The sequence below is a fragment of the Tamandua tetradactyla genome, chromosome 18, assembly GCF_023851605.1.
Source record: "Tamandua tetradactyla isolate mTamTet1 chromosome 18, mTamTet1.pri, whole genome shotgun sequence".
Lineage (NCBI taxonomy): Eukaryota > Metazoa > Chordata > Mammalia > Pilosa > Myrmecophagidae > Tamandua > Tamandua tetradactyla.
This window is the reverse complement of record NC_135344.1, coordinates 63,872,565-64,016,743: the sequence shown is the minus strand read 5'-3', so window position 1 is coordinate 64,016,743 and position 144,179 is coordinate 63,872,565. Positions and strand designations below refer to the sequence as shown.

Sequence of the window (144,179 nt, the reverse complement as noted above, 5' to 3'; positions counted from 1 at the left end):
GGAAAACCGTATTATCATCTCCATTGATGCAGAAAAGGCATTTGACAAAATTCAAAATCCTTTCATGATGAAAACGCTTCAAAGTATAGGAATAGAAGGAAACTTCCATAATATGATAAAGGGAATATATGAAAACCCACAGCTAACAACATGTTCAATGGAGAAAGACTAAAAGCTTTCCCTCTAAGATCAGGAACAAGACAAGGATGCCCACTGTCACCACTGTTATTCAACATTGTGCTAAAAATTCTAGATAGAGCAAATAAACAAGGAAAAGAAATAAAAGTCATCCAAATTGGAAAGGAAGAAGTAAAATTTTCACTGTTTGCAAATGGCATCATTCTATATGTCAAAAATCCTGAAAAATCCACAGCAAAACTAGTAGAGCAAACAAATGAATACAACAAAGTGGCAGGGTACAAAATCAATGCCCAAACATTAGTAATGTTTCTATACACTATTGATGAACAATCTGAAGAGAGAATCAAGAAAAAAAATCCATTTACAATAGCAACAAAAGACTTAAATATTTAAGAATAAATTTAAGAATATAAAAGACCTATTCCTCTTTTTTTATTTATTTATTCATTTATTTATTTATTTATTTATTGCATGGGCAGCACTGGCAACTCAGGTCTTCAGCATGGCAAGTGAGAAGTCTGCCTGCTGAGCCACCATGGCCCACCCAAAAATTTCTATTCCTCTTTTTTTTTTCTTTTTTTTTTTCTTAGAATATGAAAGGCCTATACCAAGAGAACTACAAGAAATTGCTTTTAAAAAATCATAGAAGACCTAAATAAATGGAAAGGCGTACAGTGTTCATGGTCTGGAAGACTAAATATAGTTAAGATGTCACTTCTACCCAAATTGATTTATAAATTCAAAGCAATACCACTTAAAACCCCAACAACTTACTTTGCAAAAATAGAAAAACCAATAACCAAATTTATTTGAAAGAGCAGCATGCCCTGAATAGCTAAAAATATCTTGAGAAAGAAAATGAAGTGCAAGATCTCCTTCTACCTGACTTTAAAGCATATTACAAAGCTACAGTAGTCAAAACAGCATGGCATAAAGATAGATATACTGACCAATGGAATCGAATTGAGTGTTCAGAAACCGACCCTCTCATCCATGGACAGTTGATCAAGTCAGCCCACCTGGCTGTTAGAAGAAAATTTAGGGAAATATCTTATAAATCTTGTAATAGGAGGTATTTTCCTAGACTTTACACCCAAAGTACAAGCATTGGAAAAAAATAGATAAATGGGATCTCATCAAAGTTAAATACTTTTGTGCCTCACAGAACACTGACAGGAAAGTAAAAAGACAGACTACTTAATAGGAGACAATATTTGAAAACCACATATCAGATAGGGGTTAAATTCTTCAACTCAACAACAAAAAGACAAACAACTCAATTAAAAAATGGGCAAAAGACATGAACAGACACTTTTCAGAAGAGGAAATACAAATAGCTAAAAGGCACATGAAAAGATACTCAATTTCACTGGCTATTAGGGAAATGCAAACCAAAACCACAATGAGATATCATTTTCACTAGAATGGCCATTATCAAAACAAAATAAAACAAAAACAGAAAACGACAAGCGCTGTAGAGGATGTGGAGAAAGAAGCACACTTACCCACTGTTGGTGGGAGTGTAAAATGGTACGACCACTGTGGAAGTATAGAATTGCCATATGATCCAGCAATTCCATTACTAGGTATATTTTCAGAAGAACTGAAGATAAGGATACAAAGAGACATTTGCACACTGATGTTTATAGCAGCATTATGCCAAAACTAAATGCCAAGTGATGGAAAGAGCACAAATGTCCATCAACAGACAAGTGGCTAAACAAGCTGTGGTATATACATACAGTAAATACTATGCAGCCATGAGACAGAATAGTCATGAAGCAGGTAACAACATGAATGAACCTTGAGGACATTATGCTGAGTGAAATTAGCCAGAAACAGAAGGACAAAGAGTGTATGGTCTCACTAATATGAACTAATATTAATGAGTGAACTTTGAGAGTTAAAGTTAAGCACACAGGTTATCAGGAGATAGAAAGATGGTCAAGATTGGGCATTTGGTGCTGAAGGACTGACTGTAAAAATTCGGAAATGAATAGCACAATACTACTTGATTGGTAGCATAATAATATAAATACACTGAATGAAGCTGAATGTGAGTATGGTTGAGGGAGAAAGGCTGGAGGCACATATGAAACCAAAAGGAAAAATATAGGATAGACTGAGACAGTATAACATAGGATGCCTAGAGTGGAGAAGGATGGTCATTAAATGTATAAATATAAAAATGTTTTTGCATGAGGGAGAATGTCAACATTGCAAGGTGTTGAAATGGATAGTATACAGGAAAATGTACAATCAATGCAAGCTAGGGTCTATAGTCAACAGTATCACTGCAATACGCTTCCAGTGCATATAACAAAGCCATTACGCCAAAACTAAATGTCAACAGTGGGGGTCATGGAGAAAGGGTATGGATTCTAGGTGGAATAAAAGGAAATGTCTTCATATAGAGATTATGATGGTGAAGGCATGTCTATTTGCTTAGGTTAGACTATATAATGCGCAAATAAAATTGGTTAAAAATGAACAGAGAGAAAAAAGTGTTAGAGAAAATGTAGAGAGAGATGTACCTATTCACTGTTGGGAGGGAAGCTGAGAGGTGCAGTCCCAAAGGATGGCAGTGTGGTGGTTCCACAGGAGGCTAGGGGTGGGGCTGCCATATTATCTTGCAACCCCACGGATAGGTATATACCTGGAGGAACTGAGAGTGGGGACAGGAATGCACATTTTCACACTGGTATTTATGACAGCAGAGTTTGAGATTCCCAATGGATGGAGGTAGCCTAAGGGTACAATAACTGAGGAATGAAGGGGGGAACTGTGATATTACATAAAATGACTACTGAGCAGCTGCAAGAAGAAATGAAGTTGTGAGGCATGCAACTAGGTGAATGAACCTTAAGGACAGCATGTTAAATAAAATGTCAGAAACAAAAAGACAAATGTTATCATGCCTCAGTCATATGGATTAACTATAATATACAAACTCAGAGAATTGAAGTCGAGAGCATGGGTTATAAGGTTGGTGCTTATGGTAAAAGGTCTTAAATTGTAAGCTCTTACAGCAGTCGCATATATTTAGGGGTTGTAACTGATATTTCTAAAGTCTGAGATATTGACTTATTTGTATATAACTTGGTCATTCCCTGAAACTTCAGGTATTTATGTGACACCTGAGACTCAGAGTTAGAGCACTGAAACTTTGAAAGTCAGCATCACCCCATTCAGCAACTGTTTAAAAAGTTGAAAAATGATCATCTAGAGATATGAATGAAGCTGATCTGGATAGGACTAAGGTAAATCAGAATACTGGGTAAAGGATGATATGGTCTATATTTTCAAACTTCAACTTCTGTGTGAGATCAAAGGGAAAGAGGTTTATTTGGTGTGAAGTTTATATTTTGGGTAGTGCATTTCCTGATTTAACTTGTATGGTCAGTTTACTGAACTCCATAATTACGTGGAATCTTGAATAGGACATGAGATATTGTTGATTTGTACAGGTTAGTGGGATGCCCTGATATATCCCAGAGTAATTTAGGCAGAGAATAAAAAAATATTTACAAAGTCCCCTTGGGGACTGGGAGAAAGGAGAAAATATTAAGCTTCCCCATCTGGGGAATTCCTGATATTCTCACACGCAGTGGGGACAACCAATTCAATAAGCTGAGCCCTTAATCTTCAGGCTTGCCACTGTGAAGCTTATTCCTGCAAAGGAGAGGCTAAGCTTACTGATAATTATGCCTAAGAGTCACCCCCGGAGACTCAGCTATGGTCTCTCTCTCTCTAAGCCAACTTTTGCCATAAGCCCCAACCTTATAACCCATGCTCTCGACTTCAATTCCCTGAGTTTGTATATTATAGTCAATCCATATGACTGAGGCATGATAATATTTGTCTTTTGGTTTCTGACATTTTATTCAACATACCGCCCTTAAGGTTCATTCACCTAGTTGCATGCCTCTCAACTTCATTCCTACTCACTGCCCTACCTCCTATGTGGGACATGATTCCCAGGGTATAAATGTCCCTGACAACATGGAACCTGATTCTTGGGGATGAGCCAGGACCCAGCATCATGGGAATGAGAAAGCTGATTAACCAAATGGGATAAGAGAGAAGCGAGCCAAAATAAAGTCTCAGTGGCTGAGAGATTTCCGAGTCAAGAGGTAAATACATGGAGGTCATTCTTATGCATTATATAGATATCCCTTTTTAGTTTATGATGTATTGGAGTGGCTAGAGGGAAGTACCTGAAACTGTTGAGCTGTGTTCCAGTAGCCTTGATCCTTGAAAATGATTGTATAACTATATAGCTTTTACAATGTGACTGTGTGATTGTGAAAACCTAGTATTTGATGCTTCTTTTATCCAGGGTATGGACAGATGAGTAAAAAATAATAATAATAAGGGTAAAAATAAGCAAATAAGAGGGGGAGATAAAGAGTAAAAATTGGGTAGACTGAAATACTGCGGGTGAATGTGAGGGAAGGGTAGGAGAATGGGATGTACGAGTTCTTTTTTTTTCTTTTTATTTCTTTTTCTGGAGTAATGCAAATGTTCTAAAAATGATCATGGTGATGAATACACAACTATGTGACGATATTTTGAGCCACTGATTGTATAATATCATTGAACTGTACGTGTGTGGATATTTCTCAATAATTTTTTTAATGGGCAAAAGACATTGACAGACACTTCTCAGAAGAGGAAATACAAATGGCTCTAAAACATGAAAAGGTGCTCAACTTCACTGGCTATTAGAGAAATACAAATTAAAACCACAATGAGATATTATCTCATGCCTACTAGAATGGCCATTATAAAAAAAAAAAAACCACAGAGAACTACAAGTGCTAAGGAGGATGTGGAGAAAGAGCTACATTCACTATTGGTGGGAATGTAGAATGCAATCACTCTGGAAGGCAGTTAAAAGGTTCCTCAGGAAGCTAAGATTAGAATTGCCATGTGATCCAGGAATCCCATTACTAGGTATATATATTCAGAGGAACTGAAGGTAGTGCCATGAATGGACATTTGCACACCGATATTTAAAGCAGCATTATTCAGGATTGCCAAGAGGTGAAAATAGGCCAAATGTCCATCAGCAGACAAGTGGATAAACAAACTGTGGTATACGCATATATTGGAACATTATGCAGCTGTAAAACAGAGTAAAGTCATAATGCGTACAACAATGTGGATGAACCCTGAGGACATTATGTTGAAGGAAATTAGCTATAATATAAAGTACAAATACTGTGTGGTCTCACTAATATGGACTCACATTAATGAGTGAACTTTTACAGTTAAAGTTGAGAATACAGGTTATCAGGAGATAGAAGGTAGGGATTAGGCATTTGATGCTGAAGGAGTACAGAATGTTCAATAGAATTGATTGTAAATATCCAGAAATATATAGCACAATATTATCTGATGGTAACACAGTATTCTAAGTACACTGAACACAGATGTGTGTAAGTACAGTTGAAAGAGGAAGGCTAAGGAGATATATGATGTTAGAAGGAAAGATAGAAGATAAAAGCTGGGACTTTATAACTGAGCAAAACCTAGAGTGGACAATGATGATCATTCAATGTGCAAATATAATAATGTTTCTACATGAGGTGGTACAAATGAATGTCAACATTGCAAGGTGTTGAAAAATGGGATAGTATATGGAAAAAATACAGTCAGTGCAAACTAGGGTCTACAGTTAACAGTAACATTGTAATATGCTTCCATTAAACAAAGGTAAATGTCAATAAGAGAGGGATATAAGGGAGGGGATGAGATTCTTGGTGTTATTGTTGTTTCTCCTTTTCATTTTATTTTTGTATTTTTATTTTTTATTCTTAGTTTTTTTCCTCCTCTTCTTTCTTTATGGAAGACACGGATATGCCCTCATATAGATTGTGGTGGTGAATGTATAACTGTGTGATTATACTGAGAGCCACTGATTATTTAGTAAGGATGAATTGTATGGTATGTGAATAAAACTGTTTAAAAAATAAACAGAAAGATACCAGTGTTGGAGAAAATATGGAGAGAGAGTTGAACCTACTCACTGTTGGTAGGGAAGTAGAATGGTGCAGCCTCTGGAGGGCAGTGTGGTAGTTCCACCAGAGGCTAAATATAGGGTTGCCATATCATCTTGCAAGCCCATTTATTAGGTATAGAGTTGGAAGAAATGAAAGCAAGAACACAAATGGACATTTGCACACTGGTGTTCACTGCAGCATTATTCACAATTTGCATTGATGCAGGTGGCCTAAGGGTACATCAGCTGATGACAGGAAGGGCAAATTATGGTGTATACATACGATCGAATTTTGAGCAGCTGCAAGAAGGAATGAAGTTGTGAGGCATGCAACTAGAAGAAAGAAGCTTGAGAACTTTACCTTAAGTAAAATAAGCTGGAAATGAAAAGAAAATATTATTATACCTCACTAATATGGACTATTATGACAAGCAATCTCTGAGAAGTGAATCCAAGAGAATAGGTCATCAGAGGAAGGCTTATTGTAAAGATTCCCCGAGTGTAAACTCTTAGAGCAATCACATTTATTCCTGAGTTGTAACAGTTATTTCTAAATTCTGAGATGCTGAGCTGTTTGTGTATAACCTGATTGGTTTCTGGAATTTTGGATATTAGTGTGACACCTAAGACTCGGAGGTAGAGTTCTGCAGCTATGAAAACCAGCATTACCCCATAATGCAACTTAAAAAAAAAAAAAGATCAGACTTCAATTAGTGATAAAGGAAGCTGATCTTAAAACTAAGGTAAATCAGATGAGAGGGTAAATGATGATATTGATTATGCTTTGTGACATCACTTCTGTGTGAGACTAAAGGAAGAGATGTTTACTTGATGAAAAATTTATATTTTCTGTATCACACTCTCCAATTTAATTTGTATGATCAGCTTATTTGAACACCGTAATCACATGGAACCTTGAATAGGAAGTGAGAGTCTGTTATTTGTACAGGTTAGTGTGGTGTCATAATATGTCCTAGAGTAATCTGGGCAGAAAACTACAAAGTGTTTGCCAAGTTCCCTTAAAGGACTTGGGGGGAAAAAAGTGGAAATATTAAACTTCCCCACCTGGGGAATTCCTGATATTCTCATAAATTTTGGAGACTACCAATTTAATAGGCCAAGCCCTTCATCTTGAGGCTTGCCCTTATGAAACTTACTCCATCAAAGGAGAAGCTAAGATTACTTATAATTATGCCTAGGAGTTATTCCCTGAGGGCCTCTTTTGTTGCTCAGATGTGACCTCTCTCTAAGCCAACTCTGCATGTAAACCCACTAACCTCCCCCCACCTTACGTGGGGTATGACTCTCAGGTGTGTAAATCTCCCTGGCAAGGTGGGACATGACTCCCAGGGATGAGTTTGGACCTGGCATTGTAAGATTGAGAAAGCTTTCTTGACCAAGATGGGGAAGAGAAATGAAACAAAATTAAGTTTCAGTGACTGAGAGATTTTCAATAAGAGTTGAGAGGTCATTCTGGAGGTTATTCTTATCCATTATATAGTTATCTCTTTTTAGTTTTTGATGCATTAGATTAGCTAAAAGGAAATACCTGAAACTGTTAACTGTAATACAGTATCCTTGATTCTTGAAGATGATTGTATAACTATACAGCTTTCACAGTGTGACTATGTGATTGTGAAAACCTTGTGACTGACACTCTCTTTATCCTGGGTATGGACATGAGTAAGAAAATAAAGACAAATAAATAAATAGGGGAGATAAGGTACGTGGGATGTTTTGGGTGTTATTTTTAATCTTATTTTTATTTGTTTGAATTAATGAAAATGTTGAAAAATTGTAGTGATGAATGCACAACTATATGACACTGAATTGAACCATCAATTTAACACTTTGAATGATTATATGGTATGTGAATATATCTCAATAAAATAGCATTTAAAAATATCAATAGCCTTCTTTACAGAAATGGAAAACAAAATCAACAAATATATAAATATGTTATTTTTCACAAAAAAAAGAAAAAAGTCAATTGTGATGATAAAAATATTTTTTCCTTCTAGCCTCCTATATTCTGGAGCAGTGAAGAAGGAAAAATCTGAGAGGATGGTATGGTAGCCCACAACAAACTCTGGGATCTGTCCTGTAACTACTTGTTGAAGAGTGCTTTGAAAACTATTGCTTTTTTCTTCCTTTGCTTTGTATATATGTCATATTATACGATAAAAAAGTTAATACATATATATAGAGAGAGGAATAAAGGGCACCAACACCCAAAACCTTCTTGAAAAAGAAGAATGAAGCGGAAGTACTCATATTTCCCAATTTGAACTTATTGCAAAGACACCATTACCAAGACAGCTTGATACTAGGACAAAAACAGATATATAGACAAATGGGATTGAATGGACAGTTCAAAATAAACCTTCTGATGTATAGCCAATTGAGTGGATTTTATTTATTAGAGAAGTGGCGAGATTACAGGGCAGTCATACACAAAATCCAGGAATCTCATATACCACCCTATTATTAGCACCTTGCATTAGTGTGATATGTTTGTTACTGAAGGCACATTTTTATAATTTCACTATTAACTGTATTCCATGGGACTGATTTAAGGTTCACTGTGTTGTGTAATTACATGGATTTTTTTTCAATTAACATATATAGAGTAACCTAAAATTTCCTCTATAACCACATTTAATTATATAATCCATTGCCATCATGGATTGCACCATATGCTCACAACATTGTGCTACCATCACCACCACTGACAACCAAAACTTACCCACTACCCCAAACAGAAATCTTTGACAAGGGTACCAGGTCCACCCAATGGGGAAAGAACAGCTTTTTCAACAAATGGTGCTGAGAAAACTGGATATCCACATGCAAAAGAATGAAGGTGGATTCAAAAACTAACTCAAAATGCATTCAAAACCTAAATATAAGAACCAAAACTGTAAAACTCATGGAATGAAATATAAGGAAATATCTTTAGACCCTTATGTTAAGTAATGGCTACTTAGACTTGACACCAAAACTTTGGGCAATGAAAGAAAAAAACAGACAAATGGTGCTTTGTCAAGTTTTAAAATTTTGCACATCAAAAAACTTTATCATAAAAGTTAAAGTAAAACGTACAGAATGGGAGAAAATATTTGAAAACTAAATATATGACGAGGGTTTAATATGCAGAATATATAAAGAAATCCTTCAACTCAACAAAAAACAAGACAAATAACACTATTAAAAACTGGGCAAAAAAAACTTGAAGAAGCATTTCTCCAAAGAATATACAAATAGCCAATAAGCACGTGAAAAGATGCTCAGTATCATTAGCCCTTAAGGAAATGAAAATTAAGACCACATTGAGATACTATCTCATACCCACTAGGCTGGCTACTATCTTTTAAAAATGGAAAATAACAGGTATTGGAGAGAACGTGGGGAAATAGGAACATTTGTCCATTGTTGCTGGGAATGTAAAATAGTGCAGCTCTGGTGAAAATTAATTTAGTGGTCCCTCAGAAACTTAAGTATAGAATTACCATATGACCCAGCAATCCCACATCTACATATATACCCAAAAGAACTGAAAGCAGGGATTCAAACAGGTATTTGTACACCAATGCTAACAGCAGCATTATTCACAACCACCAAAAGAAGGAAGCAGTTCAAGTGGCTACAAATGAATGGATAAACAAAATGTGGCATACACATACTATGAAATATTATTTAGCAATAAAAAATGAATGAAGTTCTGACACAGGTTACAACATGCATGAATCTTGAAGATATAATTTAAAGTGAAATAAGCCAGACACAAAAGGGGAAATGTAGTGTGATATTACTTATCTGAAAGCTATGCAGATTCAGAGTCAGAAACTAGAAAACAGGTTACCAGGGGCCAGAACAGAGTAAGGAATGGAGACTTAATGCTTAACTAGTACAGAGCTTCTTATTTCGGATGATGGACAAGTTTTGGTAATGGATGATGGTGAAGGTACACAACACTGAGGATGCAATAAGACCACTGAATTGCATACTGGAATATGGTTAAAAGGGGAAATTTTAAGTTTTTAAAACCATAGACCTGCACAATAAAGATTGAATACTAAGGTAAAGTGTGGACTATGGATAATTGTGTAATTATAATAATATTGCCTCATCAATTGTAACAAAGTTACCACACTAATGCAAAATGTTAATAATAAGGAATACTGGCCAGTGCAACGGTGGCTCAGTGGGAGAGTTCTCCATTGCCATGCCGGAGACCCCGGTTTGATTCCCGGTGCCTGCCCATGCAAAAAAAAAAAAATTTAATAATAAGGAATACTGTGGAGAACTGCAGATTTATAGAATGCTGTACTTTCTGCACAATTTTTCTGTAAACTGGCAGCTTCTCATTAAAAAGAGAAAGAGAGGGAGAAAACAGCAGAGGGGTTAGCTGAGAGTAAGAGGGATCTAGAATGAATAGTAGATAAGGGTCACTAGACCTTAAACAAGCTGCAAATGCAGGGGCAATAGTTTGTCCAACTTTACCTTTTTCTTCTAAATTTGCATTAGAGAGAAGCCCACTGGAATCCTAGAGGTGCTGTTTCCAGAACCTACACAAAGATGTGGATTAAAAATGGCAGAAGGGATGGCCAGTGGTGAATACAGTGATATGCTGCCAGACTCCCCTTCAGGAATGAAGGACTTACTCCCCCCAGTTTCTGGAAGTGCTGCAAGCAGAAGCCCTCAGCTCTCAACCTCCTATGGGGATTGCCTTGGCTGAAGAGAACTGCTTTACCCAAGGTCACACCTCCTTCCTAGGATGCCTAACATCTAATGACTGTTCGACACAGAAGCATAACATCCTGGTCCCTGGCCCAACTCAGGACAACTATGAAGGGTCTTCAGAGCTCCCCATACAGCTGGCTGGGGCCTCAATTGAGACTGTATCACAGCTCAACTTTATCCTCTGTGCATCTCTGCTTCCTTCCCTTTCACAAATGTTGATCCCAAAAATAATTCTTCCTAATAATTCTTCTGATTATTATTCTTCATCTCAAATTTTACTTCCCAGGGAATTCAACCTTTATGATAATCACCAAAATATAGGCACCAAAAGTATTTGTGTCTGCCAGGTAAATTTTCTCCTTTAAATGGTACTTGATAAACACTGAAACATTTACTGTCCAGTTTGCCTGCATCATCATCAACTAATAGACCAAGAAAAAATAGAATTGAGCCGATCATAGGCTATTTTTATTCAATATAATCATGCTATACCTTTCCAGTGGTATTGATGAGACACTACTTACTGTAAGGGTCAGAATTCCTTTTACTAACACGGTCCCAAATTAGACTTTTTCCTCAAAGATGATTCACTACCAACCTCTGAAAAAATCCCTGATTCATTCTTGCTTTGAAAATGAGAAACTGCCAAAAAGAGAATTACAATTCCAGTGGGTCAGCCCTTTCCACTATCAAGTTGCTTGTAGATCAGACCATCCCTTGTGATTTCTGGTAGTTCCTTGCTCTAAGGTCTTCCATCTTGGCTGTCCTAGGGAAATAGAAAGTACAGCATCACTCTCTTCCATTGCATCCATTCATTCTCTCCTGGCAGTTCTCCTATATTGTCCCATCCTAGGTTTATCAGCAGCTAACTTAAGTCCTGTGGAACCATTACTTTCTAGGCAAGGGCAAGGGAACCGTGGGGTTTAACTCTTCTCTTCCTTATGAACCTGACATGGCACTGAGATAAAAAAATATTTATGTCCTTTCCAAGACTAGAATTATATGAATCTATATAAGTAGATTAATTTCAGGTGGAAAAACAGTAATTCAACCAGATATGAAACTTACAAATTGAAGTTCTTTCAATTTCATCACTAACTCAAACCATCCACTTATCTCCACCTCCACAAAGTCTCACTTCTACTATGCAATAGCCTCCCCACAGGCCCCCCAACATCCTCTCTTGACCCCCCCAATCCAACCCATTCTTCTCATTACAGTGATGTTTTGAAATGCAAATATGATCATGCCAGTCCTCTGCTTAAAACCCTTACATGGCTCCCCCATTCTATTAGGATAAACACAAAATGCTTAATTCTTACGACAAGACCCAGGAGATCTAGCCCCTGCCTGTCTCACCAGCTTCATAAGGCAGTGCTCTGTTCCTCGTAGGAGCTCAGCCACCTGGACCTTCCTTGACTTCTTTGAATTCATGTGTTCCCTCCCACCTCAGGACTTTTGCACCTGCTGTTCCATTGCTGAAGAGCTTTTCACTCTTTCTTTGCTAGGTAATTCTTACCTTTCCTTCAAACCTCAGCTCAAAAACCATTTTCTCAGAGAATCCTATTCTGATCCACAGGCTAAATCAGATCTTCCTATAATAAGTTGTCATAGTTACTCATATATTGTCTTTGCAGCATTTATTATGGTTTATAATACCAAATATACGTGGTTATTTAATTCACCACCAGGTAAGCTTTATAAGCACTAAGACTTATATTTGTACACCATTTTATCCTTGGCACTTAGTAGTTACTTGATAAATATTTCTTAAATGAATGAATGGAAGGTGGAAAAAGTAATGAGGCATTTTTCTCACTATTGATTTTACTTAAGTGCCTAGATATATGCCTCTTAACCTTACTGCACTTCAACTCTGAAGGTGTAACTTGGAGCTGTACCTCAAATTTCATCTGTCTTAGAGGAGAAAAGGCATCGACTTATCAATTAAATTGCTAAGAATGGGTGGGTCATGGTGGCTCAATGGCAGAGTTCTCACCTGCCATGCCAGAGACCCAGGTTTGTTTCCCGGTGCCTGCCCATGCAAAAACAAATAAATAAGTAATTGCTGAGAATGATCACTTGTTATTTCATGACAGTTATAAGATACAAAGCGAAATCAATTGATAGTCTTTCTGGGAAAATTATTAGTGAGTCAAGGAAAAGAGAAGATAAGAAAAATTGGGGATACTTACTAAGAATGAGATAAGGTCCTGAGTATTTCACAGTGGAAACATTTCAAATTACCATCAACTTTACTTCTTCAAACCCATTCCAGTCAAGGGTCTAAATAACTTAAATTTTAGACACTTAAAAAAATAAAAATAAAAATAAAAATTTAGACACTTAATGAGGTCCCAAACCACTCTGCAACCTAGAGACCCCTGGAAAGGCAATGAGGAATGCATCCAATGATAGGTAGACAGATAAATAGACAAGCCTAATGAAAATCAGAAGAAACGTGTGAGCCATGTTAGGGGAGCAGGAGTAACTATTTTCAGATTCACTATCTTGAACAGCTCACCTCCCTCTCCCTATCTTCTTGTAAATAAAGTTTTAAATGCAGCCCCAACTCTGAAGATCTGTAGGACATTCATTAAATCCTTGGGACCTTGGGCCCAGGGCACTCAACCTGCTTGATTTATTCTTTCACAGCCGCCCTTTGGCCAGCTCTGCCTCCAGGGAGTCAGTTTAACACCAAGATTCTAAAATTCCAAGTCAGGTCTTTCAACAGCACCAAATTCAATTCATAAAACTCCCCAGGTTGCCTTTTCTAGTGAAAATATTCCAGATGACATTTTGGAGGCCAGTCACGTCCGAATGACGTGATATGGCTATCTGAATTCCTAAACTGATTTCCCCTTTCCTCCACCCTCCACAACTCTCTATATTTCTAAACCAAAAGAAAAAAAGTAGAAACGTGGCAAGGCAGGAATCAATCGCGGGGGCCCACATTCCCTCTTCAGGGAGCCCAGATTAGCAGTGACTGCCCTCTGTGAACCTACAGGATGAGTTGAATAAAGCTCTCCTCCTTAACTGGAAAGAAATGTACAAGAAGATGTATCAAAAAAGAAGCTTCAGAGGCACTCAGAAGGGCATAAACAAGACTAGCCTCCTTGCTACCTTTAAGATCTCTTCTCCCATCAATTCTCAGGGCCTCAGGATAAATAGTTCCCATAAGCTCCCCATGCAGAGAATGAAGCTCCTAGGGAGAATGATTTTAATATAATTAAGGAAAAGAGAGGCTTAACAGCTCCTTTCTGTGAAGCCCACCATAGTGCCCCTAAATGCTTAGCTGCACATGTGCACACAGACATGCACAGCGCCCATGAACAACCACAGCGCGTTTCTTATAGTTCATGCTATCTGTTCTAGTGTGCTAGCTGCCAGAATGCAATATACCAGAAACAGAATGGCTTTTAAAAAGGGGAATTAAATAAATTGCTAGTTTACAGTTCTAAGGCCAAGAAAATGTTCCCATTAAAGCAAGTCTATAGAATGTCCAATCAAAGGCATCCATCCAGGGAAAGATACCTTGGATCAAGAAGGCCGAGGAAGTTCGGGGTTTCTCTCTCAAGTGAGAAGGCACACGGTGAACACAGTCAGAGTTTCTCTCTCAGCTGGAAGGGCACATGGTGAGCATGGTGTCATCTGCTAGCTTTCTCTCCTGGCTTCCGGTTTCATGAAGCATCCTGGGAGGCGTTTTCCTTCTTCATTTACAAAGGTTGCTGTCTCATGGACTCCCTGCTTCATGGTGCTGCAGCATTCGCTGCTCTCTCCCAATCTCTTTCATTCTCCAAAATGTTCCCTTTTTTATAGGACTCGAGAAACTAATCAAGACCCACCCAAATGGGTGGAGACATGTCGTCACCTAATCCAGTTTAACAACTGCTCTTGATTAAATCACATCTCCAGGGAGATGATCTGATTAGAGTTTCAAACATACAGTATTGAATAGGAATTATTCTGCCTTTATGAAATGGGATTTAGATGGCTTTCCTAGGGGACATATATCCTTTCAAAGCAGCACACTATCACATAATTATTTGTTTGTATGTATGTTTCCCCACTACAATGGGAGATCTGCTAGAATCTGGAGCCATCTTTTACTACTACATAGCTTCATCACACAGCACAGTGCCAAGTACACAGTAAGTGCCCAATAAGTGTTGAACGGGTGAGTGAATAAAAGAATACAGGAATCTTTCAGGAATAGCCAATTAAAACTGCCTTTTTAATACAATCAGTAAGATTACTCAGCCAATATGCTTTTTATTTTAAATTATTATGCAATTTTAAATACACATAAAATGTATAAACACTTAAATAATAAACATTAGGTAACACCTTTCTTGGTTGGAACATTCCTTGTACTCTCTTCCCTTACCTTCCATAACCACCATCCTGAATCCAGTGTCTGTAGAGTAATCATATTAAAGGAAAAAATCAGGTGCTCTGAAATGAAAATAAAACTGACGGTGTCATTTCTATAACTCAGCATGAACCGAGACGCCTTACATTAAACTTTAGAATATGATGGCGTTTAGTATTTGAAATTACATAAATAAAAACATAACTAGAGATGATTTGAAGTGAAAACCAAATATAATATTTCAGCCGATATATATACAAATTGAGAATTTTTACCTAGCAGGGTCAAGGAGTCTTTTGACTGAGATATTACCATCCCCCAGCAAGCAAATACAGCCATTTGATCCCCGTTCATTCTATCTTCAGTGCAACACTGAGTAGAACAATCAGGAAAGAGAAAGCATATTCATGGAGAGTGCCCTAAGGACCAGGGCTAAAAATGTCTTCTGAAGCCAGAAGTAAAAATGAAGAGGGAAGATAAGTACACAGCTTAGAAAAAAATGGTGACTGTTAATAGGTAGCACAAAGAATTATTTTAAACAATTCCTAGTTTGTGTGTAAGTATGTGTAGGTATGTATCAAGAAAGAGAATGAGAGAGTGCCGGAAAGAACAAACAAGGTGGAAGATGAACAAGCAGCCCAAGGTAAATATCATGAAAGTAAATCAGGATCTGATCATTTAAAATAAATTCAAGCTTTGAGGAACAAATTCTACACTAAAAGGGTGGAAATACATCCAGATTTTATCTCTGTACTACTGAAGATATCTTTTGAAGAATAATCCTTTAAAAAAAAGAGAGAGAGAGAGAGAGATCATTTCTCCAAACTTTCCAAAATGGGTAAAGGACAGATCCCAGAAACATTTCAGACCTATTTATGAAACAACAGCTTCATGAATATACAGAAAATAATATGGTGATCTCTAAAATCATTGCAAGGTGTCTTGGTGGTCTGAGCTACTATGACTTAAACGACAGGAATTCAGTAGCTCACAGTCTGGGAGGCTGGACTGTTGACTTCCTTCTGGAGTCAGTGGTATTCTGGCTGGTTGGCAATCCTTGGGTTCCTTGGCTTTCCTGTCACGTGGTTATTTCTTTTCTAGGTTCCCATTGAATTCCAGTTACTTCCTGCAGTTTTCCTTCTGTCTGAAATCCTTCTCCATATAAAGGGCTCTGGTAGTCCAGATTAAGGCCCAGTCTCCTTCAGTTCAACCACACCTTAGCTAAAATAACAATTTCAAGAACTCCTATTTGGGTTCACACTACAAGAATAGGTATATTGAGGTATATAATTTAAACCATCACACTAAGTCACTAATAATATTATGGCAAATTAATCTAATTTTATTTCTTAACAAAGTACTTAATAAATTCCCTGTGATATTTGTGGGTAAAATGGTAAAATACAAGTTAGGCAGCCATAGAATTGTATGGATTGAAACTTGTAGAACCAGGATTGTAGATTGAGAGAGAGATAGAGAGAGAAGGAGAGATTGAAGACCACTCCAAACTAAAACTGATACATTCTGTTCCTATATTTGCTGAATCATTTATTAGGCTTCTAATGGGCAAATACTGTTGACTGCCCACTCCACAGCCAAGTATCCTTTTTCCTTAGTAACAAAACAGTGATTGTTTAGGCACTAATATCTGCAATCTTAGGCAATGATCTTACTGACTGTTCTAAACCAACCATAGTAATCCCAATCCTTTTGGTCTAGTTTTTGGTGAATGAGACATAAAGGGAAGTCTTCTGGACACTGCTGGAAAAGATTTTCCTCCCTAAAATGAGAAAGACGTGCAAAGAGATAGTCCTTTTAGCTCCTACTCCTGCTGTGGATATTTATATGGGAGAACCCAATACTCAGAGTTGTGACAACCATCTTCAGAACATGAGACCATAGCATGAATATGAATATGAAATTCTCTACAAATAACCAAGTAAAAAGAAGAAAAGAACCTAGGAAAAACATCATTTATTCACCAAATTAACTCGAGACCACTCTCCTCCAGGCTTCCTATTAAGTAAGTAATAAATATCCTTATGGTTTGAGTAACTATTAACGGAGGCCATCCTGATATATTTATCAACATTAAAGGAATTAGAAAATGATTTAAGTATTTGAAATTGACCAAAAAAGTTTGGTAAGGCTTCTAAAACTAGCAGAAAAAAAGTCTTAGACTACATATGTATGTATCATGTAAATCATGGCATTGGGCTGTCGTGGAGAATGGAGTCCCCTCTGATAGTCCTTGGTCTGATCCTGTTTAGTAGTTTTTCTTCAGGTCAGAGTATGATATTTTGGAAGGCACTATAAACAAGTGAAGTATAAATAGCAATTAAAACGATGAAGACTATAAGCAAAGATACATTTGAAGGAATTAGATGAACTATTTTTAAGCTGGGTGATAAAAGATAAATGGAATCATGGCAGCTGATTCAAATATCCAAGGGTTTTAAATACAATATAGACAAGAGAACAAAATATCCTGCCTCACTTTATCACAAAATCTCTCCTCTCCCATTCTCTATCTCTGCAATACATCATTCACCTAATTGCCAATGTCAGACACCTGAGCAAAATTTCAGACTCCTCCCCTCCTCTCACTTGACCCCCATATCCATTAAATTACCAAGCTTGGTATTTTAATCTATAAGATAGAGTTTGGGTATATAGATACAGGGGTCTCTCCAATCCCTCCACTTCTCTTTGGCCACCACCATCTCTTACCTGGACCATTGTGACAGCCTCCCAATAGGTCTTGTCCCTCTGTCTCACTGCTCCCCAGTACAGCTTCCACCACTGTCTCCAATTACGTACTTTCTAAAAAATCAAATCTCATAAAATTTCTCCCCTGCTTAAAATCCCTAAAGTCCTTCAACGTCCTCTACTTATCCTCAGAGTAAAACCCAAAATTCTCAACTTTTCACAATTTGGCCCTGTCCGTTGTTTCCATCATCATCACTTTTCCAGTACTACTCAGTACTTATACCAAACTACTTGCTGGCTCTTCAAAACATGCCAAATCGGTGCAAGCATCTGTGTGTCTCTCTACCTTCTCACTCTATACCCCTGTGAAAAGAAAAACATTTCCTTAAATTTCCTCTCAAAAGTCACCCCCATCCTTGGAGCTTCCAAAGCTCTGCACTCCCAGTCAGTAAAGACCCGGGGGACACCTGTATACTCTATCTGTAAAGCATTTCATGACACTGTGTCATGCAGGGACACAGGGCAGGCACTGCAGCGGAGAGGCTCCCGAAAGAAATCACAGAAACAAAATTCAAAAAGTCATATAATCTATGTAAAGGGGAACTTCACAGTCATGGAACCAGACAGAAAGTTTGGATGAAAGCCAACGGAATGGAAATGGGAGAAAAAATGAGAGGACCAAAATCTGAAGTGAAGCATGAGCATGGATAAATTATCTGAGCCAATTTGGAGAGTGGGGGGGGGGGTAACTTTAGACTCGGATATGTGGAAACAGGGAACTGGTGAAGGCACCGATTAATGGACACTTTATTTATACTCTCTTGACAGTTATCTCACTGTGCTGAAATTACTTGTTGCCTATTTGTTTCCCCCTCTATTCTAGAAGCTTGTCCAAGGAAAATACCATGTCTTCTTTATCTGTCACCTACACTTCCCCAAGCCACACAAGTGTAGAAGTGATTAGAGTGAAATTAACACGCAAAATAATTCTTCCTAACTGACGAGTCCCCTAGGAGCAATCAACTCATCCTCTCAGCCACCATGTGCTATCTACTTGCCATTTTCCTTCTCTTTTCATCCTACCCCAGCTCAAAGGAGGGAGGGCTTCTGTAGATGATAATTCCCCTGAGACCCTCCCTTCCTACAATGCTAAATCACAGCACCAGCACGGTGCATTGAAGTTACCCCCTTGATTATCTCTAGACCACATCAGAGGAGCCAACACCAGTCAAGCTGTATGTTCCTGCTGGCCCAGCCCTCTGCTCAAGCCTCTGCATATGCTCTGGGCATGAGCTACTGAGCTCCAACAGTAATGAGAACTGAACCCTTCATCCCCATTAGCCTTACATAGGCAACACTGCTGTGGGCTCTTCCTTGAGATTTTGGTTAAATGACGCTAAGTCATTGAGGCTCCCAGCTTTGTCCTCTGTGTGAAAACCCAAATCCATGGAGCATTAAACCAGAAGCCAAATGATTCCCAGAATAGCCCCACTGTACTCAGAATAGTCCTCGCACCTGAAGCTTTGGGACTGTCAAGGTTTAGGATGAATCCTTCAGGCAAATAGATCCCAGGCTACTCCACTGTTCAGTCCAAAATTTCTCCCAGGCATGTTTGTGTTCCTACCATTTACACATGCCTGGTACATAAATGTTTTCTCAACAAATGTTTACTAAATATATGAACAAGGAAATGTTTTTCCAAAATGCAAAATTAGGACAATGGCACTTCTCCAAACAAGATATACAATTGGTCATAAGTACAGGAAAAAATGTTCAACATTAGTTATTAGTGAAATGCAAATCAAAACTACAATGAGATACAACTTCTCACCCACTAAGATGGCTATAAGCAAACATAAGTGTTGGCAGGAATGTGGAGAAATAGAACATGCATATATTGCCAGTAGGAATGTAAAAAAGATGCCCCACTTTAGCAAACAGTTTGTTAGTCCCTCATATGGAGAAATTATAGGACCCAGCAATTCTACTCCTAGGTAGTAATGGAAATATACTTTACAAAAGGAGTTGGAGATGTATACTCCAAAAGAATTGAAAATACACATCCACACAAAAACTTGTACATGTTCACAGTAGCATTATTCGTAATCAACAAAAAGTTGAAGCAACCCAAATGTCCACAAACTAATGAATGAATATACAGAGCGTGGTACATCTATGCAATGCGTTATTATTCAGCAGTAAAAAAGAACGAAGCACAGATACATATAACAAAGTGGATGAACCCTGGAAATATTATGCTAAGTGAAAAAAGCCAGAAAACAAAAGGTCACATATTTTAGGATTCCATTTATATGAAATAACCACAATAGCCAAATGGAGACAGATAGACTTGTGATTGCCTAGAGCTGCGGGAAGGTTAGAAAGGAGAATGACTGCTAAGGGACAAAGGGCTGCTTCCTGAGGTATGAATATGTTCTGGAATTGGATAGTGGTAATGGTTGTGCAATCTTGTTAATATATTGAAAATCATTGAACTTTATACTTTCAAAGAGTGAATTTTACTGCATCTGAATTATATTTCAATGAGAAATGAATGCTCCTAAAAATTAGAATGATTAGAGAGACATTATGTTATTATATGAAAATAGATTTTGGTTCAACTTTTTAAAGTACTTTCCATTTTTGGAAATAGACATGCCACCTATGGAAATAAATTCTTTATTCAGGCAGCAAGTTCCTTAATTCAGTGATTACCAGAGTGTAGTTTCTTCAGAGGTATCACAGAAGGAATTCCGGCCCTGAATATGAGATTGGACCATCTTATAAATTCCATATCATATTATGTATTCCCTAGTGACCTATGCAGAGCAGAGACTCATAAATTAATGGACCCAATGTATGTCTCAGGAATAAGTTAAATCCTAGCAAAGCGTTTTTTAAGCATATCTTTGCACACGATGCTGTGCTAATCAGCAAACGCCAACCTTTTTTACTGAAAGATTACTGTGGATGATAGCCAATTTTCCATGATTTGCAGAGAAGTGAACTTCCTATACCCTGTGTTGGGTTTTGCCAGCTGTTAGAGAACTTATTTAGAAGAAAAACAATTATGGTTGATGAAGATCAATGGCCCAACTGAGTGAATACAGACTCTACCTACTCAGTCTCGAACCACGGTACAGTGCCCACTGTAAGTGCCCCAAATCTGCTCATGTACCCCCCACTGATGGCAAGGGCCCCAGGGAAGGACCAGCCTGCAGCCCCAGAGGAGGCTGGAGGATGGGAGAGGAGCTTTCTCTATAAATTGACAAATCCTATGAGAACAGGAGATATCAGAACGATGTCAACAGAATCTGCCGAGGACACATCCATTGCATCCAGTGCCAGGCACAGAAAGGGACTCATTATGTAATTTTTTTTTCCAAAAAAAAAGGAGTTTATTCGTTCACCCACCACCCAGCAGCAACAGAAGCAGCCCTCTCCACGCTCTGCCATCTCTACCATTGCCTGGGGTTTCTTCCCTCTATCCTGGGTTAAGTTTATAACCTACATTCTAAATCCAGCCAGTCACCAGACACCACCCAAACCCACAAGCCTCCAAGATGACCTTCCCTCTGTGAGAGCCGCGAGTGTTCTCTGATCATCGACAGCAAATGAAAAGGGACTACAGTGCCACAAACCCTTCCACCCCCACTCTGTTTCACTGTTTGCTCTTCTTCTTTCTCTAGCAGAATGGAAGAAAACTGTCTTTAAAAAGGGCAATTTCATGATGTTAAGCATGGTTTTGGATAAGTGAGCCCCCAGGGCTCAATAAACAAATATGAACAGATGTTCCAAATTGGGGGAGGAATGTGACAATAGAAGAAGAGGGAATAATGTTGCCAGACTGACATTTCATACCCAAGGCCCTGTCTGAGCGCAGAGCCACCAGTACACCTGCTGCAGGAACAGTGCTTTGATATGATTTAATATACTCAGTAAGGAGTTCAAAAGTGCATCATGCACATAACCTCATTCTAAGGTCTGTAAATTAGAGTGATCTCCTAATGAAGGATAATAAGTTGCATTTCCCAGTCTGAGCTCAGGAAGACACAAGCAGAGCAAATTCTCTGGCTCAGAGAAGAGAGCTCTCCCTCCACCCCCGCCACACTAGAGCCTCTGAGGGGGTCAGGCGCCCTGAGAATGGCACCCCCAGTCCCACTGCAGCCAAGGTCTGCAGAGCTGGGCTTCGGTGGATCTGCAGAGCTGGGGGTGCTCAGTCGGGACTGCCAAAATACTGCCCTCGCTAAGCCCGGAACTGCCCACAGTGGCTTGCTAAAGGCAGGGGCAGATCAAGACGCTAACGGAGAAATCAGAACCATAGGCGAAGGAGGAAAAAAAATCTTGAACCACACCATATAAAGGCTACTGGGGTGAGAACAAATTAAATTCAATGGTGAGTTTACAGCTTTAGAACAGAAATACTCCTATTGTGCCTTAGCAGTGGTCAATCTCTAAACCTTCCTTGAGTACCTGCTATCTACCAGACAATCTCCTCGATGATGAAGACTAAGGTAGTAAAATGAGACACATGCAATGGCTGCCTCTGGTGATACAGTCACAGGCAAGAGACCAGGCTTGGAGTGAGACCCAGCCAGATTCCCCTTTAGGGCACATGTATTAGCTGGGTAACCCTGGGCAAAGCACTGGACCTCTCTGAGCCTGAGATTTCCCTAAAACAGAGAAATGATTATTGTGATTGAGGTTATCTTGCTCTATTCTCAAAACAGAAAGCTTAAACTTTTGCTCTTCTCTCTCCTTAATGAAAACTCAGTCTAAACTTGAAGCAACACATTTTCTGGCCCCAGAAGCAATGAAAAAATTACTAAGTTTTTAAACTCTCTTGGCATTATAAAAATGTACGTATAGATAGGTTCCTATAGAACACCGTAGTTTCGAAAGCCACAGAGATTTATCTATTCCCAAACCATACAAATATTCTTTAAACAATTTCCTCCTCCTGAGATGAGAAAATAAACTGCATTTCCTGTAGGAAATCAACAGCTTTCCTAAGGAACCAAATGTTCTCCCAGGACAAAAATCATTTGCCTTCCAAAAGGAGACTATTTTCATCAACAAGAGACAGAACCTGCTGCTTTTTAACTCCTAAGGTACATTTAACCTAAACTGGTTAAAGAATGTTTCCGTAGATTGCTTGGCTATTTCAAGAATTTATTAGAATAAATTTTAAAATATAATCTGAGTAGCATGGAATGTATTTTTCCATGGTTTATCCCCTCCAGAAGCTGCATTGATAGCTTCTCAGGGAAGAACAGTTAAGACATTTGGTTATAAAATTTAATAAATTCTTCCTTTGCTCAAAAATGAGGTATGTAATGGTAAAGGGGAGGGTAGATTGGACAAGGGAAAAAAAAAGACCATTAAATGTTTCCAAGAAAGGGACTGAACAGAGACAAGATCGTCACCTATGTTCCGCCTTTTAAGAGACTCACAGCTTCCCTTAGATGCTCCTAAAAGAAAAAATAAGTAAACTATGGCTTTATTGGATGCAGGCTTTCCCTAATCTCGCCTTCATTCCCAACTCTTGCATCTTCCTCCAGCCTTCTGCTGCTCGGCAGGCTCGGCCTGGCTTGCCCATTTATGTTCCCTCCCAGGACCCGACCTTCCCTAGACGTCAGCCGGCTGGTGTCCCCCGTGAACTGCTAATGGGCCCACCGTGGCCTGCTCCAGCCTCCCCACACCTGGGTCCTGCCCTCCGGGACAGCCCCGACAGGGTGGGGCCAGGACCCAGAAGGGCCGACTCGGCCAACCTCCTTGCTTGCCCCGCATGCATTAATCTTCTGAAGGCTAGCAACTGGAACAAATGATACCTGGAGATTTCCGGCTCTAATTCTAACAATTTATGAATAAATCTTCCCCATAGAGCTAGATAGCTAAATACTCTCCATTTAAAACCCAGACAAAGAAAATATGCCTGGTGGTGAAATTATTTAACCTCTCACTCCAGGCCTACTATTATTAGCAGACTCATTTAGTCCTTTCCAAAATGCAGGCAAGGATATGTGACAAGGGGAGGGGGGCGGGGGGTATTGGAGTGGGGGGTGGGGGAGAGATGAGCATCTTTTTTCTGAGCATAACTAAAAGCAGATTATCCCTCACCTCTGAGGTTTGAATAAAAGGGAAAGAAAGCTGTGGAAAGCAATTAAGAAGGCTTAATAAGGGTCTGAGAAGGTTTTGCTGCAAGCAATAATACAGCTCGGATAGTAGAAAGCAGGAAAAACATTTCAATCCTATTTAGAACATCTGAAGCCAGATCTGCGTGTGGAACCGAACACTGGTCATTTGTATTTGGATAATTCACCAGTTGCCACTAAGAAATTACCCTAGGGAACGTTTTCTGGGCAGGATCCGGAGGAGGGGGGCAAAGGAAAGGCTGCGTCCTCCATCCCATTGTTGGGAGCCTGGCCTCGTTTGCATAGCCCTCTGGAGATAAAGTCTTTTCTGCCATTTGGTAGATTGCCATCAAATTTCAAGTGACGTGATGCACGGAAGATTTATGCACCGTGAAGCGGATACTGCAGGGGTTTGGTGTATTTGTGTTTCATTTCCAGTTAAACAATACACAGGGGGTTGTCACACTAACAAGGTTTATAATGATTGACTTGTTCAGCCGTATCGAGACCTTTGCTTCAATACAGCAGAAGCCTCAATAAACAGGAAATTTATATTTGAACAGATGTCTGTCTAGAAGGGCAGGACTATCTTTCTGCCTGACTTGGTACAGAGTGAATCAAGCGCATTTCTCTCCGAAGCACAGGGCTTGGTTAAATTCTGGACAATTCCAGCCTCTCTGGGTCACTAGCATCTCACTACCATAAAACAGAATCCCTTAAGGTATGTACTGAAGACCTCTGGAAGAATTACCAGGCATAACTCAACCTTTGGCTGCACTCATTTTTAAACATATATTCATGATTTTGACAAATGCAAATATCGTGCCTAAATAATATTCTGGAATAAAAGAAAGCATTTTATCTCTGGATTGGAGCAATTCAATTCCCTGAGCCTCAATTTCCTCACCGATAAAATAGGAAGTGTAAAACTGACTGTAAAAGGTCGTTGAAAGAATTATATTGAAAAAAGTCTGTGAAGCCTGGCACATAACTGTCATCCAATAAATACTTGTTAGAAACAAAACAAAAACAGATGATAGAGATGATTTTCTAAACCTACCTGAACTCGTATTTGGTGGATGAATTCATATTATTTGTGAGAGAATTAAAAAGATTCAGAGCATTCAGTATGTAGCGAAACGAAAATGCTTTCCTGGAACGGGATATATCCTGACAGCCATGCAGACGCGTCAAGGGTGGCCACTGCCAGGGGCTGGGTCCCCAGGAAGCTAGATAAAACTTGCTCAGGGGAATTCAGATATGGTAGAGTCAAGGGGAGTTTAGTAGAGTCATTAACTTTTGCCTTGTACTCAAAAATACCTAAGTATTTGCTGAATAAAGGAATGAATGAATGAATGAATGAACAAGTATTTCCTTATGGAACCACCTAGAGATGTTCCACTCTTTTTATGAATCATTTATTGATTCAGCCAATATCCTGGGCACAGGTCACGTGCTAGGCATTGATGACACTTGGGGGGGAGAGATAGACATGACCTTTGCCTTCCCAAAGTTCACAGTCTAGTAGGGAGACAGAGAAATAAATAATCGGATATATAAAGGTACAAATCGTGGTAAGTGCTAGGATGGAAATGTATGGAATGCTGTAAAGAAGTATTTATACCATAGGAAGCCAAATTCTGAGACCCGGGTAAGCGTAGGACTTAGCAGGTAGAATGGGAAAGACTTACAGACAGAGGGAACAGCATGTGGTAAGTCCCTGAGGCAGGGGAGTGCTTGGGGCATTCTGAAAACTGGAATACAGTAAATGAAGGGGATTCTGGCGGGAGTTCGCAGTAGCTGAGTCTGGCTGAATCTGATCGGCCAAGTGAATGATTTTGTATTTTATCATAAATGCAATGGGAAACAATGCTTAATCAAATTTTCGCTTTAAAAAGAAATCATTCTAACCACAGTGTGCTGAATGGGGACGGCGTTACAGCAAATCAAAAGATGGTAATGGCTTACTTACACTGGGATGTGGAGATGAATTCAACAAGTTCTTTTGAGGTAGAATTGAAATTTTGAAATAAAATTAGCAGTGGCTTGGGTAACAGGGTAGATAGTGTTAACCACCTACTAAATGGGGTATACCAGAATAAGAGCGGATGGGGTGGAAGGGGGCAGTGGGAGAAGATCAAAAGGTTAATTTTGGACAATCAAGTTTAGAATGTCTGTGACCGCCAAACTGTACATGCTTAGAATACAGCTGTATGCATCTAGAGCTCAAAAGAAGACATCAGAGCTGGAGATATAAATTCAAAATTCACAGATATATACAGGCAGTATTTAAAACCACAAGAGTGGCTGACATTTCCCAGAGAAAGAGTAGAGGAAGAAGCCCTAAGAATTCCCGCATTTCTCAAGTAAAGGAAACTGGGAAGGAGAAGCCAGGGAAAAAGGGAAGAAAACTGAGAGTGCTTGGTGCTAGGGAGCACAAGTAGAAGAAAGCATTTCAATAAAGCAATGAAGTAAAATGAGAATGCAAGTGGGTCCATTGGCGTTAGCAATATGCAAGTGACTTTAATCAATAAAAATTTCATGGGTTGTGAGGGCTAAAGACAGACCAGAGTGGATTGAAAAGACAGAGGTCAGGAATTGCTTAAGACTTAACTCTTTGGAGAAGTGTGGCAGAGAAAATACAGTAATGGGAGGGAAATTCGGGACCAAAGAAGGGTGGTTGTTGTCCTCATTGCTGATGGGAGATACTACAACATATTGTCATACTGATCAGATAGATCAAGAGACGGGAAAGGCTAGAGGGAATAGAATTCAAAAGACAAGTGGAGAAACTGGCCTTGGATAAGTGGGGGTATGTCTTCTATCATAACTGTTGAGAAAAAGAGGGGTGAAGATGCAGGCTGGTGTGCAATGTGTGTGAAGGGAATGTGAGGGAGTTTCCTTGAGAGCCTCTACCTTAAATGTGAGGTACAGTCATCTTCTGAGACCAAGGGAGAATGGCAAGTTTTGGGGAAAATGGAAAAGTTATGAAATATTCCTTGCGGAGAGTGGGATAAAGCTTACTAAAAAGAGTAGCACTAAGTTTCCCATGCATGGGGAGAGATGAGATTGTGTGATATTTTCCAATAATGCCAAACCATTCAAGAGTAGACGTGGAAAAGGTTGATGGTTGGGTTGATCAAGGGCTGGGGTTTCGTCAGATGGGAGGGACAGAAAGAGGAAGAAACATGAGAGTATTTGCAACAAAGGGATTGTTGTGAAGTCTGATCTGGAAAAAAGAACATGAAAACCAAAGAGATCGATGGGAAGAGAGACCAATGGGTCCATGGACTAGAGATGCAAGAGGGGATGCAAGCAAGTGACTCAGAAAGACACAAATGAGCTGCTCTCAGGGGGTGTGCATTAGAGATTCTACAGATGGGGGAGTGGAGCCCTCAAGCCATCTCAGTAGTCAGAGTGTAGCCATCGGAGAGGTGTGCTTAACAAAAGAATGGAGGAGAAAGCCGTTGAGATGAAGGAAAGTACAAGTGACCTGAAAGGTCAGAATACTCAAAATATTAACTGAACATCTGGCTCACCTAGAATGACAGCAGAAGTTGAGGTGGACAGAAAGATTGAGAAAAATATTATAAAGTCTTTAGTGAGAGAGAAAGTACCTGCTGTGGGTTGAACTGTGTCTGCCACAGAAAAAAGAAACATTCAAGCCCTAACCTTTGGGACCTGTGAAGGTGACTTTATTTGACAATTAGGATCTCTGCTGATGTAATCAAGTTAAGATGTGGCCATACTAGATTGGGGTGGTCCCCAAATTCAGTATGGCCAGTGTCCTTATAAGAAAAGGGAAATTTGGGCACAGGGATGGACATGGAGGGGAGAAGATGGAAGCAGAGATTAGAATGATGCTGCCAAGATTTGCCAGCAAACACCAGAAGCTAGGAAATGGAAGGGAAGGAGTTCCTTATAGGTTTCAGAAGAACATGGTCTGTTAACTCTTTGATTTTTGGATGTCTACTCTCTAGAACTCTGAGACAATAAATTTCTGTTGGTTTAAGTCACCCGATATGTGTTACTTTGCCGTGGCAGCCCCAGGAAGCTAACACAATACCAAAGAGAATTACTTCCCAAAGAGTAAATTACACAGAGAGGAGAATAAGAGTGGTACAGCCAGGTGGGTTGAACCTCACTGGACCAGGAATTTCTATCAACTGAGAGGGTATTTATGGTCTAAACATTTATTTAGGGAAGAAGGAAGACACCTACCCCCTTGCTTATTTCTAAAATAAATTTAATATGAAAGGGAAAACATTGGCTCTACCTGAGAGCACCTCAGGGAATGTATAACCATAACAATAAATAAAAATTGTTTTGGTTGCTTACCAACCCTGTGCTAAGTACTTTATATACATTACTTTACAATAACTAGTAAATATTATTATTCCCATTTTGCAGATGAGGAAAAGTAACTTGCATTAGTCACGCATCTTGTAAATGGCAGAGCTATGGCCATAAACTGAAGAGATTACACTGATTGGAATGTTCCTGAGACCTCGTTATGTCGACAGGATGTGATGGTAATTTTATATCTAGAAGGATCTTGGGAGAAGCCATTATTCTATGGACTAATAACGAAATGATGACCATTAGGGCAGACTGTCACATCCAGGTGAGGCTGATCATTTCATCCGAGTCCTTGAGAAAATAACTGGTGTGTGTCTCTGCTCTCCACGTCCCTCTGGGTTTCTCTGTGTCTCAGTGTGTGTGCCTCTCACTCTCTCTCACTCTCTCAACTCCTACTATACAAGTTTGTGAAAGCACATTTATCTTTGTCTCCCCCGAGTACCTAACATAGTAGTTGCTCAATAAATATTTGTTGAACTGGAAGAAGGAAGACATCCAGACTAACCGAATCCCAAGGACACTCCCTTACCCACTGAGTCTAATGCAATGGAGAAAGACTGAAGGGCTCCTCTAATTGTCAGTTCCCTATCTCCCCAGGCTCTTAAGAATAGGTGAGAAATATGGACCATCTGTCTTATGGAATAGTAAAGTGATTAAACACGCATCTGACCTTATACAGATGGTCTTGGTTCTACAGGCAGCCACAGGCCTGGAGAGAGCAGTGCAATTTCACACTGGCATGGAATTCTCCAGTTCTCAGCGTTTAGTCTTCATCTCTCCCTCAGGACTCAAGAACAGAGAAAAAGAACAGAGGTTCTCCCTTAATATGACTCTCTCCCCCATTCTCCCAGTTTTTCAATTTTGCAACTTCTAGGTATTAAAAGAAAAAAAAAAAGAAATGTGGAAGGGATAAGAGAGCCCACCATTGAACCAGAGGAGTGAGGGCCTCAGATGAAGGTGTGTACCTTAAAATGACGATTTGTGAAATCTGAGAGTTCAGACTGGCCCAATTCAGTACACAAGGGCTATGTTAGAACTCATCTATGCTTGGGTCAGTCTCTCTCTGCAGAAAACCCACCAAACGTCTCCATTTCTCAGGAAGATGACTACAGTGCATTACTTACATATGTCACTTATTCAATCAATTTTCACTTCATTCCTCTTCCAACTACCAAGTGCTAGAAGCTACAGAGCTATTCCATGATGGTGACTGGTGTTACAGTCTGTTAACCTACAGAGGTTTCCCTCGCTGTCATCGGTCCTAGAACGACAGCAGGAGAGCTGGAAGCCGTCTGTCTCCCAAGCCAACTCCATGAATCCGTGCATGCATAGTTCCAGGCTGTACAGTGGCAAAGATGTGGACACAGGGAGGTCCAAACATCATCCCAATTTAATCCATCATCACCGCGCTATGTGCTGATGAAACATGCCAACTACCCTGCAATGTGGTTGCTTCACATACTTCTAAGAGGCTGCAATCTACAGACTCAATACAACTTTCCTTTAAGACATCATTAAAATGCCTCTTTTCCTTTTTTATCTTTCAGGATGTCAAGGGGAAAGAGGCAGTTGCTTGTTGCAGTGTTCCGGAGGCTGTCAGTAATTCCCTGCACTGACCGTTTCCTTATGGCAGGCCTGTGTGTTGGTGAGGCTTCAGGTGTGTCCTTTCAAAAAGGATGGAAGGTAAATGGTGGTCAAGGCCATACAGAGACTGGGAGAAGTCAGAGGGACTGGCTGGAGCAAGACAACTGAGCAGTAACTCACCGGCAGCCACCACTTTGGATCCGTCTCCTCCTATATCTTTACCAGGCTGCTCACACCCCACCCTAAGGGAGATACCAGGGTCTCTGTGATCTGGTTTACAGACTCTAAGTTTTATTGGCTCAGTGGCAATAAAAGCACTCATTGAATGTGTTCTATGTGCCAGGCACTATACTGAGCTCTTGAAAGAACTTATCTCATATAATTCTCAAAATATCATACCAAATATACTCTATTACTGTCCCCATTTTACATATGAAAGTCAGAAGCACAGAGGTACTCCCAGTAAATGGAGGCAGGATTTGAACCTCATCTCTTGGGCTCTGCAGTTCTAGTGCTTAACCATTACACACAACACTGCTTCCCAGAAGAAAAATAAATGGAAATATGAGACACAATTTAGCAGAAGTAGCCCTGTCTGCCAGGATTCAGAACTCATTCTTTTTTCTTTCCGTCCTTATCAACTATCTGCAGTTATAATCAACAGAGGAAGCAGAAAAGACAGCAACTCTGCCAAGCATAGAGCAGAGGTGTCAGAAATTGGGTTGAGTTTCAACAGAAACATGAGGGTTAAGTTGGGTACCTTTAGTTGCTTCAGACTCCTTGTGAACTTGACCGGTGGAACAGGGGAGGTTGAGGTCCAAGGTGCTGAAATTATCAATCAGTGGGCTCCAGCCCAGAAAGAGAACACATTCCTCCCTCCTGCTCCCTTCCCACAAAGTGACAGGAAGCTCACAGATGTGCTAATTCTGTTTTCTGTCACTAATCATGACTCCGGACTCCAATGGATGATGACAATAGGATCTCCTGCAGTGAAAAGAGGTGGGTGTAGTAGCTTCAACAACGTAAGAAAAAAGGAAAACAGATCTGCGGGGTCCTTAGGAAACAATGTTTAAGAGAACAGGAAATGTTCTTGGTTTCGGTCACACATACAACTTATAAACCCACTGAGATTCCTCAGAAATTTTTATGAGCCAACTTTTCAGTGAAATGCTTTGCTCAGCCTGGAGAAGCATGAAGAAATCACAGCTGACTTAGGAAGGCTTGTTTTCAGCATAAGTTTGGGTTCACTACGGCAGTTTACATCTCTGGGGCCGTCCAGCTCCCAGGTGAATCAGCAACTGCAACCACAAGTCTCCCTGTGGAGAAGTTTCTCACTAGAGACATTACACTCAGTTAAGCCACACTGCAGCTTCCAAGGAAAAGTCCTAAATATTATGCTCTTCAGTAAACGTCTACAGGATTACTTCACAAAACCATCTGAACCAGACCACAACAATCCCCTTTCCAGAACCCCTAGATTTATCCTGGACAGACATTTAGTGAGGGCCCCCATTCCTGAAGGTCTAGGGGCTCTGCTACAAGCTTTCACAAAGGTCATCTCATTTATTCTTCATAACTAGCACAGCGAGGTAAGGAATATGGGTAAATTGAGGCAGATAGCTGACTTGCCCACATTCAAGTGAGAAGTAAAATGGTAAGTAACACAAGGTAGCTGAGTCATCTTGAATCCCAAGATGACTAAGAAATTGTACCAAACCTTGAGCAACTGACAGACCACCAAGGAGTGCCTCATTTAATGGGGTTCAAACACGATTTTCCTGTAACTTTTAAAATAATGTAACTACCATAAAGCACTATGGTCTGAATTATTCTTCTGGGGCTTAGCACAGACTGCCCAGGATGGTTATTTATCCTCCTATGTATTTCTAACTGCATTTTCCTACATATTCCTAAGTGCTATATTTCTAACTGCATTTTCCTACATATTCCTAACTGCTGTATTTCTAATTGCATTTTCCTACGTATTTCTTACTGCATTCTCAGCTCCTTGAAGGTACAGATGAAGTTGCAAACCCCCTGGTGAGCCTGCAACTAGTACTGTATCCTGCACTTAATGGGCGAGCTCAGTAGATTTCTTTTGACAGTGTTGTTGCTGTGAATAGTGTGGGAGGGTGATTGCTACTGACTAGCAAAAGCACACGAAAGGCTTTGTTTGTTCCCTCTATACCAACAAAAAGGTGTGCTCGAATGAACGTGTTATATGATTAAAACTCATTGATGCAGATCACTACCAACTAGCAGCCTACAATTCAGAGAATAAGCTCTGGAATTAAACTATGGAAACTTGAAACCCATTCTCACCACTCCTTTATTAGCTGTGTGACCTTAATTTCATGGGACCTCGGTTTCCTCATCTGTAAAAGGGGATAATAGTAGCTAATACATTTTTGAGATGATTGTGTGAGTTAACACATGAAAGAACTTAGAAAAGTGTCTGATACACAGTTAAATGTTCAACAAAAGTTAACTCTTGCTATTTTCTTCAAATAATTTTGTTTCACTGATGCTGGTTTAAAATCATAAGACTGAGACAAATCATAAGGAAGCAAACAGATCGTGGATTTTTAAAAAACAACTTTTGACGTTCATCCTGGATTCAAGGTATATTTAGCTCAATATTTCTTCATCTATAGAATTAATAATAATTTACTCAAAAAATATGTATGAAGGACCCACTATGCGCTAAAAGACACAGATAAAGGGTATAGACTCTTCTTTCTTGGGACTCACACTCTAGGGGGACTCCAGCCCATTAAGTACTTGACAGGAAAACACAAAATATTATGGGAAAACAAAGAAGGGGTATATAGCCCAACTGAGAGGGGCAAGGGAGGTCAGGCACACTTGGGAAGTGACACAAGTGTCCATCAACCACGGAACAGATAAACAAAATGTGGACTATACATATAATGAAATATTACTCAGCTATAAAAGCTATACATGCGACAACACGGATGAACCCTGAAGACATCACACTGAATGAAATAAGCCAGACACAACAGGACAAATATTTATGATCTCACTGATATGAAATAATTGAAAAGTAAATTCATAGAGTCAGAACACAGGTTACCAGGGGTTGGTGTGTGGGGTGGGGAAGTAGGAGTTAATCCTTAAATTGTTCAGAGTTTCTATTTGGGCTGATGGAAAAGTATTGGTAATGGATTGTAGTGATGGTAGCACAACCATGGGGACATAATTATCATCACTGAATTATACAGTTGACTGTGGTTATAAGGGGAAAATTTTAGGTGGTATAAATGTTCCTAGAATAAAATTTTTAAAAATTTAAAAAAAAAAACCAAAATATAGGACAACACAAATAGGGAACTTAATGTAAACCTTGGACTATAGCTAACAGTACAATTATACTACTATGCTTTCATCAACTGAAACAAAAGTACCACACCATTGCAAGGTGTTAATAATGTTGGGGGGCCTTTTTTAAAAGGCCTTTTTTAAGTTTTTTAAAAGGCCACATCTGTACTGAATTTTGAAGAACAAGTAAAAGGAGAAAATGATTTTTTAATTATGTTTATAATTATAATGTCATGTGTTTCCATATGTCATTACAAAATATTTTAATATTTATAATCTCACTTATTGAAAATGGATGACAGTAATTGGTCCAAAGTGTGGGTATAGAGCCACACAAGACCAATCAGGGTCCTTCCCCGAGGATTTTTAAATTTGAGTTGGTGGAGAAGAGCGCTTTTATCTCTCTGGGCAGGAGCTACAAAGGCAGGAGAACAGAGCTGCCTACTATCCCATGCCCAACTGAGCAGGTGAGTGGGGACGAAGTTGTTATGAAAGAATGAGGCTGCCAGGCAAAAAGAGGCACAGAACTTTGTCAAGAAAGTAAAAACGACTTCCGGAGAAGATGGCGGGACTTCCGGAGAAGATGACGGCTTAGTAAGACGCGCGGGTCTTAGTTCCTCCTCCAGAAAAGCAACTAAAGAAACAGAAACAATACGAAACAGCTCCCGGAGTCACGACAGAGACCAAAAAGACAGCGTACCCCATTCTGGAACAGCTGAACGGGCAGGGAGAATCTGCTGCGGTGAGATACCCGGGGGGCGCGCGTTTTCCCGGCCGGGGCGGCTGGCGACTGGGGTCCCCTCCACGCACGTGGCTCCCCGGTCTGACTGGGAACGTTGGATAGTGGGGCCCTCCTGTCACGCTTGGCGTTTCGGGCCAGCTGGGCAATTAGGACCGGCACTCTCCCAAGCCGCGGCAGCCAGCGACCCCCGCCTCCACGCGCGGTTTCCCGGGCCAACTGCCGTGCAGACAGACGAGCGCCACGAGCGCCACCTACTGGGCAGGAAAAGAAAAACAGAGCCCAGAGATTCCACAGAAAAAGCTTTCAACCAGCTGGGTCCCACACCCAGGGAAATCTGATCAAATGCCCAGACACCAGCAGAAAATAATGGATGACGCTCGGAAAATTGAAGATATGGCCCAGTCAAAGGAACAAACCAATAGTTCAAATGAGATACAGGAGCTGAGACAACTAATGCTGAATATACGAACAGAAATGGAAAAACTCTTCAAAAACCAAATCAATACATTGAGGGAGGACATGAAGAAGACATGGGCTGAACAAAAAGAAGAAATAGAAAATCTGAAAAAACAAATCACAGAACTTATGGGAGTGAAGGACAAAGAAGAAAAAATGGAAAAAACAATGGATACCTACAATGGTAGATCTAAAGAGACAGAAGCTACAATTAGTGAACTGGAGGATGGAACATCTGAATTCCAAAAAGAAACAGAAACTATAGGGAAAAGAATGGAAAAACTTGAGCAGGGGATCAGGGAACTGAATGACAATATGAAGCGCACAAATATACGTGTTGTGGGTGTCCCAGAAGGAGAAGAGAAGGGAAAAGGAGGAGAAAAACTAATGGAAGAAATTATCACTGAAAATTTCCCAACTCTTATGAGAGACCTAAATTTGCAGATCCAAGAAGTGCAGCGCACCCCAAAGAGAATAGACCCAAATAGGCGTTCTCCAAGACACTTACTAGTTAGAATGTCAGAGGTCAAAGAGAAAGAGAGGATCTTGAAAGCAGCAAGAGAAAAACAATCTGTCACATACAAGGGAAACCCAATAAGACTATGTGTAGATTTCTCAGCAGAAACCATGGAAGCTAGAAGACAGTGGGATGATATATTTAAATTACTAAAAGAGAAAAACTGCCAACCAAGACTCCTATATCCAGCAAAATTGTCCTTCAAAAATGAAGGAGAAATTAAAACATTTATAGACAAAAAGTCACTGAGAGAATTTGTGACCAAGAGACCAGCTCTGCAAGAAATACTAAAGGGAGCACTAGGGTCACATACGAAAAGACAGAAGAGAGAGGTATGGAGTAAAGTGTAGAAAGAAGGAAAATCAGATATGATATATATAATACAAAAGCCAAAATGGTAGAGGAAAATATTATCCAAACAGTAATAACACTAAAAGTTAATGGACTGAATTTCCCAATCAAAAGACATAGAATGGCAGAATGGATTACGACACAGCAATACCACTGCTAGGTATCTACTCAAAGGACTTAAGGGCAAAGACACAGATGGACATTTGCACACCAGTGTTTATAGCAGCATTATCTACAATTGCAAAGAGATGGAAACAGCCAAAATGTTCATCAACAGACGAGTGGCTAAACAAACTGTGGCGTATACCTACGATGGAATATTATGCAGCTTTAAGACAGACTAAACTTATGAAGCATGTAATAACATGGATGGACCTAGAGAACATTATGCTGAGTGAGTCTAGCCCAAAACTAAAGGACAAATACTGTAAGGTCCCACTGATGTGAACCGACATTCGAGAATCAGCTTGGAATATATCATTGGTAACAGAGACCAGCAGGAGTTAGAAACAGGGTAAGATAATGGGTAATTGGAGCTGAAGGGATACAGACTGTGCAACAGGACTAGATACAAAAACTCAAAAATGGACAGCACAATAATACCTAAGTGTAATGTAACTAGGTTGGAACACTGAATGAAGCTGCACCTGAAATATGGTTTTTTGTTTGTTTGTTTGTGTGTTTGTATCTTTTGTTTTTGTTTTTTTCTTTTTCCTTTATATATATATATATTATTAGTATTATTATTTTAATTCTCTTCTCTATATTAACATTCTATATCTTTTTCTGCTGTTTTGCTAGTTCTTTTCCTAAATCGATGCAAATGTACTAAGAAATGATGATCATACATCTATGTGATGATACTAAGAATTACTGAGTGCATGTGTAGAATGGAATGATTTCTAAATGTTCTGTTAATTTCTTTTCTTTTTTTTGATTAATAAAAAAATTTTAAAAAAAAGAAAGTAAAAAGGCAGCCTACAAAATGGGAGACAATATTTGGAAATCACAAATAAGATAAGGGTTTAACATACAGAATATATACAGATTCTACAATTTATCAGCAAAATGACAACCAATTAAAAATGCTCAAAGGACGTGAAAAGACACTTCTCAGAAGAAGAAATGCAAATTGCTAAAGGCATACGAAAAGATGCTCAATTTCACTGTCTATTACAGAAATACAAATCAAAACCACAATGAGATAACATCTCACACCCACTAGAATGGCCATTATCAAAAAAAAAAAAAAACAGAAAACTACAAGTGCTGGAGAGGATGCAGAGAAAGAGGCACACTTATCCATATTGGTGGAAATGTAAAATGGTGCAACCTCTCTGGAAGGCAGTTTGACGGTTCCTCAGGAAGCAAAGTATAGATACTTTGAATATATACTAAGTATATATTCAGAGGAACTGCAGGCAAAGACAAAAACAGACATTTTCCCACTGATATTTATGGCAGCGTTATTCATGATTGCCAAGAAATGGAAACAGCCCAAAAGTCCATCAATGGACAAGTGGATAAACAAGCTCTGATATATACATACAATGGAATATTACGCAGCTATAAGACAGAATAAAGTCATGAAGCATGTAACAATGTGGATGAACCTTGAGGACATTATACTGAGTGAAATTAGCAGAACAAAAGGACGAATACTATACGTTCTTACTAATATGAACTAATATTAATAGGTGAACTTCTTAAAGTTAAGAACACAGGTTTTCAGAAGATTGATAAAGGGTTGAGATGGGGCATTTGGTGCTGGAGTACAGAACATGCAACAGGACTCATAGTAAAGATTCAGAAATGGACAGCGCAATACTACCTGATTGGTAGCACAATAATCTAAGTCCACTGAATGAAGCTGAATGTGAGAATGGCTGAGGAAGAAATGCTGGGGACATGTATGACACCAGAAGGAAAAACAGAAGATAAAAAAGATGATATAATTTAGGGATGCCTAGAGTGTACATGATGGTGATTAACTGTACAAATATAAGAATGTTTTTGCATGAGGGACAACAAATGAATGTCAACATTGCAAGGGGTTGAAAAGGGATACAAGAAAAAATACAGTCAATGCAAACTAGGGTTTGCAGTCAACACTAACACTGTAATATGCCTCCACTGAATGTAACAAAGGCATTATGTCAAAACCAAATGTCAACAAGCAGGTGGCAGAGGGGTCTGAGATTCTTTTCAGGTGAAAAGGAAACGTCTCCATATTGATTGTGATGGTGAAGACATGGCTATGTGATTATACCAGGAGCCCTTGAGTTTTTTACTTAGGTTGGATACAATATGCAAGTAAAACTGTTTAAAAATGAACAGAGAGAAACTAGTGCTAGAGAAAATGTGAACAAAGAGATGTATCTACTCACTGTTGGTAGGGAAGTTGAGAGAAATAGCCCTGGAGGGCAGTGTGGTGGTTCCAAAGGAGGCTAGGGGTGGGTTTGGCATATGATCCTGCAACCCCATTGCTAGGAACATACCTGGAGGAACTGAGAGTGGGGACATGAATGGGCATTTCCACACTGGTGTTTCTGGCGGTAGTGTCGGGATTTGCAATGCATGGAGGGGCCCAAGGGTACAATGACTGAGAAATGGAAAGGGGAACTGTGGAGTATACATACAACCTACCACTGAGTGGCTGCAAGAAGAAATGAAGTCGTGAGGCATGCAACTAGGTTTATGAACCTTGAGGACAGTATGTTGAATGAAATGTCAGAAACAAAAAAACAAATATTATCATGCCTCACTCACATGGACTAACTATATTATACAAGTGAAGTCGAGAGCATGGATTATCAGTTTGGCCCTACTGTAAAGGTTCCTAGATTGTAAACTATTACAGCAGTCACATCTATTCTGGAGTATTTCTAAATTCTGAGTTACTGAGCTATTTGTGTATAACCTGGTGGTTCCCGGAAACTTCAGGTATTTATGTGACACCTGAGACTCAGAGTTAGAGCGCTGAAGCTATGAACTCAGCATTACCCCCTTCAGCAACTGTTTAAAAAGTTGAAAAAGTGATCAGACTTTGACTAGACATATGAATGAAGCTGATCAGAATACAGGGTAAATGATGATATGACCTCTATTTTAAAGCTTTAACTTCTGTGTGAGACCAAAGGAAAAAATGTTTATTTGGTATCAAATTTATATTTTGGGTAGTGCATTACTTAACTTGTATGGTCTGTTATTAGAACACCATAATTACAAGGAATCCTGAATAGGGGGTGAGATTTTGTTGGTTTGTACAGGTTATTGTGATGCCCTGATACATCCCAGAGTAATTTGGGCAGTGAATAAAAAAATATTTGTAAAATCCCCTTGGAGGACCTGGGGAGAAAGGAGGAAATATTAAACTTCCCCATCAGGGGAATTCCTGATATTCTTGCAAGCAGTGGGACAACCAATATAATAGGCTGAGCCCTCAAACTTGGGGTTCACCCCTCTGAAATTTATTTCTACAAGGAGAAGCTAAGCCTGCTTATAAATATCTGAGTCACTCCCAGAGAACCTCTTTTGTTGCTCAGATGTGGCCTCTCTAAGCCAACTCAGCAGGTAAATGGATTATCAGTTTGGGCCTATTGTAGGGCTACTACATAGGACATGACTCCCAGACATGAGCTGGGCCCTGGCATCATGGGACCAAGGAAGCCTTCTTGACCAAAAGGAGGAAGAGAGACTCACAAAATAAAGTTTCAGGGGCTGCAAGATTTCAAACAGAATCAAGAGGTTATACTGGAGGTTATTCTTATGTGTTACACAGATATTCCTTTTTAGTTTATGGGGTATTGGAGTGGCTAGAGGGAAATACGTGAGACTGTTGAGCTGCATTCCAGTAGCCCTGATTCTTGAAGAAGACTGCATAACTATATAGCTTTCACAAGGTGACCATGTGATTGTGAAAACCTTGTGACTGATGGGTTATCTGGGGATGGACAGATTGGTAAAAAAATCAATAATGGGGGGGTGGGGTTTAAGGGATTGAAAAATGGATAGATTGTAATACTAGTGGTCAATAAGAGGGAACAGTAAGGGGTATGAGATGTATGAATGCTTTTCTTTTTTCTTTTTATTTCTTATTCTGGAGTGATGCAAATGTTCTAAAAATAGTCATGGTGATGAATACACAACCATGTGATGATATTGTGAGCCACTGATTTTACTTTGGATGGATTGTGTGTACATGAAGATATCTCAATAAAAATATTTTAAGTGGAAAAAAAACACATTATGATGATGTTTGAGACCCTGGATACAGTGTCCTAAGACCAGCTCCACTCTGCCCTTTCCACGTAGAGTTATTAGCATTGAAGATGATGACAAATACTGATAATATTAATGTTGCTAATAAGCATGCATTGAGGGTTTAATATCTATCAAGGAATGTGCCCAGACCCTCAAAACTCTTTTGTAAAATGTGGGCAAATATGGATCAGTTGCCAGGCAAGGAAGAAATCGTCTACTGGATAACTTCCTCTTTCTTACCCAATTGAGCTGAATTCCTGCTTAGCCAACAGTTAAGAATTGTGTCTCACTTTGGCAGCAGCACTAGCTATTCAGATAGAAAAGGAAATTTGGCAGCTTGCTGCTATTTTTTAAAATCTGTTTTTCTTTACTTGTTCTATAAATTCAAAGATGCTTTATACTATAGAATGGACAGCTGTTTAAATACAGTGGGATTTTATTCGTTTGCAGTCTTGTATCAGGAAGCAAAAGGAGAGGCTGTTTGTTTCATGAGGGGTCTCACAAAGTGCACTTCCCATTCTACTGTCAGTTTGGTACTCTCCAGCACTTGCTGACACCTCAAGGCACCAGCCCTACTCCATCCCCACATCTGACTCCTTAAAACAGATACCTGTCCTCTGCCAGTAATGGCTACTCAGGTTTCCTAAATTTTAATTCTGTTCAGTGCAGATCTCAAACCAGGTGCTACTCTCTAGCAATGTGATCAGAAAGGTCTTTAAGATACCCTGTAGTACCCCAGTACTGCTCTCTTGCCAGGTGCAAGGTCCCCTTTCATCAGCAAAGACAATGAAGTGGAAGCCACAGCTTCAAATTGCCTGTATGCTAGTTCCCAGAAGCATAAATCCTTCTCCTTTTTTTCACTGTTCAACTTAATTGCTGTTGCCTAAGTCAGCAGAAACCAAGTCTATTTCTACGGTATCAAAAGTATTAAAAAAACAAAAACAAAAACCCAGCAATACAACCTCACATTGGTTTAGCTCTTTACCTGATTTCCATACATGTACATGGTTTATCCCATTAATTTTTTTTTTAATGTGAGAATTCTATAGTGGGGGGGCTGGACATAAATTTTCATCCCCGTTTTACAGGTAACAGAGAACACAAATGACCTTATTCAAGGTTTTCAGATAGTAAATGACTGAGCCAGGCAGGGCCCCCGTCCATGCGGTCCTCAAGAGGGCCACAATTATAGAGCTCGACACCCCAAACTGAGAATGAAAATCTTTTAAAACCTTAATTGTTTTTTCTTCATATTCTTCTTGTGATATATGATGTTTGACTTGAATAGATACCTAATATATTTGGAGAGGAATCATTTAGTGTTTATCTCCTCTGGATGACCACAGTCCAAAATGTTACCAAAAATAATACGTTTCGTTTGTAGTAAAGAGCTCTCTGTGGGGTCAGTGGCAGTGGCTCTGGTCCAAACCATTTCTCAGCTCATGTCTTGAAGTGCGAAAACTGGAATAGCACATAAGTGACATGTGGAAAATGTCTTTCCAAAATGCAGGCCTCAGGCATGCCCTTGGGAGTGAGACACTGGGGTGTCTCCCACATTTTACATCGTTGTTTCTTCCTGGTGTGTAAGTCAGAAAACTCCAGAGGAAATGTTTTCTTCTCAGTTCCTTCCCCAAGAGAGATTTTAAAATGTTGATCGCTTTCTCATTAAAGAGTGTTCATTGGAAAGACAGAACTTTCTCAGCCTCTTCAAAACAATCCCTATATATAACCCAAGAGATTCGAGCCACGCAAACATCAAATGGAACTATTTTGGGGTGTCTTTATTGTCCTGAGAAGAAGGACCTCCAAGCCGCAACAGAAAACTAGGGACTGGGTCACACAGCACAGCAGCTGCACCCTGTGCCTCTAGCAAGGAGACAGACAAAGAGGTCTTTCTTTCTTTAATGAAAAAAATTCAAAACAATGACAAAATTATGCCAGTGCTACAACGTACTCCAGCTTCCAAGGGTCACTGTTAAATTTCATAGCTGCTTCTCCAACCAGCCAGTCTCTAAGGAGCCACATCAAAAACAAATTCACCAGACAGAACATCTATACTTTAGCCAAATGTAGGCAACATCTATTAAGAGAATATTTCAAGGTCTTGATATCCCCAGACAACTTTCCTTATCGTAGCCTTAAAAAAAAGATTCTTTCTGTTAATTTTCAAGGAGCCAAAAGCAATTCTCACATCTAAGTAATCCACATACCTCGCATGACTTATGAGGCATCTATTAATAATAGCTATTGCTTCTTCTTTTAAAATCATCTATATTTCATTTCTATACAATTTAGAAAAACATCAAGAGAAGGATGATTTAGATAAGGTCCAGAAAGCAGTTCTAATAGAGGGAGTCTTTGCTGTCTGTATAGGTATAAAACAGAAACATGTATTATATATGAGGTATATTTACATATCTAATGTAATAGGCAGGCTGTTAAAATCCTACAGAACGGATATTAATCTATTATTTTTAAAGTCTTCTAACTCAGCAAGTAAACAAAAGTAGAAAATAATTTAATATCTATATTACTAATTACGGAGGACATTTTAGCAACTAAAAACTGCACAGGCATTTTGCACTTAAGCTTTATTTAAATTTGTTTCCGGCTCATAACAACATTTTCCAAACTATGGTTGGTCCCTGGTCAACTCATTTCCCTCCTTTAGAAGCCCCCAACACACAGAAAGAGAGCTGTTTAATTCTGTTTGTTTCATCTAACGTTTCTTATATTTACTCGTGAAATATATCATAAAACAATAATAAAAATAACAAGTTATAAACCCAGTTCAAAAAACGCTGGCCTACAGTTTTAGTTAGCCCCAAGAAGATTTAAGAATCTGTAAATGCTGTATTTAAATACTTATTTTTATTTTGTTCTTGATTTTGAGATTATTCTTCTTCTCTGCTTTTGGGAGTCTATTTCATTATCCAGGAATCTTTGTCGGTATATGTTACATATTGTAATCCAAATTTGGCCATTCCACTTCCCTTTTATTCTGTGCTAGTGCTATAAAAAATGCATACTCATACTAAACTTGACCATTCTCACACAATAGCAATATTTTATATCTCTCCAAAAGAAGCTCAAAGCAGACTACAGGCATTTTGCAACTCATGTTCCTAACGCTACTATGACGCAGGTGGAGAGTAATGGTTCCATTTCACAGATGTAGAAAAAGCACCTTCCAGGGAGTGAGTCACCAGCAAAGTTGGAAATGAGACTCACTTATTGAGACTTCAGAATGTGATCTCTCATCCAGATGGTAATGTTCCTCTACAAATTAAAAGCGTGGTCCTCTCTGTGTGTGGCCATCTTCTTGGGAAAAAAATTTTAAAAAAGAGAACAAGTGAAAACTACTGTAGATGGAATCTTCTCCACCGTAGAAATGGTCCATCAAGGATCTCCTCCAAAGAGTCTGAATAACAAGCTAAGGAAGCAACCCCCTCCAGCCGGAAAGAGAAAGCACTTAATGGTGAGCCAAAGAGCTTAGTATCAATCATCAATTTACAGTCATCTATTTCCTTTTCAAAGGGCTACTGCGGGAGTTTGCATAGTCATTTGCCTTAGGCCACTGAAGAAAACACAAAACTTCCAAATCAGCTGAAATAATTTCTAATCTCTTAAAATAACTGAATTTTCTGCATTCATTGGATATGCTTAAAATTAATGATTCTTAAATCACTTTCAAACAGTCTGGAGGCTGTCATTTAGGGAAATTTCTTAACAGTTTTTCCAGACCCTTACATTCCCCCTCACCACCCAACCTCCAACCCCACACAACCCCCCAATCCCCAACTCACACACGTAATTAGCTCCCAGTCCCTACCCGGACAATGCTATTCTTTTAGAAGAAAAAAATACAAAGACAGAAACTACTGAGGGTTTTTTTTTTCTTTTGTAGCATTTTCATTTTTAACATTTAACCTTGCCTTCTGGTGCATTCTGCACAGCAGAAACGCCTATTTGGAGAAAGCCATGTATGCGTGCTGCCATTCCTTACATAATGACAACTCAGCCTGCTATATCTGAAGAGCCCCATTCCCACACCTAGATCTACTTAGCTCTTGGTCTCTAAGCTTGGGCTGAATTCTTGGCCAATTCTGTATTTATTCAAAGGGAATTTGAAGGACCCATAGGTCAATATTTTGACACTTTTCCATTTTTGCTCATTTCCTCTTTCATGGAGCTCTCCCTGCCTCTGTAAGGCCTGCTGGAAGCTAAGGTCCAGTCTCAGAATCTTGGCCCAAGGCTGGACTCAGCTCCAGGCTGCCCGGCCCTCCCAGATGCCACCCACAGCCTTCCTGGTTCCAACCTATTTCCCATCCCCTGTCACCCACATCTCCTGTGCCTGAGCTTTGCCAGAGCCTCCATATAACGGTCCACTGTGGCCACCAGGCTTCCTGAAGAGAGCCTAGTGAGTTGGTCAGGCTCTCCAGTCTTTATTTCCTGGCTAGTTGCTCTTTGTGCCAGGCCAGATGTTATCCTGCTGGGACCCAGGTTTTGAGGTGGATTTGCAGTGTTCCAAGGAAAGCTGAATTGATAGGGCTGACCTCTTTCAGAAAGAGAGAGCATCAGCTTCTTCAGGGTCCTCTGATACTGATGTCAGATGGAAAGAAATATTCAGCTAAAGGACCTTTTTCCAAAAATGTAGGTTCTGACCCATTAGTGAGAAGTGAGTTTAATTGGTCTCAAGAGGCCTGTTTTTAATAAAACAAAACAGAGAAATGGATTAGGATAAGGTAGGATAGGATAGAACAGAACAGAGCAGAATAGAATAGGACAAGACAATATCAGAATATGTTCCAAGTAATAAGGGTTAAGTACTAGGTCATGTTTCTTTCTAAACACTTTTTATTGTGAAATATAACATATATACAAAAAAAGCAATAAATTTTGAAGTACACTGTTAACAAGTAGTTATAGAACAGATTTCAGAGTCTGGTATGGGTTACAGTTCCACAGTTTCAGGTTTCTCCTTCAAACTACTCCAAGACACTGGAAACTAATAAAACATCAATATAATGATTCAGGAGTCATACTCATTGGTTAAATCCTATCTTCTCTATTATAACTCCTCCTTCTCCTTCGATCTTTCTCCCAATCTTTAGGGGTATTTGGACTATGCCCATTCTAACTTTTTCATGTTGGAAGGGGCTGTCGATAATATGGGTGAGAGGGATGGAACTAGTTGATGTTCTGGAGAGGTTGGGCCCTCTGCATTTCAGGACTTATCTGGCCTAGGAACCACCTGCAGGTTGTAGGTTTCTGGAAAGTAATCTTAGTGCATGAAACTTTTGTAGAATCTCAGATAGAGCCCTAACCTAAGTGATCTTTAGGGTTAACAGGAATGGTTGGGGTTTGAGGAACCATGTTAATTAGCAATATCTAGCTGAAGCTTGCACAAAAGTAGCCTCCACAATAGCCTCGCTTACCCACTGATACCTTCTTTTGTTACATTTCTTGTCCCCCTTTTGGTCAGGAAGGTGTTGTTGATCCCGTGGTGCCAGGGCTAGGCTCATCCCTGGGAGTCATATCTCACATTGTCAGAGAGACTTTCAATTAGGCCATGTTTCAATCACATATTGCATGCATGTGTGTACTGAGTCATAATGTAAAAATGTAATTTGTACTATAGACTATGATTAAAAAAACTTTTGAAAATCATATTTCTATTGGTATGACTGAGACAAGAGATCAAGCCATTCTTCTATACATAAGAATGCCATTTCAGAGTCAAGGTGTTGAACTTCAGAAAAACTGTGAGGAACATGCATAAAATTTAGCTAAATGGCTAAAATTCAAACAAATTTAGGGCAAATTAATTCAAGACTTAGAGTACATCAGACAGCTGGAAACCCAAGAGTAGTTAAAGAATGCAGGCTTAGTACCAGACTCTTAGAACTCTAATCTCTGTCCCTCACTGGTGGTATGATCACAGGTAAATTACTTAACTCTCCAAGCCTACGGTGCCCCCTTTGTGAAACGGAAAAAAAAGAGTTACTAGGAGAATTAAATGAATTATACACGTAGCACACATTGCAGAGTGTCTAGCACAAAGAAAGCACTATTAACTACTATTATATTTAGCCACTGAAACTCGTAGTTATTATTTTTGCTTGTTACATTAAAAAAAGACACCATTGTCAAGATGACTTCATCTCAGAGGAAACACCCAGCACGCTGCGAAGACCAAAAAGCTACTTCCCTCACTGAAGCCATCCAGCCCATTCAAAGTCCTAGGACTCAAAACACAAAATCTGTCTGAGAAATCAAGAGATACCTTAGAGCTCCATTTCCAACTACAGCAACCCAAATAATGGGTACAGGCTCAGGGATACGGAGTTAATTCCATGCTATCATGTCCTGTGCAGTAAAGGCTAGTGACCATTTCAAAATAAATGCAAAAAAAAAAAACTATAATAAACATAAATATTGTATCTATGAAGTCAGATGTGAATAAAATTTTGGCCCTTCATCATTTTTTCATGAAATGCTGACAATGCTGAATATTACCTGAGCCCTGTGATCCTAAAAAACAGGAAGAAATCTCTTTCTGTTTATGTTCTGGAAAGCAGCTGACTGCAAAGGACCCCCTTCCCCATATGACTTAGATAAGACTCATAGGTGCCCCCTGTTTACCTCGAATAAGGTTAAAGACCCTCCAAATTCCCATGCTTCATGCTTCACCTCATAAATGATTACTGAACTGTTTGTCCCCACTGATCAATTGACTCAAAATGCCTGTTACCCAAACACTGGTTAAGATTTTTACTTTCCCTCAGACTCCTGAACTTGAGGTATTCAGCCTACAGAAAAATTCTTTTTGCCTAATTCTTGAGACACCTGCAGACCTTAAGGTCGGAGGGCTCTCCGTATTGCAATATCTCCCTCTCCTTATTGAAATTGTCCCTTTTCACCCCATTGCAGAGTCCTTTTGAATAGAGTCTTTCTTTATCAAGTCCAGATTTGTTTTATTTGACAATACCAAAAGGAATTCCAAAGAGCTTTCAATTAATTATTTCACAGCCTTAAAAATGTGACCTGGTTCTAAGTTTTTGCTTTAAAAAAAAAAAAAAAGGCGATTTCCTGTACCTACCTGCCTCAGCCCTGGACTGTTTGTCCTCGGCTCTGCCGGAATGCATGGTGAAGGGGGCTGGGGAGAATTCCACCCACCATGGCAAGAAACCTAAAAGTAGAGAGGTAGGCGAGGCAGAGGGAAAGCTGGGATGCCAGAAACCTAATCCTGGCTACATATTGAGAGGACAGCACTTCCTGCTTTTATTTTCTTCTCTGTCTATTCCCACTCATTCCTGTTTCTAGCTCCACAGAAGCAAGGGAGATATAATGCAGAATTTTCCTTCTGCTTGGAGGTAGGGGTAAATGTGGAGCTCTTTTAGTACAGAGGAGGTTTCTCCAAATACCAGACTGCCTGTGCAGGCTGTAAGTGAAATTAGAGTGACCTAGACGTGGGCATTTTAAACAACCCATCCTCCTCCTGGGCTGCCCTAATTCTAACATGCAGTCCCCAGGTCCCTCGGTGGTGGGTCCCCACAGACCCAGCTACCCGCGGTCTTGAGGCTGACCTTCATTTGAGGGTTAGCGTAGACAAGTGGGAAAAGGGATTTCTCAGAGCCGTGAAAACACAGGTGATCCTGGTTCTGATTAAGGTACCAGTTCATGAAAATAAGCAGCCATGTAGTAAAAGAGCTGCGGGCCCATCACTCCTCTAGGTGCTTTATGTGAGTTACTCTCATCCTATGAAGTCCCTAACCCTCATCCTATAAATACTTCGTGGTTATCCCCATTTTCACAGACAACAAGGTTAGAATTCAGAATAGCTAACCAATTTGTTTAAGGCCACAAAGCTACAAGATACTGGGGCACACTCTGGGACTCAAATCAAGGAGCTCCTCTGGTATTCACAAACCCCTGCTGCAACGACAAGGACCCCAGTCTTCCCAAACCACCTCGCTCAACTCTGAAAGCAGAGTGGGGAGGCTCTGGGTGGGAAGGTGGCTGTTCAGAGGTTTCTGAATTTCTTTGCATTCACAAAATCCACATAGATCAAGCTCTATGGTGACACTGGGTAGAGAGAGGTCAGATTCTCATCTCAGCTCTAGAAAAAAGAGTCTAAGACAAAGAGTGTCAGATTTCATTCATATGAATATCTAGAATAAGCAAATTCATAGAGACAAAAAGTAGATAAGAAGTGCTAGGGAGAGGGAGGATGGGGCATTATTGCTTAAGGGGTACAGAGTTTCCATGTAGAGTGATGAAAAAGATTTACTTAATAAAAAGTGGTGACGGTAGCACAACGTCGTATAAGCAATTCAAATTTGCCATTTTAACCACTTTTAAAACATTTATGTATACATTTTATGTAAATGTACATGTACAATTCAGTGGCATTAATTACTTTAATAATTTTATATACATTGTCTTCGATTTCCAGGCTGCTGTGCAAATACCACAGTGGGTTGATTGAAACAATGGGAATTGATTGACTTAGGGTTTTGAGGCTAGGAGAAGTCCAAAATCCACGTGTCAGCTAAGCAATGCTTTCTTTCCAAAGTCTGTAAGTTGTTGGACTGGCTACCAGCGGTCTTCGCAGTTCCTTGGTTTTCCCATATCACAGCAATGAACTCTCCTTTCTCTTCTGGGTTCCAGTGACTTCCTGTGCTGGCTCCTCCCTGCGGCTTTCTCTGACCTTGGCTTCCGGCTTGTTTCTAAAGCCTCCAGTATTACGAGTGAAGACCCCCCCTCATTCCGTTGGGCCATACCTTAATTTAAAATACCATCTCCCAGATACCCTATTTACAACAGGCTCACAGCCACTGGAATGTGGGTTAAGAGTTAAGAACATATCTAAACTGAGGTATCTAACTCAATCTACCATAATATGTTACCACAACTTAAAAAAAAAAAAAAAATGAGGCCAAGAGTAGTTTAGCACCAAGTAAAGCGAGGGCAACAAAGGATGGAACAAAACAAAGGTCCCAAGACTTCTGCTGGAAGTACAAGGACACAGGAGACAGCTTGGGCGCTCACACTGGACTGGAAGTCTCATTCCACTTAAAGACATAGTACTGAAAATAACATCACTTCTTTTTAAATTCTCAGTTTATCAGCATCCAAACACCACCTCCACTTGAAGCAATAGGCTGAAGCTATCATATTATCTAGTTAACTTTCCTAATGCCAAATAATAGTATAATTATGTTCTAGCCATGTCTGAGCTTAGAAACATTGCAATGAAATTTTAATGAAAAAAATATGTATTAATGTTTTCATAGAAAAAAAAATACCTTAATTTTTATGAAATTCCTCACTGGAAAATGAATGTTCTATATCCCAAAGAAACACACAGAATACAGACCACGGTTATTGTTTTAGGAGGCAGACAATCCATACTAATATGTTGTCTAAGGATTCTTTTTTCAATTAAGCATTTGCCATAATAAAGGAAAATGTCTGCATAACTCAGCAACATTCAAAAATCAAAATGTAGATACAATCCAATCTGAGATCATTTTCAAAGCCCTGCTCCTATCAGATGTTCAGACAAACGAAGAAATTTTATACAAAGCCTCTATTCTTAATGAAAATCCATTTCTCTTGCATTCCTCAACTCTGGCTGATTCTGACAAAAGGAAGCTTTCCCCTGAAGAAACAGGATTGGGTAGGAATGTGGAAAGAGACACATATTGTGTATTCAACCCTCTATCTGTTACCAACTCCTGGGATTTAACTGGCTTTGAAATATGCATAAGCTAAGGTGACTGTTGTATTATTCATCAAAGATGTATCAAACCTTTAAACTCAATTACACATAGTGACCATGGAATGCTTCAAAATAATGTTTTAAAATAACAATAATAATGAAATGCATAATAAAATAGGTCTTTTTTAAAAACGCTGTCTAAGAAAAGGAAAAACAGAGAACAGTTGCTGAAAGTTAATTTCTAGGCCTCTAAATAAAACTTGTAGCAAGCTTTCCCAATCCCGAACACTTAATTCTTAAAGTAATAACTGCAAGAATTTCTTCTTCGACTGGGACCAATAAAGAATAAACACGTTCATTCAGGAGATAAACATTGCAACAAACCTCTGAAAAAGTCCCTGTGACCCAAAAAGCTGAATTATACTTAAAAATTAAAAAGGAACAACAAAAAAAAATCTACAACTCCTTTTCAATCCTAGTTTTGTGGTTTTGTTTGTTTAAATGGAAGGAAATTTGGAAGGCAGCTCATGTGACTTTCCAATTGTACAGATAATAAAGATCTGATTGTACAGATGTAATTGTGACACTCAGAGTCCCAGAGATGCTGTAACTTGGCCAAGACCCCAGTAAAATAATAATTTTCATTACATTATTCAACAAATGTTTATCGAGAGTCTAATATATGTTAAGTATACATTATATGCTAGGCATATATATTATTGAGTGCCTAATATATGCTAAGCATTGCCCTAAGCACCAGGTACAGTAATAAATGAAAACAGAGCAGGTCCCTACCCTTCTGAGGTTAAACAGGTGCTAGAACCAGAATCCCAATGGCCAGGCCAGGGTTTGTTTCTTTACGGATAGTCCATGCCTGGTCCACATAGCGGACCCGTCTGTGACGATGCATGCACCTGCTGAAGGCAAAGGGTGAGAAATATAGTGAAAAATTCTGTGAAATCGGAGGTACTCAATTTTAAAGTGTCCTTTTTCCCAAAACAATCTTCCTGATTTTATTGTGTTAAAACGTCTTTCCTTTGTATGACATGTTGGTGATAAAAGTGGTTAGAGGGCTTTAGGATGTCCCCTCTTTAGAAAACTAATTTTTCTTTCTAAGATCTATAGTTTTTAAAATCCAGGTCTGGGATGCCCTGCTTTGTATCACGATGCTTTGCTAATGGAATGAGATGAAGAGGCATCGAACCTTCCAAAAGCAAAGACAGGACGCCCCGGACGTGGGGTCCATTGGCGTGGGCTGGGTTTGGCAGCTATTTCTTCCTTCATCTGGAACTGCAGCGTGAAAAAGTGCGCTGATACAGTTCATGCAAATGCCTGTTATCAAGACTGAAGAGTCAGGCTGCCAAGCCTGAACCGAAAAACTCTTCTTTTATGAATTGAATTACTTCGTTAATATTTGAGGAGTGCTTGCACGTGGAAAAGGATTATGCTTACGCTGTACACAGACTACAGAAACCGCATTAGGAACTGAGGGAGGGAGGGTGTATCTGTGGAGAAAACCTGTCAAGAAATCCCTAAAGGGCAGTCTCATTAACCCAAACACAAATGAGCAATCCTCTTGTGATTTTCTGGGTTTATTCCCTCTTGAGCCAAAGATCAAGTTCTCTGAGTTGAGTCTCTCCTCCTTGGATGCAGTCACAGCAGCAGCCAGTCCTACCTGTTCTCACTTGCTGAATATGCCAATTTAGTTTATCCCAATTCTGAAACCTTCTGCCAGAGGAGAGGAAAAGGTTAGCAGAAGGGCAGAACAGGTCAAAACATGCTTCAAGAGTGAGCTCTTTTTCATCCTGTGTTGCCAAAAACATTTTCCCCTATCCAGCGGGAAATGCTTATACCCCAAAGTCCTGTCTTTATAAAATTCCTAGAATCTTTAAAAGCAGCAACCGTTTAGCGGCCTTGTGCTAAGTGCTTTCCATACACCCACAACAATCCTTACAAAATAGGAAGCATTAGCCTCAATTTCTGGTTGACAAAATGGAGATGTAAAAGAATACCTTGGAGGGAGTTCTGGGAAGATGGTGGAATAGGATAGGTCGAGTTCACCCCTGCTTCAAGGAACAACTAGAGAAGGGAAGGGATGGGAAGGTGACTGGAACAGTGACTGAGGGGGTAAGTGGCCTGGGAGGGTCTTCCACGCCACACAGGGAGGCCCTGGTTGCAAAAGCTGAACACTTGAGATACAGAGAACTGGAGACCGTCCAGCTAGTTCAGACAGCCTAACGGGCCCCTTTCGAATTAGAAACCCGGAGCCCTCAGCAGTGCACAGACAGGGAGACAGGGACAAGGAAGTAAGCCAAGCGCCTTCCTTGAACATGCTGCCCTCATGCATGCAGCCCCCGTGCCCTCCCGGCAGTTCGTGCAACATCCCACGCGCTGGAACCCCATCACACACACCCCCACTGCACTCCCTGCCCCACACCTGACCCCCCCATGCACGTCCCTGCCCCACACCCCTGCCCAGCACAGGCACATGCCTGCCGCAGCCCAATTCACCTCACCCACACCCAGCTCGTCCACCTCACCCACCCCTCCCTGTCCCCTGCAGGCGGTCACCGGCACATCAAGGCTACAGGTGCTCATGTTCATAGCTGGGCTACCCCCACCCCCAGCCCATACAGTCCCAGACCCACAATTCTGCTCCTCCCCCCTCTCCCACCCCCGTTAGCTTTGCTTACAGCCCTCCAGGATCCACACACGTGCGCACCATTGCTCCACCAGCCAGACACAAGCCCCCTACTCCCACACCTGGAAGGTGCTCACATGTGAACGTGTGCATCCCTGCTCCGCCCCCCCATACCTCTGCACCTACACCAGGGCCCTGTTAACCCTACGCTGCTGCCCCTGACCCAGGTCTTACAACCCCCGACCTGTGCCCCACCTCTACATATTTGCACATCGCACCCCAGGCCCTCTGGATCCCTCCCCCTGTTCAAGGACACATGTACACCCTCCATCCCTGTGCCCCCACTTCTGTACCACTTAGTCCATACACTGATACCCACAGCCCCCATGTTCCACGTGCCCATCCACATCCTGCCTGTGTACCAGCCACTGTGCATCCACACAGCCCCCCATCTGTCTCCTGCCACGCCCTACCTCTGTGTCCCCCATGCCGCACCCTGTTCCCGTGCTCCAAGGCCTGCCTAAGCTGCACCTCGCCACCACGGTTCCCGCACTGCACCTCCACAGTCCCATACCCATATCCCACATTCACAGGCACCAGTGTAGCAGCCCCCAATCTGTGCCTACACCTGCACTGCAGCCCAACCCCACGCTGCTGTGTCCTGCCCTGTATGCGTCATGCTGCTCCACATCCACCCCGCAAACACAACACTTTAGACTACTGAAGGAAATAAACATCCAAAGTGACCCTATCAAGATATTTACATGCCTCAAAGGAAACAGAAGATCACTGTTCTAGTTTGCTAGCTGCTGGAATGCAATATACCAGAACCAGAATGGCTTTTTAAAAGGGAATTTAATGAGTTGCTAGTTTACAGTTCTAAGACCAAGAAAATGCCCCAGTTAAAGCAAGTCTATAGAAATGTCCAATCAAAGGCATCCAGGGAAAGATACTTTGGTTCAAGAAGGCCGATGAAGTTCAGGGTTTCTCTCTCAAGTGAGAAGGCACATGGTGAACACAGTCAGGGCTTCTCTCTCATCTGGAAGGGCACATGGCAAACACGGCATCATCTGCCAGCTTCATCTCCTGGCTTCCTGTTTCATGAAGCTCCCTGGGAGGCATTTTCCTTCTTCATCTCCAAAGGTCGCTGACTGGTGAACTCTGCTTCTCATGGCTATGTTGTTCTGCTCTGCTCTCTCTGAATCTCCTTCATTCTCCAAAACGTTTCCTCCTTTATAGGACTCCAGAAACTTATCAAGACCCATCCAAATGGGTGGAGACATGCCTCCAGATAATCCAGTTTAAGAACCACTCTTGATTAAATCACATCTCCAGGGAGATGATCTAATTACAGTTTCAAGCATACAATGCTGAATAGGGATTAGAAGAAACAGCTGCCTTTAAAAAATGGGATTTTGATTAAAACATGGCTTTTCTAGGCTACACACATCATTTCAAACCAGCACATTCTACTCTCTGGACCCTAAAAAAAGACATGTTTTCCCCGTAAACAATATAGTTATACTATAACTACTTGTTAACGTGTACTTGGAAATTTATTGCTTTTTTTTTAATATGTGTTATATTTCACAATAAAAAAGTTTTTTAAAAAAATGGAAAAACGAATCCAAAGGATAAGATGATGGATTACAGTAATAACTTTGAACATTAACGGACTAAACTTAATTAAAAGATACATATTGGCAGAATGGTTTAAGAAATATAATCCAGCTATATGCTGCTTACAAGAGACTCATCCTAGTCACAAGGACACAAATAGACTGAAAGTGAAAGGATGGAGAAAGATGTCCCTCACAAGCTGTAACCAAAAGAAAGCAGGAGTAGCTATACTAATATCAGACAAAATACACTTTAAATGTAAAGACATCATAAGAGACAAAGAAGGACACTATACATTGATAAAAGAAACAATTAACCAAGAAGAAATAACAATCATAAATATTTATGCTCCCAGTCAAGGAGCCCCAAAGTACATGAGACAAACATTAGCAAAACTGAAGGGAGCGATAGATGTTTCAACAATAATAGTAGGAAACATCAATACACCACTCTCCTCTATAGATAGAACACTCAGACAGAGGATCAGCAAGGAAATAGAGATGTTAAACAATTTGATAAATGAATTAGACCTAACAGACATACATAGGTCATTACACCCCAAAACACCAGGATATACATTCTTCTCTAGTGCTCATGGAACATTCTCCAGGATAGATCATATGCTGGGACACAATACAGGTCTTTATAAATTTAAACACACTGAAATTATTCAAAGCACTTTCTCTGATCACAACGGAATGAAGCTGGAAATCAATAATCACCTAAGAAAAAGAACTTTCACAAATATGTAGAGATCAAATAACACAGTGTTAAACAACCAGTAGCTCAAAGAAGAAATGGCTAGAGAAATTGGTAGCTATCTGGAGATGAATGAAAATGAGAATACAACATATCAGAACTTATGGGATGGGGCAAAGGCTGTGCTGAGAAGGAAATGTATTGCCCTAAATGCGTATATTAAAAAAAAAAAGAAAGAGCAAGAATCGAGGACTTAACTGGTCAAAAGGAGGAATTTGAGAAAGACAGCACACTAACTGCAAAGGAAACAGAAAAAGAGAAATAGCAAAGATTAAAGCAAAGTTAAATGAGAAACAAAAGAGCAACAGATAGAATCAATAAAACCAAAAGTTGGTTCTCTGAGAAAATCAATAAAATCAAGGCTGACAAAGGAAAAAAGAGAGCATGCAAATAAATAAAATCAGAAATGAGAAGGGGTCATTATAACAGACCCTGAGGAAATAAAATAGATCATAAGAGGATACTATGAACAACTATACACTAACAAACTAGAAAACTTCAATGAAATGGACAAATTCCTGGAAACACACAAACAAGCCACATTAACTCAAGAAGAAACAGAAGCTATCAACAAACCAATCGCAAAGAGATTCAGTCATCAAAAACCTTTCTACAAGTTATGAAAGCAAGCAGCACCCCATACAGGAACTGTTTAAAAAGTTGAAAAAGTGATCAGACATCCAGTAGAGATATGAATAGAGCTGATCTGGATAGGACTAAAGGTATATCAGAAGACTGGATAAAGGATGATATCATCCACATTTTAAAACTTCAACTTCTGTGTGAGAATAAAGGGAGAGGGTTTATTTGGTGCAAAATTTATACTTTGGGTAGTACATTTCCTAATTAAACTTGTATGGTCAGTTTAGTTGAACACCATAAGTACATGGAATCTTGAATACGGTGTGAGATTTTGTTGGTTCTTCCAGGTTAGTGTGATGCCCCAGTAAATTCAAGAGTGATGTGGGCAGTGAATAAAGAGCTATTTGCAAAGTCCCCTTGGGGGGATGGGGAGAAATGAGGAACTATTCAACTTTCGGAGAATTTCTGATATTCTCGCAAGCAGTGGGAACACTCAATCAATAGGCTGAGCCCTCAATCTTGGGATTCATCCCTATGAAACTTACTTCTGCAAAGGTTAGGCTAAGCCTAGTTAAAATTAGTCCTAACAGTCACTCCCAGAGAACCTCTTTTCTTGGTCAAATGTGGCCTCTCTCTCTCTCTAAGCCAATTCAGCAGGTGAACTCACTGCCCTCCCTCCTACGTGGGACATGACTCCCAGGGGTGTAAATCCCACAGGCAACGTGGGACAGAAAGCCTGGAATAAGTCAGGACCTAGCATCATGGGACTCAGAAAGCCTCTTGACTAAAAGCAGGAGGAGAGAAATGAGGCAAAACAAAGTTTCAGTGGCTGAGAGATTTCAAAGAGTCAAGAGTTTATCCTGGAGGTTATTCTTATGCATTATAAGAATAATTTTTCTTATTTATTTCTAGTTTATGGTGTAATGGAGTGGCTAGAAGGAAACACCTGAAAATGTTGTTGTGTTCCAGTAGCCTAGATTCTTGAAAACAATTATATAAAGATATAAGATTTACAATGTGACGGTGTGCCTGTGAAAACCTTGTGTTTGATGCTCCTTATGTCCAGGGTATGTACAGATGAGTAAAAAATATGGCTAATAAATACATAAATAATAGATGGGACAAAGGGTAAAATAAATTGGGTAGGTGGAAACACTAGTGATCAATGAAAGAGAGGGTTAAGGGGTATAGTATGTGTACATTTTTTTTTTCTTTTTTTCTTTCTTTTTGTTTTTCACATGGGCAGGCACCGGGAAACAAACCCAGGTCTCCAGCATGGCAGGCGAGAACCTTGCTACTGCATCACCATCACCCACCCAAGTTTTTTCTTTTTTCTTTTTATTTCGTTTTCTAGAGTTATGCAAATGTTCTAAAAAATGATCATGTTAATGAATTAATGAATACACAACTATGTAACGATATTGTGAGCCATCAATGGTACACCACGTATAGAAGGTATCCTAAAACTAAAAAAAAAAAAAAACTTTCTACAAAGAAAAGCCCAGGGCCAGATGGCTTCACAGGGGAATTTTATCAAACCTGTCAAAAAGAACTAATACCAATCCCACTCAAACTTTTCCAAAAAATTGAAGAAAAAGGAATGTTACCTAACTCATTTTCTGAAGCTAACATCACTTTGATACCAAAACTGGGTAAAAATGCTATAAGAAATGAAAGCTACAGACCAATCTCCCTAATGAACATAGATGTAAAAATTCTCAACAAAATATTAGTAAATCGAATCCAACAACATACTAAAAGAATTATACACTGTGACCAAGTGGGGTTTATACCAGGAATGCAAGGATGATCCAACACAAGAGAATCAATTAATGTAATACAGCACATTAACAAATTGAAAGGGAAAAATCACACGATCATCTCAATTGATGCTGAAAAAGCATCTGACAAAATTCCACATCCTTTTCTGATAAAAACACTTTAAAACTTCCTCAAAATGATAAAGGGCATATATGAGAAATCAATAGCCAGCATCTCACTCAATGGAGAGAGACTGAAATCTTTTCCCCTAAGATCAGGAATGAGACAAGGATGCTCACTGTCACCACTATTATTCAACATTGTACTAGAAGTTCTAGTGAGAGCAATCAGGCAGGACAAATAATAAAAGGCATCCAGATTGGAAAGGAAGAATTAAAACTTTCATTATTTGCAGATGACATGATACTATATTTCAAAAATCCTGAGAAATCTACAACAAAGTTACTGGAGCTCAGAAACAAATTCAACAAGGTGGTGGCATATAAAATTAATGTACAAATCAGTAACATTTCTATACACAAGAAATGGCCTAACTGAGAAGTCAGTTAAGGAAAAATTTTCATTCAAAATAGCAACTAAAAGAATTAAATACCTAGGAATGAAATAAACCAGGGGCATAAAGGACTTGTACACAGAAAACTACATAATATTGTTATAAAAGAAATCAAAGATCTAATTAGGTGGAAAGGCATTCCTTGCTCATGGATAGGGTAGGCCAAATATAGTTAAGATGACAATTCTACCCAAATTAATCTACAGATTCAACACAGTACCAATCAAAATTCCAATAACCTACTTTAAAGACTTGGAAAAGCTAGTTACCAAATGCATCTGGAAGGGAAAGAGACCCCAAATGGCTAAAAGCATCCTTAAAAAGAAGAATGACGTGAGAAGATTAACACTTCCTAACTTGAAAACTTATTTTAAAGCCACAGTGGTCAAAACAGCATGGTACTGGCACAAAGATAGAAGCATTGAGCAATGGAATCAAATTGAGAGTGCAGAAACAAACCACCAAATCTATGATCAACCGATTTCTGACAAGGCCCTCAAATCCACTGAACTGGGATAATATAGTCTTTTCAATAAATGGGCATGGGAACACTGGATATCAATAGCCAAAAGAACAAAAGAGGACCCTTACCTCACACCCTATACAAAAATTACCTCAAAGTTTGGATCAAACACCTAAATATAAGAACTAGTTCCATAAAGCTGCTAGAAGAAAATGTAGGGATACATCTTCAAGACCTAGTAATAGTAGGTCTTGATCCAAAGCACAAGCAACAAAAGAAAAAAATGGATAAATGCAAACTCCTCAAAATCAAATGCTTTTGCACCTCAAAAGGCTTTGTCAAAAAGGTGGAGAGGCAGCCAACTCAATGGGAGAAAATATTCAGAAATCACACATCAGACAAAGGTTTGGCATCCTGTATACACAAAGAAATGATACAACTCAACAACAAAAGAACAAACTACCCAATTTAAAATGGGCTAAAGATTTGAATAGGCATTTTTCTGAAGAGCAAATGCAGATGGCCCAAAAGAACATAAAGAAATGCTCATTTTCATTGGCTGTAAAGGAAATGTAGATCAAGATTATAATGAGATACCACCTCACACCTATAAGAATGACTGCTATTAAACAAACAGGAAACTACAAATGTTGGAGAGGATGTGGACACTGATGCACTGCTGGTGCACAATGTATAATGGTGCAGTCACTATGGAAAACTGTTTGGTGGGTCCTTAGGAAACTAAATACCAAATTGTCCTATGACCTGGCAATAGCACTACTCAGTATATACCCAGAAGAGCTGAAAGCAGTGACACAAACAGACATTTTCACACTGATGCTCATAGCAGCATTATTCACAACAGCCAAAAGATGGAAACAATCCAAGTGCCCATCCAGAGACAACTGGATTAACAAAATGTGGTATATACATATGTGTTAGTTAGATTCGGTTGTCAACTTGGCCAGGTGAGCATACCTAATCTCGTTGCTGCGGACATAAGCCAACGATACATGAACCTCATCTGTTGCCAATTACATCTGCAGTCGGCTAGGAGGCGTGTCTGCTGCAATGAGTGACGTTTGACTTAATTGGCTGGTGCTTAAATGAGAGATGGCAACGTAGCACAGCTAAGCAGCTCAGCATTTCTCATCTTAGCACTCGCAGCTCAGCCCAGGCCTTTGGAGATGCAGAAAGAAGTCACCCCGGGGAAGGCTGTTGGAATCCAGAGGCCTGGAGAGAAGACCAGCAGAGACCATCCTGTGCCTTCCACGTAAGAAAGAACCTCAGTGGAAAGTTAGCTGCCTTTCCTCTGAAGAATTAACAAAATAAATCCCCTTTTATTAAAAGCCAATCCGTCTCTGGTGTGTTGCATTCCGGCAGTTAGCAAACTAGAACAACATACGATGGAATATTATGCAGCAGTAAGATGAAATGATGTCCTGAAGCACATGACAAGATGGATGAGCCTTGAGGACATAATGCTGAATGAAATAAGCCAGATACAAAAGGATAGATACTGTATGATTTCACTTTTATGACCATGGTAAAGGTAAAATCAGAGGCTTATAATACAGAATATAGGAGACCTAGAGATACACGAAAGCTAGAGATTGGTGAACAGGTAGCTAATGAGACTGAAATCAAACATAAGAGAATCGATAGAAGTGAAGGCGGTTTACCAGTGAGTCTATAAAAACTATTACCACATGGAACGTGAACATGATTGAAAGGGGTTGTATAGAGTCATGTGTCCCACTGATTAACACTACAAATATAAATAAGTTCTTGCATGAACTACTGCAGAGATATGAATCTTGTATAAAGAGCATACACATTTGAGGTATGGGGGAAAACCGCTATTGCATGCTATGGGCTATGCTTAACAGAAAAGCATCAACAGTACCAAGGAACACCAGGGATAAATAATGGGGGGAGGGACAAAAGTTATGGGGAGGTTTGGATTTTCTATTTCATGAGAGTGTGTTTATTGGTTATCTTTCTCTTGGGAAGAATGAAAGTATCTAAAATTGAGAGTGCTGATGGACTGCTGACTTTGGACATTATACATGATGAATGGAGGTGGCTGCAGGATGCACTGACGGAGTAGACTGATGAACAATGGCGTATACATATGATCGAATATTGTGCTACTAAAAAAAGTAACATAGTTGTGAGGCATGCAATATTGTGAATGAAACTGTGGGACATTTGGTAAGGCAAATTAAGCCAGAAACAAAAGAATAATTATGGTATAGTCTCATTCAGAAAATACTTATAAGAAAACAGGGGCCTAGATTGTAAGCTGTTATAGCAGTCACATTTAGTCCAGAGAGTAATGGTTATTTCTGGACTTTGAGAGGCTGTTTTATGTACGTATAACCTGCTATTTAGAGGTAAGAATGAAGCCCATCAGGTCAGGGTTAGGGTAATTCAGAATACAGGGGTAAGGAAGACATTGTCTATATTTCAGAACCTCACCTATTCTTTGAGATCAAAGGAAGAAAGGTTTATTTTGCCCAGAACCTAAATTTCTGTAGCACATAGTCTAACTCAACCTGCCTGGATAGCTCATTCAAACACTCAAAACACAAGGAGCCCAGAGTAAGAATGAGGGCCTTTAATTCTGAATAGCTTAATGTAATGCCTGGATACATCCCAGAGTATATGAAGCGGATAATCAAAACATATTGGCAAAGTCCCTTAAGGGGTGGGAGAAAAAGTAAGAAACTACTAAACTTTACCACCAGGCAAACCCCTGAGAATGTGTCAAACATTAGGGATACTCAAATCAATAGGCCAACCCCCTTGATCTTGAGGCTTGCTCTTGTGAAGCTTATGTGTGCAGCAGAGATGCTTAGCCTACCTATAGTTATGCCTAAGTAATAGTTACTTCTGGAGGACCTCTTTAGTTGCTCAGATGTTGCCTCTCTCTCACTCTCTAAGCTCAACTCTGCAAGTGAAAGCATTGCCCTCCCCACTACGTAGGACATGACATCCAGGGATGAAAGTTTCCCTGATGGCATGGGACATGACATCCAGGAGTGAGACTGGCCCCTGACACTGTGGGATCAACAATGACATCTTCACCAAAAGGGGAGAAAGAAGTATAACAAATAAGGTATCACGGCTGAGAGAGTTCAAATAGAGTCAAGAGGCTACTCTGGAGGTCACTCTTACGCAAGTTTCAGTTAGACATTGCTACCTATGATAACCTGCCAACCCCCAACCAAAACCATTCTTGCTAATCCTAACGAATACCCTAGGGCATTATATAAGATTCTACAGAATCCGCTTCCATCCGGTTCTCCCAAGGCCCCCACCATGGGTCCCGGCAGCCCCGGCAGCGGCGGGAGAAGCTGCAGAGGCCAGCAGCCCAGCTTCGCGAAGGCTCTCGGTGCCCCGCATCTCACAGCACCCGACACGGCACGCTCCCTGTCCATCGCCAAGATAGTCAGCTCGACCAAAAGCGGGGAAAGAGGGCCCCAGGCAGAGGTCCGTGAGAATGTCAGCTAAACCTGCTCCTGCGAAAGTGGAAATAAAGCCAAAAGGCAGCGGGAAAGGATGTCTTCAGACAAAAAAAGTCCAACCTAAAGGGAAAACAAGCTGAAGTGGCTAACCAAGAAACTAAAGATTTACCTGCAGAAAACTGAGAACCTAAAAGGGAGAAAGTCCAGCCTCTAATGAAGCCAGATTACTTCTTATACCATGTCTTATCAGTGGTTCCTGTTTCTCCCTTCTTGTACAACTCCCTTCTTTTTACAACTATTTTGTAAATGCAATTTTTTTGGTAGCTCTAGAAGAAACATTTTTAAGGAAGAGACTGAAATCCAACCTCATCCCATTTTTTTAAGTGTAAATGCTTTTTTTAAAAACTTTTTATTGTACAGTATAACATATATACAAAGCAAAGAAATAAAAAAGCAATAGTTTTCAAAGCACTCTTCAACAAATAGTTACCGGCAGATCCCGGAGTTGGTCATGGGCTACTATATGATCTTCTCAGATTTTTCCTTCTACTTGCTCCAGAATATAGGAGGCTAGAAGGAATAAATAATTTTTACCACCACAATTGACTGTTTTTCTTTCTTTTTTGTGAAAAATAACATATATGCAAAAAAGCAATAAATTTCAAAGCACAGCACACCACAATTAGTTGTAGAACAGATTTCAGAGTTTGGTATGGGTTACAATTCCACAATTTTAGGTTTTTACTTCTAGCTGCTCTTTCTCTTACTCTTTAGGGGTATTTGAGCTATGCCCATTCTAACTTTTTCATGTTGGAAGGACTGTCAGTAATAAGGGATAGGGAGATAGAACTAACTGATGTTCTGGAGAGGCTGGCCCCTCTAGGTTTCAGGACTTATCTGGTCCAGGGACCCATCTGGAGGTTGTAGGTTTCTGGGAAGTTACCCTAGTGCATAGAATCTTTGTAGAATCTTTTATATTGCTCTGGGTATTCTTTAGGATTGGCTGGAATGGTTTTGGTTGGGGGTTGGCAAGTTATGCTAGGTAGCAATGTCTAACGGAAGTTTGCCTAAGACCAACATCCAGAGTAGCCTCTATACCCTGTTTGAACTCTCTCAGCCACTGATAACCTTATTTATTATACTTCTTTTCCCGCTTTTGGTCAGGATGGCATTGTTGATTCCACGGTGCCAGGGCCAGACACTGAAAGTCCTCTCCCACGCTGCCAGGGAGACTTTCACCCGTGGTAGTCATGTACCACCTAGCAGGGACGGCAATAGTTTCAGTTGCAGAGTTGGACAGAGACAGTGAAAACACATCTGAGCAACAAAAGAGCTTCTGCAGAAGTAACTCTTAGGCATACCTACAGGTAGGCTAAGCTTCTCTGCTACATACCTAAGCTTCACAAGAGCAAACCTCAAGATCAAGGGCTTAGCCTATTGATCTGGGTGTCCCTAATGTTTACACAGTATCAGGGGTTTCTCCAGTGGTAAAGTTTAATAGTTCCATATTTTTTCTCCCATCCCTCAAGGAACTTCGCCAATACTTTTTGATTATTGGCTTAATATATTCTGGGATATATCCAGGCATTACATTAAGCTATACAGGATGAAAGGCCCTCATTTTTACTCTGGGCTCCCTATGTTTCAATTGTTTAAATGAGCTACCTAGACAAGTTGAGTTAAATTATGTGCTACAGAAAATTAAGATTCTGGACAAGATAAAACTTTCTTCCCTTGGTCTCAAAGAGTAGGTGAGGTTCTAAAATATACATAATGTCTTCCTTACCACTACGTTCTGAATTACCTTAATCCTGACCTAATTGCCTTCATTTTTATCTCTGAATACAAGGTTTTATATATATATATATATATTTTATATATATATATATAGATGCTATATATATATTTTATATATATATATATATATAGCCTCTAAAAGCCCAGAAATGTTCATTACCACTCCAGACAAAATGTGACTGCTACAAGTGCTTAAATCTAGGCCCCTGTCTTCTTATAAGCATTTCCTAAATGAGACCATACCATAATTGCTCTTTTGTTTCTGGCTTACGTTGCCTCACCAAATATCCCACAGGTTCATTCACAGTATTGCATGCCTCACTACTTCGTTCCTTTCTACATTTTTAACATATAATTTTATACAGCACACCTGCTATTATGACAAATGCTGTCCTGAAGACTTTTCTCTAAAAAGGAATTTGTTTTACCAGACAGTCTATAGTTGGAAGTTCCAAACACCTCCACCTCGCCCGAAATACTGAAGCAGGTTATTGTGTAAGAAATCTCCAGGCCCTGTTATTGATATTCAAGGGATAAAAAGACTTGAGGACAATAAGCTTCCTTTGAATGCAGGAGATGCTGAATGGCAGGTTGGACCATGGGCTAGAAGAATGATTTGAGTCCAAGTGAAGAGAAGGAGGGTTTGGGAAAATATAGAGAATTTTGTGAAAAATGACCTCAATTAGTTCTATCATCCTGATGATTATCACTTATCCTTAACCACAGATCACTGCATCAGAAATTTGACAAACTAGAACAGCACCGTCGAATTAGAGTAGCCACTAGCCAGTTGCATGTGGCTATTTAAATTGAATTTTATATGAATTAAAATGGAATAAAATTGAAAATTCAGTTCCTCAGTCACACTAGTCACATTGCAGATGCTCAACAGCCACATGTGGCTGGCTGCTCCCATACTGGGCAGCACAGAACGCAAACATCTCCACATTGCAGAAACTTCCATTGAATATCTCTTGTCTCAAATAAAAGCTCTGGAGCTCTTTATAAGACATTAAAGATCGACGCTTGTAAAATAATACAAATAAATGTGAGGAACACACTCTTTGATGAAAATCCACAAGAGGCATCTTTATCATTGAATCTCTGAGACCAGAACTTCCAACCACCTCAACCAGAACTCAGGCTGTGTGTAAACAGATCGCCCACCTGCCTGGACAGACAGACCCCAACTATATCTACTGGAGACACTGTTAGGAAAGAAGAAAACACAGTCTTCTGATATGCATGACCCTGAAAGTGAGTCCACAGATTTTGTGGGGAGAACAGCACAGTAGAACTACTGTTTTCTGGATCCTTTACAGGAAAGAGTTCACACAGCAGACCTGAAACTGCTGTCCTTTGAAAAGTCTGCATCCAAAGCTGGCATCTGGGAGTCTGGGTCTCAAGAGCATTCCTACCGTTCCCAGAACCCATCACAGTGGCTCACTATGCCCAAGCTGTTTGTATAAACAATCTGGTTGATGCTGAACCCCTCCTTCCCTCTGGGAGTCTGGAATTTGGTTTAGCATCAGGCAGAGGTTGTCTACGGGACTAGCCTCCACCAAAACCGCAGGCACTGAGTGTCTAACAAGCTTCCCTGGTCAGCAACATTTCACGTGTATTGTCACAACCAATAGCTGGGAACATGAAGCACAGCCTATGCGACTCGACAGGGAGAGGACTCTAAGAAGCTTGCACCTGCTTTCCCCCAGACTTCACCCCATGCCCCTTTTCCCTTTGCTGATTTTGCTTTTTATCCTTTGGCTGGAATAAATCACAGCCATGAGTATGGCTATATGCCAAGTCCTGGAAGTCCGCCTCCTGAGTCACTGAAGCTGGAAGTGGTCTTGTGGGCTTCCTAGCACACGTACTATCTCTCGCTGATATTATGCATGTGGCCAAATCAGTAATTAGTTACACAGCAATACCATATGGGGCCCAGCTCCGAAGCACAGAGGACTCCAGAAGGCCACAGCTCAGGTGTTCAAGTGTCCAGGGGTGTAAATGTGGGAAACAGAAAAAGATATCTGATTTCCTAGACTCCGAAACTTTCCTTTTTCACATTATTGGAGGCAGAGAAGCTGAAATGATAACTATAGCAAGCAAGTATGTGGGGGAGAAAATCATGGAATCACTCCCATAAGTGTTTGTGGATGCAATTGACTAGATATTTTTTCTTTTCCAGGTGATGCGCTCGCCTTGTTAACCCTATTGATCCAAGGTGCTTCCTCCTTTTCCCGCTCAGAGGCTGCACTAAGGCATTGTCAGAAGCCCACAAACCCGGCCCAGTGTTAACCCCTTTGCTTAAACCAAAGAGAAGTAAAAGCCCCTTTTCCAAATGGGCACAAGAAGGCAATGCGTGATTTGCTGCTCATTTCCTAAAGTAACAAAACGTGTTTGGTTTATTAAGTCTATTGCTCATTTGATAATTCCTAATATAAGACCTAGAGTCAAAATTGAGTGTTTCCAGTCTCCAACGCACTCTCATAGTAATTTAAAAAAAACTGGCTCTGGGTGTTACATCTTTTTCCCTTCTGAAGATCATAAAATACCTTTCTTATTTTACTAATGTAAACCACCACAGCTTGGTCCTTCTCCTTGAATTGAAGATGGGAAACTAAAACCCAGGACAACAGTTAGACCTATCCAGAACCATAAATTCCAGACCATAAGTCCTCTTTCCTGTAAGCAGTCACATAGCTATTTGGTGTGTGTGTGTGTGTGTGGTGCGTGTGCATGTATATACATATGTTATTTGCTGTTTCCTCAGGGTGCCAGTTCCACAGCCCAGTTTCCTGACCTAATCTAGCACTTATATTTAGCACAGTTTGAGCTAATTACTAGAGGGGAGCATAAAGATGACATTTGACAAAACAGCAATTCACATATGATAAACTATGTTTTTGATTTAAAAATAAGGACATGTCAAATTTGGACAATGGGCAGAATATGTAAATATTAGATCTACCCTCCAAACCCCAAACGCATGTTTATATATACCCATAGAAGTATCCTAAATACACCCACACCTTTACAGCTTTAGCATCATCAACAAAATCCTTGTTGAAGCAAGCCAGTGCTCATAGGATGAGTTCAATAAATACCTTATAACTGAGTGGTTTGTGCAGTTATACACTTGAATGGAACACAAGGTTGTCAAGCATGCTTCCTGAATCCTAGGAGCTGAAAAGACTTGGATTACTACAAATACAAGTAACAATGTCATCTTCTATGCATAAAGGAACATTTCACCCACTTGCTAAAAATTTGCTAGGGAGACTAACAGTTGCAAGCACCTTCTATGTGCCTGGGACTATATGAAGTGTTTTGCACATATCATTTCACTAATTAGTAGCGAAATAGTAATTATAATTAATAATAATAGCCAGTAATAACCCATCAAGTAATACTGCTATTGTCATTTTGCAGATGAGGAAACTGAGATTCAGAGCAGTTAAGTAACTTGCCTAAGAGCACACAGTTAACAAAGTGCCTTTAGAGTAAAACAAACAAACGAAAAGGCCAAAAGCTAATTCATAATTATTAAAATTAGCAGAAATTTCAGAATCTCCTTTGAAAGTTTTTTTTTAAATGAAACAACATTTCATCAATATAAAGGTTTCAGTAAGGTATTTCCAACCATCCACTCCTAGCCCAGAAACTCTAAGTTGTACACTTGATTCACACCTTGAGAACACCTAGGCCAACAGATCAATCTAGATATTTTCATGTAAAGGAGGCACATAGGAGAGAATCAGACCCAAAGGTGATGGTAGAATCACCAACTCTATAGTTTGTACATGTCCACAATACTGAGGTTGGTTTACCCTCACCTCTTTTTTTTTTTTTTTTTTACATCCAGATACAGAATGTGAAAACTACATAATAACCGAGCTGTGAATTTGAACAGGGTAGGTGACTGCTACTCTGACATTGGCAGACTTGGAATCTAATCACATCTCTGCTTTGACCAGTCCTGTAAATTTGAGCACATCATCAATTCACCTCTCTGGCCCTCCCTTCCCTTTTCTAGTAAATGAGGGTGGTTTATTGGAGAATCTCGAGGGTCTCTGCCATCTTGAAAATTCAATGATTCAGAACAAACCATTGCTATGTGCAACAACACGGGTGACTCTCACAAATATAATATTAAGCAAAGGAAAAAGGGCACAAATGAGCATATTTTCTGTGCTTCTGTTTATATAAATTTCAAAAGCATGCAAAATAATCTATGGTTTTTAGAAGTCAGAGCTACCTTTGCAAGAAGATAGTGGAGTGGGGGGTTCTTCTTTCTTCATCTTGGATATGGCTAAATGGACTCAGTGACAAGTCCCTAAATTGTACACGTATAATTTGCACACCTTTCTGTGTGCGGGTGATGCTTCATTAAAAAGTTGGGATTTTTTTAAGTTCAGTAATCCAAGTCCATGGACATAGCTCTCTGCAGTTCTCAAATTCAGGAAATAACTACAAACTCTCCCTTCTATCCTGCACAGCATCAGCCTGGGGAAAGAGAGAGGAGGGAGGGCAGTGGACATACACCTTTTGCTCATCCCAGGAAACTAACTGAAATGGCAAAGATTTGGAAAACCTCATTAATTCTCAGGTTAGGCATTTCTTTGCCAATTCTGGAAAGTGTAGGAAGGTGATACCAGCTTCCCTGTGAGCAAATACTTTCCATTCTCATTAGAAATAATAATGAAAATAACAACCTGGTATAGGACATAACTACCAATAGAAACTTAAAGCAATAACCCAGAAACTTCAACAACACGCAAACTGAAAATGAACAAAAAGACCTGCGTTTCAGGGAACGCAGTAACAGGCCTAAGTTTTTTACACAAATTACGACAATGTCACATCGATCCAGTTTCCACTCTGTTTGCTCAGAGTCAAGTGACAGAGATGAAAAGTCAGCAGAGTGGAAAGACAAGAAGAATCCAAGGCCCCGGATGGCCTCGCCAGCTGAGTGGCTTTGGGTTCAGTCACAAAATCTTTTTGTTGCTTACTTTGTTCTTTATAGAAAAAGACCACTGCAATCTACACTCAGAAAAAGGTTAAAAAAAAAAAAAACAAAAAAAAGTACATGCTTCCAATAGTAGCATCGTTCTATTGAATTCATATGCCTCCCCTATGCGGAAAAGAAATTATTAAGTGGTTTTTAAGCTCCCTTAGATAATTCAGTCTGAGGCAAAATAATTGGAAAAAAATTCACCCCATCCTCCTTCACTTTTTCCAGTCCTCTCTCACTTAATCTCCCTTCAGTTGTCCTGTTCACTCCCAGGAACCTGAGCTCAGGACCACCGCTGGGTCTGGGTCCCTCTTACCACGTGGCCCAAATTTTCTCCCTTCCTCCCACAACTCTGCATCTCTCAGCGTGGCTGGCTCAGGCAGGGATCCAAAAGAAAGCAAAGGATTAAAAGCACCCATTCTAAGGTCAGTTTTCCAGGGTAGCCATATTTTAAAAATAGAGCTTTTTTGCACAAATAAATTCCTAATAGATGAAATATGGATTTCAGCCTGTGTACCCCAAGGAAATCAAAGAATTCCAGTAGTGGGATTCCAGTGGAGGGACATTATTATCATTTCTTAAACAAGGTACCTGCGGTCCATTCATTGTAATAGATCTGTGGCTGTTGACCTCGTAGCTCCCAGGAAACGCTATTGTGATGATGACTCCTTGGTCAGAGATGGTTTTAGCTTCATGCCTTTTCCTCCTGGTTTTACGTTAACAAGATTTCAATAAATTATAGACATATATTTATGCAGGTTAATATTTTATGTCATACCAAAATGCTGTCTAAAGACTGATGTTCAAATAAATGAGGAAAGAATCCTAACTCAGCTAGAACTCTAAAGGGAGATCAGATAGCCACAGTCTTCCCAGCTCCACATACTCATTCTTTGTAAGAGAACAACTTTTTTCTTCCACTTCTATTATCTGGCATATACATAGAGCACCACAGGGTAGGAAGTAGATATAAGGTCATTAGAACCTTGGTGCCCTGGTGCCATCGTTAATAGAGGACTCAGTCTCGACGGCCAAATCTCTGGCACCATGGTGGGATTACAATACCCAACCAACCCGTGGTAAGCATCTACTAAGTGTCAAGTATTGAGATCCACCCTCAGAGAGATTGCCATGTCCCAGTTTCCTCATCCCTGGATTCATTTAAATGTCTTTGATCAGGTCAATATTATACATTCCTCCTAGGCCCCCGGCACCCCACAGTCTGGTCAGGGACTATACAGGGGAGTCATCCTAGGTCTACATGGTGAGATCATGAGCCAGAGAGACATAAGATAAGTGATGAAGGCAGGACTCACTGAAAAGAGTCCTTTATAAGATTGCTTCTAAATTCCATAATTCCCATATTCTTAAGCAAGTAAAAATCAAGTGGTGGTATGGGAGAATAAAACATATGATGAGGGCAGGCCACCATGGCTCAGCAGGCAGAATTCTCGCCTGCCATGCCAGAGACCTGGGTTCGATTCCTGGTGCCTACCCATGCAAAAAAAAAGAACATATGATGAATTGAGAAATATTTTCCAGCCAGATATTCACCCTGTCCTATCCAGCAAAATCCTGGTCTTTTCCCTCTCTAAGCCTGAATCCCCAATTTAATGCCTTGTGTCAACTGTTTATAAAATGCAGGTCCAGTTCATTCTTTATTTGATTATCAATAGTAGTACCTAGCATTGTATCTGGCTAGCAGTAGGCACTCAATAAATATTTGATTTCTGAATGAATGAAGAGGTAAAATCTGTGATGCATATTTTAGACAGCAAAAATACAAATGGTGTTTTTAGTTAATTCAGCAACATACGGTATTGATTCCAAATGTGTTTTATTACACTATAAGCAAACACTGAGAAACTGATACTTTAAAGGTAATTCTGCCACCAGAATGTAATTACAGTAATGCATTACTAGACTTATTTGTGAAATACAGACTACTAATATGCTTTAATCAGCCCTTCATTAAATTTGTGCAGGAATTTTCAATGTTTCTTACCAGATTTCTCTTTTCTCACTAGCAGTAGAGAAGTATCAAAGGCCCAGGCAAGATAGGCTACTGGCCTGGGTTTCCACTCTGGCCATTGTCCAGCTGCATCCCTCTCCATGGTTTGTCGAATCTGCAGGGCCAAAGGGACATGCAACCCCGCAGTCCACACCTCCTTTTCTAGACCAGGCTCTGAGTATTCAGGTCGCAGCAGTTCCCAGGTCAAATGATCCCAAGTCAGCTCCCAGCAGAGCTTCTCAGGGCCCATCCCCCAGAGGGTAGACCCTTCCACTAGGGTGCTCACCCTTCAGCCTCAGGGGGTGGAGATAGGCAGAGCTCAGATGTGCAGGGAAGGGATGCCACACAAGTATATGCAGAATGGAAGAAGGAGAGACAAGCTTCAGGCCAGGGACCTGGCCTAGCTCTCCCTGGGCCTACCTGCTCCAGTGCAGAATGCCAAGGAGGTCCAGAACCCCAAATCTAAAGCTGCCTTCCAGGTTGTCATCATGGGAAGTGATGACAGGTTACAGTTTGGTAGCTTGATGTCCAATTTCTAGGTATACAGATAAAGGACTTGTGGGACTCCCATTATATACTTGTCCCTGCCTTGCAAATATTAGTAATGTTTCCTTCAAATTCTTCTCTTGAACTATAAATATCCAAGTCCTGAGTATGTATAATAAAGTATCACAAGTGAGAACCTGCCCACTTTTAATCTTTGAGACTTCGTATGTTCTCAAACATTACCGGGAGAAATTTTTGGTTCAGATGAGCACGTTCTCTTGAAAGGCAGTCTATGGACATCAACAAAGTTAAACTCTAGTGATGGCAATATTAGCAAATAATAATAAATAAAGTTTATGGAGCATTTAGTATGAAGCAGGTACAGCACTGAATATTTGCATGCCTTATTCCATCCAATCCTTACCACAAATCGAAGGCAGGAACTATTATTAGTTTATTTTATAGATGTGGAAACTGAGGCTTAGAGCAGTTCAATAACTTTCCCAAGATCCACAGCAAGAAAGAAGGACATCCCGGATGCCAGCTGAGCTGGGCGGACTGCAGACCACTCCACTCAACTCTATCTGCTCTCTTTCATAGGCTCCTCCTATCCTCACCTTTGCCCAACCACCCAGACTCCAGACCTCAGGACACCAACTTCAGACCTCTCATGGCAACTGATTATTCTGTTGACTCCTGAAATTACTTTGGGGAACTGGTGCCTTTCAACACACAGAGGAAAGGAAAGGTATGCTGGAATTAGGGGGACAACTTGAATCTGGAAGTCTATGCCTTATAATGGAGAAGGAGAGCTGGTACTTAGTAATGGAAATTCCAGAGGGAGTGATGTCTGAAAGGTTTAGGAGGCGAAAGGGTGAGAAAGAAGGAAGGTAGACTGGGAAATTTAAAGCAGGCGGGTTTATTTCTGCGCTCCCCGGCTGAGCTCGCCAAATCCTAGATGGAGGGAGGTGAGTCAGCGCCTGGGTGATGGCGCATGCAGTTTTTAAGCAAGGGGGTCAGGTGACGTCTGGAAGGGGCGGTTCCGAAGTCAGGTTGGGAGGGTCCACACAGCCTCCGCAGCTCCAGTTGCAGTGTCCTTCTCCGTTCCCCGGACCTAACAATGTCGAGTGAGAGTGCGGAGTGTCACGCAGATAAGGTGGATGACAACGACAAAAGTATGCCAGGCAGAGGATGCGGATCAAGGTGCTGCAATGGTGGGCTTTGGGAACACAGGCTTTTCGCAGCAGTGACTTTCAACAAATGATCATGTTGCTGCTTATAGAGCACAAAGGATCCAAAAGAGTAGGGGAAGTGATCCCACTGTGGCAAGTCCCTAGGGAGGCCTACTGCTCCGGTCAGGGTTGGTGGACTGCAGCTCTGCAGGCCTCTCTTTGTCAGAGATGAGGGACTCCTGAACTGCCCAAGTGATAGGCTTTTATGCTTTCCGGGGAGACAGGGCTCCGCCAATGAGCAATCATTATGGCCCGGCAAGCAGCTGGGCTGATTAGGATTTAACAGCTTCCCTATGGGTTCTTGCAAAATAGAAACATAACAACACTTGCAGGAAAACAGACACAAATGGAAATATTACAAACACCTGCACACAAAGCAGCAAGAGGGCAAAAGGGGGGCTGGGAGATGGCTACTTGACTTCAACAGAATGTTGTTGGGTGAAAAAGGTGCACCTTGAAAAAGAAAGAATGGTGAAGAAGAGAACTGAGAAGATGTGCAGATATGAGCCTTAGTATCAAAGGAACTGAAGGAGAATCTGCTGGGAAAGGGAGCACTGTTTCGGTCAGACTGAATAAATAAGTAAAATTCACTCTTCTTCATTAAACTCCAGACCAAATTCAATTATTTCTCTGTTGTTTTGTTGTATTGTTGTCGTTTAGTTAAATCAGACCTATGTTTTAAAAAAGAAATAGAACCTAGCCTATGCATAGAGACCAAGGGAAAAAAATGTAAATTTTCTCCAAACTGATGTGTGTTGTGGTTAGAATTACACCACCCAAGAGGGAGACAAAATGTTCCCAGAAGTATATCTCTGGATAAAACACCTTGGGAAGGAGCAAAGGTAAAAGAAGAGAGCTTCTTTCTCTCCATCTCCCTTTCTCTCTTGTCTTTCATCTTCAAATACAGTGACTGAATATGTTAATTTCTGGGGAACAGACTGAGGCACAATCATGACATTTGCCCTCCACAGAGAGAGAGAGAGATGAAAATGCTATTTCTACTTAAGTCCACATTTCAGTTCAACCTCACCCCTCTTGTACAAAAGTGTCTAGGCCACTCAAAAACTCTTACTTGTTCTTGTTTCTGTTACCATGACAACAGGCACCTGCTCTGAATGGACTGGAAGGGCAGAGAAACAAAGATGTTTCAACCTGCTTCAGAAATACTTCCTTGTTAATAGCACAATGCTTCCGATATTACTGGCTCTTGAACATATTAAGTGGTTAATAGATGTGTCTTTAGGAACCTGATTCTCCACAGGATTTCAGTTTAGTGGTGAGGGGACAGCACATTCAATCCAACTGGATGGTGGATGGCAGCAGCGGGGGCTCACAGGGAGCCCTCCATCAACACTCAGCAGTGGCCAGGACACAGGAGCTCTGCAACTCTGCGTGGGGACCTCAGGCAGGTGTACAGCCCCACTGAAGGATGGCCTACAAGCAAAGCATGAACGGACTTCCTGGAGATAAAGTCAAGAATGCTTTGTAGAGTCTGAACCCCTGGTTATAACTCAAAGGAAAGAGAAAGCCCCTCTCCCAGCCACCTTCACAGCAGTTGCATTTTTGCACCTGACTCCACACAATATTCCTGAGTTCTGGTGTATGCTAGGCTCACCACATCATTATCATATTTAAAACTTCTCATCATCTTTTTGAAGCAGGTGCAATTATCCCCAATTCCTACCAGGAAAACCGATGCTCAAAGAGGTTAAATAGTTAAATAGGTTCATATAACCATTGCATGACAAATCCAATCTTCGAATTCACTTAACTAAAAGGAGGAACCATCTTTATGGTCCACCCCCGTCCACGGGGCGGTAGGGGCAGGGATGGGAGATGCTGAGCAGTCCACTCATTCGTCTGCTACCTACTAATCACCGCTGAGCAAACAGTTTGGGCCTGCTCTTGTGCTTACACAGGGAGACAATTCAGACCGTAGACAAGTCAACATAAATATATATATACAACTGCAGGTTGTGGCAAGTGTGGTTAAGGAAATGGTGCCCCAAGAAAGAATTCAGGGGCTGCATCCTCATTAAAAATTCTGTCCTATGGATTCCCCTCACTTGCAAAGTAAATGCAGCACCTACTGCACAGGTCTGAGATCACGTGCCCAGGAAACCGCTTTATACAATGATCAAAAACATGGACTTCCTCTTGGTCCACTATTTAAGAACCAGCTCTGCTACTCTCTAATTGTGTGACCTGAGACAAGCCACTTAAAAATCTAAGCGCTTCGTCAAATAAAGAAATAAGTGTAAAGTTCTTAACTACATCTGACCCATAACATAAATACGAGTTCTCAATTATTTTATCACAGTCATTATTTCCCTCCCACCCACACCCAAAGCCCTCCCAGACCTTGACTGTGATGACATGGGGAAAGGTGGCCTTAAAAATACAAAAGTAAAATTAAGGAGCATAAGCACAACTGGATAAAAATGTCTATTTTCTCTGCCTGGCTTGACCCAGCTCCTTCCCCTCACTGATGGACTGTTTGTTGGACTGATGCAATAAACACCGTCAACAATCCATTAGAATCCCTTTACCATTTTCATGTGCACTTGTTCCCGGTGTACTTCACTCCCAACTGTCAGGACCTCCCGTTCCTGTACCTCCTTTTTTAAGGATTGCCCTCCAGCTGTCTGAACCTACTCTGCTGCCTGCAGAAATTGTCACATGTGCCTGGGAACTTATGTCCCTTAGCAAGCAGCCCCAATGATTGACAGGCACAGACAACAAAATTCAAGCTTTTCCGTGACCTAACAGAGACAACTCTGAGAGGTCACCCTTGGAGGACCTTGCTTGCTACCACACCCTTGCTTGGCCTCTTTCCCTGCCAACTTCCACTCCCCACCTCCCCTTCCAGGGGACACTTCAATTGCACAAGAAGCCTCAGGGTGCAAGCCTTCTGAGAAGCCAATCTAAGGCAGGCTAGTGTCAACAGGCCTAATTACCTGCTCTAAAAGTATAGTTAGAAAGAAACACTTGGGGTGAGAAAATTCTGTCTTAGCACGGCTTGGCTTGGCACATACAGCTTCAGTATTCTCTGAGAATTTGAAAGAGTAGTAATAGGGGTTTTGTCCTTCCATGTGAAATATGGAGAGCTATTAGAGTGGAGAAGGATAAACACAGGGAGACATTGTGGAACAAGACGCACCTTCTGAGCAGCAATTACTCCTGAATTACAGGCATCAGATTTTCCATTGCTGCTTGTTCCCAAATGAAATGCTTTCTGAACAAAATTCACAGTGTGCCAGAATAAGCGAAGCTTTCTGAACTGCTCAGAGCAACAAAGAAATTGTAACCTTTTAAGTGAAATACAATTAAAAGTATGAGTGGAATATTCGTCATTTGAATGTTTAGTGCAACTCTAAGAAAATCTCTTTGTCCTTACAGCAATAATTCTTCACAGACACAACTTGTCTATGTATTTCAGGATGGCTTTCTATCACAATGAAATGTACCTGGATTTTTACTTAAGAATGAAAAATAAGGCAGTTCTAAGTAGAGATGATTTTGTGACCAATTTTCCTTCCCATGACTTTTGCTATACAATATATTCAATATTTCTAATATTATGGTCATAGCATTCAGAGCTTACAGATCATTTAGCCCAATTGTTTTTCTAGCTTTCTACATTTCCCTATTTTTCACAATGGAGATATGAATATATATATATATGGCATACATGCTTACATTTTTTATATATATATGGATATATATACGCACATCATGTGTATATAAATATATATTTATGTGTATGTATATGTGTATATATGGAGATTACTTTTATAATTTAAAGTTTCTAAATTGGGCCATGTTCAACTGTATGAACACTTAAATTTAAATGGGAACAATGAAACAGTTTTACTTATATATTATCTTAAGTAAGACTATTTAGTAGTGATGGTGGGAATGTAAGCCACAGATTTTTTTGAAAGCAATATAGCAAAGAGTGTTTTAAAAGGTTTATAATCCAGTGATTTTATGCCTAGAAAACTGGAATTGAAAAATAAGTGCCCAAATATGTGCACCGTGATAATATTTAATAATAGGCTTTTTACTTTTTCATTAAAGTACAGCACACTTACAGAGAAGTACACATTTCATAAGTGTACAGGTTAGTACATATTCACAAACTGAACCCACCTATGTAACTGTTAACCCAAACAAAGAAGTAGATTATTACCAGCACCCCAGAATGTAACAACTTTTTTTAAAAGTAGAAACAGAGACCAATAGGGAGAATTTTAAAGTGGGGCAAACAAATTTTAAGCAATTTAACAAAGCCATCTAAGAATCCTAGAGGCAATGACAAAAAAAAACTGTAAATATAAAGGGCCCTCTAGACCATGGTTATAAACTTGCAAGAGAGCAACCTTTCCTTCCACTGTAGGGCTGTACTACTAGAGGTGGGGCTAAGGGAAGGAGAGACTACAGAGAGCGGCCTTTATTAGAATCCCCTGGAAGAATCATAGACGCAGGCATTGAGTATGAATTGGGCTGGATTAGGTCATACACCATGGCTGTGCAAATTAGCACCATGGTTAGACTGATGTGCTCCCTAAGCCAAACACTGAAAGTGAGCAGTCACCAAAGGGGAGAAGCAGGTAAGGGTCTGCTTCTGACAGAGGACAGAAAATAGAGATGTAAGTCCCCCATGCTGAGAAAAGATGAGTCCACCATTTTGAATGGAACAGTGAACATTAACATGAGCCAAGTCAGAGTCAAAGATACTAATGCAAAAGCCAGGTCGAACCCACTGGTGTCATCAACGACTCCCACCTGGTTTATGAATAAGCATTGCTAGATTGAACATGGCATTGACACAGAGATCAAGGGCAAATGAAAAAGTTTCAGAGGCCAGGGCAAAGGATCTTCTAGAGAAATGAAAGATGCATCAGCAACATTCCAACAACCAAACCTAATACTCAGAGAAGGGTTCTTGAAGCTAGGTGTGGGTGGGCCTTTCTCACCCAATGGTCCAGGCCTTGATGGGCAATGAGCCAGCAATAGCATTTGTATAGACAATCCAGGTCTCACGGGAACTGCCCCATAGGGAAGAGTGGGCTCTGAAAGGAAGGGATCTCTCCAGGCCTTCCACAAGTCCAGAGTCAACCCAAAGTTATTGCAGTTAGGGGTTTCTTAGGCTGGGTATGGACAGACTCGCACACGCCTTCTCCTTAACCTGTTTAGATTCATCCTCTTTTTAAACAAATATTTACTGAGCCCCTTTTAAGTCCAGGACACTTTGTTAGATGCAGAGGATATGGCAGTGAAAAAGAATAACACAAGTCTGGCCTGAAGAAGGTATCCCCTAAACCGTGGTGAACGGAAGCTCATTGATCAGTAGGTTGATGAAGCTCCAGCTTCAGGCCCCATCTCAAGGCCTATACCTATTTTTTTATTCATAATTCCATAATTCCATATTCTCTTCTTGCAACGGCCCCTTCTCTGGTGATAAATTCTGTGAAGAAGAGATTCCATCATGGCACCTTAAACACTTCACTACACACATTTATTTACATACTGGTCTTTCCCTAGAACCCTGAGCCCCTTTGCATTAGAGATGCTCATAATTTATCTTTGTATCTCTGGTGTTCCATGTACATTTGGTAAAAGAATTAATATGTGAGTGGGGTTTTAGTTAACTTTTAATTACCAGTATACTAAACAATTTTTTAATGCTTTTGACCAGAATTTGTTCCCTTTTTGCTTTCCTTCATTCAAGGTCCTTTCGAAAATTCCAACCAGACCAGACTAGAATGAAGTAAGAAATTCCTGACTTACCCAGGGAGCCATGAAGAGAGGGGCTTTCTCTTGCCCAGGTGAGGTAATGGTAGCAGACAGAAAATGAGTGAAGATTGGCATGGCTGAGGCAATTAGGAAAGTGAAATTCCTGGAACTAATTATCTCAGACCAATGATTCTCAAACTATAGCGTGATTTTCTGGAGGACTTGTTAAGAAAGATTGTTGGACCAAGTTCAGAGATTTTGATTCAGTAGGTGTAGGCCTCAGGTGGGAACCAGGATGGTTATACTAACACTGCTGATCCAGAGACCACCCTTTGCACACCAATACCCCATATCATTGATTCTCAGTCTTGGCTGTACATTGGAATCATATGGAGAACTCTAAAACCACTGACACCTGGGTCCTCCCCAACCCTGATGTTCTGATTAATTGGTCTATGGTACAGTCAGGACTGCAACCCACTGCCCTACATCATGGTACCCCAGCTGTGTGCAAAGGTATGACCTACCCTTCACCTTCCCAGAACCAAGAATATCTGTATCCTCATCTTTAGAGACTCAATTAGAGTGGAATTTAAAGAATCTTTAAAGGTTGTGGCATCCAGAACACCTCCCTCTGCAACATTTGCTGTCTTCCTTGGAGCAGTTCTAACTAGATGCAACCTTTTGCATTTAGACAGCCCTAGCTACAAAAATCCAAAGGAGACTCACTTACCACTTGCTTCTCCACACAGCATTGTCTCCAAGCCTTTGCATGTATCCACCAGCCTGGAAGGCCCTTCCCTCCCTGGAATGGCCTCTACAAGGCCTCAATCCTCTCCTCTCTCTGTCTAGATCCTCACCTCTCAGCTCACACTTGGTCAGTTGCTTCTCTTGACCTACACAGTAGCTTTTCGAACTACACCTTTCTTACTACACTTCCTCAACATTGTAATTACTTGTGTGCATTCCTCCTTCTTCACAGAATAATGTGAGCTCCAAGAGGGAACATTTTCTCCTCCTTATAAACCTAGATCCTAGTTCAGGTATTAAATGAAGGTGATTTGTTTTGTTCCAGAAATTTCATGTATCATGTTGAACAATATATAATTTAGATCTTTGACTCCTCCCTTTTGGGAAGAAGAATTCTTACTTTTCCCAGATGTCTCTCCACTTTCATATCTACTTGCTGAAGACCTTTACCTTTATCACAATTGCCAGGTAAAAATCAACTCGGTAAAATGTCATACCATGAAGTGAAAAACAACTTAAAATATAGGCCCAAACTATCCGAATAGAGTCCCCCAAAATAGAATCTAAAACTGAGAGCTATATAAAGTGAACTAATGAAATAAGGAAAACGAGAATTTTGCTATTGCATTACAAGTTCCTGGTTTTACCTTAATAATGATTAAAAAAAAAAAAAAAAGCTATGTGGAATTGCAAAATGACTTAGTAAAAATCTAAGCCCTAGAAGATCCTAGCATCCCTTCTATTCTAAACTTAGCTCAGCCACTGGCCCACCATGTGGATGAGTCACTGCTCTTCTTTGACTTAAATCATCCCTCCTTATAAAACTTGTTAAAGAAAGACGTCACTGCAAATTAGATGTTGTAGCTAAGTTTAGCCATCCACAGGACATAAACATTGTAACTTATGTGCGTTCAATCATTGTTGTCTTATGACTTATATTTGGACATGTGCTCAAATATGTGTTTATATACATACTGCAGCTAAGATATATCTTGTGCATAGACATAGGTTATATATATATATATATATATATATATATATACTTACATATATGAAAATACCTTACACAGAATCCTCATCAAGCTGTTTTAGGAGGCAGCATTATTATACTGACAAATGTTCAGAATTTAGCTCTCTGACATGCCCCCAGCCTAACCTCTATTAATTGATTGCTCTTGCCTGAGAGGCTGTGTGTGAGTGTGTAAGTGTGTGTTTTGGGGGGAGACAGGAAGACATGCCCCTCCGCCCAGCCCCTGGCCTCTCCAGGGACAGTGCTATCCATGCTGAACTTTGCAGCAGATGCCCCCACTGTAACTAGGGGAGAAACAGGGTCTCTGGACAAAAAGAAATATTCTCCTGCAGGTTCTCAGAGAACCTTGAGATATCAGTCATTACCAGCGACCTTCATTCTTCAAGAGGCTTCGTAAAAAGCTTGCGCATTTTACCTGGATCTATATGCTATAATATCTGGCAAAGTTTGCCTACTTGGAATCCAAGCAATTGAAGACGTTAGTTTAGCTGATCAATCCACTATCACCCACCTGTTCCCACCTCTATGAGATTAGGAACCCGAAAAAACGAGGGATAGGAAGGTTACATTCCGAGACTTGAGACCCCTTGAATCCTGCTTGGAAGGAGGAAATCAGAACCCTGAATAGTCCAGCAGCTACACAAGGGTCCTAGACATCAGTGAACAAGTGGCCGAAGAGAATAACAGGGACGCTGGAAGCCAGGTAAGTGTGTGCACAAGACTAACCAGCAATCAAGACTGATGGCTGCATTTACCACTTACCAAGACCTGTCACCCATCTCATTCGAATCTCATAAAAGGCCACTGAATTGGGTACTATTTTCATTCTCATTTGATAGATGAAGTGTGTGAGCTTTGGAAAGATCGAGTGGCTCACCCAAAGTCACTCACTCAGTATATGGCAGAATCGGGCTGCAAACTGTGGTCTTCAAAATCCAGCAAGTCTTTTTGTTATACCTTCCTGAATAGTGAGTCCCTCCCCAGATGAGGCTGGTTGGGCCAAGCATGACTGTGCTACCTGATTCTGTCTCCCACCGTGTGCACAGACTGTGGTTTACTCCAGTGCAGGGTGTCCACCTCCTATGGCCAGAACTAACCAAGCTCCTCGCAATAGTCGACCAGGGTGCCCGCATCAGGAGGGCTGGCTTACCCCGAAACACGGGGGAAATGGCCAAAGGAGAAACTCTAGGAGGGGGGCCAATGCTATTAGTAAGGAAGTTGTCCCAAGCTCCTCTAAACCTGGAGAATATGCTGCTAGCATCTTCCTCTGACAGGGTCAAAAGATCTTAGTAAATATATTCAATACCACTGAATACACTTTAAAGCACACTTTGAAATTGCTAGTGATATGAATTTTGCAATATTAAAAGAAAAAAAGAAGAGGAGGCAAAGAAGAAGGAAAAGGAAGAAGAAGACAAAGGGGAGGAAGAGGAGGAGGAGGAGGCTTGGGACCACAGAATATAAATTTGGGGGAATTCTGAGGGTACCTCCTGCCTCTAGGCAGGCCTCACCTGAACTACCCACCCCTGTCATCACCTGGCCTGTCCTTAAATAGGTTTGTTTTTTTTTAATTCTTAAATTTTCTTACAAACCCCATTTCCACATTCAGTCATCTTTCTTATTGTAAAGGTTTCCTTTCATGTCAAATCTAAATGTCTTCCATCACCCATCCTAGGTCTGCTCAAGAAGCGGTAATCAATGCCATTTAAATAATACTGTAAGTATCTCAAAGCCTCTCAAGAATCCCTGCAGTATTTTTTCCTCCAGTGAAATGGTCACAACTCCTCTGACAGTCAGAAGTCCTATTTTTCATCCCTCTAATCAATTCCATTGCTCGTGTGTGGTCCCTTCTCAATTTTACCATGCTCACCTTAGGTCGGGAAGACCAAAACACAGTACTGTTTTGGATGCAGCACTCTAAGGGACAGACCAATAAAAGGCTGGTTTCCTAGCTTCTGAAAGAAGAGGACGTAATAAAAGCCAGGGTCAAGTTCATGTCAAAATATCACTAATAAGTAAACAGCACTGCTTTGCTGATTCACTCTCCATGTAGGCCATTTGCCGTCCACTTCCCTGGGGCCGTGCCCTCCTTCCCCAACCGAGTCTCTGTGGTCAGGACTGAGTGCTCCTGCTCAGAACCCCACACTCCCCCTTCCTGAGCATCGTTGCCACAGAAAAGAAATCCAGGGCAGCTCACAAGTTTAAAATATAAGAGCAGACACTTCTCATTATCACAGATGACTGGAGAAGACACAGACTTTTAGAACAAAAGGAATGTACAATCTAGCACCAAGACAGGGAAGAAGGAATCCACAATATGTACAGGCTCAATAAAGATTCTTTGGGTACAAACAACCTAAGAAAATCTGTAGGTGATTTATACACTAGGTCTGTCTATAGAGAGGTGAACATTATCCTCATTCACCAGCTCTAAGTTTTTAAAAGCAAAGAGACTCTGAGAGAAAGCCAGAAGTTACCTGTAGCTTGTTAGAAAATGTATCAAGGCAAGCCCAACAATCACCCAGCCGGTTTTCTCCCTTATTTTTCCCTTTCCACCTGCATGTTAAACCAAGCTCTTTGTTCTTCACAAAGGAGAAACTGCTGCAACCTGAACTTTCCCATTTTTCTCCCTGAAGCAAACCAAGATTGAGTAAGTAAAAGACCCAGAAACATTCTAATCAAGAATGAGAACAAAATCTCCAACAACTGCAATTTAGGCAAATAAGAAAACAGATTCCAGAATCAGCAAACAGCCTGCTGCTGCTGCCGTGGTATTGCCAGCACATCCAAGCCTTAGCACACCCAAGCCTTAGCACACCCAAGCTTTAGCTGCTGAGACATCCTCAAAACCGAATAGCCCCAGCCTGTCTGTCTGGAGAGGCTGGGGCGCTGCAGACAAACATTTATTCCATCTCAAAGCATCCCTTCCCGAGTGAAATTTTCCTTTACTCTGCTGATGAAATACAGCTCTGCAGAGGCCAGGGAGATAGCACCATGGGCCACTGACAGTCACAGAGCATCCAGAATTGGGCTCTGGCCATTTTGTGACCCCCACGTCAACCCCCATCAGATAAGTTTAGGTCTCTGGAATGTTGGCTTGACTGGCAATCTGGACAACCAAATCATTTCACTGGAGGGTACCTGCAAAACCAATAAAAGCAACCTTATTATATTCACTTACAAGTTGAACCCTGTTTTTAAAAAGGATTCACGGTTATTTATCAGTGTTGTTTAGACAAGTTAAAGCATAATGAGGATAGAGCATTTAAAAACAAGTAAGGGCAGGGTTCTGGTGCAGGCTCTGGCCAGGCCAGTTATGCTCAGCATTCTAGTAGCCCTGGGCCCAGGGCTGGTTTATGGGCAGGACACCAGCTCAGCCACACTGGGCCCCATAACCAGAAGGGCCTCATGTGCAGAAGGACCTCACACTTAGTCTAACACCCTGCTGTCATCATCTAGAAATTCTTAATAATTTTTTGAATCAGGGGCTCCACATTTTCATTTTGCACTGGGCCCCACAAGTTATATGGCTGGTTCTGCCCACAACTGGCTGTGTCTGTTTTCAGACTGGTCACCCTCAGAAAGTTCATTCAGCATGAGGGTATATTGGGGGTGTCCAATCACTGTTATATGATCTGTGTACAATGGGGCAAACGTTGTAAAATAAGAAATATGTCAGGATATTACATATAATATAATATGCTGAGGTAGCTTTTATAACCATACAAAGTAATTAAGCTGGGTGTTTAGGGCACTGCAGTTGGGAGTAAAAGAGATTTGGGAATCTCTTCCTTTGGGCTTCTCTCTACCTGGTAGGGCCTACCCCAGGGAAGGCAAATTTCTACTGCTATCTCCCAAGCACACCTCCCACAAGGAACTGGGAGGCGTGCCTCATGATCTGGTTCATGCACATCAAATCTCCTCCACTTGGTCTGATATCCTTTGCTAAAAATGGATCCCCTGTGCTCATCACTGAAATGGAAACTTCTAGAACATGGAGGTGTTCAAGTGCTCATTTTCACCAAGACTCCAGCTCAGTTCTCTAAAGGGTTTCTTCAGGGACATCAAAAGGAGCCAGGAGAAATTCATACTTTCAGAGACTTGAATATACTTGCCACAATCAGGCGATCGGGTTGCTAGGAGATTTTAGACAACTTTAGTGAAAAGAGAAACTTAAGTCTCAACTAAATGACTTTAGTCTACACAAAGATGATTTATTTAAAATGACTAAAAATTATTTATTTCAAGGTATAATCAAACATGTATTCCACAAGTTTGTTTATTTGCCCCTGCTATAGCAGGATTACATTCATAGTAATGCCAGGGATATAAGCTAATCATAAGAGAAACTAATTGTCAACTGTAAGCTGTTTAAAAAAAAAAATAGAGGTTCTCCCTTATTACATCTCTAACAAAGGTGCAAAAAAGAAAAGACAGGATTCTCTCACCAATACTGATGGTAATAAAGAAGAGCATGTGGGGATTAAATAAATGGAAAATCTAGAGGCCTTGCTTCAGCAATTTCAATATCTTTTTTCACCAGCTTTACCACCAGGATGCCTAGCAATCAGCAAATCTAACCTATTAGCATTTTGCTTCTTTTCCTTCCCTCTCTCTAATTGAAGAACAATAAACAATCTAGTGATCAGAAGGCAGAATCTGCAAATGGGATCATCAACTCCTTATATAATTATGAAAATTGTATGAGCAAGATGTGTTTGGTAAAATTACAGTCCTACAGTGGTGTCTACCTAGTTAATGCCAAAAGCATCATTTATTTCCCCAGATCACAGTAGGACCAAGCATCTGGCTTCCACATACAAGAAAGCATATAATAATAAACAAGTCAGACCGTCTTACTCTGATTATCCCTATTTACACTCAAGTGGAATAGCCAGAAGAGCTCTTAGCAGGGGATCATTCAAGAACATCTGTATCTCCATCTACGAGTGAGATGGAAAATTCCCAACCACTCAAAAAACTCTCATGTCTATTGTTTAAATGCCTTCCTTTTTTTTCATTTCACATCAACGCTTAAATTGTGGAACTACCCAAGTCAATTCACAAGGTCAACTACAGTTGGGAACTTTGAGCAACTCCAAGGAACTGGGAGTCTATATTTCCCTAGAAAATTAATTCATTTGGTCAATCTACAACTTTTGGGGCACACCTACTATATGAAAGTTCTATATTACCATTCGCACCTGTCTCACCTGAAAGTATGAGATTTATCACCCACTTGGATCAGAAGGGAACAAAAAAAATGAAGAGGCAAGCAATGAGGTAGCACTGAGGCAACCCCAGAAGACTCTGGGTAATCAAAGGAAGAAGCGTTGACTCCAATCATTCGAAAGGTATTTGTTGCAGATCCTCCCTAATATCTAACCAAATTCCTTTATACCATACCTTAAATTATATTTATGTTTCCTACTGTCTGCATAGAGAACAATTGTTCACCAACTTCCATGAATTAATTTCAATTCAACAAAAAGTGACTGAGTGTCCATTGTGTGCGAGAAAATATAGATCCTAATGATGGGAAGTTGAATAAAGAACATCCTTAGGTTCTTAGCCTATGAGCAAAAGACAACTAAACACTAAAATAACAGCATGTAAGAATGCAGCGGGTGAACAGAGAAAGAAGGTGGCCCTTCCTTGAAAGATTATAAGCTTTTCACTAGGACGAAAAAGAACAGAGGAGCATTCCAGGGAGAGGGAAGGTAATTGAAGAGAAGAGAATAGTAGATTGAAAGGGGAAATATTAAAGACATGCTAAAGACTTTGGACTCTATTCAATGGGCCACAGGAAGCGATAAAAAGTTTAAAAGCCACTGTAGGGAGGTAACATGACCACTGTCTTATTTTAGACAGCTCATTCTGGAGGCAGTGTAGAATAATTAAGAGGGCATAAAGAGCCCAGGTGTTAGGGGACTATTGCAAAAACAGAAAAAGGATTATTTAAAAACATAGGGGACTGCAGAAAAGATAATGGAAAAATCCCTAAGACTTGGTGAACAGAGTAAGGAAAAGAACGAGAAGGAGAATACTCCGAAACCTTTAGATTGGGCAGTATGCCAGAAAGCCAACAACAGAGAGGAGGAATGTGGATAAAGTATAGTGATTATTTTACTTAGGAACATAATTAGTTTGAGGGACCCATTAGACATCCAGGTGAACATGTCAATCAGGCATTGTGAACTCCTTCACAAGTAGGATTGAGACTCATCAGATCATCAGACCATATTAAATGAGATCATCCTAGGCAAAAGTATATCCCTAGAAGGAAGGACAGAATTTGAGGCAACTCACATTTAAAAAGGTAGAAAAGGCAATGTAAAAGTCTGCAAAAGAGGCAGGAAGGTGGGGAGGGGGACAAAGTGATGTCACCAAGATGGCAGAGAGAGATACTCTAGGGTTCCATCCCCACACAGAATTTTTAAACAACAATCAAAAACAAGCATAGGGTGAGCCATGGTGGCTCAGCAGGCAAGCATGCTTGCCTGCCATGCCAGAGGACCCGGGTTCAATTCCCGGTGCCTGCCCATGTACAAATAAAAACAAATAAAAAATTAAAAAATTAAAAAAAAAAAAGCATAACTATCTTCCATAGAGCTCTGGGAAACAGTTAAAGGGTAGCAATAACTGAGTCAGTGCCAAATCAAGTCAACAGCAATTTAAAAATGGGAAGAACTTTCACCACCCCTCTCTCTGGTTCAGTGCAGAGAAAGCCCATCTCTTAGGGGAGGTCCCTAGTCCTAGTTTTACAGGGAGCGTAATAACCTCCTGAACATATCAGGGTACATGTAGGTATATACCAGTCTATCTACTGGCAGCCTGAAAGACTGAACCAGAATATTCATTACTGAATCACCATTTCCAGAACTTGCTCTGGACACTGAAGCAACTTCAAGAGCAGCTAAAACAAATCACAGCTGCCTGGAACAAGGATTATAAGCTTTAAGACATACAATATAGTGTTGGGACTGAGGAAGGGCTGAATTTGGAGTGTCTATGCAAATGGAGAAATCCATAAGGCCACACAAATATGCTCAGCACAAGATGCCTACTCAGAAAAGACTAAAGCAGACTCTATGCTTGTGTCTTTCACTGTTCTTTAAATTTATTGTTAGAGTGGGCAAGCTATTATTAGGATTGGCACTCTCATAGAGCCAATCAATAAAGACTGGCAAAAGTATTTTCTTAAGTTTTTGCTTGCTTTTGTTGTTGTTGTTACTAGAATTCAAGTAAAATCTCTGTAGTAACAATAGCTGGATACACGATTAAGGAACAGACACTTCAATGATTAAATTCCAGAGTTAGGACATGTGCTGGTTTAGAAAAAAAGCCATGTTTTAATCTAAATCCCATTTCATAAAGGCAGAATAATTCCCATTCAATACGGTATGTTTGAAACTGTAATCAGATCATCTCCCTGGAGGTGTGATTTAATCAATAGTGGTTGTTAAACTGGATTAGGTGATGACATGTCTCCACCCATTCGGATGGGTCTTGAGAAGTTTCTGGAGTCCTATAAAAGAAGAAACATTTTGGAGAATGGGAGATTCAGAGAGAGTAGAGAACGCTGCAGCACCACGAAGCAGAGAGTCCATGAGCCAGCGACTTTTGGAGGTGAAGAAGGAAAATGCCTTCGAGGGAGCTTCATGAAACCAGAAGCCAGGTGAAGAAGCTAGCAGATGACACCATGTTCGCCATGTGCCTTCCAGATGAGAGAGGAACCCTGACTGTGTTCACTATGTGCCTTTCCAGATGAAAGAGAAACTGTGACTGTGTTCACCATGTGCCTTCTCCCTTAAGAGAGAGACCCTGAACTTCATTAGCCTTCTTGAACCAAGGTATCTTTTCCTGGATGTCTTTGATGGGACATTTCTATAGAATTGTTTAGACATTTTCTCGGCCTTAGAGCTGTAAACTAACAACTCATTAAATTCCCCCTTTTAAAGGTCATTGCATTTCCACAGCTAGCAAACCAGAACAGCACATTAAAATATTAAAACGTCCAGTTTACAACCACAACAACAAAAAACACCAAACAAAGAAACAAGAAATGATGGCCCATTCAAAGAAAAAAATAAGTTGTCAGAACCCACAATGAGGAAACCCACACTTTGAATATACCAAAGACTTTTTAATAACCATCTTAAATATGCTCAAAGAGCTAAAGGAAAGCACATGAACAAAGAACTAAAGGATACTAGAAAAACAATATATGAAAAAAATGAGAACTTCAATAAAGAGATAAATCATAAACAGGACCAAAGAGAAATTATGGAGTTGAAAACCACAATATTTGAAATTAAAAAAAAAATTATTAGAGATGTTGAGGTCAACAAACATGAAAGTAAAAGACACATCAGGATGCCATTTCCCCATACATCTGACAGAGCTATGTTTCCGAAAACTCTGGAAGCAATTAAGGGGTTGCAGTGAATGGGTGAGTGCCAAATAAAAAAAAAATGCAGTTTTAAAAACAGGAGAAGCTCGTGGCACCCAGAATTTGACCTACAGGCATAATTAGCTTGCCAACAGCTGATGCAACATAAGAAACTATTAAGTCAAAGCAGCCTGTAGCAAAAGATTACCTACTTTAACACATACAATAGAGCACCCAGGAAGTGAAATACATATATACTACTATATAGTATAGAGGGGACAGTTCAATTTTTGTACACAGGAGAATTCCTAAGGCCATGAACAAGCACAAGCCCAGGACAAAACACAGGCTCAGCAGGACAAAACACAGGCTCAAAAAGATGTAGAGGACTCTTCACTTCACTCTTACCTTGGGCTAATCTTCTTGATAGATTGGCTAAACTCTGAAAGAGAGTATCACCCAATGCAGAGCCAATTTGCAAAGACTGTGAAAGGAGTTTTCTGCATTTATTTGGTTTCAGTTTTTGTTACCTCGTGGCACTCAAGGAAATCTCTGTCATATGGCTAGTTGGATACAAATTTAAGGAACAGACAGCTCACAGACTAAATTCCAGAACTAATACTATAAAATATTAAAATATACAATGTGCAACAAAAGATTACAAGGAAAAGAAATAGGAAATGGTGGCCCTTCCAAAGGAACCAGGTAAAAATCCAGAAATCATAAATGAAGAAGACTAGACTTTGGAAATGCCAAACAGAGGCTTTTTAAAAATGATCCTCAATTTGCCGAAGGAGATAAAGGAAAAAACAGAGTAAGAAATAAATGATTTTAGGAAACCAAGGAATGAACAATATGAGAAGCTCAATAGAGACAGATTTTTTAAAGGAACCAGACAAAAACACTAGAGTTGAAAACCACGATAACTGAAAAGAAAAATGCCCTAGAGGGTTTCAACAGCAGACTGGAGCTAAAAGTAAAAAGAATCTGAGATCTAAAAGATAATTGAACTGATTCAGGCAGAGGACCAGGAAAAAAATGAGTGAAAAAAGTGAACACAGCCTGACACCCATAGGACACCATCAAGCATACCTATATATAAGTTATGGGAGTCCCAGAAGGACAAGGAAGAGAGAATGGAGCAGAAAGAATATTCAAAGAAGTAATGGCAGAAAACATCCCAATTTAATGAAAGACATGAATATACAATTTCAAGAAGCCCAACAAGGACAGAGAATGGCAGAATGGATAAAAAAGCATGACCCAACTTATGCTGCTTACAAGAGACTCACCATAAGTTCAAAGACACAAGTAGGTGGGAAGGGAAAGGATGAAAAAAATTTATCATGAAAAAAAACAAAAGAGAGAGTACAGTTATTATTAATATAAGTTACTAATATCAAAAAGTAGACTCAAGTCAAAAACTTTTGCAAGGGACAAAGGTCACTACGTGCTAATAAAGGGCTCAATTCATCAAGAAGACATAACAATTATAAATATATATGCATCTAATGGCAAATCCCCAAAATATAAAAGCAAATATTGACAGATTTGAAGGGGAAAATAGATGGTTCTACATTAACCATAGGAGACACTTCAGTATACTACTTTCAGTAAAGGTCTTATTTTCTTCACCTAGAATAAGGAATAGAAGACCTCAATGATACATTAAACCAACTAGACCTAAAAGACATATATAGAACATTTCATCCAATAACAACAGAAGAACGCATATTCATCTCTAGTGCACTTAAATCATTCTCCAGAACAGACCACATGCTAGGTCACAAAACAAGTCTCAATATATTCAAAAATACTGAAATCATACGATGTATATTTTTAAATCACAAAGCTTGAAGTCAATAAGAGAGAGAAATGGAAAATTCACATAAATGTGGAAATTAAATAATGTACTCTTAAACAACCAATAGGTCAGAGAAGAAATGACAAAAGAATTTAGGAAGTACTTTGAGGAGAATGAAAGGAAGTGCAACTTACCGAAACTTATGGAGTTCATCAAAGGCAGTACTGAGAGGGGAACTTATACCTCTAAATGCTTACATTGAAAAAGAAGGATCTCAAATCAGAGACTTAAATTCACAACTGGAGGATCTAGAAAAAGAACAGCAAACTAAACCCAAAGGGAGCAGAAAGAAGGAAATAACAAAGATTAAGTGGAGATAAATGAAATAGATAATTTTTAAAAAGCAATAGAGAGATTCAACAAAACCAAAAGTTGGTGTTTTGAAAAGATCAACAAAATCAACACACACTTAGCTAGGGTAACAAAGAAAAAAAGAGAAGAGCATAAATAAATATTCAGAAGTGAAAGGAGAACATTACTACTGATCCCACAGAAATAAAAAGGATTATAAGAAGATACTAGGACAACTGTACAACAACAAAATAAATAACCAAGGTGAAGTGGATAACTCCTAGAAACACACAAACTACCTAACATGACCGAGAAGAAATGGAAGACTTCAATAGCCCAAAACATAAAAAGAAATTGAATCAGTCATCAGAAACCTCTCAACATGATCAGATGACTCCATAGGTGAATTTTAACAAGGATTCCAAGGTTTACTACCAGTCCTGCTCAAACTCTTCCAAAATATGTGAAGAGGAGGGAACATTCCCTAATTCATTCTATGAGGCCAACATCACCCAAATGCAAAAGCCAGATAAAGGTACCACAAGGAAAGAAAATTACAGACCAATATCCCACACGAATATGCATGCAAAAATCCTCAACAAAATACTAGCAAACCAGATCCAAGGGCAATTCAAAGAATTAAACACCATGATCAAGTGTGATTTATCCCAGGTATGCATGGATGGTTTAACATAAGAAAATCAATTAATATAATACCCTATATTAACAGAAAGAAGAAAAAAAAAGATGATCATCTCAATTGACATAGAAAAGGTATTTGACAAAATCTAGCATCGTTCTTAATAAAAACTCTAAGAAAAATAGGAATAGAAGGAAACTTCCAAAACATGAAAAAGGGCATAATAAAAAAAAAAACCCACTGCTAACATCAATAATGAAAGACTGAAAGCTTTCCCCCAAAAATCAAGAACAAGATTAGGATGCCATAGTCGCCATAGTTATTCAATACTGTACTGGAAGTTCTAGCCAAAGCAATTAGGCAAGAGAAAGAAATAAAAGACTAATTGGAAAGGAAGAAATAAAACTATCTCTATTTGCAGGTGACATGAACTTACACAGAAACTTCCAAAGAATCTACAAGAAAGGTACCAACACTAAAAAAAAATTGAACTTGTCTTCCGGAGAAGATGGCGGCTTAGTAAGACGCGCGGGTCTTAGTTCCTCCTCCAGAAAAGCAACTAAAGAAACAGAAACTAATACGAAACAGCTCCCGGAGTCACAACAGAGACCAAAAAGACAGCGTACCCTATTCTGGAACAGCTGAACGGGCAGGGAGAATCTGCTGCGGTGAGATACCCAAGGGGCGCGCGTTTTCCCGGCCGGGGCGGCTGGCGACTGGGGTCCCCTCCACGCACGTGGCTCCCCCGTCTGACTGGGAACGTTGGATAGCGGGGCCCTCCCGTCACGCTTGGCATTTCGGGCCAGCTGGGCAATTAGGACTGGCACTCTCCCAAGCTGCGGTGGCCAGCGACCCCCGCCTCCACGCGTGGTTTCCCGGGCCGACTGCCATGCAGACAGACGAGCGCCACGAGCGCCACCTACTGGGCAGGAAAAGAAAAACAGAGCCCAGAGATTTCACAGAAAAAGCTTTCAACCAGCTGGGTCCCACACCCAGGGAAATCTGATCAAATGCCCAGACACCAGCAGAAAATAATGGATGACGCTCGGAAAATTGAAGATATGGCCCAGTCAAAGGAACAAACCAATAGTTCAAATGAGATACAGGAGCTGAGACAACTAATGCTGAATATACGAACAGAAATGGAAAAACTCTTCAAAAACCAAATCAATAAATTGAGGGAGGACATGAGGAAGACATGGGCTGAACAAAAAGAAGAAATAGAAAATCTGAAAAAACAAATCACAGAACTTATGGGAGTGAAGGACAAAGAAGAAAAAATGGAAAAAACAATGGATACCTACAATGGTAGATCTAAAGAGACAGAAGCTACAATTAGTGAACTGGAGGATGGAACATCTGAATTCCAAAAAGAAACAGAAACTATAGGGAAAAGAATGGAAAAACTTGAGCAGGGGATCAGGGAACTGAATGACAATATGAAGCGCACAAATATACGTGTTGTGGGTGTCCCAGAAGGAGAAGAGAAGGGAAAAGGAGGAGAAAAACTAATGGAAGAAATTATCACTGAAAATTTCCCAACTCTTATGAGAGACCTAAATTTGCAGATCCAAGAAGTGCAGCGCACCCCAAAGAGAATAGACCCAAATAGGCGTTCTCCAAGACACTTACTAGTTAGAATGTCAGAGGTCAAAGAGAAAGAGAGGATCTTGAAAGCAGCAAGAGAAAAACAATCTGTCACATACAAGGGAAACCCAATAAGACTATGTGTAGATTTCTCAGCAGAAACCATGGAAGCTAGAAGACAGTGGGATGATATATTTAAATTACTAAAAGAGAAAAACTGCCAACCAAGACTCCTATATCCAGCAAAATTGTCCTTCAAAAATGAAGGAGAAATTAAAACATTTATAGACAAAAAGTCACTGAGAGAATTTGTGACCAAGAGACCAGCTCTGCAAGAAATACTAAAGGGAGCACTAGAGTCAGATACGAAAAGACAGAAGAGAGAGGTATGGAGTAAAGTGTAGAAAGAAGGAAAATCAGATATGATATATATAATACAAAAGCCAAAATGGTAGAGGAAAATATTATCCAAACAGTAATAATACTAAAAGTTAATGGACTGAATTTCCCAATCAAAAGACATAGAATGGCAGAATGGATTACGACCCAGCAATACCACTGCTAGGTATCTACTCAAAGGACTTAAGGGCAAAGACACAGACGGACATTTGCACACCAGTGTTTATAGCAGCATTATCTACAATTGCAAAGAGATGGAAACAGCCAAAATGTTCATCAACAGACGAGTGGCTAAACAAACTGTGGCGTATACCTACGATGGAATATTATGCAGATTTAAGACAGACTAAACTTATGAAGCATGTAATAACATGGATGGACCTAGAGAACATTATGCTGAGTGAGTCTAGCCCAAAACTAAAGGACAAATACTGTAAGGTCCCACTGATGTGAACCGACATTCGAGAATCAGCTTGGACTATATCATTGGTAACAGAGACCAGCAGGAGTTAGAAACAGGGTAAGATAATGGGTAATTGGAGCTGAAGGGATACAGACTGTGCAACAGGACTAGATACAAAAACTCAAAAATGGACAGCACAATAATACCTAAGTGTAATGTAACTAGGTTGGAACACTGAATGAAGCTGCACCTGAAATATGGTTTTTTGTTTGTTTGTGTGTGTGTTTGTATCTTTTGTTTTTTTTTTCTTTTTCCTTTTTATATATATATATTATTAGTATTATTATTTTAATTCTCTTCTCTATATTAACATTCTATATCTTTTTCTGCTGTTTTGCTAGTTCTTTTCCTAAATCGATGCAAATGTACTAAGAAATGATGATCATACATCTATGTGATGATACTAAGAATTACTGAGTGCATTTGTAGAATGGAATGATTTCTAAATGTTGTGTTAATTTCTTTTCTTTTTTTTGATTAATAAAAAAAATTTAAAAAAATTGAACTTGATGAAGTACAAGATCAATATGCAAAAATCATACATGAGAAATAAACAATCTAAAAAGGAAATCAAAAAACAAAGCCTTTACAATAGCAATTAAAAGAATAAAACATATAGGAATACATTCAAAAGAGGATGTAAAAAATCTTGTGCATTACAAAACATTGCAAAAGAAATTCAAGAAGACCTAAATTAATGGGAAGACACCCCATCTTCATGGATCAGAAGACTTAATATTGTTAAGATGTCAATAGCACGCAAAGCAAATTATAGAGTCTACACAATCCCAATCAAAATTCTAACAACCTTTTTCGGAGAAATGGAAAAGCAAATCGCTTAATTCATATGGAAGTACAAGGGACCCTGAATAGCCAAAACCATCTTGAAAAAAGAACAAAGTTGGAGTATTCTCATTTCCTCATTTCAAAATTTATTTACAAATCCACAGTAATCAAAAGAATATGGTATTCTATATGAGAACAGACATATATACCAATGGAATAGAATTGAGATTTCAGAAATACACCCACATCTATGGCCAACTGATTTTTGACAAGGGTGCCAAATCCATCCCAAAAAAGCCTTTTCAACAGTGATGCTGGGAAGACTGGATATCCACATGGAAAAGAATGAAAGTGGACCTCTGCCCCCCACAATATATAAAAATTAACCCAAAATGGATCAACAACCTAAATATAATAGCTATAACTAAAAACTTCTTAGAAGAAACACAGGGCAATAACCTCAGAACCTAGTAGTAGCCAACAAATATAAGAAATTTATTCTTATAATTTACACCAAAAGCATGGGCAGCAAAAGAAAAAAATAGATAAATGGAACTTTGCCAAAATCAAACCTTTATGCATCAAAAGACATTACCAAAAAAGAGAAAACACAACCCAAAGAATGCAAGAAATATTTGGAAAGCATATATCTCAAAAGGATTTAATATCCAGAATATATAAAGAAATTCTACAATTCAACAACAAAAAGACAAACACCCCAATTGGGAAAAAAAAAAAGAGTGACAGATTTAAACAGACATTTCTACGACAAAGATATACAAATGGTGCATGAGCACATGAAAAGATGTTCATCATTATTAGCCATTAGGGAAATGCAAATCAAAGATATCATTTCACACCCACTAGAATGGTTAAAATTAAAAAAAAAAAAAACAAGCAGGAAATAACAAGTGTTGTCAAGAACGTGGAGAAATAGAACCCTTATCCATCGATGGTCGGAATGTAAAATGGTGAAAAACAGTTTGGTGGTTCTTCAGAAAATTAAATTTTGAATTACCATATGACCCAGAAATTCCAATTTTTAGGTATATATTCAAAAGAATTGAAAACAGGGACTCAAACAGATATTTGCACACAATGTTCACAGCAGAATTATTTACAATAGCCAAAAGATGGAAGCCACCCAAGTGTCCACGAACATAGAATTGATAAATAAAATGTGTCATATAGATTCAATGGTCAGCCATAAAAAGGAATAAAGTTCTAATGCATGCTACATTAAGCCTTGAAGACATCATGTTGAGTGAAATAAGCCAGATACAAAATGGCAGATATTTGGGAGTTCACTTATATTAAATACCTGAAGTACGCAAAATCATAGACAGAAAGTAGATGGGTGATTATGGTAGCACAATATTGTGAATGTAATTAATACCCAATTACATACTTGAAAGTATTTAAAATGGGAAACTTTATGTTGTATATATGTTACCACAGCAAAAATTTCTAAATAATTATAATAAATTTTTAAAAAACAAAACAGAAGAGTGTAGTCCCTGAAACCAAGTGAGAACAGAGTTTTAGGAATGAAAGACATGGGGACTATGAAGGTAATAGATTTGGCAATCATGGTACAAAAATGTTAATAAAGTGTTAAAGGAAATACACACTGCTAAGAACTGCATACCTCCAGAATGACCTATTGGCTGTATTTGAGATCTCTCAGTCACTGAAACTTTAATTTGTTTCAATTCTCTTCCCCCTTTTGGTCAAGAAGACTTTCCCACTACCACGATGCCAAGGCCAGGCTCTCCGGGAGTCATTTCCCACATCGCCAGGGAGCTTTACAGCTCTAGGAGTCATGAACCACTTAGGGAGGGAAGCCAATGAGCTCACCTGTGGAGCTGGCTTAGAGATAGGGGCCATATTTAAGTCTCTGGGGGTGACTCTTAGGCATAATCATAAGTAGGCTTAACTTCTTTGCAGAAATTAGTTTCATAAAGGCAAGCCCCAAGTTCAAGCGCCTGGCCCATCAAATTGGCAGTCCCCGATGATTGCGAGAATATCAGGTCTTCCCCAGGTGGAGAAGTTTAGTATTTCCCCTTTTCCTCCACTCCCTCAAGGGGACTTTGCAAATACTTTTTAATCTTTGGCCCAGATTACTCTGTAATGTAACAGGGCATCACACCAACCTGTACAAACCAAACCACTACCTATTTAAGGTTCCATGTAATCATAGTGTTCAAATAAGCTGACCATACAAGTTAGATAGTGTGCTACCAAAAATAAAAATTTTGCATCAAATAAACATCTCTTCCTTTGGTCTCACAGAGACTCTCACAGTCAGTATCATCCTTGACCCTTCAGTCTGCTTTAACTTTGTCCTACCTGGATCAACTTCATTCATATCTCTAATTGAAATCTGATCACTTTTTCAGTGCCTTTAACAGTTGCTGTGTGGAGTAATGTTGACTTTCACAGCTGCAGGACTCTTGCTGTGAGTCTCAGGTGTCACACAAATGCAGTTTCAGGGAATGACCAGGTAATACACAAAGAAGTCAGCATCTCAGAATCTAGAAATAACAGCTGCAACTCCAGAATAGATATGACTGCAGTAAGAGTTTACAATCTAGGAACCTTTACAAAAGGCCTTCACCTGATAACCTGTGCTCTTGAATTCAATTCTCAGAGTTTACACATCATAGTTAGGACTTATTAATGAGGCGTTACAATACTTGTCTTTTTGTTTCTGGCTTATTTCATTCAACATACTGTCCTCAGGCCAGTTTCTTTGGACTCGGTGCATTCTTATCAGTCTTTGACACATGAATGCTCCTTTTCTACTCCCAGCAGTCCCCCTTGCCTGGAATATCTTTTCTCTACCTACTCAGTCTAAATATTCTGTAAAGCCCAACTCAAGTTCTCTTCTAAGAATCTGCTCAGCCACTCAGAATCACCTTCATCTTCATTCCCCCATGTCCCACCCTGAACTGATTTCCTGTGAGCCTTATTCTTTGCATTACTGCTTCTGATCTTTAATTCCAAACCGCTCTGCCCTGTTGCTTAACTGTTGTGAGTACATGGCTTGTCTATCCAGCTAGATAAACTTCTGGAGGGTACGGATGACACATTGCACCTTAATACCCTATACACTTGTGACAATGTAATAAATATCTCTTGAGTAATAAAAGTTAGCATTTCATGCAGAGTTCACCATGGCATTTTCCCCTTATTCTAAAAGGAGAGCTGCAAAGCATATATAGGAAGTGAAATAAACTTATTAATAAGGTGTTCATCATAAATCAAACTAGTTCTCCCTCCAGAAAAAGCTAGAGAAAAAAATGCCAAATTAATTAGGTATGTTTCTGCCATAAGATAAAGTCAACCGTAAATTCACATAGAGGGAAAAGGCTGCTCAAACCAAAAGGCCTTTATTTAATACTTTTTATTTTGATAAAGAAAAGAAGGAGTGCATTTTCAAACTAAAGAGAATTCACCCTATGCCTCAAGACAGTAATATCTTTTTCTAGCATAAAGGAACAGGGATTTTTTGAGCTGCAGACTGGGCAACTGGAATGCCCTTAAAGTGATCATTAACAGAGCAGTCATCTGCAGCTGTCAAAGAAACTTTCTCCAACTGAAATGTAATTTGAAACATGAGTTCATAATAGGAAAGTGGACATAATGATATATATATTTATATAATTTTTAACAGTGTAGCACTGTTTGTAGGTGAAATCAGCTGGTTTAAGTTTATTTTCTTCTTAGCTGTATCTTTGCTATACATTATAGAATCCTGATTCAAAGAGGAATATTACCTATAAGATAATATTTGACAGTATGCATTTTCCCCTCCTCTGATTTTTGCTTGGTTATCTGTACCTTTCTCATGCAGCACATGGATTTTGTGGGAAGCTAACTCCACTCATACAGATACGTAGGACTAAACCAACCAGATAATTGCAGCTTCTGACTAGTTCAGGGCTTGGCATGTGGTCCATTTTGGATAGTGGGATTACAAAATAATCCTTTCCCCCACCTCCCAATCTGGAAGCTTCTGGGATAGAAGGTCTCTCTTTCTGAATGACATGGAATTCCTTCTGAATTCCCTCTATATAAGAAGCTAGTCTCAGAGTGGAGCTGACACCAAGGAAGACAGAGACGTGACAGGAAGAAATGTGCCCTGACACCTTTGAGCCCCTGAATCAAACCAAACCTGAGGCTGGAACTAGCACTGGACTTTCCTGTTAAATAAGTCAGTAACTCCCCTACTTTGTTTAAAAGCCAGTTGCTGTTGTTGTTTTGTTTTGTTGAGTTAGTTAGGACTCATGTTGCAAATAACGGTTGGATTTAACTCAAAATGGCTTAGTATCTTTTCTTAGAACACAGAAGAGAGTCTTAATAGCAGTCTGTGGGAGTTCCATTCAATAGGAAGTTTTACAAGTTCCAGTATGCAGTGTTCCAAAGACATCACACTCTCTGCTAAAAGTTTACCTGCAGTATATAGGTATTTCCTTTCAGCGATGTGTTGAAGTAGCTAGAGGGGAATACCTGAAACTGTTGAACTATAATCCAATAGCCTTGGTTCTTGAAGATGACTGAGTAACTATAGAGCTTTTAAGATGTGACCGTGTGATTGTGAGAAGCTTGTAACTGACACTCCCTTTATCCAATGTACGGGCAGATCAGTAAGAAAAAAAAAAGAAATAAATAATAGAGGGAGGGCAGTTATGGTATGATATGGGTGTTCTTGCACATTTTTATTTTCTTGGAGTAATGAAAATGTTCAAAAATCTAATGTGATGATGAATACGCAGTTTTATAATGATGCTGTGAAGCCCTGGTTGTATGATTTGGATGATTATTTGGTATGTGTGTGAGCACCGAGTTTGAAGATCTTTGAGTCCTGTGGCAGAGGGGACTTCTCAGGGATATCTGACCCGGCGATGTGATTTAAACAGGGAGCTAAAACTATCTGGTTGACACTGAAGTGGCCAAGGGCAGGGTGACGAGTTACAAACCAATATGGAAATCCAGTGGTGAGGCAGAGGGCAATTGCAAGAGAAGGGGCTTCTCCCTTCTTGAAGGATTAAAATGAAAGCGAAAGGGTTGTGACTTTCTCTTGGTTTTCACTCTTGTAACTGTGTAGAGTAGGTCTGTCTTTGAGATCACAGTGGAGCATCTAAGTGAAATCATCTTGTAAAGGACATATTAAAGCTAAATTTGGCTATAATGCAATTGGCAATTGACTTCTAGATTCCCAGAATTCCCCACCAGCTGGCCGCACAGGTCTGCCCCATTATTTCATTAATCTCTCAGTCACTGGTTGAATTTTGGGGGCTCTCCTTACGTTACCCTCCTTTCGAGAAGAGCTTTAACAAAGAGGACCAACCAGAATGTGCAAGTAATGCTAATCTGTGGCCTTAGTGACCTAAAGGAAATAACTGCAATTTTTGAAGTCTAATGTCCATCTTTATTGATGCATTTATTACTGTGTGCAGCATGATGTTGTTTATTTAATATTTTTTAAAAAAACACCCAGCATCACTACACATCACCAAATTTCTAACCCTAGGAAGCCTCAAACTCTAATGCATGTTTTCTAGGGTTTTTACATAAAGTAGTTTCCTGCCTCTCCACCCCACCTCCACCCCCCAAGACTGTTTTACTGATTGTCAGCATGCAGCCCTGCAACCTGCATTATTAAGAAGTACTCAGGGCAGATGAGTAAAATATTAAGCAGAAATAAATAAATAAATAAATGGTTAAAAAATGAGGTTGATTGAAATACTAGTGGTCAACAAGAGCGGGAGTTCTTTTTTCTTTTTATTTCTTTTTCTGGAACCATTGACTGTAAACCACGGATACCACATGGTTTACAGTCAACCATGGATTTTAAGTGTATGAAGCTTTCTCAATAAAAATATTTTTTTAAAAAAGAAGTCCCCAGGTGTTCCTGTTACAGAAAATCACTCTTTGGAAAAATACCGCCTTAATTCCCAGGTGCTATGTTCTCTCAACCAGTATCCCTGGCCCATCTTAGGTGCTTAATAAACACGTATTGTATTGAATCAGTATATTACCAGCCCTATTAGCAACAAGGCACTTGTCATGGCTCCTTGAACACCTAAATATATCAAGTCTTCCTAAGAAAAGCCATCATTTGAATTTACCCTCATAAGAGAATGTAGCAAATTGCTAAATGCATGAACTTGACCTGAAATCAGCCACGTCTAGGGCTTACCTCTCCTTGCTTGAAGAGTCCTTAACCCCTAACCCAGTCAGATTATCTTCCTTCACTTTTGCATTTAGCACACAAACAACAACAAAAAAAAAACCAATACCTATATATAGCTACTCAACAACTCCACTGGGAATTTTAAAGATAGCTAAGAAAAATTCCTTATCCAATAAAATCCAATGTACCCATGAAACTGTACTGTACTCGTATTTTTTCTAGTTTACTACAAATAGAATTTCTAGGTTGTAGGTTCCTCCCTATATGATTCTGAGCCTTAGATACTCAGCTAAAATCTGAAGTGAACTTCTTAACCCCTGCTGTCTTTTAATACCATTGTGCTTTATTTATTGATTTATTAATTGAAAACCTTTAGGATGAAAATCTGGCTATTTCCAATAGTGTATAACTTACTGTGACTTTCAATACAAAAATATTTTTTTTAACTCAAAAATAGTTAAGGGCAAAAAGAAGAGAAAAAACACTGGGAAATTTATGGAGAGTCATACGAAGACTTTAAGTGTTGGGGTGATTAATCTGAATTACTAAAATATATAATCCACAAATGTCTTTTCACATTTTGTCCTAGGCTTCAAAGTACATTTCCTTTTAAAGGTATCTAATTAACTCTTTGCTCACCCCTGTTCTTCTTCCTCTACTCAAGCAAAGCATTTTTATCAGAGACAGTTGTCCATATCATCTCTAAACACATTTTTAAATATCCCAAACTATTTAAATCATTTTTATATAAAACGTTGTCAAGACCAATTTAGTCTGCAGAATTACTTGTAGAAAAAAACAATATTAGATTGCTAGTTTAGAAGTATTAACTAATACTTAGGTACTGTTTTCCCACCACTGCCTAGTAACTTTCTGAATGCTGAGCAATGTATACACACACGAGGGGATGGAAATCAATCTCAATTGTGCATTTTATAAATATTCCAACATCTGTGCCTATTTATGTGCTTCTTACGCATCTCCATCTGAGGAGCTACTTTAAATTTTTACTTGAATCCAGTAACCCATCAAGCAAATATTAAAGTACAGTTTACAAAAATACATGGAAGTTTAGATAGATATATACTCCAGACATGAAAAATCTTATGGTTGCTAGAAAAAATATAATACTTTGAAAGATTTTAAAGTAGTTATTTCCTGGATGTCTTTTTTACTTTTTCTCTCCAAACATTAGACGAAGTTGCATTGTTTACAAAAATTTATTCATACAAATTTTACACACTTTATATAACATTTATCAAAGTCCTAGTTATAGATATCATGTGTGTAATAATACTTGATTAATATGTTTTTAACACAAAATAAGAGCTTCAAGACTAACATCTACCTAGATAATCACTATAGCATAAATCTGCTCCAGTTTAGTAAGGCTCTTGGCATTTCTAAAAAGTATACAAAAGATTAAACTGGGTGATCACTGTAAAATGCTTGCAACTAGCCACGGGAACACTAAATTAGACTTCATAAATAAAAGGTTAACTAGAGTCCTATTTCACCACTAACAGCTGACACAAAATACAGAAAACGCTGCCCATTATCCAAGAAACAAATAATTAAGACTAAAATGCAAGCTGATGTGTTGCAGCATTGTAGGGCCACTAAATAGCCATCTGTGATTCGTGGCGATTTAAAAGGCGAAGAAAGGCACTAAAGCTGCAAACTGCATCCCGTGTCACATTGCCTGAGGAGACTGCAGAATTAAAGAAAGATTGATCCAATACACAGGATTCAGGCATAGAGCGAAATGCCTCTGTGTTCTCTCTGTTTGCAATGTGATCTCCTGGCAGCATCCATCCCGCCTGGGAATGCAAATCCAATTCTGTTTTCTTTGATTTATGACTTCATACTGATCAAATCAGTAAAGGAAAAGGAAAGGTCCTTTAAAAGCTAATATTTAATCTTTTCTTTTTGTCGTTGTTTTCAAAAGAATAAATTAATTGGTGCCTGAAATTTGGGGGATTGGCTGACTGGTTTGTCTGTTGTGGTTGATCTGGTTGCTGGGTGAAGATTCTTTTGTTTATAGAGATTACTCTATATGTTCAAGGAATTGATAGGAAACAGACAGGAATGCTTTCCTTAGCCAAGACAGGATTACAAGGGCAAATTCTCAGGATCTGTTGGAGCTTGCTTACCTCACTCTTGACCACAAATATAAATATAAGATAGTACTCATACATATGATGATGAGGTTCAAATGATTTATCAGTTAGGAAAACTACACATTCTAATATGACAAAGGTTGGTTTTATGAAATAAATTTTACTAAGCAATAAGCCATAATGTAGAAAAATACATTTTACCTACAAACTCAATAAACAAGAAACAGAAGGTTCATATTTAGTGCATAATTACTTAGTGGTAACTACACAGGGGTTCCTAAACTTTACAATAAGTGCTTGCATCAAACAGAACAAAAAAGTGAGAAGCATTCACAAGTTTAAGAGAAGTGAATGAAAAATGGTCAATGGTACTTAAACAGTGCAGGAAGTAGGAAGGAAGGGTCACCAGAAAACCACGAAGGAAAAGGGTGGTTCCTACACAGCAGAGTTCAAAGGGGAGGATCCTGGCCATTTCACAAGATGAGAAGCATGGACAGCACTGGAGAAAAACACATTGTACTTTGTATCCATTTCCAATACCCAGCGCCCAAAAATCAGTTAGGGAGCAGACCTACGGTCTCTTGTGGGTTCTACTCCTACTGCTTCTTCCAATATACCTACATTTCCTTCACTTTGTTCCAATTGCCCTAGCCTTGGAATATCAGGTTCCCTGATGAATCGGGAAGTACAAAAAGGGGGGATTTGGACTCAAGCCTTCCTTCTATTCAATTCCCCAAATCGGATTTGGCGTGAATTCTGGGGAGCAGCATAATTTGGATTGAGCTGTTGTTTCATCAGGAGAATTTCCTTCCGGGCTGAGAGACAAATACACATAAAAATGGCATCAAAGATAGCAGAAGTATTGGAATTGCCACCCAGCAAGGAAGATACTGTCCTGCTGAGTTAGGCTGGGACTGACGCAGCCTGTCCCAGAGACTCATCCCGGAAAGAACAGCCTTTAGCAATTCTCCCAAATCATCACCTCACAATCCCCCTGGAACAGGGGCAAGCATAGTATGTACAGTAGCAAATGGTCAGAAGTAATATCTTCACGCCTGTTGTGGATAAAAATACTATCCTTTTAATTCCAGTTTACAAAAATAGGAGTAATATGCAAAACAATGATTGTCTATTTTCCCTATTTATTTTATATAAAAACATAAACAGCTCAGGCAAATTTTCAGTCCTTGTGCACTCTTTATACGAATTGCTCTCTATTATACTTACATATATTCATAATATATATATTATATATATATATATATATATATCTCAATGGTTGGTCCACAAAGTATATCTGTGCATTCTCTAGTGCTTTGTACAAAAGAAAAACAATATTATTATCAAAATATTCATTTAATGGCTTTACTTCATACATAAATACATGTTTGGATAGAACACGAGCGATGACTTGAGTCAGTTTTGAAAATGACTTTTCATTGTTAGGGTTGTATACACAGGGTAGCTGGTAACGAACTCATCGCTACAAAGATGCTGTTCGGCGTCCTTTGTTTTTAACCCTTTGTTTATACCTTTTCCCTAGGACCGCCGCCAAGTATTTCTTGACAGCCATTTGTTTCCGGTAGCGGCTGTAGCTGTCGGTGAAGATTCCGTCCGAGTGGCGCTTGGAGAGCGGCAGGGAGTTGTCCTCCGTGGCGCCGCTGCCGAGGTTCCCACTGCAAGGACACGGGTCGGGGAGAGGGTGGCGGGGCGGGAGATACAGATTCAATAGTAGCCAGGTGCAGGCGGGCCCCACCCCACGCGGGGGCCTTCAGGGCCTCCTCCCTGCCACCGCGGCTCCTTTCTCTGCCAGTAAGCGGCTGGAGGAAGAGCCGAGATGGAAACCATTCGGTTCCTCTTCCCCGCCGAGAATTTCTTGGCACCAAGTCCTAACAGAAGGGGCCCCGGGATGAGGTCCGAGAAAACGGCACGCGACTTAAGCCAAGCTTTTCTCAAAACGCTACCTTTTTGAGAGTTGACCACCCCTGTGTTTGCGCTGAATTGACCAAACTGTTCCTCTACACACACACATTCACACACCACACACACACACACACACACACACACACACACACACACACAGAGAAAGAAAATAAACCAAGATCCCTAAGTGCCGCGCTGGCTGCTGCAATGAAGTTCACATAGATCCCGCAATTCCTAGCCAGACCCTAGTACTCTCCACCCGCACGCTAAGTTGAAAAACGTGATAATAATATAAGTCGACAGGCTGCAGGCAATATTTTTCATCACATGAATTATTCATTGCGAAAATGTAATCTGTCTTCCCACGGGCTTCATTAAAACGTTGCCTTCTGCTGCGGTGTGCTCCGCGCAAGCCCTTTGCTCTGGGCTAGTCTGGCACCGTCAAAAACTGCTCGTTTCTCTAAGCGTCTAAATTTGGAGATGTTTCTATTTGAATTTAAAGTGAAAAAAAAACACATAGATATATACATACGTGTGTGTGTGTATAAAGTCTTGCTTACTGGAAATTCTTCCACGAAGCTTAAAGATTTTTAGTTACTGGGGGCTTTCAATTCGCTCTCTCTTTTGACCCAAAACGGATCAAAGTATCTAATTCTCCCGCCCCCTCGGCCCCTCGCCCAGGATCACGAACTTCCTCTTCAACCTTAAGGTGCAGCCTCTGAACCTACGAACGTGGCCCGGGGCCCCCATGCGAGGCCACGGAGACCCGCAAATCCCGGGGCACAGACGCACACTCGGCCCACGTGCACGCACGGACGTAAAAGCCGCACCACCGCTCCGCGCGCTCCGCACAGACACCCACCCCCAGCGCGCACCGTCACGCGCCGGTTAACTCTTTCGCAAACTCTTACCCCAAGCCCTCTGCTAGGAACGACTGCAGGTACTTCCCGGCGAACAGCTGATCCAGCACGGTGCGACGGGCCTTGCTAAGAATCCCGTGGGCGACATCTCTATTGGGGAGGCAAAGTGCGCGCTCGGAGTCACTTCGCCGGGCAGAGAACCCCACCCCCCCACCCCCACACACACACACACACAAACACACAACTCGCGTGTAACTCTCTTAGGATATTTCCAAGACGGAATGCTAGGAAGTGAGTCCGTCCTGGCCTCGGAGGATGGGAGGTGTGGAGTCTGAGCGCTCCTCCGGACCGGCCGCGCACTCACCCTCACTCTTTGGGCCCCGAATTTTTCGGTCCCCACGCAGGCCCTCCCGTTCCCACAGGCCCGCCCACTACTAACTTTCAGTCGCTTACGTGGGAACTGCATGGTGAAGAGCTGCATGAGGCCTTTTGTGAAAAAGAAACTCCTCGGTGGCTCGCCACCCTCCCCTTCCCACCAGTCTGGGTCCTAGGAGCTCCACCCCGGCTGCGGGGCCACGCGGGACGTACCTCCTCTCCGCGGGGTCGTAGAGCGCGTACGCGCCGCGCAGCGCGGAGGCGGGGCCCCCGGGGCCTGGCGGGTCCGAGTCGTAGAAGTCCGGCAGCTGGTTTCCGTCCTTATCGTACACCTCGTCCTCCGGCCTGCGAGGGTAGCCGAGGGCAAGGAGTGGTCAGCACCAGCCCCTCCCCGTCTCTGCAGAGACCTAGGGCGCGTGGCGCTGGTGCTGAATTTCCTTCTTCTTAAAGGGCCCCACGAAGACTTGTCTTTTTCTCCGGGACAGGGGAGGGTGTAGAGATAAGGAAGGGGACCCTCATCCACCAGGGATGACAATCCCCTTTGGCGGGTAAAGGGTCGTCCTGCAGGCTGCGGCCTCAACCAGCACTGGGAAACTCCGACCGCGCACACCTGGCCACCTGAAAGGGTCGCCCCCTTCCCCACTCCCCTCCCCAGGCAGCGACAGGCGGGAATCACAGAATCCCTACGGGGCAGGGCTTTGGATACCGCGAAGTCCCGAAGGGGGAGGCCTGGGGATGCACGGAGAGAATGGATCGGTGCGATGTGAGGCCGCCAAGTGCGGCAGCCACCCCCGCGCGAGCCTTTGAGCCCAAGGGAGCCCTTCCCCGCGCAGATGTAGGTCACAGAGAAGCTCCGGCTTCTATTTTGGGCGGGAGAGGAACTGGCAGGAACATGAATAATAGATGCCCCTAAACTTAGCTAGTTTGGCGGCGGCTGCCCTCTTGTCTAGGGAAAGTGCTAGGCACACAGGACTTTGAAAATGGCTGGGGGCGAAAAAGGCAGCTTTAAATGCACTAAATAAATAGTTCTGGCTAAATCTGGGTGATAGCGGGCCGGTGGGTCCCCCACCTTTACCGGGGTACAGGGATTGAGGCAGAGAGTTGGGCCAACAAGGGACCGAGAGCCAGCTGAAGCGTGCGGCGGTCTCGAAGACGCCCTCGCCAACCGCCTCCATCCTTGATCCAGGACGGAGACGAATGGGTTAAATACAACCGCCCCCCCCCCCCCTCCACCCAGCCCACTTCGGCTGGCCTAAGAGACTCGCCGGGATTCGGCCGGAGGTCTAGGCAGGGTTGGAGTCCCTACTTCGTTGGGATTGCTGCTCCGCTCGCTTTTTCTCCCCATACCCGAGGAGGCGAGGGCAAGACAGGCGCATCCTTCCGCTCTCTCCGCACCCAGCCTTTGCTGGGGATGCACCTCGGCCCTGGCCGGAGGGCCCGGAGTTCCAGGGTCTTTCTGATCACTTCCTATACTTCCCCGCGCCCGGATGCAAAATCATAACACTGAAGCTAGATCCCAAGTCTCCCGCCAAATCAATGGTCAGCTGCCCTTACGGCGAACGTTCTGGACGCAGCTTGGAAGAGCAGCTTTGCAGCCAAAGGGCCGGCTCCTCTGAGTCCCGGATCCCGAGCACTGCGGGGTGCGAACGCTGCGCAGCAAAGCGCGCTTCCACGCCAGAGCTGACCAGCCGGGCACTGGCGCTGCCGCGGGGAGCCTGGTCAGCTCCGACCGGTTGGAAACCAGGGAATAAGGAAAAAAAAAAAAAAAGCTAGGATTTCTCCAGTCTGGGGCAGGCACAGCTGTCCTCGTTCTACTTGCCCACCTGCTTTCTCTTTCTCCTTTGCATCTGTTTCTCCCCTTGTAAAGAAGGGGAGAAAGAAGAGAAGGGACTCTTTCTCCTCCTTGTAAAGAAGCTTCCCCTCCACCAAGCTCAGCCAACACCCCCCTCCCCAAGACAGTCTGAGACCTAAAGTGCATTTAGAACACGGATCACTTGAGAGAAAGCTCCTCGGGGCGGGAGTGGAAGGGTTGGTGGAAGAATTCGGATTGAAACGACGAGGGAGGATCGAGGAGAGAAAGGGAGACCCCGCCCGGATAATCCAGAACAAGATGTAACAAAGCAAAGTCCGCGCAAGCTTCACTCTCAAACACACACCCTACCCCCCTTCCAGGCCTGGCTCTGGGAAGTTCTCCTAGCTCATCCTAAGAGTAGGAAAAAGAAGCCAGGCTCTGTGCCCGGCCCTGCCCCCGCCCGCGGGCGGCGCTTGGGGGAGGGGAGTCTTCTCTCGCCGGCCTCGATGCACTGGCCCTACCCAGGCCCCGGCGCGGCCGCGGAGAGCCTGCTTGGCCTTGGGGCTGAGACCCGGCGCTAGCACCTGCGACCCTGGCGGGGGGGGGGGGGCTGGGGGGGGGGGGGACGGGGGTCTGGGGAGTAGGGGGAAAGACCCGGAGAGCTGCAGGAGGACGACCACAAGGAGGCGTCCGGGGGAGGGAAGCCCCAGCCCAGCCCCAGCGGCGAGCACCTACCTGATCCCGGGGAACAGCAGTCCGGCGGCGGCAGGTGAGCAGTAGACGCTGCTGTGCATTATTATCCCGTAGACCAGCAAGGCCAGGCTCGCTCCGTTACACATGGTCACTCTGGGCAGTACGGGAAAGAGGGCACATAGCTGTCAGAGCGCCCCTAGCCTTCCACCCTCCGACCCCATAGAAACTCCCAAAGCTGGGGGAAGTGCGGATAGAAGCTCCGGCTGCCTGCGTTGAATACCGCTAAGTGACACTCGTCTCTTGTAGTTAGAATGCACACACACACGCATATGTCTACACCCAGTGCCCCATAACTCGCCAGACCTGGTGCGAAGAAGTCAATCCGGACCCTGATGCCGGCGAAAGAATCAGCAGCCGGATGAATCGTTTGGTAAGATTTTTTCCCCCTTTATCATTCAACTCTTACCGTTATGAGGAGAGGGTTTGTTGCCCAGGTAGGACGGCAAGCAAAGGGCTCTTCCAAGTTTGCACGCTGGAGTCACAACCCAAGAAGCATCCCCTTCTGGCGTTGGTGTCTGAGAAGCCGCAGGAACGAGCAGAAGCAGCAGGAGGAGCTGGAGGACTTGTTTGCTGAGGCCAGTATTCTGTTCAAAAGTTTGAAGACGCACAGAACTAGGAGGGAGCTGACACTGGGAGAAGGGGGCGAAGACAGAGATGAAGAGAGAGGAGGCGATGAGCTGGCAGGGGGAGGGGGTTAAAGTGGCCCTCGGTCCACCGGGAGGTAGAAGCAAGTGCTTAAGGAAAAGAGGGAAAGTCGAAGAAGGAGACAGGGAGGGCCGCAGCGCAGCCGACGTCGGTGGGATCCGCCAGGTCAGGCAGCTGCGCGAGTCGGCGGCGCCTTCTCTGCTCTGAGGTCCCTCTGGCTGCGTCTGAAGCTGCAGCTTTTGCTTCTCCCGGTAGCTACAGAGGTGACCGGCCTTCTGCTCGTATTTATAAGTGCAGTTAGCAAAAATCTATCCGAACGTGGTTTTAGGAGAGCCCTCTTTGTCAACATCTGCCTGCCTATTGCTTTTAAATACAGGCACTCTTACGCTCGGATTTTTATTCATGAAATGACTTCCTCATTTTTTTTTCCCAGTCACGTAATGATCGGGTATCAGAAAAAGACGTCAGCATCCTAGTCCCTCAAGGAACATATTAACTATTCTGTGCTGTCCTCTTGGATGATAAGATCCGGAGTCATCGACTTCTCATAAACACCTTTCACTCATACAATCCAATTTTTAAGAAGTCCAATTATTTTGACAGTTACCCAGTTTCACCCATGTCCTGAGGATGGGAAAAGAAATCATAGACTTTTGAGGATGGTGAAAGTCATGTTTTTAACTGTGTTCCTACTAGTTCTCTTTACTGGCCTTCAAGCTGCACCCAGAGCTCTGGTCTCTGGAATTAATTTAATTTAGGTCTCCTCATTTAGTGTGTATGTCCTTTCATATAGACAATTACATGTGGACATCCTTTTGCCTTTAAAGGGAAATTTTGGAGAATTTGCAGTAAATTTCTAATGAGTCTGGCTACCCTTGACAGTCTGGCCTGAGCCAAGAGATGAGTAGAGCTGAGATTGCAAGCCAGCTGAACTAGTAGAGCTATCCCTGACTTGGGTGCTGAACTACTGAGTCGCAGATGCTACAATCGAAAATTGTTTTACTTTTCAACAGACCCTCTAAATCTCATGATTTGGCAGTGGTAGTATTAAAGTGGCCGTTTACATTGTCCAAATCACCCCGCTGCAGTGTTCATGAATGCCCCTGGTAAAAAGGGTCCCTGATCCCTGCCTGGATTTGAGAGAACATTCTCCGTTTCGGTTAGTCCTATTTTTTTTTTTTTTTTTTTATGTCTAGACTGCCTGCCTGCCTATTTGAATACCTTCACACTTTATGTGGTTTGTACTGTTTTTAAAAATTGAAATTCTATTTTACTCAAAAACTGAAAATTTGAGAATTAGAAATATGGCTTTTTTCCACTTTATTTAAAACTTGACTTCTATTTGGGAAGAAGACTGGAAAAGCACGAGAATTGCCAGTACAGTTTTACGTGCTAGGGGGGGTTCTGACGGGAATCCCTCCGCTGGGAACGGTTCATTTTTTTTCTTTTTTTTTTACTGAAAATGACGTGGGGAGGGAAAAGCAAGAAGGGAGACCACATCCATCCGAGGGCTTCCCAGTCCCTGAGTAAGAAGATTCGTAAATTTCTACTCCAGTAAAAGAACTCGAATTCTATTTCTTTTCAAAAGGAAATAGAGCCATCAATAACATTAGCGTGCATTTTAATTATTTGAGTCTTAAACAAAGAATAGAGGAAATACAATTTAGTGAGATTGTTTCCTGTTACAATGATTTGGAAGTAACATTTAAATGAGCGATATTAGTTCTCATGCGTTTTCTAAGACAAAATCATAATGCTTCTCACTGTCAATGCTGTTTCCTCTTTCTTATTTGAGATCTAATACTTTCTCCAAAGTTTCCCTTATTTCTGTCCGGGTACAGCCCACGTCCTCTTAGTTTATTCCTGGCGATGCTCCAGATTGCCTGCCTGGAATAAAGCTTCAAACCACATCTACATCGGGATGTATTTCTTTGTCTCTGCTGCATGTGTTCGCTGATTTATGTTCGAATGTTTACATGCGTGTGTTCGGTGTTCAGCTCTGCCTCTGGAGGAAGCCCGCACACAAAGAGCCCGCGGTGAACACGACGGGAAAATCAAGCGGAAAAGTCTTTCTCTCTAAAGCGCCCAAAGCTATTTAGCGACTGCGGCTTTCCTGCCTTCTACAACGGCTTCACGTCAAAGGTGAACCCGATTGAAATCCTTACTCTTTCCTCCCACGCGGATTCTGAAATGAATTTTAATCTGCGGAAATCTGAAAATTTCCAAGACTCCTTGAACAAGTTCACTACTCAACTTTAGTAAAGGGAGCCACCATGTGGGGAGTTTGTTGACTTCACGGCCTCTTAAAGGGGGCAAAAAAGCACTAACGCCGTACAACTTTGTGGGGCGGGGGACGGAGTTGCGGGCTCCAAGGCCCCGGGAGTGCCACGCCTCTGGCTTACAAAGGCTGTGCCCACCCCCATCCCCTCTTCTCAGCTCGGGGGCTCTCGGCGCCGGACTCGGAGCTAGCGCTCACCCAGATCACCCGCCTCGAGCCCTGACCCCGGTTCGCGTTGGAGTGGCAAACTAAGCAAGGAACTTTGTCGGAGATGCTTGGTCTCCGAACTGCAGAAAACCGAGCTCCCGAGACCCACCCGTTGCGCAGCACAACCTGCAATCCCTCCCCAGCTGGGAACCCCCGACGAGATCTCCCAGATTTCTTAACTTAAGTTGCCAGTGACAGCCTCTGATTGGGCGGCTTCGGTGTCCTGCGGGCAAAAGGGAGCTTTCGTCTCTGGCCCTGGGCCCCGGGGTCGCAGAGGGGGCGGGGAAGGCTGAGGGAGGGGAGGAAAGAAAAAGCTGGACCAGGTTCCGAGGGGTCTGAGCCCTTCCAGAGGTTGGGGCTGCGCTCCTGTTTCGCCAGATCGGTTGGCGTGCGCGTGGGTGGGCCCTTCCTGCAGAAAGGATGGGGCGAGTGAAGTCCCAGAGACCAAAACTACCCCCAAACCCCTCTCATCTCGGGGATGCCCCCCACTCGAGCGTTAACGCTGCATTCAGGGGGCCTTCGTGCCTGGGAGCTTTGGGGCGCGGCGAGGGGCCACAGAGCTCGGCGACCCACGCTGAACAGCTGGGCCGGCCCGAGCGGGTGGGACAGCCCGGCGGGGCGCGGACTCGCGAATCCCCAAAGCAGAAGCGCGCCAGGCTTAAGGTGTGGGGCGGGGGGCCTGGGCCCGGGTCCGACCCCAAAGCGCCCTTTGTGGGAGTGAGAGGAGAATTGGGGAGGGGAAGAGCCCTCAAGTTTTTAATCTGCTCCTACCCGATTTTTTTCTTCCAAAGCAAGTTTTGCATCCTCCCAAGGTAGCTGAGGTTAAGAGCGCAAAAAAAAAAAAAACTTTCAGAGTTCCTAGGTATAAATTGAAAATAGCAGAGGGATAGGGGTGGAGTTCAGAGGTGGGAGGGGAAGAACGAAGAAGGGACCACCGAATAGTCAGGACTTTCTATTTACCGGTTCCACGAAGGAGTTTCAAATATTCTTTTCAATACCCCCACCCTTCCTGCCAACCTTTGCCAGACTAAGTTAGAAGTCCCAGGTTGGCAAAATTTCATTTCAGGCTGTGAAAGTGAATGGCATATAACTGGAAGCATGCTCAGTTAGAAAATTTAGAAGTAGAAGGTGTCACCTGTTTTCTCGGTGAGGCCGAGGAAACTGAAGGGTTAGTCTCTGGCTAAGCTGTGACTTAATCAGAAGAGGTTGTTTGGAAATACTTGTTGGAGATTATAAAAGACTCTGAATGTCAAGCTTCTAATTTATCAATTCCTTTTTATCCCATTTGTCCTTCAGACATGAAAACATAGATATACATTATTGTTTTGGTCTGAAATAGTGAATGCTAGCTAAAAGTCAGACTAAAGCTTCCCTGATTTTTTTTTTCCTGGTCGTTAATGCATCCACCCTCCTTGAAATTTCAAGCCTTGAACACTCAATTATTGAATACTTGCTCAATATTCAATTTAAAGAATCTTTAGTCCTTGACAAAGTGGAGCCTTGTATTCAAACAGGAAGAATATGTCTAGCATATTTGCTAGAGACTTTGAATTCACAGATGTTTCACAAAAATTAATACTATGGTATTTGAATTCTCTTGTCATTGCTAGTTTCTGGTTTTTGAACCATCACCACTTCAGAAATCTGCTTTCCTTCTATTGCATGGGAATCTTCAATACCTTATAAAAAAAAGTTTGTACTCTTGCTCCATCACAGCCTCAGAAGGCTAGCAAAAGAAGCTTGCAAATTAGGGGTGAGCTAAACGCATTTTTGCCCTTATGCAGACCAATGAAGTGGGGCTCAATTCCCTAGGGTAAGGATATTTCTACTCTCTTCCAGCTTAGTTACCCATATTTATACATAATTTCCGTGTGTTCACATTCTTTTCCTTGGGCTATGTAGCTCTCCCTAGTGCCCTTTACACCCCTATTTCCCATCCCATCAAATATTTTTAGCCATAAGAAAGGGTATGTTTGCACTCAACCTCTGCACACATTACTAGGATAAATAATAATGAATCAAGATTAAAAGAAGTCTTACATTCCTTTTCTGTTCTTTTCCGGTCAGTAGTTAGCATAACAACCAAGTTTGTTGAGCTTTTTCAGCCAACAAACTTGACGTAAAACATTATCCTCTCATATGAGTGACAAAAGTGAATTACAATCCTGTATTCAATTTCACTCTAAACATTCTCTCTTCTGACTCTTCCAGAAAGTGTGGTGACGGATGACTCACTTCAGAATGATGATACCTGGAGGGAAACCCAAATGTTATGCTGCAGAATATCATGACCGTCACTTACTGGACTGCCTGCATCAGACCCTTCTGAACTCACTGTGAGGGAAGGAGCTGACGAGCACGCCCACTGCGTGTCATGACTCCTCTGACCTTCAGAATCAGGTGCTTCTCACTCTCTGAAAACCACTAGCAAAGGAGACTTTTTCCAGACCACACAAGCAAAGCATCTCTCTCTAATCCCAAAACAGCATCACGTATTCCCAGGGTCAAGAAAGTTGGTCCCCTCCCTTTAAGACACAAAGCAGACACCCAAGAAGCAAAACCAGAATATAGCCTTTCTGCAGATTTGAGCAATGTCTACTATCTCCCTTGTATGGCTCTTCCAAAGCCTTGTTCTCTGAACGTTAGTTAACTGGGTACCAAAAATGCATACCCCAAAATTCACTGTGCAGGATCTGCCAAATTCTAGTGAGGTTTCCAAAACATATCCTGTTAAAAACCAAAAAGAAAAAAGTCTTCTCTCTCTGCTTCAGTCTAATTCCTCTGCTCATATAAGGCTTAAATGCGGTGGTGGGGGGGGGGGGGGACTTGGAGAGCATCCAGGAAGCCCAGAAGCCTAATAGAGTTTTATTTCAGCTTCTGAAAGTGTTGGAAGGAAGCAAGATTTTTGTGTGTAAATCAAAAGAGGATATTGCTCTGTGATTTCATAGGATCTCAGACCTCTGCCTTGTGGGCTCTGAATCAGCCTTATCTATCTGTGAATATGTCTCTATGTGTGATAATTTTGGAGCCTTTGCTTTTCATGATCCCTATCATCTAACACTGTATGGTAATAATAACCTTGCAGGTACTGTTTAACTGATCTTTTCTCTCTACCCAAATAATAAACAGGCATGACAATTTTTTTTTAATCACATGCTTGGAATGCAATTATATTTGCCATTGGTTTGCTATTTTCAAACTCTGGTTATTATTTCTTCAAATTCTTTTAAATGCTTCCTTCGGAAGGGGTTGCATGGTTTTCCTACTCACTAGATAATTACACCAGCAAACAACAACAATAATAACTAGTTACTGAAACAATTGCTGTGCTGTTTGGCTAGTGTTTTGTTTTTGTTTTTGTTTTTTCCCGTTTCCCTCACAAAAAGCTTCTTTGTAAATTCAGTTACTATTTCCATTTTACAGATGAGAAATTGATGCTCAAAGAGGTCGAGGAACTATCCCCAAAGTCAGAGAGCTGCTATGTTGTAATACAGAGATATGAATTCAAGTCCCATTGACCCCAATCTTAGTGTCTACATGATACTTATTAAGGCTTACATATTTATTTTCTCTAGAGTTGTTATAAATACAAATTTCTAATTTAACATCAGCCATAATCTGTAACTGAACTCAACTGAGAAGAAAGTCAGATTCTTTCCAACTGATTAAGTTGGTCTACAAACATAACATACTTACAAGCTCTGCTTCACAGAAGAGATATGTTTCAGAAAATATGCACATTAATAGTGCACCATATGTTTTATTTATGTATATCAAATGGTTGAAAAGGTAAAACATATTGCCACCCCCAAGTCATCCTGTAAAGTAATTTCGTACTTAAGAATGCAGCAAAAGTTTCAGTGATGCGTTTAAGTTAAAAAAAGAAAAAACATTTTCTAAAATCATCATTTAATAAGCTACATGTAATTCAATACCACAGAAACCAAACAATTACCAGTGAGTCAAGATCTCTGTGAGTCAAATGAGATGATTTATATAAAAATGTTTTGCAAACAATAAATCCTAGGCCAGCAGAAGGGAAAGGAAATGAACATTTATTGAGCAACTTCTTTGATGCCAGACATATGTTCTGTGTTAGCAAATATCTCATTTAATCTCTTACTACCCTGTGAAGTAGAGATGGTATAAAATCCCTAGTTTTACTGAAGGTTAAGCAGAGACCCTTAAAGGTTAATTAACTAACCCAAGGCTACACAGAATCAGGTGTGTCCTTTGAAAATGACAAAGTCAGGTTTCAAACCAGGACTGGTTCTTCTCAAAGACAGAGTTTTTTCATTACCATTTGGCTTCCCTGTTAATTGCTCTAAACTGCCATTATTAGTAAAAGGGGAAAGAAGCATCAGTTTTTTTCTAAAATCACAGTGTTTCTTTAATAAAACATCATTTTAAAAGCAGTACTTCACGCTATTCTTGCTTTTGCCTGATAATTTTAAATAAGGGAAAATATTTTTTTTTTAATTTTTAATGTCTCTATATTCAAAGAAAATCCGTAAAACCAAATGACACATGAAAATCTGTGGGAAGTAATTCAATATACTGTAAATACCACTTCCAAGAACATTTAAAAAAAGATAAGTAATGAGCAAGATTGTTCTCCTGAGAATTAAAAAATGTTCGAAAGCTACTGCAATTTAAAAAGTGGGGTGCTGGTGAAATAAGAAATCAAAGGAATAAGTATACATTATATAAATATAAAGAAATAAGCACTATTAGGCAATTTTCAATGGAAAGAGTATGATACTGGGACAATGCACTAGCCATTTGGAAAAGAGAAATATTAGATTGCTATTTCATATCCTACAACACTATCGAGTACATCCAAATGAATTAAAGATCTAAATATAAAAGAAAAATCATAAAAATGCTTGAAAGAAATATATAAATAATTTTAGAATTGGAAAGGAAATTTTAAAAGACTGACATGACAATTTGAAAGAAATTTTAAAAGACCTTCAACTTAAAAGAGATTGATAAATTGACTAAGATACTTTTTATAAAGGCCTTGCATTCTTTCCCCCTGGTTTTCTGTGCTGCTTCCTCATCCAAAGTCTTAAACTGCAAATGGAGTATTCTAGTGCCTAGCTCCTAAATTACAGTCCTCCTTTATACTAAACTGGCTGCATTACACTCTCAACCAAGATTTTAGAGCACATTTTTGTTTTGTTTTGTTTTAGCTACAATGTGAGGCATACATAGTTTGTACTGATGCGGAATGCAGACGTTAACTATTAATGCATCTATAGTACGCACTATTTCACCATAAAATAGCTATTATTTAGTCCCATTTTACAGATGAATAAACTTAAGCTCAGAGAGAGCAAATAATTTACTCAAAGATTCATATATAGGAAATTATGAAATGAATTTTGAAGCAACTGCCTTCACTCCCCTGGGGGTTCCTTGGACTCTGGTCAAATATTTTTTAAATATCTTTATGTTCAAAGAAAATCCATAAAGTCAAATGACACCTGAGAATCTGTGGGAAATGCTGGCATCATTTATGAAAAATAAAGCATTCAAATTTTCAAAATATAAAGAACACTTGTAAATCAATAAAGAAAAGACTATCATACCTAAATGTAAAATTTTTGAAAAGCATAAATGAAATTTCATAAAATTAGAAATATGAATGGCCAATGAATTTGCAAAAAAAAAAAAAAACTTCGCCCTCTCAAATGGTCATACAAAAGCAAATTAGAATGTCATTTTTTTTATCTACCAAATTGGGATAATTTTTATTTTACCTTCTACTGCTGTATTGCCAAACGTGCTGGACAACATATGCTCTCAAGCACTGCTGGCAGGAGTGTAAATTGATCCAACTTTTCCAGAGGGCATTTGTCATTTATGCATACATTCTGACCCAACGATTTTACTTGTATGAATTTATGCTGAGAAAATAAGCATGGATCTGTGCAAAGATGAACTTCAAACCAATTTGTAGCACCATTGATTATAATAAGGAACATTTGAAAATAACCATAAATTTCCCATAATAGGGAGTTAATTAAATTTATTTTAGTCTAGTCCTACAGCGGAACATAAGGAGATGCTGTTGAAAAATCCTTAAGACACAAGACAGCGCTTACAATATGCTGTTAAAAAGGGAGAGAAAAGGTTGTAAATACCCATGTGCAATATACTATCAATTTTGCAAAATTAAAATATTTATACATGTGCATCCAGAAAGATATATAATAAAACATTAACAAAGGTCATCACCAGTAGTGGAATTACAGAGGGCATTGTGGATTGTCTTTATTTTCTTTCTGTGCTTATCCATTTTCTCTTAAAGTATCTCAAATCAATTAACATTTTTATAGTAAGAGAAAAACATAAGTGATTAGTTTTTTAATATAATGCATGACTTTTTTAAATTACATTTCAAAAAAAAAGCCATACTTCCTTTTTCTTAAAATTTCTTTCATCTTATACTGAGCTGAACATCTGTTTAATTCCTCCCATCATGCTGATCTTTGACAGCCATGTATATGGAAAGATAAAAGCAAGCCTGGTCAGGAGAATAGATGCAAACCAACGTATTAAGGCAGCAGGCTTAGAGAAGGCAGGTGCATGAAACAGCATAGCAGAGGGGCGAACGAAGCAACACAGCCCTCAGCAGTGGCAGTTTCCAGTGTATATATTGAATCATCTCATGGGTAAGTCATTGCTGATAAGATTAATTGAATGTGTTAAATCAAATTTGTGCTGAATGAGGTTGAGCTGTATCTTGGAAGTATAGTTTGTCCTCGATTATTCAGAGGTGGATCATCTAGCCTGTGATTGATTCTGAGTTTGCTGCCTTTATGATCCAATTCTGTTGTCATGTTTGTGAAATCCAAGCAGGTCCAGACACCTGATTAGGGTCTCCTGACCCCACCCTTCCCTCTGTATCAGGGTTTAGGGGTAGTTAGGGTTAGGGCTAAACGATGTCTGTCAAGTAAGCTTTGGTCAGACGCTGTGTCAGAATTGTCAAGAGGTGGTATAGCCCAGTACAGGCAATTTCCAGGGGGAGTGAGAGGGGCTCCAGTGCCCTCGACCATATCTGGCCTGTCTGACTGCTACTAAGCTGATCTTAAAGAGCTGAGGACCTGTTTCTGCCCAGGTGGGAGGCAAAACCTCTGCCTGTTTTGTACATACATCCTAACCCTCAACTTCCATTCTGCCATCGCTTTTCCTCTTTAAATTGAGATAAAACACTAGTCTTCCTCACAGTATTACTGCACAAAATTAAATCTTAAAAAGTATTAGGGGGACCCCGTCCATTAGAATATCAGAGAGAGACCCTTCAGGGCTCCATCACCCTGCAGAAGCTTTGAACAGCCAGCAAGAAAGAACTGGCAGGAACATTTTTCTAAAAGCTCCAGAGAACAGTGAAAGGATTACTGTAGGAGGGCATGCACCAATTCAAGCAAAAGGCCACTTAAAAGCCAGTGGAGGGCGATGCGATGGTGGCTGAGTGGCAGAATTCCTTCCTGCCACGCCAGAGACCTGGGTTCGATTCTCGCTGCCTGCCCAGGCAAAAAAAAAAAGCCTGTGGAATTCTTGGCTCTCTGACTGGCCCTACCCATCACCAGCTCAGCACAGAGCCAAACCATGCTCTTAGCGCAAATCCCTGGTCCCAGTTCCAGAGACAGCAGAATAACCCTCATGCACATGCTGGTTGCTTGTATGTCTGGCCCAAGCTATCTGGTTGTGGCCTGAGGAACTCAATGTCCCAAAACTAGCCCTGCATGTAAAGGCAGCTCACCCAGCTGTACTACATAACACTGTGAGAGAGCGGTTAAGTGGATGCCTGGGGCAAGGGACTGCTGGCTTCAGGACACACAGTACAGTGCATGAGAAACTATTGCTTAGAGACATTCATATCTATGTAAATGGAATTCCAAGATCAGATGCGTGTGTAGAAAGGATCAATGTTTGGAGCTATTCTCCAACCTTTTGTCCAGATTTCCACGAAAGACACAAAAAAGTAGGAAGTGATATTCCAGGCAAAGAAAATTAAAGCATTAAAAACTGTCAATGAGGAGAACCAGACCTGGGATATTACCAACAAATACTTTTTAAAAAATGGTCCTACATGTGTTCAAAGAACTAAAGGAATTGGGAAAATGATAGATGAACACAAGGAGAGCATCAATAGAGAGATGGGGACTTCCGGAGAAGATGGCGGCTTAGTAAGACGCGCAGGTCTTAGTTCCTCCTCCAGAAAAGCAACTAAAGAAACAGAAACAATACGAAACAGCTCCCGGAGTCACCACAGAGACCAAAAAGACAGCGTACCCCATTCTGGAACAGCTGAACGGGCAGGGAGAATCTGCTGCGGTGAGATACCCGAGGGGCGCGCGTTTTCCCGGCCGGGGCGGCTGGCAACTGGGGTCCCCTCCACGCACGTGGCTCCCCGGTCTGACTGGGAACGTTGGATAGCGGGGCCCTCCCGTCACGCTTGGCGTTTCGGGCCAGCTGGGCAATTAGGACCGGCACTCTCCCAAGCCGCGGCGGCCAGCGACCCCTGCCTCCACGCGCGGTTTCCCGGGCCGACTGCCGTGCAGACAGACGAGTGCCACGAGCGCCACCTACTGGGCAGGAAAAGAAAAACAGAGCCCAGAGATTTCACAGAAAAAGCTTTCAACCAGCTGGGTCCCACACCCAGGGAAATCTGATCAAATGCCCAGACACCAGCAGAAAATAATGGATGACGCTCGGAAAATTGAAGATATGGCCCAGTCAAAGGAACAAACCAATAGTTCAAACGAGATACAGGAGCTGAGACAACTAATGCTGAGTATACGAACAGAAATGGAAAAATTCTTCAAAAACCAAATCAATAAATTGAGGGAGGACATGAAGAAGACATGGGCAGAACAAAAAGAAGAAATAGAAAATCTGAAAAAACAAATCACAGAACTTATGGGAGTGAAGGACAAAGAAGAAAAAATGGAAAAAACAATGGGTACCTACAATGGTAGATCTAAAGAGACAGAAGCTACAATTAGTGAACTGGAGGATGGAACATCTGAATTCCAAAAAGAAACAGAAACTATAGGGAAAAGAATGGAAAAACTTGAGCAGGGGATCAGGGAACTGAATGACAATATGAAGCGCACAAATATACGTATTGTGGGTGTCCCAGAAGGAGAAGAGAAGGGAAAAGGAGGAGAAAAACTAATGGAAGAAATTATCACTGAAAATTTCCCAACTCTTATGAAAGACCTAAATTTACAGATCCAAGAAGTGCAGCGCACCCCAAAGAGAATAGACCCAAATAGGCGTTCTCCAAGACACTTACTGGTTAGAATGTCAGAGGTCAAAGAGAAAGAGAGGATCTTGAAAGCAGCAAGAGAAAAACAATCTGTCACATACAAGGGAAACCCAATAAGACTATGTGTAGATTTCTCAGCAGAAACCATGGAAGCTAGAAGACAGTGGGATGATATATTTAAATTACTAAAAGAGAAAAACTGCCAACCAAGACTCCTATATCCAGCAAAATTGTCCTTCAAAAATGAAGGAGAAATTAGCAAAACATTTATAGACAAAAAGTCACTGAGAGAATTTGTGACCAAGAGACCAGCTCTGCAAGAAATACTAAAGGGAGCACTAGAGTCAGATACGAAAAGACAGAAGAGAGAGGTATGGAGTAAAGTGTAGAAAGAAGGAAAATCAGATGTGATATATATAATACAAAAGCCAAAATGGTAGAGGAAAATATTATCCAAACAGTAATAATACTAAAAGTTAATGGACTGAATTTCCCAATCAAAAGACATAGAATGGCAGAATGGATTACGACCCAGCAATACCACAGCTAGGTATCTACTCAAGGGACTTAAGGGCAAAGACACAGACGGACATTTGCACACCAGTGTTTATAGCAGCATTATCTACAATTGCAAAGAGATGGAAACAGCCAAAATGTTCATCAACAGACGAGTGGCTAAACAAACTGTGGCGTATACCTACAATGGAATATTATGCAACTTTAAGACAGACTAAACTTATGAAGCATGTAATAACATAGATGGACCTAGAGAACATTATGCTGAGTGAGTCTAGCCCAAAACTAAAGGACAAATACTGTAAGGTCCCACTGATGTGAACCGACATTTGAGAATCAGCTTGGAATATATCATTGGTAACAGAGACCAGCAGGAGTTAGAAACAGGGTAAGATAATGGGTAATTGGAGCTGAAGGGATACAGACTGTGCAACAGGACTAGATACAAAAACTCAAAAATGGACAGCACAATAATACCTAAGTGTAATGTAACTATGTTGGAACACTGAATGAAGCTGCACCTGAAATATGGTTTTTTGTTTGTTTGTTTGTGTGTTTGTATCTTTTGTTTTTGTTTTTTCTTTTTTCTTTTTATATATATATATATATTATTAGTATTATTATTTTAATTCTCTTCTCTATATTAACATTCTATATTTTTTTCTGCTGTTTTGCTAGTTCTTTTCCTAAATCGATGCAAATGTACTAAGAAATGATGATCATACATCTATGTGATGATACTAAGAATTACTGAGTGCATTTGTAGAATGGAATGATTTCTAAATGTTGTGTTAATTTCTTTTCTTTTTTTTGATTAATAAAAAAATTAAAAAAAAAAAAAAAAAAAGGAAACCCTGATAAAAGTGACTTTGTTACTGGTTACAGTTGTGGCTAGAGAAGAGTTTATAATCTAAAGTACATTTTTTTAATGGATTTTAATTAGTCATCTTGTCTAATATTGTTCTCTGTCATCTTAGACAATGAAGTGTTTGTGGGAGCAGAGCTCCTCTTACAACAGGGGTTGTAATAAATGTTTCTGCACCTTGCTTAAGTCAGTATATTATGTGTGTGGCACAGTAAATAAAGAATGTGTATAAAATTAAAAAATAAAAAAAAAAAATAGAGAGATGGAAGTTATCAAAAGGAACCAAAGAGAACTGAATACCACAGTAACAGGAATTAAAAATTCCCTAGAGAGATTCACCAGCTTATTGGAGCTGACAGAAGAAAGAATCAATGAATATGAAGAGAAGACAATCGAAATCAACCATTCTGAAGAGCAGGAAGAGGACAGCTTGAAGAAATGTGAAGAGAGCCTGAGAAACCTGTGACACAGGATCAAACAAAACAATAGGTGCATATGGGAACCCTAGACAGAGAAGAAAGATTAGAAAGGGGCAGAGACAATATCCAAAGAAATCATAGATGAAATCTTCCCGAATTTAAGAAAAGAGATGAATGTAAACATCCAAAAAAGTCAATAAATTCCAAACAGGATAAACCCAAAGAGATCCACACTGTGCCATCTTGTCATCGTGCTATCGAATGTGAAAGACAGAGCGTCCTGAAAGCTCCAAGAGAGAATCGACGTGTCACATACGACGAGACTCAATAAGACTCAATGTTGATTTCTCATCAGAAACCAGGGAGGCAAGACGAAAATAGGAAGACACTAGGACTGAAAGCAAAAAAATTCTGACAGGAATATCACACAGCTGTAAGACAGAATAAAGTCATGAGGCATGTAACAACGTGGATGAAACTTGAGGACATTAAACTTAGTGAAATTAGCCAGAAACAAAAGGCCGAAAACTCTGTGGTCTCATTAGTATGAATTAACATTTATGAGTGAACTCTGAGAGTTAAAGTTAAGAACACAGATTATCAGGAGATAGAAATAGGGTAGAGAGTGGGCATTTGGTGCTGGAGGAGTACTGATTGTAAAACAGCACTGATTGTAAAAAATTTAGAAATGGATAGCACAATACTACCTGATTGTAACACAATAATATAAGTACACTGAATGAAGCTGAACGTGAGTATGATTGAGAGAGAAGAGCTGGGGTCAAGTATGAAACCAGAAGGAAAGAAAGAGGATAAATACTGAGATGGTATAATTTAGGAATGCCTAGAGTGGACAATGATGGTGATTAAGTGTACAAATATAAAAATGTTTTTGCATGAAGGAGAACAAGTCAATGTCCACATTGCAAGGTGTCAAAAATGGATGGCATACAGGAAAAAATACAATCAATGCAAACTAGGATCTATAGTCAACAGTAACATTGTAATATGCTTCCACTGAATGCAACAAAGGCATTATGCCAAGACTAAATGTCAATAGGCCAGGGAAGGGTATAGATTCTTTGTGGAAGAAAAGGAAATGTCTTCATGTAGAGGGTGGTGGCAAAGGCATGTCTATTTACTTAGGTTGGATTGTATGATGTGTGAACAAAATTGGTTAAAAGTGAACACAGAAATGGAGAGGTGGAGGGAACTGCCTGAAAATGTAGAGCTGTGTTCCAGTAGCCATGTTTCTTGAAGATGATTGTATAATGATATAGCTTTCACAATGTGACTGTGTGATTGTGAAAACCTTGTGTCTGATGCTCCTTTTATCTACCTTATCAACAGATGAGTAAAACACATGGAATAAAAATGAATAATAGGAGGAACAGATGTTAAAATAAATTTAGATTGAAGTGCTAGTGATCAATGAAAGGGAGGGGTAAGGGGTAGGGTATGCATGAATTTTTTTCTGTTGTCTTTTTATTTCTTTTTCTGAATAGATGCAAATGTTCCAAGAAATGATCATGATGATAAATATGCAACTATGTGATGATATTGTGAATTACTGATTATATATGTAGAACGGAATAATCAAAAGAATGTTTGGGTTTGTTTGGTGTTTTTTGATATTTAAAAAAAAATTTTAATTAATTTTTTAAAAAAGTGAATGCAGAGAAACAAATGCTAGAGAAAATGCAGAGAAAGAGATGTACCTATTTACTGCCAGTAGGGAAACAGAGATGCAGCCCCTTGGAGGGCAGTGTGGTGGTTCCACAGGAGGCTAGGGGTGGGGTTGCCATATGATTTTGCAACGTGTGGCTCAGTATACCTGGAGGAACTGCGTGTGGAGACTGGAATGGACATTTGCACACTGGTGTTTATGGCAGCAGTGTTCCTGATGCACCATGGACGGAGGTGACCTAAGAGTACAGTGACTGAGGAATGGAAGGGGGATCTCTGATGTGCACATACAATGGACCACTGAACAGCAGCAAGAAGAAATGAAGTTGTGAGGCATGCAACTGGGTGAATGAACCTTAAGGACTATATGTTGAATGAAATGTCAGAAATGAAAAGACAAATATTAACATGCCTCACTCATATGGACTAACTAGAATATAAAAACTTGGTGAACAAAAGTCAAGAGCCTGGTTTATCAGGTTGTAAAGGGTCCTAGATTATAAGCTGTTATAGCAGTCACATATAATCAGGACCCTATAACTGTTATTTCTAAATTCTGAGATACTGAGCTGTTAGTATATAACCTGGACATTCCTAGAAACTTTAGGTATTTATGGAGCATCTGAGACTCAGAGTTAGAGCTCTGAAGTATGAAAGATAGCAATACTCCATTCAGGAACTGTTTAAAAAGTTGAAAAAGATTTCACCTAGACATATGAATAAAACTGATCTGGATAGAACTGGGGTAGATCAGAATACTGGGTAAAGGATGATATCGTCCATATTTTAAAACTTCAACCTCTGTATGAGAGAGCAAAGGAAAAGATGTTTATTTGGTGCACAATTTATATTTGGGGTAGCACATTATCTAATTTAAGTTTTATGGTCAATTCAGATAAACACCATAGCTACATGGAATCTTGAATAGGGCATCAGATCTTGTTGTTTTGCCCAAGTTTGTGTAATGCCCCAATATATCCCAGAGTAATTTGAGCAGTGAATAAAGTATTTGCAAAGTCCCATTAGGGGACTGGGGAGAAAGGAGGAAATATTAAACTTCCCCATTTGGAGAATTTCTGATATCCTTGCAAGCAGTGGGGACAACCAAATCAATAAGCTGAGCCCTCAGTCTTGGGGTTCATCCCTATGAAACCTATGCCTGCAAAGGATAGGCTAAGCCAACTTAAAATTAAGCCTAAGAGTCCCCCCCCCCCCCCAGAGAACCTCTTTTGTGGCTCAGATGTGGCCTCTCTAAGCCAATCACTGGCCTCTGCCATGTGGGACATGACTCTCAGGGGTGTAAATCTCCCTCACGATGTGGGACAGAACTCCCGGGATGAGCCAGGACTCAGCATCATGTGATTGACAAAGCCTTCCTGACCAAAAGGGGGAAGAAAGAAATGAGACAAAATAAAGTTTCAGTGACTAAGAGATTTCAAACAGAGTCAAGAGATTATTCTGGTGGTTATTCTTATGCATTATACAGATGTCCCTTTTTAGTTTATGGTTGTGCTGGTTTGAATCTGTGGTGGACCCCAGAAAAGCCATGTCCTTTAATTCTCATTCACTATTGCTGTGTGGGAGCATTTTGATTGTTTCCATGGAGATGTGACCCACTCAGTTGTGGGTGGTAACTTTTGATTAGATGATTTCCATGAAGGTATGTCTCCACCCAGTGAAGGTGGCATTGCTTACTGGAATCCTTTGAAAAAGGAAACATTTTGGAGAGAGTCCCTTTTGGTAGAGCAACGAGAAAGCCAGCAGACGCCGCCATGTTCGCCATGTGCCCTTCCAGCAGAGAGAGAAACGTTGATCGTCATCGGCCTTCTTGAACCAAGTTATCTTTCCCCAGATGCTTTAAATTGGACATTTCTATAGACTTGTTTTAATTGGAACATTTTCTTGGCCTTAGAACTGTAAACTAACAACTTATTAAATTCCCCTTTTTAAAAGCCATTCTGTTCCTGGTATACTGCATTCTGGCAGCTAGCAAACTAAAACAATGGTTATTGAAGTGGCTGAGGGGAAGTACCTGAAACTGTTGAGCTGTGTTCCAGTAGCTTTGACTCTTGAAGACTATTGTAGAATGATATAACTTTTATAGTATGACTGTGTGATTGTGAAAACCTTGTGTCTGATGCTCCTTTCATCCAGGGTATGGACAGATAAGTAAAAAAATATGGATAAAAAATAAATAAACATACTCTGGTTTCTCTTCAGATCGTATAAATCTTTCGCCTTTTACTAAAGGTTTCCGTGGAGAGAAACAACTCTGAGTCTTAAACCAATTTTTTGAGGCCTTGTTTAGGCAAGGCTAATACAGCGGTTGAAAAAAAGCAGAAAAATGCGTATAACGAACAAAACCTGTATGTCAAACCACATGCTGAAGTACTGCAGTTATAACTTACTAGAACTGAATGAGCTTTTCTTTTCTGCATGTTCTTTTGACGTACGGGCATTTGTATTCACAGCGACATTAATAAAAGTAAAGGTAGAGACAGAAAAATAAAATAAATAAATAAACAATAGAGGGGCAAGGGGCAAAGTAAATTGGGTAGATTGAAATTCTGGTGGTCCTGTTGGTGGGAATGTCAAATGGTACAACCACTGTGGAAAACAATTTGGTGGTTCCTCAAAAAGCTAAATATAGAATTGCTATATGACCCGGCAATACCATTGCTAGATATCTACTCAGAGGACATGAGGGTAAGAACACAAATTGACATTTGCATGCCAATGTTTATAGCAGCATTATTTACAATCGCGAAGAGCTGGAAACAGCCCAAATGTCCATCAACAGACGAGTGGCTGAACAAGCTGTGGTATATATATATGATAGAATATTATGCAGCTGTAAAGACAAAATAAAGTTAAGAAGTATGTAACAGCATGAATGAACCTTAAGGACATTATGCTGAGTGAGGTTAGCCAGAAACGAAAGGACAAATGCTGTATGGTCTCACTGATATGAACTGATATTAGTGAATGAATTTGGAGAATTTCACTGGTAACAGCGACCATCGGGAGATAGAAATAGGGTAAGATATTGGGTAATTGGAACTGAAGGGATACAAACTGTGCAACAAGACTGAATGTAAAAACTCAGAAATGGACAGCACAATACTACCTAATGGTAATACAATTGTGTTAAAACATTGAATGAAGCTGAATGTGAGAATGATAAAGGGAGGAGGGCTAGGGGCACAAATTATATCAGAAAGAAAGATAGACGATAAAGACCGAGATGGTATAATCTAGGAATGCCTGGAGTATATAATGATAGTGACTAAATGTACAAATTTAAAAAATGTTTTCTCATGAGGAAGAACAAAGGAATGTCAATACTGCAGAGTGCTGAAAATAGATGGTAATTGATATTTTAAAATTTTAACTTATGTATGAGACTAAAGCAAAAAATGTTTATTTGGTACAAAATTTTGAAAAATTCTGGTCGTCAATGAGAGGGAGGGGAAAGGGGTATGGGATGTATTTTTCCTCGTATTTCTTTTACTGGAATGATGCAAATGTTCTAAAAATGACATGGTGATGAATATACAACTATGTGATGATATTGTGAGCCACTGTTTGTATACCATGTATGGACTGTATGTATGAGAAGACTTGTCAATAAAAATAAATATTTTTTAAACTGCGACAAAATGTCTTTCAAAAATGAAGGTGTAGGGTGTGTAAGGGTAGCGCAGTGGTAGAATTCTCGCCTGCCATGCAGGAGACCCGGGTTCAATTCCAGGCCCATGCACTTTTCAAAAACAAACAAGCAATCAAACAAAAATTCAACAAATGGTGCTGCAATAACGGGAAACTCACATGGAAAAAGAATGAAATGTGACCCCACCATACAGCGCACACACACACACACACACAAAGAAATGAAGGTGGAATGAAAACATTCCCACATAAACAAAAGCTGAGGGACCTTGTCACCACTGGACTGGCCCTGCAAGAAATGCTAATGGAAATTCTACAGGTTGAAAGGAAAGGATATTGGACAATTGACTAAATCCATGTGAAGAAATAAAGGTGTCTGGTAAAGATAATGATATGGCTAAATATAAATACCAGTAGTGTTGTCATTTTGGTGACTTTTTACTTCCTACAAGATCTAAAAGGAAAATGCATAAAATGTAACAAAAATCAATGGTTTTAGACTCATAATGCATAAATATGTAATTTATGACAAGAACTACATAAGAATGGAGGGTTGGAGGGGTAAAAGAACATAGTTTGTGTATGCTATTGAAGTTATTAAGTTGGTGTCAAAGCAAATTAGATTGCTATAGATTTGTGATGTTAAATTTAATCCCAATGGTAACCTCAAAGAAAATACCAGACACAAAGACAGAAAGTAGAATATAGATTACCAGGGGTAGGGGGCAGGGACTTTGGGGAGTGAATGCAAAATGAGTATAGAGTTTCCATTTGGGTAAAGGGAAAGTTCTAGTAATGGACGGCAGTGAGGCTCCTTCAACATCATGAATGTGATTAATCCCACTGATGATATACCTAGAGGGGTTGGGATGGGAAGATTTATATTGTATATATAGCCCCACAATTTCAAAAAAAAGAGAAACTAAAGAGAAAAATGCCAGTTAAATGCAATATATGATACTGGATGGGACCTAAGAATGAAGGAGAAAAGACTCATAAGGACATATTTGAGACATAAGAAAAAACTGGGATTATAAAAAGTAAGCTTTATGTCAATGTAAATTTCTTGAACTTGATAACTGTACTTAACCTGATTGCATAAGTGAATATCCTTGTTTGAAGGAAATGTACGTGGAAGTATTATGTGTCCAGGGACTATGATGTGTGCAACCTGCTCCCAAATGTCCAGAAAATAGATTAGATAGATAGATGATTAGATGGATGGATGGATGGTTAGATGGATGGACGGACGGACGGACGGACGGACGGACAGACAGACAGACAGACAGACAGACAGACAGACAGACAGATAGATAGATAGATAGATAGATAGATAGATAGATAGATAGATAGATAGATGATAGAACAGTATGGTAAATGTGGCAAAATGTTAAAATTGGTTGATCTGGCCATCTGGGGGTGGAGGTATGTTGAAGTTCTCTGTATAGGGTTTGTATTATTTTTACAACTGTCCTGTAAGTTTGAAATCATCTCAAAATTAAAGTCTTTAAAAATATATTCAGAAGCACTTTGTGAAGAAAGGGAGCAGATAAATGAAACAGAGCTAGGTGAGTTGACAACTGTAATGAATACACTGAACAGGATGCCTACAGAGCCTGATAGATTAAGGCAATTGTTAACTCTGCCTAATGCTTTTTAAATGGTTTGCTATCTCATGATGCTTCACTAGTCTGTTAAAACAGCAAACTGTGCCAGCTCATTCTCCAGCACACAGACTAAATGACCTGTTTTGAGCTGTCTGTGTGGTTTATGTACACCAGGGTAGCACCACGTGATGGTCTTCCCCAGAGGTTCACCTAACACATACCTAGCAAATAAGGCTGTCCCAGGAAGGCAAATGTTTTGCTAAATATATCAAATCTCTTTAAGGGAACTAAATGACTCAGAGTAATAGGACGAGAACCAAAAAAAGAGAACACAGCACATTTTGGATGGAGGACCTAAGCGCCTTGAGATGTTTAACGTCTGGATTCAGCAAAAGACACTACTCTAAAAATGTGAGACTGGTTCGGAAGGGAGGGCCGTTCATCTTTCCTCTCCAAATGTCGCTGCTATGGAGATAAAACTATGTTTTGGAGCTGAAAATATTTTTCACCTACCATAAGTCCCAAATATTGAGTCAAAGGAGCCCAGAATTATCTAAAAATCTAAACGTAGTAATACCATGTGGAGCTGCTCAGAAAACAACAGGAACTTTGAGGTCAACAGTGTAGCATTATATGTGCAACTAAAGTCAATGGATCTACCATATCTTCTGAAACCAGGACAAAATAAGAATATCACCAAAATGAATGAGGTCCTGTATCAGAGGGGCTGGAAAAGAAACATAAGACATAAATGCTCTGCCATCAAGTTTACAGTTGAAATAACTGAACTCAAAAGGCATTTTCAGAAAATTTTCAATTGAGTTCCTAAAGTCAAATTCTCTCTACTTGTCCACTACTGTTCTCACTCAAAAAAACATCTGCAGGTGCACAAACTGACACAAATGTCTAGCTTTTGAAACCTCCAACAAATATCTCAGTCAAAGAAGATGGGTTCAGCAGGTAAGGTACTGCCACTCTCAGTGGTTAATTGTCGGGCAAGTACCTGCAACAACAGGCATGCACGTGAGGTGTGGTAGCTTTGCAAATTTTTTTGATACATCACTATGTTTACAGAGACTGTATCTGGCCTGCAGAATTTACACTCTCCTAACCCAGATTTTACCTAAGCTACTCTCCTTTCTCATCCCACAAATTTACTGCACAGACATACACCCACATTTACCTTGCTCTCACAGCCCATAGAAGATTCTGCCCAGTAAATGAACAGTTAAATTAAAATACTTAAAGGAGGCAGATGCAACTTCATTTCTTTTGTATTTGCCCCAAGATCTCATAGAGCATGAACACATACACTGAATTAAAAAATTTTTGACTGCTGTTTCCTGGCTTGCAATCCCACTCTGAAAAAAAGAAAAAAAAATGCAAGTGGCCAGATACAAAGACATTTATAATACTAAAAATTCACTGAAATTATGCCTGTTAGTTTTGCCTATGATGACAGAGTTTTAGTGGTCATCTTTGGAGAAGGTATATTGACCAGATAGGAGCAGGAGGGAGCATTCTGGAAATGTGCTATGCCTAATCTAGGTGATAGGCATGTGGATGCATACAAAGGTAAAAATGATCAAGATTATGATTTGTACACTTTACTATAACTTCTATCACAATACTTTTTTGGTTGTTCTTGTTAAGTACATCCATATATGGCTCAACATTAAGCAAAGCAATAATGTATTAACTTACACAGTAATAATTTATAGATTAATAAGAATTAATAATGTTTTTAAGTATGAGATCCCTGAATTCAGCAGCAGGACAAATAGAAATAGCCATCATGGGACTGAAGTGGTTTGGAGCCATATGTACCCCAGGAAAACATGTTTTTAAACTTAATCCATTCCTGTGGGTATGAACTCATTGTACATAAGACCTCTTGATGAGGCTCCTGCAGTGAAGGTGTGACCCACCGCAATCAGGATGGGTCTTAATCCTATTAATGGAGTCCTTTATAAGTGGAATTGAAACTCAGATAGAAAGAGAGAAAACCACGGGAAGCAAGAAGCTGAAAGTCAATGGAACCCAGAAGAGAAAGGAGAGGCCAGGAGGAGCTCCGTGTGCATTACCATGTGACAGAGAAGCCCACGACCAAGGCTCACTGGCAGCCAGTTCCAGAATGTCACAGTCTTCGGCGAGAAAGCATTGCCTTGATGATGCCTTTTTGAACTCCACCTAATCTCAATAAATTCCTGTTGCTTAAGCCAATCCATTGCATGGCATTTGCTTTAGCAGCACAGAAACTAAAGCCAGGACCAAGTAGGGAGGTCAACTTGGGAGAGAATACCATTCTGACTTCTCACCTTCACAGGAAAAGCATAAAGCATTGAAACAGATATAGCTCAGACTCCCAGGGCCCAACTTTCTCCATTCCTACCATGATAAACTTGGAAAAAAAGACATCCCCTTGAAGTTGGTCCACTGCTGTGAAAAATTCAGGGGCCATTCTCAGCAGAACCAACACCAATATGCTAGCCCAGGCAACCTTCATTTACACTGAAATAAAATCTAGAACTTCAAGAGACACACAGTGCTGAGTCCTCTATTCACCACTCACACTTCCACCACCTTACTTCAGACCCTTTTCATGCCTCACCTGGATCCTTGCAGCAGTTCCCTAACTGCCTGCAGTCCCACTTCCCTCCCAGATGTCCTCCACAAGGTCCCCTGCATTAGCCGCACAGATTCAAATCTTGTCTGGGTGTGCCTCTGTTGAAAGTCCTCCTAGGGCTTCCCAATGCTTGTAGGATAGAGCATCAGCTTTCTCGGCATGCAGAGCAGAACACGATCTAGTCCAGCAGCATCCCAAAGGAAGAAGGTAGAAATCCCGTATGTCATTTTAAACTTTCTAGTAGCCTTATTTAAAAAATAAATAAGTGAAATCAATTTTAATCACGATGTCCAAACAAACATTCTTTCAACATGTAATAAATATGGAAAATTGAGATGGGCTACATTTTTTTTCTATGAACTCTTCAAACTCCATTGTGTATTTTATTCTGACAGCATTTCTCAATTTGAGCCAGAGTTTCCAAAGTATTGGCTTTTCTTTAAATACCTTATTAAAATCTTCATAGGCCAAGTGAAAAATAGAAAATACATTCAACAAATATTCTTTGAATATCTGCAATGTTGCAGACACTACTCTGGGTCCGGGAGATGGATCCAAAGACAACACAGGCAAGGTGCATGCTCTCATGATGTTTATATTCTAGAAGTGATGAGGCAGAAGGTAAACAAGTCAGCAAATAAATAAACAAGAGAATTTCAAATACTACTAAGTTCATGACTAACATATCCTCTCCTCTCACCATCCCATGGTAGACATAGGTGATTAATTAAGGCATTCTTCTCTTTTGAGCCTTGTCTCAAAATAGCTCTTCTCAATACAACATTCCAGCCATATGAAATCCATCAGCATCCCATCAAATGAGATTTATTTGTCATTCTGGGCCTAGACCTCTTCTATGGCAGCTCTTTTCAAGTCCCAGGAACACTCACACTCAGTTCTGGCAGATGTACACTCCCACCATCTTCCAACATCTGTAGAATTTCATAGCCTGCGTATTTATAGAAGTGCTTTTGCAAATGACCAAATTGCATGTAAAATATACATGTCAACTACTTCTGTACCCTGCAAATAATGTCTTCTACCAAAATGTTGATATTTTAAAGACAACATAGCAACATTATAGATTGGCAATAAACAGGAAAAAATACCCTCCTATAATCCCAGGCCCCATCAGTCCCAACCTATCCCAACTTTGATCCAGTTGACAATAAATACTGCAAACCCTGGTCTGAACCAGGGTCTGGGCCCATGGGATCCATTCCTGAAGTGCCTGAAGAAAGTGTTGACAACATTTAAGAGAGGCCTATAAAATTCTCATCCATATCTTGCATAACTCGTCAGACCCCAGCCAAAACCATTCCTGCCAATCCTAAAGAACACCTATGGCAATATATAAGATTCTACAAAGGTTCCCTGCACTAGGGTAACTTTCCAGAAACCTACAACCTCCAGATGGGTCCTTGGACCAGATAAGTCCTGAAACCTAGAGGGCCCAGCCTCTCCAGAACACCAGCTAGTTCCATCTCCCTATCCCATATTATTGACAGCCCCTTCCAACGTGAAAAAGCTAGAATGGCCATAGCTTAAACACCCCAAAAGAGAGGGATGGGAAGATCAAAGGTGATGGTGGAGTTATACAGAGAAGGTAGGATTTAACAAACAAATATGATTGCTGAATCACTAAATTGATCATTTCTTTAGTCTCCAGTATCTTCGAGCAACTAGAAGTAAAAACCTAAAATTGTGGAATTGTAACCCATACCAAACTCTGAAATCTATTCTACACAAATTGTTGTGCTATGCCTTGAAACTCATTGCTATTTTGTACATACTATTTTTCACAGAAAAGAAGTCAATTGTGATGATAAAAAATATTTATCCCTTCTAACCTCCCATGTTCTGGAGCAGCTAGAAGAGAGGATGGTATGGTAGCCCATGACAAACTCTGAATACCCACTCAGACATGACCCCCTCCTCTTTCTTCTACTATAACCAATAGAAGAACCTGATCTTCAGGACCACTAAAGATTGCTACTCACTAATCCTGATGTTGTCTTTCATCTAATTCCCTCCAATTACAACTCTGATTCATTAAACTAGAATCTAACTCAGGCCTTTGGGACTTATAATGAGGGACTGGTTTTTCCCAACCCCCATCCCCATGGGACTGGCCACCTCTATAGAGCTGGCCTCCTGGTCCCTATTTGTCTTCACCACAGTCCTTGGAAGAGCTTCCAGGATGTTGTATGATCAGCTCAGCTGCATTTAGGGTACCAGGCTGACAAAACAACTTCATTGTGAGTGACGTATTTTAGAATAATTTTTTGTGCCTTTGTGGGAAAAACTAGCATTTGTTGTCTTGAAGTTATGTTATCATTAAAACTGCTAGCCAAAATAGTAATGAAGAGAAAGAAATCAAATGGGTTCAACACTAAAGTCTTAGAGACATAATTGTTAGAGTATTTTAAATATATTAAGTGGTCAAGAATATTTGTAAATTGAATTGCAACTGTTTTATAGCAAGCAAAATTATTTTTAAATTATACAATCTCCAATAATAATTTCTGTTTCCATTATAATTAGCAAACAATGTAATTCCTTTGGTTATTCAATCACAATAAGATATACCAGTCTTCTCTAACCCATATTCTTTGTTCTCAGCACTCCTCCCCAAATCGTGAAATAACTATCATATACATTTAATACACACTATCAGTATTTATTCATGGTCAAACACTACTTATAGAGTCAACAGTTTCATATATAACAGCTCTCATGCTAGGAAAAAATCCTTAGTGGTTTGTGGATAATGCTTTGAAAACACTTATTTATAGCCAAGAATTGCTAGAAAAAACAGCTAAATTAATAATTAAAGAGAAAGCTTGTATTGCACAAATAACAAAGCCAAAATAAATAGGAACTATCCCAAATTTTTCAATATACAAATTCATAGAGCTTTTATTTAACTGAACAGTTATTACAATAATAACTAACAACTTGACATCTTCTGAACCTCCTGGAGCTTCTGCCCTTTAAATCCAACAGAGCTGACAAGGATAGCCTAGCAATTCAGCGTGTGGGAGGAAATAAGGGAGAAATCGATAGAAAACTGTAGAAAACTTGGGGGCAGGCAGGAAATACTCTGATTTGTTTTGTATTATTATATAGTGGGGAATGGATTTTTACAGTCATAAACTCAAATATGCACAAATGTATTTTACTCTCCTTTATCTGAATTTAATTTTGTTCCAACTTATATTTCTGCTTAAGAGCAGAAAGTTTCATCTAATACTTTCCAGGTGAACTCAGTCAAATCAATGATCACTCATGTTTTTCATGACTATTCAGGAATTTTCCCTAGGAAAATCCAGGGACCCTCTGTTCCACTATTACCCAGGGACTCTGGAAAGTTCTTTCCTTCAGGGGATGAGGTATCTGGTTCTTGGGGGCTCTCTTCCATCCACCAGTCTCCACAGAGAGGTAACTCCTATTGCTGTGTCTTTAGGGTGAGCATCTGATCCAACTGTGGTTTCTCATTCCAATGCTACATACAGCAACTGCCTCTTACTTCCCTTCGTCTTGACCTGGAGGCCACTTCTGATCCATTAATCTTCTCTCAGCCAACCCGCGCCTCTCTTGAGGGCATCGAAAACATTCTAATGCTCTCCTGCCCTCCTCTGGCACCCCCAGGTGAATCGGGGGGCAGGCATCATCACCCTCTGCCCAGACCTCTCCTGTGGTATCTCCACTACTGCACCATTCTTTGGTGGGAAGAAGCTTCTCTACAAACCTTAGGTCTCTTCCCAAGCCTTCGCTGGAAAGTGAGGCAGTCATACACCCCCAGCCTACCTGGAGTATACTTTCAGTAGACACATAGGCACAGACACAGCCCAGGCTGGGGAGCCAGGACACTGGTACCCCTTTCACCAGGGGTCAATTCTGTTCTCTGCTATCACTGAAAGAAATATATATTTCCCCACTACCTCACCTTCTTGGAGGTACATGTGGAGACACTTCCCTCTTAGCACTCACAGCCTTCTCTTCTTCTTTTTTTTTTTTTTTGGTTGTATCATCCCTTCCCAGAAGCAACAAAGTTCCACTGGTGTATTGAGTGTAGAGTTTGTAGAGTTTGGACAAAAAAAAAAAGAAATAGCAGAGGGAACCTTGATTCAGTCTTTCATGCCCCCGTATTCATAATGTTCTAACAGAGAATCCGTTATGACTCCACGATGGCAAAAGCACATCTGGTGGAAAGCACTTCCTTGGTTTGGGTCTAACGGGCTTGTATTCGATTGCTGGTTCCATTATGTTCTCTCTAAGGATAAATTACTTATCTCTTTGAAACTCATTTTTCTTATCTTCCATGCCTATCTTATGGGATTATTGTGAGAGTGAAACAGAATAAACCTTGTTCTCCCCCAAAAATGTTGGCTCCCTAATCTAGTTGGGTTAAATTTGAAAATCCTAGTTGGCACCATCTCACCATAAACTATCGTTTAAAACCTAATTTTCTCTGTCAATATAATAGTGGCAGGATAATAGTGGTAAAATAATCACTTATTCAGGATGATTTTTGAAGATAGTTTGACTATTGTGAAGATATTTTGAAACCCTTATCAATTGCTTTGTTTTAGCCCTCTAGGTATCATTTTAGCAGTGAAACTACTTCTAATTCGTGTCCCCAAGGTAGATGCTAGCCAGCAGTAAATTATCAAATTACCTCTTATTAAAATTGTAAGAAAAATGTCAATCAGTCTTTCGTTATTCCATTACAGGACTTTTGCATCTCTTGAATTATTCAGAAAACTTTTCAGTAACTTTAAGAAATATCTCCCCTTTGGTAGCTATATTTCTTCATTTCTGCCCAGAACTGAAAAGAACCAGACTCTCTGGTTTGATCCACAATTTGAGATAAAACAGAATATGAAAATGCATCCTTAACACTATTGAAGATAGAGAGAAATTGTTAAGTCCTTAATAACAAATACTAGAAAACTGTCCTGGCATTTACCATAAAAGTCATACCTCTATCATTCTAAGTAGATCTGATTTTATACTACATTATAGGTAAGGACCCAAACAGTAGAACTGACTGGCTAAAAACAAAAAAATAGTTATCTCATTAACATATGGTGGTACGGAAGATGGATAAAATTGGCTCAGGAGTGTTGCAAGCAATTTAAGAAGAACCCATAGTGCTCATTTCTTGTCTATTATTACACTGCACTAGAATTACATCAGATGTCACTGAGGCAGGGTTAGAATTAGGGCAATGGCTGGCTGTTGAGCAAAAGGCAAATTCCAGAGAGCAGTCAGGCCATAAGGAGAAAGACATCTCTGAGGAAAACAGCGGTAAACACCCTTTGATGGCAATAAACAAGTACTGGCAGCAGTAAACAGCGCTGGGTGCGTGAAAGAGTTATCCAGGATCAGACTTCAGCTAAGAAGGAAGGGGGGGAAAGCAATAAAACAACTAGTACAAAATTACAAAAAGAACAGAAAAACTATATATATATATATATATAAACCCTTCCCACAGTATCAAAGCCTCTTGCCTCTTTCCTCTTGCAAGAACATCTGTGCATTCTTCTCATGTGTATATTAAATACATTCTCTACCTGCTTGCTTAATCTGTACTGTGCCCTTGAATTCTTTCTCGTGACATAGCCAAGAACCTAGAAGCCCAAATCTGGCAGCAGTTACTCTTGGGGGAAGCTGGTCATTTCATTTACTGTGCCTTCTAAAGCAGAGATATTTCATATACCTAAGGTTCATGGACCAGCATCCATGGATGGGCTCTAGGGCTTTTGGTAAACCCTGAAATGAAAAATAAAATAAAAATCTCCATTTTTATGGGGAGCAAATGCATCACTTTCATTAGAATACCAAAATCCATGAACATGACTCTCCAAAGCCCTAAGACTCTCTTTCATAAAAGAGCCCTCCTCTTGGAACAGAACTGACCTCATGCCATGCCCTAATACCTCCAAAGCCTGAGAAACTAGAAATCCTGCCATCCAATTGCAAGGCCCTGCACCTGGGGCTTTGCAACTCCTCCAATGTCATGAGCAATTTACTTTCCAAAAAAGTTGACTGTCCTCTCCATTGAACTTGAGGTCCTTCGCCCTCTTTGGTATCTCTGAGAATTATTGGTGAGGAGTGTTTGCCTTTCTCTTGTTTCCTCTTACTTTGATTTCCTACTCTACTCACTTCCTGTGCAATATCTGCAACATGGAAAATAGCCCTGTTTCTTTTGTTCCCCAAACTACCATTAATGAAGATAGCTGCATATAATAGAAATTTACAGGTTTAGGGAAGCTGAGAAGGATCACTACAGGACACAGAATAGAAATCCACTAAGAATTTAACAGTAGATGTCACCATCCCTCAGCCCTCCCCTTACAGGGAATTTTAGTAGCTACATCTGTGGGGGGAGGGGTGTCTCTTCCCCACTGAGGTCATTATTCTGCATGGTCTCTTCCTTTCTCATTCTTAGGGATCCACCCTCCTTCCTCTTCAGCAAAATGTAGGCCTTTTCCTGTTATTTAATAAGGCAGAACAGTACCATTTACCTTTTTTTCAACTTTCACCCATCTAGGAATTTCACAACCAAAAGAGCCACTAAGGGTTTTCCTAAGACAAATGCTGCTATTCCCTATAATACTGGAGTACAGCAATAATTTAATCTTTTAAAGTACATGTTCTTCCTGTTAATTATGTATCCAGCAGATTCAGAAGCAATCCATGCAGAGAGAATCCCAAGCACATTAACATATTAGACTTCATCATATAAATACTATTCAAGTATGCAGTCAGTAGCAAAATTATATATGAACAGTAAGCAGTAGAAAATAACATGGAAAAATCACCTTAAAATAACCACAAAAATTATAAAATACCTAAGAACAGTCTTAACAAAAAAGAAACTGTAGTAACAGGCTCAAAACTCTACTGAGAGCCTGATCATGTAAACCTGAATAAGAGAGGAAAGTCATAATATTGAATGGGAAGTCTCAATATTGTAATGATAACAATTCTGCCAAAATTAATGCATAATTCAACATCTCCAGAGCATTTGAAATTAGAAAGAAGAACATAACCAAATTATTCCCAGATTTATCAGAAAAGATCTTTTCCTAGACATACAGAAAGTCTAGGGGAAAAAATGTAAGAAGAAGGGTAATGAGGAAAATATTACTAACCAACATTTTTTTCATTTTTAAATAGTTTCATTTGCACTCACACAATCCAACCTAGGTAAAAAATCAAGGGTTCCCGGTATAATCATATAACTATGTGTTCTAGTTTGCTAGCTGCCTGAATGCAATATACCAGAAACAGAGTGGCTTTTAAAAAGGGGAATTTAATAAGTGGCTAGTTTACAGTTCTAAGACCAAGAAAATGTCCCAATTAAAACAAGTCTATAGAAATGTTCAATCAAAGGCTTCCACCCAGGGAAAGATACCTTGGTTCAAGAAGGCCGGTGACGTTCAGAGTTTCTCTCTCAAGTGAGAAGGCACATGGCGAACACAGTCAGGGCTTCTCTCTCAGCTGGAAAGGCACATGGTGAACACAGCATCATCTGCTAGCTTTCTCTCCTGGCTTCTGGTTTCATGAAGCTCCCCGGGAAGCATTTTCCTTCTTCATCTCCAAAGGTTGCTCTCTCGTGGACTCTCTGCTTCATGGTGCTGCAGCATTCTCTGCTCTCTCTGAATCTCCTCCATTCTCCAAAATGTTTCCTCTTTTATAAGACTCCAGAAACTTATCAAGACCCACCCAAATGGGTGGAGACATGTCATCACCTAATCCAGCTTAACAACCACTCTTGATTAAATCACATCTCCACGGAGATGATCTGATTAGAGTTTCAAACATACAGTATTGAATAGGGATTATTCTGCCATTTTCGAAATGGGATTTAGATTAAAACATGGCTTTTCTGGGGGACATACAGCCTTTCAAACCAGCACACCATGCCTTTGCCATGACTGTCTATATGAAGACATTTCCTTTTGTTCTGAAAGAATCCCAGAACCCTCCCCCAGATCCCCCACTTCTTGACATTCAATTTTGGCATAATACTTTTATTACATTCAGTGGATGCATATTACAATGTTACTGTCGTCTATAGACCCTAGCTTGCATTGATTATATTTTTTCATGTATACCATCCCATTTTCAACACCTTGCAATGTTGATGTTCATTTGTTCCCCTCATGCAAAACACTCTTATATTTGTACATTTAATCATCATCAATGTCCACCCTATTTATTCCTCAGTTACACTGTCTCAGACTTTATCCTCTATCTTTCTTTCTGGTGCCATATGTGAACCCAGCCCTTCTCCCAAAAAAAATACTTACATTCAACTTCATTCAGTTGTCTTATATTATCATGCTTCAATCAGGTAGTATTGTGCTATCCATTTCTGAATTTTCACAATCAGTCTATTTCACTATCTGTTCCTTCAGCACCAAATACCCAATCTTGACCCTCTTTCTATTTCCTGATAACCTGTGTTCTTGACGTTAACTCTCAAAGTTCTCTCAAAATATTAGTTTATATTTGTGAGACCATACTGTATCCCTTCCAAATAAATTTGGTCATTGGTTTTCTATTTCTGAAAATTAAGTTTTTGGGATTTTAGTTGGTGTTGCATTGAATCTATAAGTCAATTTGAGTAGAATTGACATCTTAACTATATTTAGTCTTCTAATCCATGAAACAGTATGCCCTTCCATTTATTTAGATCGTCCATGATTTCTTTTAGCAGTTTCTTATAGTTTTCTGAGTATAGGTCTTTTGGTTCCTTAGTTCTTAAATTTATTTATACTTAAATATTTTATTATTTTCGTTGCTATTGTAAATGGAATTTTTTTCTTGATTTCCTCCTCTTATTTCTCATCACTAGTCTATAGAAACACTACCAACTTTGGGATGTTGATCTTGTACCCTCCCACATTGCTGTATTCATTTATAAGCTCTAATAGTTTTGCTGTAGGTTTTTTGGGATTTTCAACATATAGAATTATGTCATCTGCAAACAGCAAGAGTTTTACTTCTTCCTTTCCAGTTTGATGATTTTATTTCTTTTTCTTGTCTAATTGCTCTGGCTAGAACTTCCAGCACAATGTTATATAGCAATGGTGACGGTGGACATCCCTGTCTTGTTCCTGAACTTAGAGGGAAAGCTTTCAGTCTTTCCCCATTGAGGATGATGTTAGCTGTGGGTTTTTCAAATATTCCCTTTATCGTATGGAGGAAATTTCCTTCTATTCTTAGTCTTTAAAGTGTTTTCATCAAGAAAGGATGTAGAATTTTATCAAATGCCTTTTCTGCATCAATCAAGATGATCATGTCGTTTTTTCGCTTTAACTTATTGATAATGGTATATTACATTAATTGATTTTCTTGCACTGAAGCAGCCTTGCATACATGTAATAAATCCCACTTGAGCCTGGTATATAATTCTTTTAGTGTGCTGCTGGATTCAATTTGCAAGTATTTTGTTGAGGATTCTGTTACCCGACAAAGTCCATGGATTCTTCTACCCGACGCACTCAATAACCAATTTCTGAGACACCAGGATTTCAAAAAGAAAAAGAGTTTATTATTACACATGTAGTAGGAGAGTAAACAGCCTAACAGCCCAAAATCTGTCTCTCTGAACAAAGGAGATTTGAGGTTTTTTAAGAATTCTAGCAAGGGGAGATGAAGTCAATTCAGATAGTAAATTCAGGGCAGACTAGAAAACAGAGCAAATAGTAAGTTTAAAACAGAAAAGAAAACATTGTTAAACGTTGTTAACAGAAGTTAACATAAATTGAAAGGAAAGGAGGCAGAGCTATCTATCTTTCAATGGCAGAGCTTAGCGGATGGTTAACAAATGTAAGGGACTGAGGCTAGTTAATGACTTTTTCCTCAGTGTTAAGGACCATAAGAAAATAACCAGATAAAGGCTATAACAGCTCTTACAGTTACACAGGCACTAGATAAAAGATAAGGGCTCTTACAATCCTTCTAGATGTCCAAACAACTTAATTATAGTTTAGGGCTTCCAGGTACTCTTCTTCGTCAACCTCAAAATCCCAGAAAGCAAAAGGAACATCTATATAATAATTCAGTCGTTAAAATCATCCCTTGGGTGGTGCAATGGTGGCTCAGTGGCAGAATTCTTGCCTGCTATGCCGGAGACCCGGGTTCAAGTCCCAGTGCCTGCCCATGTTAAAAAAAAAAAATCATCCCTTAAATCCCAATTCGCAGTTACAATTTTTGCATATATATTCATTAAAGAGATTGGTCTGGTATTTTCTTTTCTTGTGGTAATAGTCTGGCTTTGGTATTAGGGTGATGTTGGCTCAAAGAATGAGACAATTAATTTTCTCTCTACCCTTTTTTTTATTTTGAAGAGTTTGAGCAAGATTGGTACTAACTCTTTCTTGAATGCTTGGTAAAATTCCCCTGTGAAGCCATCTGGTCCTGGACTTTTCTTTTGGGGGGAGCTTCCTAATGACTGATTCAACGTCCTTACTGGTGATTGGTTTGTTGAGGTTGTCTATTTCTTCTTGAGTCAACGTTGGTTGTTCATGCCTTTCTAGGAAGTTGTCTAATTCATCTATGTTGTCTAGTTTATTAGCATATAATTGCAATACTATCCTCTCATTACCTCCTTTATTTCTAGGGGGTCAGTGGTTATGTCTCCTCTTTCATTTCTGATTTTATTTATTTGCATCCTCTTTTTTTTCAGCCTAGCTAAGGGTCCATCGATTTTACTGATTTTCTCAAAGAACCAATTTCTGGTTTTGTTGATTTTCTCAATTGTTTTCATGTTTTCAATACCATTTATTTCTGCTCTAATCTTTATTATTTCTTTCCTTTTGTTTGCTTTGGGGTTAGTTTGCTGTTCTTTCTCTAGTTTTTCCAGGTGAACATTTATTTCTTTGATTTTTGCTCTTTCTTCTTTTTTTTAACTTATTTTATTAATTAAAAAAAATTAAACAAAACATTAAGATATGATTCCATTCTACATATACAATCAGTAATTCTTAATAACATCACATAGTTGCATATTCATCATTTCTTAGGACGTTTGCATCGATTTAGAAAAAGAAATAAAAAGACAACAGAAAAAGAAATAAAATGATAACAGAGAAAAAAAAAGATTATACATACCATACCCCTTACCCTCGCTTTCATTTACCACTAGCATTTCAAACTAAATTTATTTTAACATTTGTTCCCCCTATTATTTATTTTTATTCCATATGTTCTACTCTTCTGTTGATATAGTAACTAAAAGGAGCATCAGACACAAGGTTTTCACATTCACAGAGTCTCATTGTGAAAGCTATATCATTGTTCAATCATCCTCAAGAAACATGGCTACTGGAACACAGCTCTACATTTTCAGGCAGTTCCCTCCAGCCTCTCCGCTACATCTTGAACAACAAGGTGATATATACTTAATGCATAAGAATAACCTCCAGGATAACCTCTCAACTCTGTTTGGAATCTCTCAGCCATTGACATTTAGTCTCATTTCACTCTTCCCCCTTTGGTCTAGAAGGTTCTCTCAATCCCTTGATGTTAATTCTCAGTTCATTCTAGGGTTTTCCTCAGTCCCTTGATGCTGAGTCTCAGCTCATTCCAGGATCTCTGTCCCACGTTGCCAGGAAGGTCCACACCCCTGGGAGTCATATCCCACACAGAGAGGGGGAGGGTGGTGAGACTGCTCGTCATGTTGACTGGAGAGAGAGGCCACATCTGAGCAACAAAAGAGGCTCTCTTGGGAGTGACTCTTAGGCCTAAATTTTAAGTAGACTTGACCTATCCTTTGTGGGGTTAAGTTTCATGTGAACAAACCCCAAGACTGGGGGCTCAGCCTATAGCTTTGGTTGTCCACACTGCTTGTGAGAATATCAAGAATTCAACTTGGGGAAGTTGAATTTCTCCCCACTCTCACCATTCCCTGAAGGGGGCTTGCAAATACTTTTCCAGTCACTGATCAAATCACTCTGGGATTCATCGGGGCATCATTCTGGACAAACCAACAAAATCTCATGTGCTACCTGAGATTCCAAGTACTTATGACATTCAATCAAACTATCTACATGAGTTATATTAGGAAATGCTTTAGTCAAAATATAAATTTTGTAACAAATAAACATTTTTTGCTTTAGTCTCACGCATAAGGTGACATTTTAAAGTATTAATTATAATTTATTTTCAGCACCCTGCAATAATGACATTCCTTTGTTCTTCCTCATGCAAAAACATTTTTAAAATTTGTACATTGTACATTTCACTATTATTATACACTCTAGGCATTCCTAGATTATATCATCTTGATCTTTACCATCTATCGTTCTTTCTGATTTCATTTACGCCTCCAGCCCTCCTCCCTCTATCATTCTCACATGCAGCTTCATTCAGTGTTTTAACATAATAACATTACAGTTAGGTAGTATTGTGCTGTCCATTTCTGAGTTTTTATATTCGGTCCTGTTGCACAATCTGTATCCCTTCAGCTCCAATTACCCAATATCTCACCCTATTTCTATCTCCTGATGGTCTCTGTTATTAACAACATATTCCAAGTTTATTCAC

At 40.2% G+C, this 144,179-nt stretch overlaps 1 non-coding gene across 1 annotated transcript; it reads left to right on the top strand.

Annotated features, from left to right (window-relative positions):
• Positions 1-125,910: 125,910 nt before the first annotated feature.
• LOC143662867 (U5 spliceosomal RNA) lies at positions 125,911-126,026 on the top strand. Its single transcript, XR_013165634.1, has one exon. It is a non-coding gene; the product is annotated as a U5 spliceosomal RNA (small nuclear RNA).
• Positions 126,027-144,179: the final 18,153 nt, after the last annotated feature.